Source organism: Perissodus microlepis, chromosome 7 (genome assembly GCF_051167445.1).
Source record: "Perissodus microlepis isolate ML-2025 ecotype Zambia chromosome 7, ASM5116744v1, whole genome shotgun sequence".
Classification (NCBI taxonomy): Eukaryota; Metazoa; Chordata; class Actinopteri; order Cichliformes; family Cichlidae; genus Perissodus; species Perissodus microlepis.
The window spans coordinates 15,364,481-15,465,864 of NC_140467.1; the positions used below are offsets into that span (position 1 = coordinate 15,364,481).

The 101,384-nt window shown below is 42.5% G+C and overlaps 3 protein-coding genes across 6 annotated transcripts; 1 reads left to right on the forward strand and 2 right to left on the reverse strand.

The window, feature by feature from the left end:
- Positions 1-646: 646 nt before the first annotated feature.
- Positions 647-97,834, forward strand: reln (reelin). 4 transcript variants are annotated; one of them, XM_084933758.1, is made up of 65 exons: positions 647-1,211; positions 23,601-23,708; positions 41,817-41,955; positions 53,335-53,405; positions 60,324-60,356; positions 60,465-60,543; positions 60,655-60,751; positions 61,998-62,049; positions 63,150-63,258; positions 63,718-63,958; positions 64,180-64,325; positions 65,928-66,079; positions 66,407-66,522; positions 66,901-67,109; positions 67,421-67,549; positions 67,650-67,759; positions 68,345-68,411; positions 68,638-68,871; positions 69,839-70,000; positions 71,120-71,356; positions 71,621-71,813; positions 72,579-72,691; positions 74,387-74,524; positions 74,652-74,838; positions 75,836-76,041; positions 76,146-76,317; positions 76,579-76,785; positions 76,975-77,210; positions 77,376-77,533; positions 77,640-77,847; positions 78,062-78,138; positions 78,570-78,728; positions 78,839-79,033; positions 79,916-80,189; positions 80,280-80,420; positions 80,526-80,703; positions 80,820-80,904; positions 80,997-81,179; positions 81,327-81,495; positions 81,632-81,737; positions 81,843-82,069; positions 82,208-82,431; positions 82,747-82,891; positions 83,195-83,453; positions 83,629-83,878; positions 83,967-84,135; positions 84,638-84,778; positions 84,961-85,138; positions 86,336-86,529; positions 86,634-86,884; positions 86,972-87,126; positions 87,225-87,439; positions 87,586-87,763; positions 87,868-88,043; positions 88,127-88,233; positions 88,327-88,569; positions 88,664-88,839; positions 88,929-89,002; positions 89,840-90,001; positions 90,090-90,247; positions 90,398-90,617; positions 90,786-90,983; positions 91,457-91,555; positions 94,608-94,613; positions 96,374-97,834. In XM_084933758.1, the coding sequence occupies exons 1-65, from the start codon at positions 959-961 to the stop codon at positions 96,468-96,470; spliced, it is 10,431 nt and encodes a 3,476-aa protein (XP_084789884.1). In that variant the 5' UTR covers positions 647-958; the 3' UTR covers positions 96,471-97,834. The 4 variants fall into 4 exon arrangements, with proteins under 4 accessions (XP_084789884.1, XP_084789882.1, XP_084789883.1 ...); XM_084933756.1 differs by having other exon boundaries at positions 90,398-90,623; positions 94,487-94,613; positions 96,374-96,461; XM_084933757.1 differs by having other exon boundaries at positions 94,487-94,613; positions 96,374-96,461.
- Positions 97,835-98,225: 391 nt separating this feature from the next.
- bncr (bouncer) lies at positions 98,226-98,946 on the reverse strand. Its single transcript, XM_084933761.1, has one exon. It carries the CDS (start codon positions 98,942-98,944, stop codon positions 98,558-98,560), a length of 387 nt encoding a protein of 128 aa, XP_084789887.1. The 5' UTR covers positions 98,945-98,946; the 3' UTR covers positions 98,226-98,557.
- A 1,239-nt stretch (positions 98,947-100,185) lies between these two features.
- Positions 100,186-101,126, reverse strand: LOC146382826 (protein Bouncer-like). Its single transcript, XM_084933763.1, has 2 exons — positions 101,024-101,126; positions 100,186-100,906 (listed from the first exon to the last, which is right to left on the reverse strand). The coding sequence occupies exons 1-2, from the start codon at positions 101,044-101,046 to the stop codon at positions 100,450-100,452; spliced, it is 480 nt and encodes a 159-aa protein (XP_084789889.1). The 5' UTR covers positions 101,047-101,126; the 3' UTR covers positions 100,186-100,449.
- Positions 101,127-101,384: the final 258 nt, after the last annotated feature.

Consider the following 101,384-nt stretch of genomic DNA (forward strand, 5'->3'; position numbering starts at 1 on the left):
GAAAAGGAGATTCTCATGGAAAACCCATGAAAAAAAAAGCGACAGAGGAGAAGAAGAAAAACAAATGCTGAGCACTTCTAAAGATGAGAGAAGAGACGGAGAGGTAGAGGTTTGAAAGAAGAAGGAGAGGGAGATCGAGGGGCAAAGTGGGAGAACAGCAGAAAGAGAGAAAGGGAAGGAGAGGGAGGTGAAGAGAGCTTAATAGGGAGGGAGAAAGGAGGTGTGATAGTGGGTGGGAGAGGAGGAGACAGTCTGGTGGATGGGCAAAAAGACAAAGGAAGAGAAGAGTGAAAGGGATCTGTCAGAGGGCTGCTTAGGGATGAAGAAACTAACAGATGCATAGAGATAAGGCCGCCAAGGTCTCCAGAGAGGGATACAAGAGTGCAATATGGAGTAACAGAATGGTTTAGTGAGAGGTAAAGAGGAGGAGATAAGAGAGGGGGAGAACGAGATTAAGGAAAAATTCAGAGTGATAGACTGGCGGAGAAGAGGGAGGAGAGAAGAGCTGGATGAGAGAGAGGAGGGAGGCCGTCTTGTAGAGCGCATACAGCACGCGTGGAGCTGGTGTTGGAGCGAACGAGAGACAGAGAGAGGAAGGGAGGGAGGGTGGGAGGAGAGAGGGAAACAGAGGGAGGGGGTGAGGTATTTAAACGCCGGAGCAGGACAGCACAGGCGAAGCTCTGAACTCCCCGAGAGTGGAGGTAGGACAGGGAGAGGAAAAAGAAGAGCAGTTTTCCTGACGACCAAGCCCACACACTCAGACACAGAAATACTGCACATACAAGCACACACAAGACGTGCACACTCTCACCCACACACTTTTGGACTTTCGACTCATCTCTGGACTCCAAACCTGTCCTCTGGAGCTCTACCCGCGCCTCCCTTGCTCCCAGCCATCACTCTCCTTACCACTTCACCCACCTTCACTCCCTCAACCCCTCGCGTGGTGTGAGGGCAGATGGCCATGGCGCGGGCCTCTCTTGGGGGTGCTTTAGGCTGTGCCCTGCTTGCCCTCGTCCTGGGGAGCAGCAACATGGATTTCGGGGCTCCCCCTGCGAGCTTCTACCCCCGTTTCAACCCCTTCTTCTTCCTGTGCACCCACCACGGTGAGCTGGAGGGAGCCGGGATAGCAGAAGGTGGGGGAGAGGTGCTTCTCACCCTCCAAATTACAGGCAACCCCACCACCTACACCCCTGGACAGGAGTATCAAGGTGAGCACACCCCCTAAGGTGTCCACTTTTTTAAAAAATTCTGCATGGAAAAGACAATGGGATGTGTTTGTTTCAGCAATGTTGATGTCAGTAAGGAATCAGTAAAATAGAAATGCTTTGAATTGATAAAATTGTGTATTTTTAAAAAAAATCTCTTTTTGATGATTCATTTCTAAAAAAATGCAATATGCATAATATGCACTTTGCATTAAGACATACAACCAACTTATCGAACAAGAATTATGCACACTGCGGGTGCAGTTAATTCCTTTTCGTGCAGGTGTTTCGTGCGGCTGTTGCGTGTGCACATGGAAGTTAACAGGTTCTGTGAGGTGGCTGTTGTTGGAAACCAGCATTTATGTAACTGTAATAAATAGTGATGCTGAGTGGGACTCCTCTGATCCCGATGCTCCATGTGTAGGTGGCTTCTCCACAGGACTAACGGCGAGATCCCTCCAACTGAATGAGAGTGAGAGAGAGTGTGAAGGCTGCGAGTGCGAATGGACAAAACGGAGCACCACAGAAAGAGATGCTCTGACTGATAGGGAGAAAAGATTAGGAAATCAGTGAATCGTGCTTCGACTGGAAGAGGAGACAGATACTTGTGTCCCCTTTCCCACACTGTTGTGCCGGCACCTGGTCCTGGAAAGCAGATCCCCTCTGACCTCCCCAAACTCTGCTCGTTCGCTCTCGCCTTACTTAACACTGGGGACGGTGACCCTAACAGGCCACCACAGACCAACTAAGGTTACATTCCCACGCAGCTATCATCTTAACAGAGAATTGATGTATGCACATTTTAATGTGTCCACCATATACGGTTTCCTAAATATACATGCATTGCGTGCACCTTGCTGATGTATTTGATTTCATTTAATACATTATTGTTGACGACGGAATCCAGTTATCTTAACTCTCAATTCAGAGTTTGTGTAACTGTATGAAGAAAGGAAAAAAAGGGCAGGAAAACAGATCAGGAAAGGATGAAGCAGTATTATTCTATGTCGGAAAAATAACAGCCCGGATCAGCCCTTCAGTCAAGCACCTTTAACTGGGGCCGGGCTTGTAGGGAGAGTGGGTGGGGAGAGATTTGAATAACTAGCTGGTGGATGGGAGGGAAAGCGCGCACAGAGAGGTTTAGATAATTAGCATTAGAAATGTGGTGGACTGGGAGGAGGGAGGGATTTAAATAGGGCCAAGGCTGGGATCGGATGGAGTAGGGGGAGATTTAAATGACGATGAGAGGATTGAGCCGATAAGATACCAGCAGCAGGGCTTGCACAGAAAACTGACAGGGTTCCAAGCTGCTCACTCCCCCCCCCCGCACATGACAGCAGGTCATTGTTACATTTCCAGGGTTTTGACTGAGTTTGCTTGGGGATGGAAGGGAAAAATGGCAAGCGAGCAAGTGAAATGCTGCTGGCTGTGTGCATAGTTGTGCAATCGTGAGCAATCCCAGTCTCGTCTCTTTTCCACCTCTCTCATCTTTTCAAACCTTGATGGTTACAGCCAGCCTTGCATGTTCTTACCACAGCCATTGCCAGGCTCATCGTGGTAGGAATTGAGTGGATTTTGAGGGGCTACACATACACAGCAGTGAGACTGAGGACGGGCATCTATCTGCATGCCCTGCTAAATGTGGAGTGATAGAAAAAGACAAAAAATTACATCCTCTCGTTATATGATAGAGCAGGCAAAGTGTTTTCTGGGAATAAGCTTGTGTATTTAAGTGGTTTCTATTTTTCCCCTGTTTTTCTGTACCTTTTGAACCTTAGTTTTGGATTAGATTTTGGTTTAATCTTCTAAAGCAATGTGTGATATAACTATTGAAAGAAATGGGGGTGGAAAGTATTCGAGGTTCTGGCTGTATGCTTGTTGAAGAAGCTGTAGAAAAGAAAACTGAAGAAAGACCGTGAAGGAGAAGAGGTAGAGGTTAGTGGATGGAGGTAAAGTTACAGAAAAGGAAAGAGATAGATGATCTTTTATAAAAGAGACAGGAGGTGAGTGTCTCAGAAATCTAACTCAGCGTTTGGCGCAGAGCAAGAGGAAGATTCAGTGTGGCCGCACAGTAATTGAGTTTCCAACCTGACCTCACTGCCTCTTGCTTCTCTGTTGCTTTTGAGTGATAAGACCATGTGTGGGCAGTGTACTTTTGAATGTGTAGACAAGATTACGGTGTTAAGCTATCAGAATGAAATGACCAAGAGAGGCTGAGAAATGTTTGAGAGGGTGGGTGTACTGGCGGGGTCATTGTGGACAAAACAGAAATACAGCACTGTGGGGACTTTCTGAACTGCTTGGAAACAAAAGGGGAGAAATGAAAAGGTTTGTTGAGATTTGTTTGCTCACATTCAGACTCTAGGGTCGCTTCTTATTTCAGACAAATGGAAACCAAGTGTGCACATACTGCCTACGTAGAGCCTTATCTTTTAATAAAGAGACAGAAGCAAAAAAGAAAAAAAAGTGAGGTCACACTGGGATTTAAGGCTGTCCTCTAAATAACCAAATGACCCTTTTGAACTACTTTTGATACACTCGGGAAGCAGCTCTCTTTATTTCAATGATGTTAAAACATTTTTTTCATTTGCCGCCTGGCCTCTTTTAACACTGCTCTGGGAGTCAGCGACGGACTCCATACAGCAACCACATGTTTATAAGAAGCAACATCAGAATACAAAACCCAGAGCACGGTTTCTAAACACAGTTAATCAGAGAAAGCTGTTTTGCATTTCTGTCATTTCTCGTCACCCTGCTGTGGAAATCTTGCGTGTTCGTCTTCACAGATGAACAATAACATTAAGAAAACACGGTGACACAGCAGAGAGAAGAAAAGGAACAGGCAGATTTGATCTAAACAGAGCATTCGATTTAAATCCGGAGCTGAAGGGACATCATTTCACCGGATCGTGGACAGAAGGGCTGTGTGGTGTCCTCTGAAAGTCAGCAGAGAACAGCCAGACAAATGGAGGTATATAGGTAGAAATGGGGCCAGTGAGATTGATTGGGGTCTTTTTCATGTCAAGGTGTTTGCACCAATTTGTTTGTGTTAATGGCCGTACACTCATGAAAAAACCCCCACAGTCATGTTTATCGTACCACGACTTTTCGTATGGACATCTGCGTTTTGTTTGTGCCACTTGAAAGTGTGAGTGAGTTGTCTAGAGCGTGCTTTTATATGCACAGTTCTTGATGTCATTGTGAAGCACTGAGCCACTCACGCAACCATGCAGGTTCCAAACAGCCCATACAATGGTCTTTTTCAGTGTCGCTCAGGAGGAGGAAGGGGCAAAACAAGACGGCTGCTTAGAGAAGGAGTTGTCAGTAGATGCTGAAACAGCCTTTCCTAATCTGTCTATGGTTTAGTCCGCAGACCTTTTCCATGTGCAAATGATTGAAAAAGCCAGAGAAACAATCAACATTTCAAGGAGATTTGGACGTTGCCACTGAATGACATTCTTAGTGGGAGTTTGGCGATAAATTCATCCTCACAAAATGCCATCAGCTCATGCCACGATAACCTATGAGATTTGGCTTAGTGAATTGCTCTGTCCGCTCTCCTGTCAGCCGCCAGAAACAGCTCATTGTGCCTCGCAAAGTGAAAGAGGCCATTATCTATCTGCAAAGTTGATTACTCGTCATGGTTGGGGGAGTTTTTCTGCAAGTGTGCTGTTGACTGATGTCTGTAGAACAACATGTTGAATTGAAGGTCACAGGAACAAGGCCCCAGAAGGGTTGTAGAAAAGCAAATATTATCTTGCCTACATCACATTATGCTAGTAAACCCCCAGAAAGATGTCTTGCAAACATAGGGCCCATCTTTAGACTATCCAAACAGGCACGCGCCGGCTTCAGATTGAATGCCCAAATGACATCAATCTGCTGTGACTATGGCAGCCGTTTGGATGTCATCAGCACCTTCTGCAGTACTTAACCTCTGAGGACTGTTAAGTGTCTGCTTTCTGACCTCTGACCACTTCTTGTCAGTGCTGCATTGTTTAGAGTTCTGTTCCTGAGAAGATTAGATTAGAACTTTTTTTCTGTCCACCTTACATTTCTGTTCCCCTTACATGTAATATTTTGTATTTATCGCTTCACAAGACTAAGAAAACTTGAAGTAACCTTGGTCAGCAAACCATTTAAAGACTGTCCTAGATTTTATGCAGTTTTGGGAACAGCGAAAACGTGAGCAAGACTGGGGAAAGAAGTGAGGGGTGAGGGGCTAATGGTTTAATAGGGCTCTCTTGTGAGCAAAAAGCAACATGCGGACAGCACAAGCACTTTCAAGTGGTCCAAACCCGTGCATTCATTAGCTTCCCGGCCCTTCAGCCTCTCTGCCTCCTGCTGCTGTGTTTGAATAGGTCACTTCAGTGGGTAGAAAGAAGTGTGTCAAGTGTATTACTGTTTGTATGGGCTTTTTTGGGTGTGTTTGGGTGTTCTGTCTTTGTGGACACTGAATGATGAACCATTTAAAAACCATTGTGCTTTCTGAGTTATGCCAGTTTCCTTTATATCAAGGAGCAGATGGGCGAGAAATGAGAATGGATATTCATTGGGAATCTTCCCTTTGTCACACATGCACGCCTGGCTGTGTGCACAGCACTCAGCTCTTGGTGGGTGATCCATCATGACATAGAGACAGGTCAGATGTTCCGCTGGCTAAACACAAATGTCCTGATCAGCGGGCTATTACAATTCTCTGTGGCGGTGTTACAAAATGACATCGCAACATAAGTTAGTATTTTCCTGCTGTCATGTGCTAAATTGCTATGCCAATATATTTCCTTATTAATGTTCTTAAGCTATTATAACATACTGTACAAACCCATGACATTGCAGAAATAATAATAAACTTGCAGCGACAAACGCACTTCTCTGTTGCCGCCTTTGTTTTCTTTTTTCTCATAAAGAGTCAATGAAAGGCTGCAGCAGAGAAATTCAAGCCGTGATAGTTGAGATGGCGCAGATGCCACCTATAAGCTACATTTCTGGAAAATTGATTTACTGCATCAGAGCACAGAAAATCTCCTTAAATAGCAGTTACATTGTTAGCCGTTGCCTGGCTGGTGCCAGAATGATGCCAGCGTGGTGCCAGGTGTGGTAGAAAAACTAAAATTGAAGGCAGTGAGTGGATCCCTGCCAGGCAGAGGTGCGCGCCTGTGCCAGTCTTATCTGGCCAAGCGGCACAGAGCTGCTACATCTTTTATTTTCAATTTCCTCAACGGATTCATTTTCCAGCCAAAACAAGAAAGCTCTTAACAAGCACATGTGAGTTGTGTTTTTATTAACTTTCACGAGTGGGCAGATGAGTGGCTGTAAGGATTTTACAGGATGCTAGAGTGCATGTTTGTCTGTTGGGAGGCAGAGGGGGGGCTGATTTGGAGTGTCTGTATGTTGATAATACGAGATGTGATGTGCAGAAACTAGACTCCCGTTGTCCTAACATGTCCTCAAATAGTGCATTTCCCATGTGTCTGTTTCTGAAGTGTGTGGGTTTCTGTTTTAGAAAGCACAAATACCAGCATGTTCCACTCCTGGCACACATTTTGCAGCCAACGTAAACCACATCAATTATAGTGACATTATGAGCTTTTCCACCTTTGATGCACTTTAGCAGCATTCTTGGTGGTGACTTTCTCAGGATTTAACAGTAAACAAAGCTAATGGAAGCCACAGTGTGGGAAGACAATGGCTGTACTTTGTGAACACGATTGCTATTTGCTTAAAAACGCATTCAGGTATGTCTAATTTGTCATCATTCTTAATGTAACAATTAGGACAAAGGAAAAGAAAAAAGTACAAAAGACATGTTGCAGCAGAGCAGCTTCATTTTTAAAACTGCATAAAATAGCATCCCTCTTTCTCTATTTGCACCGAGTTACAAAAAGTTCATTTATCCATTTTACTTGTAAACTTGATTTCTTATGTTTGCTTTGACACAAAACCTGTCGCTTCAGCTCACAATTCTCTGCATGTGTTTGCTCTGATTTCATCTGGAAGTTTTTGGTGTCTTATGTGTTTAAGTCATTGTTGATTCTTTTAAAATGCTGGCATACTAGTTCTTTTCGGATATGCTGTCTTCTTTATTTTTCCTAGTTCATGTGGAGTGGAAAAGTTTGTGCACTGAGTAACCAAATTTAGTTCCATAGATCTGTTTAGCAAGAGGGTTTGTGGGTTCTGACAGCACAGAGGAAGAATCAAACATGTTCAATGTTTGATTCTTAAGCAGTAAATAAAGAGCAAAATGTCTTCCAAGCATCCAAGCCACCCAAACTAGCATGCTAGACCTACATCTAGGATTTAAAGCGGATGCTCCAGCACCTTCAGTTGATAAACCTGTAGGTCTGATAGGCTGGTTACTGTCAAATTAGGGTTTTTTTTTATGTCTTGGAGATATTTACTCAGTAATAAGACAAGAGTGACATCCCACAGCGTCCTAACAACTTCAATGCATCCTTTCTTTCATCTCATCCCTGTGTTCATGGTGCAGATGTGAGGAAAGTTAGATACTTAAGAAACTAGCTAGCTCCACAGAAGAGGAACAAGCATAAATGGAGTACAGCTTTTTTTCTTTTTCTTCTTTTTATTAAATGTCATGTAATTTTCGAGCAGTTCAAAATATCACCAAACACACAAACTTTCTGGGCAACGTTTTTGCCAGCTAAATCAGCAGCTGTTGTACTTTCCGGGGAGATGAAAATGTGACAGTGTCAGAAATGGAGAAAGATGTAAGACAGGACTGGAGAGATGGGAGAGAGCTTGCTTTCAGAAGTAACTGCTCAACACGTGAAATTTGATAAAGAGGAAATGTGAAGCTTCTATTTAATGTCCTCATTCATTTTCGAGGTTTTAAGTCGGATATTGGATGTGTACAGCACACGTTACTGAAGTTGTGTTCTTCCATTTTGTGAAACATCACAAACTGAAGTATAATAATTTTGTGTTATTCAAAGAAAATACCAGGCAGTTTATTGCAGGATATTCAGGTTAGTTTGCAACAGTGTTTCAGGTTTACTGTGATTCAGTATGGTTACATCAAAGGTAGCAATTATTATTATATATAATATTTAATGGGATGATGTTTATTAGTTTCACTCACCTAATTTTACCTTTTATACTAACATTATACGGTCAAGGGTTTGGAAATCAGCCGTAGAGCTCACAAAACGTCTCTCGCTGAATTCAGTTGGAGCCTTTAATCCACAAACAAACAGTGAATATTATAGTAGCAGGTCAGCTGATCACAGTCTGTGCACAAAGAGAAATCTACAGTAACTCACAATGCAAAATTTTATGTGACTTATTTTTAAGTTCCCTGCACTGCTACACCCAATCTGGGGGTTCTCCGATATACCAAATCCCACTTTACCCCCTGTCTACACCCATTTTGGGTATAAGTCCCATTTTGGAAACCATGCTCAAGGAATGGAAAACTACCTTTGCAGAAACACAGAACTTTGGACAAAAAGTAAAGGAAAGAAATCTGGTAACATGTGGAGGGAACGTCAAAGTCTGCCGAATTCATAAAAACTCTGAAGTGCACTGGGGATTTTTGAATATAAATTTAAATCATTCAAGTGAGAGACTTGGGTTTTTGTTTTTTTTGTTTTTTGCAGAAAGGGTTTCCAGCATACCCCTGCTGAGGAGAAAATTAAAGTCTTTTATTTCCATCAAGCACCTATTGTATACCGTGGAGAAAACAAAAAATGGAGAAAACTTTCAGCGCAACTGTTTCAGCTGAACGTCAACCAGTCAAACTGATTGATTGACTGAAATTCCGTTTTGCCTTTAGTGGCATTGGTATTGGATGACAAAACATTTTACCCTCATTGCGTGTTTTATTTCTATTTATTCTCATTTAACTTCTTGCACAACTTCTTTGTGCAGAATGTTTTTTATTCACAGGTGTTGTTCATTTTTTAACACAAATGCCATTTGCTTTCACATGTTGTCGTCACATGCAATTATCTCGTGTTTTAGAAGTGAAGTTCAATTGCGTAAATACTTCCTGGGGCAGCTGCATGTATCAGTTTCTATGATAAAGTATAATGAGAAACAGAGCGTCAACTCAAATAGCCAAAATACTCGAAACCCTGAGGGAGGGAGCGTATCAACCGCATTGTATTTACTGCTCAAGTTGTTTTAATAGAAAACACGAGTGACACACCCTTCTGCAGTCTATGCAAATTATTTGTATTATTTTATAATTGCACACTCCAGTTTTCCCTTTTCCTCTGCCTCTTTGATGTTCACTTTCAACTAACATGTGGTTGTAAATATATTTACAAAGTTATTTCCTTCTCAAGTCTCAGATAACAGGGCTACACGTGACATTAAGAGTTCTCTGTGTCTATTCAAACTCCCCCTTACCACTTTGCCTCACAACAGTGTTGGTGATTCTCATCAAGGGGTACAAAGTGGCTCAAAACTGGATGAGAAAAGTGATGAATCCTTCTGTTGTTCTCTTGGGATCCTTTACCAACTGCTGTCAGTTTTGCCAATGGCCTCTTCCTTTAAGAGAAAGGAGGCTGCTGATGGAGCACTGTGCACCTCCGCCTCTTTCTTCTACTTCTCTTTTTGCTCTAGACCCTCCTCCTGGCAGCTTCATTGAGAAAACTGTAATCCCTGCTTGGGGGGCAGTGTGTCGTCTGTGCTGATAGCATTCAGAGGGACTTGTAGCGCTCCAATGGGCCCACTACAGAGGAGGCGGCTTGGTGCAACTGGCTGGGTGCTGGGCACACGCCGTGTGGCACAGGCGGATTAGTCCCAGCCCTGGCCCCTTCCCCCCCACCCATTCAGCATCAGCCTCCTTCAAACGACTATCCCACTCTGCCCAGAAAAACACAGCAGGCTGGCAGAAACAGATTACAGATCGGCACATCGAAAAGCACATATTCTTTCCTTGAAAATGCTTCCCATTTCCCCGCAGTTCCCAAATATGCAACCTCAAACCTCCAGCCTCCATTACGCCATGTGTGAGTTCTGACTCAGGAAAATTGAAACTTCCTCAGAGGTTTTTCCTGTGGACCCCAACAACAAACATCTATCTTGCTTTTGGTGGTTCATCAGCTACATTTCTGAAATCCAAGCTTACTTTTAGTCATTACTTACTCAAGAAGTCTTAAGAAAATAAAGTCTTTAAAATCAGTCCAAGTAGATAAGAAGCCTGTAAAACATGGAATATCAATGAGCCAGTGACATATTTTTTTCAAAAGATAAAAGAAGGTCTCTTTTTGCCAAGGAATACCCAGTTGAGCTGTGTCTTACACCCCTGTGGATCAGGTGTTTGATTGTATCTTGCCTGTCAGGGAGAACCGGGAACTGAAATCAAGAATGATAGAGGTCTAGACTAAAGATTAAGTGAGACCTCACCTTCCAGACTTGCTGCACTCGAGGGAGACTGACAATATCCAATAAAAAGACACAGTTTCTCTCACCCTTGTATTTTTCATTTAAAAAAAAAAATAAAGTGAAAGTGTGAACTCGCGGTAAACACAACTTTAGCATTCCCGAAGCCACAGCTCCTTCTCGAGATTACATTTATTTTTTTACCTCGTATGTGTTCACTCAGTGAAATAATCATAATAGGTTTAACTTGAATAACGTGTTGGAATAAATCCCAGGGAAATACTTCTTTTCCTGACTCTCATTCAGTGGATCATAGCTAGCCGGGGGTGATTTGGAGCCACAGGGAAAGAAGACATGACTCTGAAATGTGGCATAGTGTTTTTTATTTGGAGGGCCCAAAAATCAGACCAGCAGATCTCAGTGTCAGTCCACATGAGCTGGTAGTTCAGGTAATACTTTTGTATGCAAAATTCATGTAGAGCATTTTATCTAAGCTGTTTTAAGCTGCTTGAACTTGCTGTGTATCTGCAAGCCACTTTGCAGCCCACTCCTTGCAGAGCTCCTTCCTTCATGCTGTATCTGACTTAAAAAGTGTCATTTTAATCATTCATTAGTGTTTATTAGTCCATGATCCTGTGTTCTGTTCTCGGTGTCTCTACTGCTCTCCAGCTTTCCCTGTGGAAGGGCAGGGAGGTCCAGAAACAGAGCCATACTGTCACTTTTAAATTACTGCAGACTGAAATATTAGACTTGCTTTCATAACACCGTATTTAACTGAAATACTTTTGGTTGCAAACACACCAGATACCTATTGCACCAGCTTAGCACATTCCACTTTGTCTGAACATAGACATTGCGGTGCGTTTGTCAGTGACTCAACACATTAGCTTATTTGCACATCACTGTCACATGCAGAGCGATAGTAATTGAGTGATCCCTGTTATCAAGTGAAAGCAGAGGTCTGAGGTGGAAGTTAAGACAGAAAAGAGGTGGGGATGAGAAAGGGGAGATGGTGAGAGTATGAAAGCATTAATTTTCAGCAATAAGTGCATTCTTAGCAAGCTGTGCTGGTGTGATTAAGACTGGATGTCACAGGAAGCACTCCCCATTGATCCGCTGCCAGTAGAGACCATCTAGTCTTTCATTATGGCAACCAGCTTGTTAATTAGAAATCAATCATCCCCTCTGCTCTATGCAAGCCCCTTCCCCACCAGCGTGCCACTCTCCTTCCACCAAGCATTCATACCCAAAAGCTACAGAGGCGTGTCAGACTTTGACTGATGTCAGTACTTTTTCACTTAGCTGGCCATAATTTGTAACTTTCACGCCAAGAAAGAGCAGGGAGCTGAGAGCAAAATAGCGTGGCACTTCCTTTCCAGCTGCCAGGAAGTCTTTGAGTTCTTGAAAGACTTTGACAATTGGAATTCATATTCGCCAGATGAATAACAGCTAACATGTTGTCTTTTGGCTGTGTGCACTTGTATATTTTCAGGAAGAGACCTGTAGGTTCAGAGGACACTTTTTGATGACTGTTAAAGTCATTATAAATCTGATGAACTGTTTTAACTGTTTTGATCCATAAAAAAAATCATGGATAAGTCGACGTGTTGACAAAGCATATGGTTATGTAATGTACTGCTGTTCTGAATAAAAGAAGCATATTCTACAAAATAACTCACAGTTAAAAAATAAACACGATCTCCCAAGTATATACATAGAACAAGTGTTATTAATAGAGGAAAATGTTGTGTAAGCAGAAAGGCGTAGGAAAAGTGGGTGTGGTAAAGACGCTAAGATGTAGTGGCAGAGCGGGGATGAAAAGTGAACCTCTGTGAAATGACAGTTCCATTATTCATATTAGCGCTATTAAATCTGTGATAGTAGGAATATGGTCGGGACTGCTGTTAGCCGAGAATACACTAAGCATGTGTGTGAGTTACTCCTGTGTGCACATATCGGAGCACATATGTATACATACTGTTTTTGTGCTCCTGTGTGCACATACATCCAGTAGCAGTACAGTAGTAGTAGTAGCAGAACAGCTGGTTTTTCAGAAAGCCATGTCCAGATGTTCCTGGGCAGTAGGCATTAAAAACTAGGTTAGTGTATTACAGGCACAGGTGGGAAAAAAAAGAGCCATTGTAGACGAATTCTGTGCATCAGATTAAAAACATAAAAATACATAATCTTTTATCCTGGCCTTGGTTAATAAAATATCCCATTGTTACTTTCCATCACTCTGTGTCAAGAGCTTTCCCTAGAAGACATAACTGTATTGTGTAAAAACTCTGAGTTTTAAAAGCCATGAATTTTGCATGGACAGAGAGCTGACCTGCTTTTTGGAAGTCATAACAGCTGAAGTTCAACATGAAGTGGGCGCATTGTGGTTTTTTCTGTTGATGAGGCTCAAACTGTTCAAAAGTCCACGTTCATGGCCTGATTAAAAACTGCAGTTTGATGTGTCAGCCCATGAGGATGGCTAAGACGAGGGCAGGTGCACCTGGTGTTACTTATTCTCTTTCATCTCATAAGCCTTAGTGAGTCTGGAATATGTAATGTTGGAAATATGAGGATGTAAATTCAGGGAAAGACTAAACAGCAGGATTTTATTTAAAAAGATTATATATATATTTTTTCACAAACAATATGAAAATATTCACTTTTTAGGCTATTTCATCTCAGTTGGAAATAATTCAATATAAGCAATGTGATTTCATTTTAATAAAACATGACGGCTCCAAGACACTGGCGTTTATAAGGTTTTGTCTATTTGTCTCCTTGAAAGTGAAGTGAAGTCTGTGTTGTGTGTCTCCAACAGCACACTATCTCTCAAATAAAACTTTTCACTACCTGACTCTTTGCGTACATCCCAAAAGGTTGATTCTGTTCATCTGGATGTAGCATTTTCAGTGGAAGAATACTTCTTCAGTCTCAGCCGACTACAGGTTTCAACAACCTTAATAAACAGTACATTTGTACAATGACTGAAACCAGCCCACTGAAGGAACAATGGGCTGTGAGGTCAGTTCCTTGATCATTAATATGCAAATTCTCATGACCATTGATCAACAACCACTGATCAAAGACCACTGATCAATGGCCATGAGTACCATTCACAGAGAGTTGGGGAATGGCTGCAATCACAGCATTGTAAGATAGTGAAAGATGTTCCCATTAGGCCCCCTCCTCAATTCAGAGATGGTCTTTCCCTTTTCACGTTCCTTGACTCCTCGCTCAAACCAGCGTTCCTCCCTGTCCAGGATGTGCACATCCTCATCATTGAAAGAGTGTCCACTGGCCTGTAGGTGTAAATAGACTGCAGAGTCCTGGCCTGACGAGGTGGCTCTTCTGTGTTGTGCCATCCGCTTTGCCAGAGGTTGTTTGGTTTCCCCGATGTATAAATCAGACCCGATCCTTGGGGTGGACCAATTTTTGGCGCAACGTGTTTTGGGGTTTAGAAGCCACATAGACTCTGTGTTTAGAAAAAATGTGTCTCAACTGTTCCAATAGTCCTGACACATACATTGTTTATAGCGCTATCTGTACTGAACCCAGGAAATTATAAAAGGCGTGTATTTTTTTTCTTTCTCTTCATTTGTAATTGATTCCACTTAATGATGAAGATTGAGATACTGATTTCCAAATCTACCATCTTCACACCAAAGAGTGCAAAACACACATACATTACAAATTCTGTTGTCTTACTTTGGATTTACCGCCTTGTCACTTATATTGATGCATTGATGCAAGACAGAAGTGTTTTGGATATGCAGGCCTGTAGGAAATTTTAGAGCCTTTGAAATGCTTTAACTTTCATTTGATGTGAGGTTTGGTGTTTGGTGTTTGAACCATTGGTTGGTTGATTGACTGGACAGAGTACAAAGTTTGTGCTTCATAATTTTTACTTTTTTTTCTGGCATGTCAAAAAAAGTTGTAGTTTGGTAGGCCAAACTAAACAGATAAATGTTTCAGTCATTAGTTTTAGTCTCTGTCATTTTAAATGCCCATCTAAATCCCTGCTCTACGTTGGGCTAAAGCCTCAAGGCCCTGCTTTGACAGATGCCTTCCTGGCACAGATGACTCAGTTGTGAAACAGTTTAGTTTACACTCCTTGTGGGAGATAAACCAGTTGTGGAAATATGATACACAACTTTTAAACAAAGCAACCTGGTGTCCCTGACTGGGACATCAAAACTGTCATTGACGTTATGCCTAACAGTTTACAGCTTGGCCCTCATTGTCTCCTTCCTTTTTTCGTATAGGGTAGCTCCCAGTGGAGCAGGTGAGATGGAAAGGGAGTTATGCAACAGTGCTGTGCATGTCCAGTGTCTGGATTTGGTCTGTGTTTTTGTCTGTGGTTACTATTTGTTTGTATGGTGCCATGAAAGCAGATTACCATACGATCAGGTGTCTTTTTGATGAGTTTAGAGTCAAGTTTGTATTATATTACAGTACAGATTTGTCAGTGTGTGTTGTGTGTCTCAGCAATATGCAAGAAGTTGTGGTTTGGGTTTTACCCAACTTTTCAGGCTAACTCAGCTTTTAACGTTTTCCTGCATTCCTTGGATTTTCTCTCTGGAAGGCATATGCAGTCGCAGCTTCCCTCTGTAACATTTTACCAACATTAATGTGATTATATTTTGTCAGTTTCATGATTAGCATTTTGATCACCTTGGCTTTTCATGTCACGTTTGCATGTTCAGGATGGCTTTGACAAGTGACGGAAGACGCTTTGCTTGTCAGGCCTGGATAGCTGAAGCTTTTTTCTCTGTCTACAGAACACATGGTGTTGATCATAAGGACAGCTCACTCTCCAGTCCTGGCAGCCACCACGCGACAGAGGGAAAGAATCATGGTGTTCTTGAACCCAATTACAATATAACCCTTTATAGCAACCACCAATTATGCATCTGATGCTGAACAACATTCCCTTCATGGCGAATGTTTTGGATTTTGTTTTAGCAGTTATATTTATATAACACTTGCCTGCTGCTTTAGGTTACAGTTATATTAGGCTATTTCTTGCATTTTTCCCCTTGTACATACAATCACTTTCTTATCTCATGCTTCTCATATGAAAATTTCTTAACAAGATGAAGACCAGGTAACAGAAGTGCAGCCTATCAAAACCAATTTAGAGTCTCAAAGCAGAGCTGGGTAATGATACGGGATCTACGTGCAGTTTGAGGCCTCTGTACAATGAAATAATGAATAATGTTAAAAGCTCAGAGAGATGATGTGCTATCAAAGCTAATCTCAGGTAAAGAGAATAGCCTTTGAGTTGTCTAAGCTATGAAGTCTCTTCTGTCATGACTTATTTTGCCTCGCTGATTGGTGGACATGCCTTCCCACTGGGGTTGTGTATTCCTTCTAAGTCCAGTGTAAGCATTTTAGCACCACGAATAAAAAGGACATAAAACACTTGCAGATGGTGGAAGTGGTACTTAACAAAGGAAAAGCCCCTAAAGTAGAAACATAAATATTACAATGTGAAAACCTTTGATTATTGTAAAATAATTTACCGAGGATCCTTTTTGTGGATCCCGTACACACCTGCTCATGTTTTCACAGTGAACATTGTATGCATTGTATGAGAGCTGCACAATGAAGTGTGATTGTGAGGCAGATTATGTGTGAGGAACAGGATGCTTGTGACAGAACTGCCTCTTCGCTCCTGTTTTTTCTCCACGGCTGTTGCAGGGGTGAAGCCAAGTTAGGCAGGCAGTAAAGGCTTCAGCTCCCCTCTTTGGTAAACAGAGTAGAACCTCAATAGAAGAAACTGGATCGAGAACAGAAATTGGCTATTATCTCTGGCAGTGATCATGAAAGGACACGTATCCTGCTCCCAAGAGGAAAAACTGCTTTCTCTGAGCCTTTTTGCAGAAAAGGTTATACATGTTGTAGTTAAGCAGACCTGTAGAAGCTCCGTGGCTGATAGGTCGTCTGTGATCTAGTGTTTCACAGCAGCAGATGGCGGTGCCAGCAGGCCAGGATGGTGCCAGAAGGTTACGCAATGGAATGATGCCTCTAAAACCTGACTCGAACGCCACATGACACATATATGTGCAGAAACACACTTCCCACACAATCTTCTGAAGCTGTAAGGAGAGACTTAGACTTGGGCAATTCAGATGGCCACGAACACGCTGTCCGTTTAAAGCTCCAATCTTTGCTTTCTTCATTGTCATTGGTAACAGCAACCTATCCTTCATGGTGTCACGGTCAGGTGACTGACAGTTTGAACCATTTCAGGAAGCTCAGAGTGAAGTGGCACCCCGACACTGGCATGGCCATGGAAACAGATGGAACTATAGCTTCCCTGTGATCTGGCCTCCATTTCCTGGTCCTCTCTGGGGCACGTGTGTCTGCCAGTGGGATATGGGTCAGATGGTCGGCTATCTTTATCCAGATCGTTGCCAGGAAAACCTCCATCCATTTGGAAACAAAAAGGGCATCCTCCTGGGATGGAGGGAATTTCATTGATAATATATTCTCTTGCACTGTCTGTGCTCTGATGTCTTGCTAAAATGACTTTTTCAGACTCTTGCTTCTTTAAGCTGTACTTTCAGCCCCTGGCATAAAAGGGAGCAGCTGTATCAGATTTTGTCAGAACCTCCTTCTAAAGTCATTTCTTTCCATTTTAGGTATTTTCAATAGGTTTATTTGAGACTTGTGCAAGTGAAGTGAAATTGGGTGAGGCTAAAGACTGGTGGGTGTGTCTGTACACAAAGAGCAGAAAGGAGCTGTTCAGGCCATGCCAACCACACAGCCACTTCAATGCAAACACACTCGTCCGTGATGTAAGTCAGGTCTTCTTTGAGACCTCCAGGACTTCCTGTCCAGCTCTAGTTTAATCCCTTCCCATGCTTTTTTTTTCTTTATTTCTAAGAATGAGCTCATGCCACATGTTGCCAAGTACAGTACCGATTATGCTTTGCTGCACCATAAGGAGACATTACCATGGCTTTTAAAATGCCACTGGGTGCTATTTTTCTGGACCCTGTTGTAATTGCTGACCCAGCATACAGTGATCCATTCACATTAGTTTGGAATTTCCAACATGAGCATTTGGTTTGTATTTGACAGCTTAATACACCCATTTTTTTTCTCAAGGAATTGGCCAAACCTTCTATCATTCATGGCTCCACTCTCACTGTTTGTACTATATATAGGAAAAAAAACAGGTTCTTTGTCTAGCACCGTTACAGTCATGTCTAAAGGCAATAGCACACCTCTGGGACTAGTGTAAAACCATACTGTAGTATCTTGTAAAATTTAAATACCTATTCACTGTCTTCTTCAGTGCCTTGTTGTTCCCACGTTGAGAATGCTTTTATAGGATTCAGGAGAGCGTAATGCACTCAGGCGATATGATAATGCAGCCCTGTTGTTCTTGGTTAGCAGCTGGCTACAAGAACTCATCGAGAATCCTAGCTGAAAAATTAATCATACAAATTCAAACCAAGATTTGCTCAGACAGAACAAGTAGTGTAGTGTTTAGCACATGCATACATTTAAATGAAAAGTAGGCTTTTCTTTTATTTACTCGCAGTTTTTCGTGAACATATTTTTGCAGAGTAGACTGTCACAGAAGATTAGTTTAACATTACCAGTTAGTCATCACTTTGTGTTTTCTGTGTGTGTGTGTGTGTGTGTGTGTGCCTACTTGATCTCTGAGAGACTTGTCAGCAAAGGATGTGTATTTTGTTGCGTTGTGTGGTGCTCTGATACTTCGTGCCCTAACATTACTCCTGGTGGATCCCAAGAAGTGAAGAAAGCCCAGGGCCCATCAATAGTTGAGCGGTAGCACGGTTGTGTGTGTCTATAATGAGGCATACCACATCGCACCATCAATATTACATACTGGCTTAGGGCCAAGAGATGTGCTCTGTGGTGTGTTCCAGTATAAAATATGAGCATCTGTATGTGGGTATGAGTGCTATGCATACAGTGTAATGAGGATTTTGCAAGATCTAAGTCAAGAGCACTTGCAGGCATGACACTTGGACCTAGCGTGTGCCTCTTGAAATTTGAAACATGAAGGTTCACCAACGTATGCAGGCCTTGTTAATGTTTAGTAGCTCATTTGTCTGTAGAAACCTTGAACAACTCCCTTCTTCTTCCTTCCTAAACACAACAAGAATCACATAACCAAAATTTAATTAAGAACAGAAGCACTAAAAAACAAGTAGCGGCCGGCCCACATGCTGTAAAATACCAACTTGTTGTAAAGCATTAAATTGCAAAGGTTTAGCGAAAGAAAACATTAAGGCAGGGTTTTCCTGTATCCTGCACGGTGATTGAGCGCGGACATGCACACAGCAGAAACTGCTCAGACACATGCTAAAGCATGCTAAAGATCTACTGACTTATCCCCAATTACTAAGCTAGCAGTCAAAATTGATACAGCAAATACAGAGTTAACACACACGTATTGTTCTTTTTTTTAAGTGTGCACTTGACATGTAAACCAAAGATTAGTCCTTACTACAGGAAAAAGCCTAAAGTTCAATCTAGAAGTTTGCATGAACAGCACTAGCCTGACACTCGGTTTGTTCATATGTGAAGAAACAATGCACATGGAAAAATACATGCCCCAAAACGCAGAACCTGCCTACGTGTTGAATGAGACTGTTGGTATTAATTTCACCTCTTTTGCCCGCCTCATGGCTCCTCATCCCCCTCGGCCAAGTGAACATTGCTCAGAAATGAAGTATGGACAAGAATGTTAAGGCTACCATCAAAGGCCTCCCTTTAGATCTGTGTGCGTGTCTGTGTGTGTGCTCGTGAGTGAAGCAGCCCCACAGGTGATTGGATCTGATCTGATCTCATCTGATTGGCTCATCTGTCTGATGCATTCCACAGGCGAGTGAGAGAAGGTTGTTAGAGGCCTTTCTAAATAATTTAGATCCTGGATTTGTATTGATCAGGTAGTGCTGCTCTCCACGGGCCACTCCAGTACCCCTTCTCTCTCCATCCCTCTTCACCCCTGTTCTTGTTTTTCCTCCTCTCCACTCTTTCTCCCCCACCCCATGTTCTACATCAAACAGAGGTACACTGCTGCGAGGGAGCAGAAAATGCATGAGAAAGGAGTTGATGGGGAAAGTGCAGGGAAGAGGATTTTTCTTTTACAGCGATTCCTCAATGGGAGTGAAGCTGTAGGAAAGGTGTAAAGCGCGGCTAAAGAGAGAAACGGCACAATGAAGGCAGGGGGGAAAAAAGTCTTTTGTTTGCTGTATTTGTGCAGCACATGTAAAGTTGTCTGTGGAGAGTAATGGAGTGTGCGTAACCTTGGTGATGCAGGTCAATGGAAGTGCAGAAATGAGCGTTTTGTGCGTACTGAGCCTGGTCCAACTTAGTCCATTAAACTCAGTCATTACTCCATTAAATACTGCTTCATGCCATGGCCTTGGATCAATACTGCATAATGTAAAGACTGATAACATGTCTTAACCACACAGTGGAACGGATTTGTTGAATGGGTAATGTATTCGTGGAGGGATAGAAAAATAGCACAAATGAGGAGGACATTTATGCATAGTATGAACATGATACCTGCTTTTTTCTTTCTTTCTTTTTTTAATAAGAAAGACCTTTTCTTTGCATTCTGCAGATAGGGATGTGTTAGAGGTGCACTGAGCAACATGGAGCGAATATGATAATGCTTCTGTTGCCAAGCAAAATATGTATCTTTCTCAAAATACAGCTTCGCGTACACGCTGTACATGCTGATAGAATTTGGCAGTGCTCAGAGCAGACAAGCAAAAGGAAATTACTTGTTGCTCACAGAGTGTTATTAGAGCCAGCTATTTTTTTTTTCTTTTTGTGGACAACCAAGCATTTCTAATATTAAATTTAAAAAAGCAATCGTCTATATTTTAAGTGTAAGGCTTTTTATATTGACCAGGAGGGACTGCAGACAGCTCTCCCTTTTGACTGGTTAATATTTGCGACCATGATAACATTTATTTCTGACATATAAAACAAACACACCAATATCTACACATACACAATCACACAGATATGTGGTCAAGAAAAATAAACAAAATGTCAATGCCATGAAAAACCACTCAGTCATCAAGTGTGAAATGGAAATAAAGCGTAACTGGTGTTTTTATATCTTGTTTACACTTTGCTGTAGAAGTTTGCAAAGTGGAGTGGATGACAGGGACTATAAAAAATTACTCTTCCATAAACAATTAATAATATGAACTGCTATGTAGGAAGTGTCAATAACGCAATCATTTTAAGCGCGTTCTCATCCCAGGGCATCCCAGTCTTTCCATCAGATGCGGCTGGGGTTGCAGAGCTGTGCAGTCCGATGGCTTCAGCGGACGCTGAGACGTAATTTTCCTTCTTTATAGAGCGATAAAATCCTCATTCGGAGGTTGGCGAATTGGCAGTGAATTAAATCACTGGAGACGGTGGTTTGTGTCTGGTTTGTGAGCTGTGTGTTTTGCACTTTGTTTTTTCCTCCACTCTCTAATTAGTTTTTTTTTCAGTCTCTCGCTCTTTTTTTTTTTTTTTTAACTTTTGCTTTTACTCTCTGATTAGGTTTAGACAGCAAAAAGTATTTGGTTATGTTTAGGCACCAAGAGTTAGATAACAAGAACAACAAACCTTTTATTAAGTCCCAAATTACAAAACCATAGAGAAACAAACAGAAGTCCAAAAGTAATAATTGGGGCTGGGGAAAACAGAGAGAGCCTCCTGGAAAATATGTTACTTCAAAAAGGGACAAAAGGTAAGACACAACTGTGTATATACATGGAGGACTGAGACAGGTGGAGAGCGAGACACAGCTGAAAACAAATTGGGGGGGGGGGGGGAGACAGGAAGTGGAACTAACACAGGACATGAAGGATAACTAACCGTCAAAGTAAAACAGGAAGTAATCCAGAGGCAAGATGCTACACACAGAGATAAGACTGACACTCGATATTAATAATAGCGAGAGAAACAGACAGTAACAGAAAGATGAGACAGAAGGAACAGAGAAAGAAAAGCTGAGGCGACTAAAATAACTACAATGAATAAAAAACAGAACATGAACCAAAACACGCTGTCTACAGTAACAAGAACAAAGACTCACTGTATGCTGGAATAATAAAGAAATCAAAACAGGAAACAAAAACTCAAGTTAACAATAATTAAAAACCTCAAGCACTAGAAAAACAAACTAAATTTAAAAAAGTGTAAAGCAACTCAAAAAGTAGACCAGGGGGACCATGACAAAATACTTAGTTACCTGCATGGTTTGCTTTAAAATAGGCCTTTCATAACATTAACCCTTTCAACCCAAATTAGGCTCACTCAGTACATTTAAATTGTGACAAGTTGAGAAACAGCGTGTCACAGAACTGGAACTAAAAGCCTATCTGTGAGGAGATGCCAGCAGCTGGAAAAAAAGTGGAAGTCCTTGAAATGAGATTTAGATCCTGTTACTCGAGTGGCTGTTTCTCAAAGAAATCATCAGAGCAACATTAAAAAGTATAAAACCGACTGTTTTATACTGTAATGGAGAAGAGAGAAGTTGTATGTACAGTGTGTATACTATTAGTAAACACAGTATATACTCCTTGTGGAGCGCTGGATCCCTGTGCAAAAGTTACGACAGAAAAACAAAGGAGGAAACGTCCGGATACAGTAAGGAGTGTTGTGGGATGAATTATTGAGGCTTTGATATGGAGCAGAGAAAGGGAGGGAAGAGATGGACTGAACTCTGCTCCTAAGACAGGGTGTAACACGTCCAACATACACAGACATGCGGCGAACACACACATTCAGAGACACACGCACAAGCGTCTTGTGCGAGGACATGTTAATGGAGTCGCCCAGTCAGACAGCCAGGCAGGCAGACGGGGCCACACAGGAGTCTGCTCTGCCCAGAATTCCACAGTGTAACGCACCAAACCCAGAAGAATGAACGCCCTGAGACCCAACTGACATGTTGCTATTCTTACTAAAACACAGTCTCGCTGTGGGTGTCGCCTCATTTTCCCATTCAGTTTTCCTCCATAAGCAGGGGGATTCCAGGGTCAGGAAACAACAATGCCTTCATCTTTCTCAGCCGCAAAGGATTTTATTCCCCGATGTGCAAAACGGTTTTGTTTTCTGTTTTTTTGGTGGGGTGTGTGTGTTCCTCCTTTGAGCCACGGGCTGTTCCTCGTACTCTGCTCTGTCTGGCTGGAAACAGTCCAGTGACTGAGCCCTCTTCCTCCAGTGATGCAGCTGACTCTGTGGTCCCATCACTCAGGGCCCTTGTTTACCGGGTTGATCAATAGTTAACGTGCTGCGGGATACACTGAGCTGTAGATGTGTTCAGCTGGATAACACACTCCCGGGAGTTTTCTGATCTGTGGCTGTTTGTGGTGGGCTGGGAAGAATAAAGGCTTAGCAAAGCTATCAGGGTTACAGCCAATTAGCTCATCAGTCTGTTCTAATATGGTTGTCAATACGACAGGCTTTGATTAAAGCGCTGTGATTTGTTGAGGATGAGGTAGATTACATTCTGCCACCATTTTTCTCTGTAAAAGGTGATGTGGGGATATTCTGCTGTTTTCTGGTTCAGCAACCTTTAAAGTAACCTTTAAAGTAACTCATACACTTGCACATGTTTTAATAATGCTTCTACTTCTGTCTGAATATATTTATATGTGTGCAAGTGACCTTCTAGATTTTGCTTTAACACCTCCATGCACTCTCCTCTCCTCCTGCAGGGTGTTTGGTCTTGTTGGCATCCCATTTAACGGCCAGTTTACCTTTCCATGTGCTAACACCTGATGTGATTAGCAGCAGGACGTTAGTGAGCTGCTCTACATACTTCCAAACGTCCTGTCCACACACGTACATCACGCCTGCTAATTATCTGCTTAGCCTGCAAATGAAGCGTAAATGCAACTTAGTAATTGCGATCTCTGACACCTAATTGGCGTTCACAGTTCATCTTCCTGTATTCATTTGAGGTGTTAATACAGGGGTGGTGAAACAAATAACAGCTGGATGCATTATATTTAAAATGTTTCTGTTTTTCTCTCTCTTCAGTAACCATCTCCACCAGTGTATCCTTCGATGGTCTCCTGGTGACTGGCCTCTACACCTCAACACCAGTCCAGTCGGCTCCCATTCCTGCTCCAGCTGCTTTTGGCTTTGGTGAGTCTTGCTTCTTTTGCCAATACAAGCTGCTTTTTTTTATTATGCTTTTTAGTACTAGCAAACCCTCAGATACCCCGAGAAGTGTCTGCTGGGACCACGGAGTATTACGATCCAGCTCAGTGATCCACATCCGTTCCCAGACTCAGCATAAGACCATTTCCCTTCTCCGGTTATGACAGGTCGTGATGGATGAGGAGTCAGGATGATGTGATCAAGGGTTCGGTCAGATGGGTTTTCATTGATGTTTGAGAGAACAAAAAAAACTGAATATAAGATAGATATGAAGAGCAAAGCAGAAAATGTAGAGCTTTCTAAAAGATTAAACTTAAAATAACAAGTGATCACCAGGCCAGCTTGCCAAATGTTGGAGTAAAGGCCCAGTGGACGGGCTGATTTACAATTTTTTTTATCCAGAGATGCAAATATAGCAACAGTTTAGGTGGTAGATGTTGCTATTAAACTGGATGAAGTTTGCAAACAACTTATCTTATTCTTTGTCTGCCTTTCCTTTGCATTGTCTGCATGCTCTGCTTTAATGATACAAATTGAATCTCTCTTTATTCTTAAAAGATTAAAGCTAAACTTATAAGTCTTTACACTTTTGACAACTGTAATCGAATTACACTGTAAGCATGCAACTGAAATGCATTAAGTGCAACTCTTTTTTGGACACACAACCAAGATTTGTAGACTCAGATGAAGTATTTGCGGATGGAGCCCTTGTGTGCACGGATGGGGGCTCTTTTGGTGCAGTGGAACAGCTATAAAGAACTCCTTAGAGAACAGGGCTAGTGGCCCAGAACTGCTGCGCAGTGGGCTCCCTTATCCTGACTAACTCCACTGTTCTTCAGACTTTGACTTCACTCTGGCCAGGGCAGTTCTTCACTCTTGGCAGCTCTGTTACTGGGGAGGCATCCAAGCACGGATTGCGTCACCTTAGCTTCACTCTAATTACTTGAAAAGTTTTAAGGATACGCCTACCCTGATAGGCAGCAGCTTGTGGAACGGTGACTTTCTGTAAGATGTGTGTTTAAGTAAGTCTGCAAAGTCTTCCGTTACAGCATGTGTAATCTGTCTGGGTTTCGCAGTGCCAGTTAGACATTTGGTCCTCAGCTGAAGAGCTTTCTGCACTTTGTCTCTCTGCTCTAATTCTCCAGCCACCCCTCCCACTGTGGGATTCAGGACTCCATGGAGCAGCAGGCACATGCAAAAGCAGTCTTGTCATAGAGGAGATTCTGAATGACGATTTAATAGATTTATAGTTTTATTTTCCCTTCGATTAATTTTTCTGTGCATTTTTGAGGTACACTGGGATTTTTTTTTATGATCGAGTGATAGAAACTCAGCTAGTTTTCAGAACATGGTGGTCCACTTAGTTGTTGAAGGCTGCTCAGCATTGGAAGGGCTGAAGACATTCTCCTAGAGAGAACGTCCTTTATTAATAAGCTCATGGAAACTTGGTGACTTAACAGAGAGTCAGCGTTTTTCCAAAATGCTTTGAAGATAATGCAGTGGAACAATAATACAGTGTGATGCCTCTTCATGTCCAGTGTTGTGACAAATATAAATGTGCCTTTGAGCGCAAGAGGGTCACGCAACTCCACGAGGGAGTTTTATGAACATGGTGTTTATGAGCAGGATAAGGTGGGGCTCTAATCCCTCTGAATGAGGCCACGTGGGGGACACGGTTACACAATGGACTGCAACATGCGTATGCACACGTTCAATAGAAATACCACCAACTTTCACTCAAGAGCACACACACAGTCCAACTGTTCAACTGAAGTGAAGTGTTGGCTGGCTGGGGGGAACATGTGGTTGGCAGATGTATCAGTCCAGCAACTAGCATGAACTATAGCACAGGGAGAATGAAACCACTGTAGCGAGAAGATCGCTAATAAATCACCGAAAGACTGAAACGGCAGCTTAAGATGAAGCGTGAGAGAAGATTTCTTTTGTTTTTGGCTGTGTTTGTGTTGTTGGAGGTGAAGAGCAAAACAAAGAGATCCTAAGAGAGAGACAAAGAAGGAATCAGTGGTTTTAAAAAAGACGTAAAGTGGAATAAATAGACAAAGTCAGGGAGCTGTGGACACAGAGGTTAGTGTTTTTACTCGCTGCGTTGGGATGTCCAGTGGTTGGTGTGGTCAAAGCTGTGGTAGCAAGCAGACACGATGACTGCCCAATAGCCTCTAAAGAGAGAAATCCCCTCAATCTTCTGTGTCATCCTTTGTTGCTTTTTACACGTCATAAAAACAGTGTGGATGTGAGCATGACGGAATTGCATGCTTCATCAATTCTCTTTGTGTGTGTTTATCACTCCTTTTTCTTTTTGTTGATCTGTTACAATTATAACTTTAAGAAACAAACACCATAACATAAAGACAGCAGTGATTTTTTCATTATTTTGTCTTCCACTCCACTTGAATTGCAGTGCTCTTTGAACTACGTTTGTAGCACGTATGTTTTAGTTTGAGGGTTTTCACTGCAGCGTCGCCCACTGTTTGTCAAATTACTGTAACCGATGTGTGGTGAAGCAGTCGGCAGGGCAGTTTAAGGTAGTCTAAGGAATGCCATGTTTTCGGCTGCTGCGCTGAGTTGTGGTTCAAGTTGCTCAAGGCTGGTTCCTCCACTCCCTAAAGGCAAGCGACCTTCTACTTGCTGCTGGCAGGCTAACCACAGACCTTTACGATGCTGTAACTGTTCTGCTGTGGCAAGTGCAGAATCAGATGAACTGGAGCTAAAAACAATGTTGTGCTTTGGGAGCCATGCCTGCTAAATACAGGGAGAACGCGGGAGTGCAAATTGATTGTGGTTTTCGTAAATGTAGCGATCACAGGCCAGCAAAACTAGTCTGGGTGCATTTATTTCAAGGTGCCAGAGCTGAGAGGAAAGACTTGACATTTCATTTTGGGATTCAACTACTTACAACTCACAGTTAATGGATGAGGTATGACGTGCAGCTTCATTTGAGTCTACTTTGTAGTCGATTTTGACAACCCAAGTACTCATTAGAGACTTTTTGAAACACTTTAGAGTGAAACATGGAGACTTTATATGCATGTTTGAATGTAACGTGGTCAAAACGGATGTCTGTACACACTGCCAGAAATGCAACATGAGTCTGGACTCAGCAGCCGAAGAATTCCAACTCCTCAGTGTTTTTCCTTTCTTTGACATTTATTCCATTAAGACGTCTTTCTTTCCAATCCGCCCTCTTGGCGTTCTGAAGCTTTCAGCTTGGCAACCAGAAAGATTAAACGATGAAACCAATAACATAAGTATATTGTCATAATTTTGATTTTTGTTTCATGTATCATAAAATCCGCTTGCTGTTACATGTCACATAGCAGTAATGAGGTGATATATTAAAACCCATAGGCCAGAGCCTGGATGGAAAGTAATGTCACATGTGGTCGGATTTGTATTCCCTGATAGTAAAATGTTTCCCATCACATCATTATCCATTCAAACACAAAGACAGACAGAGCAAGTATTCATTCTAAATGTGTCCAGATAACTTATAATCACAATGATGAACAGGCACTTGAAGGAAAAGGAGAGCTTTGAAAATTTAGAGCAAAACGCCAATATTGGACTGAGAAAGTGTATGAGATTGAGGAATGAGTGTGAGAGTGGAAAAATGTGTACATACCTCCTTTTTTCTTATTTCTTTTTTCATATTTCACACACTTTTATGTTTCCGATCATCACACAAAACTAACATTGGACAAAGATAAATAGAACGTGCACAGTTATGTTTTTTACAGTAAAAATGCTATCCAAAGCTCTCTGGCCCTGTGTGGAAAAAATTACTGTCTTTTCTTGCTAAATCATGAATTAACTGTGATTAACCACTTTTTTTGGAAAGCTCAACTCAATTTCTAAAGCCACACTCAGGCGTGTTTAATGTCTGACAAAACAAAGAAGGCTAAAAGATCTCGGAAAGCAGTCCTTCATGTTGCAATCTAAAGAAACTCAAGAAGAGATTTGATAGTTTCACTGATGTCTATCAGTCTGGAAAGGGCTACAAGGCTATTTTTGAGGTTTTGGGAATCATGGTGAGTCATTATTCACTAATGGAGAAAAACAGTTTTCAACTGGAGTGGCCGGCCTCCCAAAATTAGTCCAGGAGTGCATGAGCAAGTCATCCAGGACGGCTACATCTAAACACAACATCTAAAGAACTGCAGGCCTCACTTGCCTCAGTTATGGTCAGTGTTCATCATTCACTCGAGAGACTGGGCAAAAATAACTTCCACAGGAGAGTTACAAGCAATAAAACCACTGTTTACCAAAAAAACACAGGCTCGTCTCACAAACAACATGATCCCGAAAACTTTTGGAAAATTATTCTGTAAACTGACAAGACAAAAAAATTAACTTCTTGAAAGGTTTGAGTCCCTCCACATCTGCCATGAAACTAACACATAAAAAGAACATGAGCCGCAGTCCAACATGGTGGTGGTAGTGTGATTGTCTGGGGCTACTTTGCTGCTTCAAGACCTGGATGACTTCATTTAAAACATGATTTCCGCCCTATACCAAAAAACCAGAAAGGAGAATGTCCATCTATTAGTTCATGCTCACTTTATGTGGCAGGACAGTGAGCCAGACCACACCAGCAAGTTCAACTGTGAATGAATCAAAATATATAATGGATGTTTTGGAGTGACATAGTCACAGTTCAACTTAAAATCTGATTAAACAGGCTGTTTATGCTCGAAAACCAACCAATGTGGCTGAATTAAAACAATTCTCCACAAAAGAGTGGGCCAAAATTCCTCCACAGTGATGTGAAAGACTCACAGACAGTAATTACAAACACTCGATTGCAGTTCTCCTGGTGTCACAACCAGTTATTAGTTTTATGGGGCAATTACTTTTTCACATAGGGACAGGTAGGTCTGGATAGCTGTTCAACATTTAAAACATGCATTTAGAATTTACCTTGGCTGTCTTTATTTAATATATAAAAGACACAAACACACGTGTGCGCACACACACACTTTCTTCTTTACACACAGACACACAGACATATATATATATATATATATAGAAGAGAAGGAGGATGACAGGATGTGATGATGGCATTTCATCACTCCCCCTGATGGAGGGCCTGATTGGTGTTGCCTTGCCAGCGCTGAGCTGCTGAGAAACTGGTCATTGATGGATGGCTCGTTTGCAGGGTGATGTTTATTTTGCTGTTAATTTGCATATTTGTATGTATTTGCGGAGTGGTTGTCTTCCGCTAGCAAGGCTCAGTCCCCATCTCAATATGATGGATCTGGCCGTCTGACAAAATGGACAGCTTAGTGACAGGGACATCCAGCCGACACTCTCTTGCCATGACGGATGGGCTCATGCTAACACACAACCCAACTGATGAAATCCTGCTGCACCTTGACCTGTGTAGGAGGGGTTGCCAGAAAAGGTCTTCCGCCAAAATAATAATCAGGTCTCGCAAACATTTAACTCTGAAATTAATTCCAGGGCACCTGGTACTCTGTTACACCTTTGTAATATTTTTTTTTAATTTGACACTCAGTTTTGAGGTATTCCTCAAACTGTTGCCTTGGTAGTAAATTTCATGCAAACAATTTAACAACTAAACATTTTTTTAATTTATTTATTTTGCTATAAATTATGCTGGGTTCTTAGTGAGTTAATATATGTATAATATCCGAATAGGCTTTAGCATTCATTCATCTTTGTCATTTAACAGTAAAATGATAAATGACAAAGATGCAGTTTGCAGTTTATTCTCATAGCGGTATATCAGACAATAACAGATGAATTCTTAAGTTGTAGATTTCATGCCCAACAGCACTTTATGTTATATTGGAGGATTCTGATAGTCATACACTACAAAGATGCACTGATGTCTAGTTTTTATGGCAGTCAGAAATCAGATAATTTAAAAGCGCAACTGGGGCATGAAAATGACAAATAGTATACAGTGGAATATACTAACCTCAACTATCTGAGCCCTCATACTAAATAATATGCCATTAGTTCCTGTGTTCATTTTCCAACTTGGGAAGCATGAAGCTCTCACAAACTTGCACTCTGCTGGGAAATATTGCCATTCAGCTGCTGCGACCACAGAGTAAGAAAAAAGGAAAGAAATGCCACAACTTCCAAAAACTCGTCAGTGCTACTGAAATCAAATTGTGGCATCTGACTGTGGTGCCATGCAGGCTAATTACTTTATATAAGGCTGCTACTGACCCATAGTATATAATCTTGTTTGCAAAATGACCCATGCATTAGCAGGTTAGCAGAACTTGTTCTGAAATAGAAAAAATATTACAATTTTCTTCCTTTTTAATATACATAATTATGCATTCAAATCCAGATATCCACACATTCATCCATCTCGGGGCTGAAGGTCAGCTGTCAGCCCCCTCTTGCCACTAAACCAGATTGAATGTCAGCCAGAATGTCAGACTATGAGAGATGGCAGCTCATCATGTCAGTATTTATGGAGACACACTCGCAGGTGTGCTTCCTGCTGTACAAAGCCTTGTTTGGGAACCTCTGTGTTTTCTCAAACAGTACCAACAGTCCCACGAGAGCACAAGTGTTCTTTCGCAAACCCACCCCTCCCGAGCAGGGCGCAGACTGTGAAGGAGATGCTATGTATGGAAAGATGAGGATAAAGAGGAATGATATAGAGAAAGGGTGGTGCAGGGAGCAGAGAAGGGGTGAGAGAAGGGGCTCCCAAGGGGAGAGAAGCTGTCAGTCCCTAGGAGACATCAAACACACTGCAGCCCTGTGATCAGCGTGCTCTCTGGCTCTCTGCTGACAGCTCCCTGACTGTGCCGCTTAGACTCCTTCATGCGCTCATAAATACACACATACACACACGTATATACACTCGTTTGCTCCCATAAGAGCTCTCACACTCACCGACTTATCCATTCATACCCCAAACACATTCAAATTCTATTGACATACGCACACTCACGCTGATTCTCATACATAGGATACACATCTGTGACACTTTTGCTCTGATATCCATCCTCACAATAACCTTGAACACCAAAGTTTGACTATCACATCTCTGTCAAGGACACGTTACAGTCCCAAACTGTTGCTACTGAACTATGGGCCAAACAGAGACAAGGAGGTGCTGGCAGCAGTGATGATGTTAATAATGATGATGATGACTTATCTAAGCCATTACTCCTTCTCTGCTCAGGGCTGGGACACCAAAGGCATATCCCTCCTGATGATGAATTCATTAGTGCAGAAGATGAAATGAGTTGTCAGGAGGCGGGTTATGTATGGTAGGTTATTTGTGTTCTCTGCAGCAGCGTGTCAGATCACACTTAAGATCAACTGGGTCGGCTTGTTGTAAATCTCCCTGTTTTGCTGGCGCTGGACTTCCCCAACCTTCTCGCCCAGGCTGTCCCTTTCTTTTATTAACACATATTCCCCCCACTAATATGCAATGCCTGGAGGCTGCTGACAGGTGGCTAAACATTTGTGTACTCCCAGAATCCAGTGGAGTGCTTGGGTAATTATGCACCAGAAGTCAGAAGTAACTTCTCTCCATGTGGAAAGCATCCTTAGAGGCCAAAGCAAGCCCGCCTTTAAAGAATTCAAACAGAATACACGATTCATTACTAATTCATGTTGGACCTAAAGCAGTGGCCACAGCTGTTTGGCCATACATCCCAACAGCCTCTCAGGTGTGATGGTGCAGCAGACCTGTAGGAGCACTACTGCTGGTGCTGCTGGGAATTTACTGGTTCACTGAATGTACACTAACTCTATTGAAGGAAAAAAACAGTGCTTTTTTTGAACTCCCATGGCTTTCCCAGGTGTGCTTACATTTGTGTAGTGTTCAGTATGTGTGCCTGTGTGCATCTATTTGTGCCCTAATGTGTGTGTGTGTGTGTGTGTGTGTATGCATTCATATTTTCATCATGTGAGAACTTTTTTTCTTTTCTTTGCTGTATGGTAAATCCGGGCTGACTAAGAGAGCAGGAATGAGGAAGAGCAGGAGCTGGACTCTGTGTGATAGATAGAGATTTCAAAGTGGTGTGCGAGCTGTTGGGCAGTTTTATTTTATTATTATTATCTTTTTTTGTTATTATTCTGCAGGAGAGAGCAGCAGGCGTAGGCTGTTTCTCCCATGTGTGGTCTCTCTTGAGCAGAGGAATGTTATTTTCTGCCATGCAGAGAGGGTGGTAACATGCCAGAGCGAATGAGAGAGAAATAAAGATAGAATAAAGACAGAGACAGCTTTGACTGCTCCGATTGACACATTTCTGTCAACGGCAGAAGGTTTGCGTCATTTTAAGTTAGAGGCAAGCTGACTTTGAAATTTATCTTGCTTAAATTCTATGCCACCACTAGCACCTTGCAAGTGTGTGGGTATTGGTGTGCAAAGTGAAAGGAAGTGATTTTACAAAGCCTTCCCCACAAAGTGCATGCCATCCAAGCTGCACTCTTAGGTCTATTCATTTTTAAAGTTCCCTTGAGTATTAGAAACAGTGGAAGTGCTCAATCTGACTCTGTGAGCTGAGGACACTTAGTGTGGTTTTTCTTTTTTTCTGCTGTAGGGCCCTACCTGGGTTTGGCCCTCTACCCTCTAAAAGCCTTAGAGACAGAACAGGGATGCTCTATTGCATGGCCACTTTTTCCCCTTTTACATTATATACAAGTTATCTGTGAGGAACTCACCCAGATCCACTCTGACCCATATTTTGGCTGTGAAAATAGTTACTGACCTTCTCTTTGTTTCGCCCTCCTTACGAGAGCCAGTCTGTTGCTGTGATTAGTTCACTGCCTCCCAGCACTTCTCTGTCAGACCAGGCTCATCTCCAGCCTCCTCCATAAACACATTTAGCTACACACAACACACTCGACATACACATGCATACAAAGGCAGCACAGGCACCACGCTACGTTTTCCAAAGGCTTTCCGTCGGCTCCTCACCTGTCGCCCCAGGTCTCTATCTCTCTCGTGTGTGTCAGGGCAGGGCCTGCGAGACCACGGCCTCACCAGTTTGTTTATTTGCTGCACTGACGGGTGGAGACCGGGGACGTGGGTGCAAGAAATTAGCACAAGTCAAATCAGATTAATTAATCCCCAACTCAAACTATTAGCCGAGGAGTCGTGTTGAATTAAAAATCAAATTAGCCCTAGCGCCTGCCGGTAAAGCTGTGGTGTGTGCCTGCCAAGCTACAATGACACACACCCACAGAAGGCAGCTGCTCATAGGCTTTGCTGATGGATGGATGTATGGATGGAGAGTTGGAAGAAGAAAATGGTGCTCAAAGACTACAGGGCTGGGGGAAGGGGTGTTTAGTGACTTTGCCACCCAATGTGGTAAGCCTCTCCTGGGGCACGAAGCTGGCTGTCCTCCACTGGTTGCTGCTTCACAGGCCCCACAACACCAGCACTCAGCCTTTCAGTTGCTGATTTAGGGCTTGAAGCACCACTTCACCTTCATAGTTTACATAACACACATATCTTGAGCCTGGGACTGAACCCATTTTAGGAAGTTTGACTCTATTAAAAACATAAAGGAAAGCTTTTATTATCATAGTTTTGGCTGTCCTTCCTATCAATATTTATTACCTTGTGTTTACTGAAATAAAGCTTCATCACTACAAATAAGCCCAACGTAATAACAAACACAAACGGTTAGTCAAACATGAAAGAAAATAAATCCATGTAAAATGGCGTTTCACCTCCAGAACTCGGACCTACAGCACTTCTAGCAGATATGTGGTTTTTATGTGTAATTACAGGTTTTTATGAAGATCTAATTCACTTCTTTAATGTCTAAATATACGACTAAAAAAAAGTAAGAGAGCACTTGAAAATGTTTCACTTTTTTTATGTGCTTTTGAATCTCAGCCTGAAACGGCTGATGATCTTGGTTTTGGGTAAAGTTTGGCTCATACACTTTTTTCTGATCCAATATGATGTAGCTCATATTTCACATTTTAGTCTGTGCTTCCTCCAAAGCAAAACTATGTGACATCTCTGCTCAAAATTCGAACAACCACCCAGAATGGACATATCGCATTGAAGTAGTGCTGGAGAAGTGGACCAAAATATTTTTATCAAAATATTGATAACATTCTGGATCCAACAGATACTGTATTCAGCAGTGTAGATGAATATACTCTTATACAGGCATTTGATGTATGATCTGTGCGGGTCTGTGAATATGGCTTTTTAGGCTTTTGTAAAGTAGTCTAAGTCTCATCTATCATACAAGGTGCGGCTCCAAAACACACAACACTTGTTTGATTCAGAACAACATTCATTTCAATTATGGGACATTAGTTCTGGAGGGTCTATTATGCTCCACTGGTGTTCCTGTACTCCATTTATCATTTATGCTTGCATGGCTTGTAGCTCTTGATCACAGCAAGGAAGCCAGGAGCGCACAAGTAACGAATTAGATGTTTATTTTCTTCTTACTTTAACTTTTCAGTTACCAGTTTTGACACAAGGAGCATATGTAGAGCATCTCACAGAAGCAATTGAGTATTTGTGTTAAATAATGTAAACACATGAGCGTATGCTTTTCTGCAAAATACTCTCTCTCTTTGTCAGCTGGGTGGAGCCATACTGGCAGCTCCTACAACAAGCCATAGATTTGTGTTTTTGTGGGTGGGTGCAGCTATGCCATCAGGAGTTTATGGATGATGGATGCTGTGAGATACAATGGAAGTCTAAATGAAAGCGAAACTGCTCTATGAGCGCATGCACACGGGCAAAGATTTTTCTACTGTGCGGATATGGAAACATTAATGTAAACACATGCACAATAAGCCTGTCTTTGCACTTCATCACCAGCACACATTTGCTGCCTAACAGACCCCACAGGTGTTCTTTAATACCAGTTAAAGTCTTTCATTGATGTGGCAAGCCTCTTTCCCTCACATTTTCCCACAGAGTTTCTTACTCTCTTTCCCCCTGGCCGCTGGCATCTTTCACCACCCATATTAACACACAGCTTCCTCCTGGCAACGCTGTGCCGGACCCCCGCCACCACCTCAAAGTTGCCAACCTGTCTCCATGGTAGCATGATTGGCAAAGGCAAAGATGGATGCCATTTTCGGCCAATGGCAGAGCAGAGTGGGTTGTCATGTACCACGAGACCCTGCAGTGGTCCGACTGACCAGCTGAGGATGGCACTGTGGAAGAAGGGGTGAATGCACCACATCAGACACACAGAAAAAAACACACATCCCATGGGATCATTCAGCAGCACAAAGCGTATGGGGTCCCCACTCAGGCTGTCACTACTGTTGTGATGTATCATTTATGTGGCCATTGTGTGGCCTTCTCTTGAAACGTGTTGACAGAGGCATTATATTCCAGCTTTTGACAGATTCCCATACATTCACAGGCTTTTAATAACACATGTTAATGCTCCAATAATTTTGTGACAGGTTAGAATTACCGCATGAAATATGAACCTTTAATTGGCTTTCTCGCCAAGTTATTTGGCGTGCTGTGCATTAGCTTTTTAAGTCTGAGCCAGTGGTAAAAAGATGGTTGCAAGGCTATTATCTGTCTGAGAGTGAGGATACGCAAGGTGATAAACATTCATCTCTGCTTTTTATGTGAAACTGACTTTTCTCTGTTAAATTAAGTGCTTAGCGACAAATATAAGATCCCTAGACAAATAATGGAATAACCTAATCTCTTTACAGCACATTACACTGCCTTTTAGGGTTTTAATGCTTTAAGCAAACTGCTGTGCATACACATGCATTTTAATTGTACTTGTTTCTTGTTAGTTCAAGCGTACAGAGCCGCATGCATGTCTGTGGTTCTGAATGCACAGTGCGCGCGCTGTAGCGCTTTAAGCAAGCCAGACAAGTTTACAGCATTTACTGTTGATGGCAGGGAAGCAGCTTAAACACGTTGTTCAAGTGCCTTTGTGTCAATCATAGCAGGAAAAGCATGTTTAACTGCCTTGAACTGATCTTAAAAAGCACTTAGTTGGACACCATTAGACATCTGCTAGGCAGCAAATGGCTACTGACCAGATGTCAAATGGTGCGTATGGATTTTGGTAAATGTGCATTTCAGTTTGAATGGTGCCTTTTGAATCCTCAAAACTCTGCCACGTAGCCTAACTACCATCTCTAATGCCAGTTCGACCGGCTCCTGCTGGTCCTACAGTGTTAACTTGCTGCCAGGCTGAGCCACCGATTGCCCATCTGCTCCATCGGGGAGAATTCTCACTCCATCTATTTGACTTGTTTCGAGCTTGGCTGTGGAAAGCTCATTAGCTTTGCAAAGTGAGAAATAGAGAGATTTTTAAATAGGACATACACAGATGTGAACTGAAGTGTTTACATATTAAAAAAATTAGAATGGAAAAATGTGGGGAAGTCTTTGTTAGCGGAGACATGGACAGACAGAACATGAATAAATAAGAGGCGGTCAGCTTCCCACTTCTTTTTTTCTTTTTTATGGATGGCTTTAAAAATTCACTACAATTACCAGCAGAGATGGATGTCGGAGTGACATTCCAACAACCAACATGTGACCCCTAAAATCCAGACACACCCATTTCCTGTGTTTTTGTGTGTGCGATTGAGTTCGTGTGTGGGCACGCTCGAGAGCGCATGTATAAGCAACTGCGTGCCCGTGTGCATGTGTGTGTGGGTTCATATTTATGAAACAAGGTTTGGCCCGTCATACCGTGGGAGTTAGCAGGTCATCTTCCCTTGCCATTAATCACTTCCGACAGCTCTTAAGTATCCAATCTACATGTGAAAGAACTGCATGTGTTTGAACGTGTGAACGCGCATGTATTTGCATGTGCGTATTTGACTGACAATGTGTGGATGGAGTATTCCTTCAAGATCCTCCTGAGGCTGCTTATTGAATTAGAGATGGACTCTGCTGATGCTAACGCGCAGCATTAATGCATCACTGGTGGCATTTGTAATGCACTTATAAATTTACAGCTCATTAGGCGAGTTCTGCATGTAGCTGATGGCGTGATAATAGCACCCAGTGCGAATAATAAAATATCACAGTTAATGAAGCATAAAATGATTTCTACTAAAAAGTAGTAGTTCTGAATCTTTTTTTTAAAGAATGCTTAGAATGCTCAACCAAAATCTTTTCTCGCAATCACAAAGTAAAAGATGCTTTTTAATTAACACTGCATCAAGGGTTTATCACGTGGATTTCAGGGGAATCATCAGCGATAAAGGAGGTGTTTTTCTACCAGGTTTGGTATTTGCCAGCTGCTAATTTAACAAAGAACTCAGAGGTCAGCTGAGTTAAGAGTAATTTAAGGTCACAGGAGGGCCTTTTTCTTTCATATATTTTCATTTCACAGGTACGAAAGAGGCCGTCGTGCTGTTTTTCTGCTTCTTCCCTGGACCGAATCGTGAATGTCAGAGCTTCTATTATTTTTTCCTGTCCAGGTTCACTAAAGCTTGTTGCTTTACTGGAACATTTGAGATTTTCACATCGAATAATAGTGATTTTTCTCTCCCTCTCCACACCCAGACATGAAAGGAATAAGAGATCGTTATTTGCATTTTTATGCCTGAGTGTATTTTTCAAGTGGGAATAGAAATTCTGTGAGCGGTGTCAAGTCCCAGTGCTGCTGTGTCCTGGAGTGCATCAGACTGCCTTTTCATCTTCACCATAGCCTAAGTGCTCTGCTTTTCTTTAGCCGTACCTTTAGCTCTTCGAGAGCAATCGCTCTATTTCAGACTTAATTTCTTCTATTTTTTTGTCATTCTCTCATTAAGTTATGCCTTTTTTTTAAAGCATTGAAATCTGTGTGTGTTTTCTTTCATTACTTCAGAGTTGCAGTGCAAGAGTTTGTGAAGTGTAAGTTTCTAAACACACCTCTGTGGTGAGTGGCAAGTGCATATAATTTTTCCTTTAGTGAAAATGGTGGCTAGTTTTGTCTTTTCATCTCCCGCTGATTTCTCTGCTGTTCAGTCCCATCACCACACTGCTCTTTTTTTTTGTCTTTGTGGCCATCTACTAGTTTCTATTAGCTAAAGAGCTAGACTTGTGTTGCACATCGGCAAGGAATTCTCAAATTATGGGTCAACAGTCATAATCAAAGCTTTTTTTTTCTTAATCTGCAGCAAAATTGAACAATTAGAGCGAAACCTGTTGCCTTGGCTGCCTTTGGCTATGCTGGTAAATATGTGGCACATATCAGCAGTGAAACTGGTCTGGATTTGTGTTAAAAAGACAGAACGATGTATAGGTATGTTAAAGAGGGATAAGGGCTGCACAGGAACAATTTCATCTCCTCTGTATATCAGCAGTAAAGGTTTAATAGTGTGTTTATTTCCTTGTGTGCATGATTGTGTTAGTATGTGCTCAGAAGTAAATTGTGGCCATTACGCAGAGAAATTGTTGGTGATTTCAAAATAATAGCATTACGAGGTGATTAAATCGCATTCTGTTATTGCATACCAGCACCTCCTTAGCATGGTTAAAGGCTGCGCTGCTGAACACCTCATAAATCTGACACATTAGGACCACACAGCACGTGCACTTGCACGTAACAGCACAATATGTTTTCACGTGAAAGCGCGGTAAATGATGTTGCTTTGACAGCTGTTCAGTTTGAAGTTGAAAAGTATGATGTTACTGTGCTTGTTTGGGTGGGGGGGAATCTTAGGATGTCCCATTTGGGTGCAGAAATCAATGCCTGGTCCTTGGCGTAGAAACAAGTGGTTGTTTTTCCTGAGCTTTTTAACCGACAGCAATGATAAGTAGATTTGTTTGTACCACGGTGCGCACATACACATCAGTATAAATTTTATGCAGTGATACAACTGAAGCTCTGCACAAATACACACACACACACACACACACACACATAGCTGGCCTCATCAAACAGAAACGTTTATGGTGCTGTCAACATTGTGTATATTTATGGATGCAATCTGTGAGGTCAGATTTATTACTGTCAGAAATGGGTGGAATTATTTCTTTTCAAATAATGAATTTTCAACCACACACACATACGTACACAATTTTTACTTATTGATTTGCACATTGATTCTGGGGATATTAAAGCTTCTCAGTTATTAATCATTGCTGATTATACTTTCAGTGAAGTGAGTTATAATTGCAGGAGATTGTGTTTTGCAGGTTATACATAGAGGCGAGCCACCAAAGCACTGCCGCTTAGAGCACATCTTTGTAAACAGATGGGAGAGTACGTACATTTTTAAACTGGCTGAATGTGTGTGGCCTCAGTGCTAGAGTGACAGTGACTGTCTGGGGAACGCATTTATGTGTTTGTGAATTGCAGCACAGTTTGGGCACCTCTTAGATGACACTACAAAGTCAGGTACAGTAGATAATTAAACTGTTCCGAATGTGCATACGATGATTGATGAGTCTGGTGGTGTCCTGCCCTTGCCCTTTGTGATATAAAGCAAAGATTGTGCGACACTATGTCATTTCATCGGTGCAATCATAGCTGGACACAGACGCTCATTAATAAGAGCACTGTCACAGATTGTCAGCTCACAGGGAAAGAGGAAAGAAGATGGTTGAGAACAAAAATGATAAGGGAAAGAAGTACAGAAAAGAGAACTGGTGGATGATTGTGGTTTAAAAACAACACGAAAACAGCATGAGACTTAAAAAGTGGAGGAGTAAATGAAAGCAAGTAGAAATAAGTCAGCGGTTTATTTGCAGTTCAAATATGTGGACCAAAAACAATACCAGGAAAGTTTAAAAAAGAAAGATAAATGGTGGATGAAGACTAGATGTACACAAAGTGCTGGTAAGGGTTGTCAATCAGAGGTCTGTGCTATGAAGAAGAATTTGGGTTGATCTAGGTAACTTCAGGGTTAACGTTGGATTTTTTTGTACTAAAAAAGGGAGTTCTACGGTGGCCCTGATAGGCCAAACGGACTGCAACTTAAGAAAACACCAGCAATGAGAAAAATGCTGCAAAAGCACAGGAAAAGAACGGAAATAGGAAAAATGAAAACAAATAGGAAAAAACACAAGGGAAGTGTTTCTGGGGAGACAATAACCCGATGGAACAGTTGCAGGAACCCAAAACATGGTAGGCGTGTTTTATCATGACTCATATAATACTTATGACGCATTTTTAGGCTAATAGTTAGGCTAACACACTTACCTCTCACAAAACCAATAGATCCTCCACTTCTTTCAAGTGTCTCCCAGCGCAATTCTTAGCATATTTTGGTTCCTGCAATTGGTCCGCCAGGTTATTGTCTCCCCAGAAACACTTCCCTTGTGTTTTTTCCTATTTCTGTTTTGTTTTTTCCATTTTCCATTGTGTTTTGTGTGCTTGTGCTGCGTTTTTCCTTTTGCTGGTGTTTTCTTAAGTTGCAGTCCATTTGGCCTCTCAGGGCCACCGTAGAGTTTACTTCCTAATAGCGTGTATCACCATGGTAACTGCTCCAGATCAGTTTAGGATCAGCAGGAATTAAATCATCACCTGAATTAATTCATTCCCTGTTGTTGCCAAACAATTCTAGTATTGTGATCATAAAACAAGAAACCTATTTGTACTTGTTGACCTCATGTGATATTTACACATAGACTAAGCCTGTTTGAATGTTTGAATTCTGGTGAACATCACCGAGGTTGAAGCTGAAAGAATTAAAACTGAATCTCTCTTTTAAACATTAATTCCACTCTTTAGTCTTTGAAGACCTACTGGGACCACTGATGAAGCTTTTTCTGAACTGAGTGGTTTCTATTTGCAGGCCTGCCCATAGAACAAAATAACTGGGTGTGCCAAAAGTTAGTGAGGAGGTGATCTCTACCTATGCAGCTACCCTTGGAAAAACCTCTTTATTGATATTTATATACTGAGGTCATTAAAGGTAGAGGGGAGGTTGTCACATGTTATCTTTATGGGTGAAAGAGTTAATAAAATACTTGATTATAATCCATCAGATTCTTCCATTATTTAATGATAGAGTTATGGTATTGAAAAGATGATTTACTTCATTAATAAAGTAAATCTTTTTCAGTCGTACTGACCAAAGTGCCTAAGTTCATACAAAGTTCATACACTGCTTTTAAAATGACCCCTTTCATATAAATGTGATAGTGTGAAGGAACCCTGGGTTCACTTAGCGAGGTGATAACCAGCTTTGTGTGGCCGCTGAAGGGTATTTTGAACTTATTTTGTAGTACAGGGCCCTAGAAAAGAGGGAAAAGGAACAAAGGAACAAACAATAAACCTTTAAATTGCCAATGCTGAAATGCATAAAGGCAAAGACAGGAGAACATAGAAAGCACAGAAAAAAACTGAAGCATAAAAGAGCACAAGGTTTTTTCCACCACTGATAGTCTCTTATATTACACGGTTGCTTGTGGCTCTGTCTTCAGTGTTTGTGCTATAAGAATTTATTAAGACTCTCTCTTGCACTCTTTGAGTGTGCTTTCTGTGCAAATATTAATGCAGCATTTGGATTTTATAGCAGTGCTTTGTGCAAGACAAAACAGAAAAGTCAGTGTCCTTCGTTATTGTGATTTTATTTTTATCTATTTTTATTTCATTTCATTACAATATAAAAGCAGCCTGGACGGACTTGCTTCTTAAAACCTTGGTTCATCACAGCGACATTGTTAACATTGTTTTTATATTGTAGTAAAAGTAACTGTGAGTGTGCAGTAATGCATCTGAGCGTGGATTAACTGAGGATTAGCTGACGAGCGTTAGCTACCAAAAAGCATTGTAATGCAGAAGGCCATGAATTAAATGTAATCCTGGACACCACATCTGTTCTCTTGTAATCTTTTGTCTTTGAGTAAGGCTGCTCGACAGATTAGCTAATGGATGCAATGTAAATTTTGTCAACATAAAAGCAGACATGACATTTATGGCTTTGCAAGTTCCTTTTTCTGTTTTCGTGAGTGGATAAGCTAAGTTTTAGTACAGCGGGAAAAACAAATGGAAACCAGCTGGTACCTATAAAACAGGAAATAATTCAACCATAGAAAACTGCAGCAATTTTTGCAGCCTTTAAATTGCAAGCTGAAAGGAAACAATTTTTTAAAAAAAAACATCAGATGAACCTTCACTGCTAGTCCTCGTGTCTCCTCATGTGTCTTGCTTGTCTTCTGTGCCGCAGGTGTGATGCCAGATCGTCAGTTTGGTGGAACCCAGTTTGTCTGCAGTGTGGTGGCTTCCCACGTCAGCCACCAACCCTCTACGAGCTTCAGCTTTGTCTGGATCGCCCCACCACCTGGGACTGGCTGTGTCAATTTCCTGTAAGTCATATGTATTGAGACAGAAAATGGCAGGTGATGTGATCTTTTGTTGTTGTATCCAACCATGCTTGTGTTGAATTTTTGAATTTATATTTTATAAAAACTCACACGTTTGCATGCATTTTCTTTAAGCGCAATAGAGTTTAAATACCAAAGATGTTCTGAGAAAACAAACATGCATGGATTACTGCACAAGGTTAGGCTTCCTCTACTATTAGAGGAAAGTAATTAATATCGAGCACCACTGTTTCACCAAGGAAAGTTGCACTTGGCTGGGTTTTATGTGTTGATGAGATGTTAAAGTGGGATTTGGTTAGTGAGAATGGTGCCTCTGTGTATCTAAAGTAAAGTTAAAGTGTATAAAAGTCAGGAAAATGACCATAGAGCTTCTTTGATCCATGACTTCAGTTAACACTTTCCTGATAAGTTTATGATCTCCAAGTATTGAATACAGTTTTTCGTTTCTTTTGTAAATCACGGTCTCTATCGCAGAAGAGAAGATCATCACGTCTTATTTTAAAATACCAAACTTCAGATTCCTCTGTCGATTAAAGCATTAGCAGAGATAATGTGTACAGAGGTACAGTAAGAATAATAATACTCGTGTGAGCTGTTTGAGTAGCGTGCACCGTTTCTTTACTCGTGTGCATGTAGATAATATTTTGGCACTATATTGACTTTATATATGTATCTAACCCAAATATAAGCTATAACTATCTGTTAGTGTTGTGTTGCCCCACATTGACCCAGAAAGCTCGGGAGAGGTTTATCAGATGACATCATGGGTGTTGCTCTCTCTGAACCACAGAAAGGATGTTAAAAGGCCATCCTGTCAGAGAAAGCCTGCACGGTGACTGGAAAGAGGTTAAACTGGGGACATAGTATGTGTTTATATCCTAATTGCCTTGCTCAACGTGACCTGTGCATTGGCAGGTGCGATGTGTGCCTTGCTGAGAATTCACGGAAATACCTATGTCCTCTAATTCAGTGTGACCATTTCTCATCGGAAAACGTTCGACTGGCTCATCAGATCCACCCATCCCGGGAGGATGGGTGTGTTGCAGATAGTGAAGATACGCAAACATATCCTAAGATTTTTTGCCCCCCAAAAAATAACATGATGTTCCTCTTCTATGATTTTACATAAGGGCATATTATTTATTAGAAGCTTTATTGAGATTTATAACCCATTGCAGCAAATCTGGAGCATTACACAGCAGCTCAGGGCCACTGGATTGGTGATGTTGTAAATAGTACTCAGTCTGTTTCCCTGGACACTGCAGGTTGTTTGATTGGTGTAGGTGGAAAGAGCTCTAGCCAAATATGTTTGAGAACAGCCTTGAATTTTCCTTTTTCTATTTTTCTTTCCGCCTCTAACTGTCTTGTCTTACCTTTGAGCATTTTCCTCAACTCTCTGCCTTCAAAAGTACAACAAACTTTCTTTCCCTCCTGTTCTCTTGGCTTGGTGATTTACAGCTTCTTGCAGATAGTCAGTCAAAATGCAATTAGCAGCTGTTGCTGGAGAAGTGTAGAGGAAAAGAGAGGAGTCCTGTAAATCCAAAGTCACCACAGCACCACGTTAGAAAAATCTTTGAGAAATTGACCCACAAATTTTTACATTGCATATAATTTTTATTAGGGTAAATGCAAATGTTTGTGTAGGTTCTCAGTCATCCAGGTCATGGTATTCTGACGAGCTTGGAAAGTAAACAACAGGACTTCTTTAAGGTTCTTGAAGACGTTTCACTTCTCATCTCAATGATTATATTTACACGAAGTAGAGTTCAGTGCTTTTTCTTTTCTTTAACAAAATGAAAGAAAAGGAAAACTCATTATCGTTCTATGATTTTTAATTCATAGATAGTCTGCAGTTTGACTTGGCTAATGCCTGATATTTTGCTTTTTTATTACCAGTCATCCACTTTTAAACCGTTTTATTTCAGGGGGATTACAAAATTCCCATCAATGTTTCATGAAAAACACAACTAAATTAAACAGTTTGGCTGTACTCACAAAAAATCCCTCAATGAATTCCTGGAGGGACGCTGTCGTCTATCAGACGGAGACTTTTGTGGACGGACTTACATAAAAAGATTCAGCTGGGGAATTTGCTAAAGTGGAGCAGCCATTTAGACAATATCCACTGAGCCAAACAGATTTACTGGCTTTTTTTGTCTGCCAACAAACACATTTACTGTTGAGTGTGTGTTGGCTTACAAGGACCGTGTTTTTCAGTATATTTGTGTGTGTGTCCATGCGTGTGCTGTGTGTTTGCATTTGAGTGTAAACCACTGAGCAGCAGTGTGCCAGTGCGGATGACAGTGGGGTTGGCAGGGGGCCATGATTGTATGACAATAAGGGCCCCTGCGGCTGACCTTATCAAAGTCAGCCAGTCACACTCCAGCTGGCTTTAGACTGTTCCTCACATACAGACATTTAGACAAACACTCTTACCGCACCCCTGTTCCAGTTCGCAGCTCCCATCTCCATCTCGAGCAGTATATCCTCGTCTCCAGAGCTGCCTTCTCTGGTTTCATTCAAGGAATTTAAGATTCAAGGCCTTTCTGGCAAAGGCCAGGGACACTTTTGGTGCTATAATTGATCAAAAAATTGTCACCTTAATGGTCCATTCCCTGTGAAACTCTCATCTGTCATATAAAATTGCAATAAAAACCTCTCTAGACACTAAAAATCTCAAATCCATCTTCTTTACAAGTCAAATTCCAGTAGTCCCATAGGTCCATAAAACTGTAAATAGCCAATATGAATCCGTAATCTTTTCTGTGGTGTAACATCAGCAGCTCTGCAAACAGTCTATACCATATCAGAGATGAACATGACAGTCGTGACATAGCAGATTGGTTTTTGACTCAGCATTTTGAAGCCACAACATTAGCATTTTGGTAGCTGTCATGTTTTATTTGTATGATATTTCTTTGAAAGACCCATTCCCTTCATACAGTAGCTATTGAGTTAGTTATATTTTTAAAGATAAAGATAACCTTTATTAGTCCCACGAATGGGAAATTTGTTGGGTTAAGGCTGCCGACTTTTGCCAGCGCCAGTTGCCAGTTAGTGCTGTTTAGTTGGGCTGCATGTGAGTCTGTGGGGATTAGCTGGTTTTTGAAGCCAGCATCAGGTGGCCTTTTGGACAAAGGGCAGTTCTGGTACTTTAGAACTGGCTTCTTTTTTCAGTCCTGGTGGTTCAGTACAGTATTGTAGCCTCGTCACTGACCAGCAGATGCTCTGTTTTCAAGTCTGAGTATGCACTTTATACCACTTTATTAGAATTAGGCACTCTGCAAATACCAGGTTGGAGCCAGTTTTGGCTTCAGATTGCCTCATTTCTCAATTCGGGTCATAGATTTAACAAGGTACTCTAAACATTCCTCAGAGATTTTGGTCCATATTGACATGATAGCGTCACACAGTTGGTGCAGATTTGTCTGCTGCACATCCAAGATGTGAATCTCCCCCTTCCATCATATCCCATAGTTGCTCTACTGGATTAAACTGGTAACAGTGGAGGCCATTTGAGTACAGTGAACTCATGATTTGAGTTTTGTGACATGATGGGTTATCCTGCTGAAAGAGCACACTTTGGTCATAAGAGAATTGGCATGTTCAGCAACAATAGTGATGTATGCTCTTGCGTTTAAGTGATGCTTAGTTCGTAGGAAGGGGCCCCAAGTGTGCCAAGAAAATATTCCACCCTTGCACCAGCCTCACCAGCCAGAACTGTTGATACCAGGCAGGATGGCTCCATTCATTCATGTGGTTTACATCATATTCTGACCCTACAGTACAAATCATGACTCCTCGGTCCAGGCAACATTTCTCCAATTTTTCATTGGCCAATTTTAGAGAGCCTGTGTGAACTGTATGCTGAGTTTCCTGTTTGTACGTGACAGGACTGTCACCTGCTGCAGTGGGTGAAGAGATGCTTTTCTGCATACCTTGGTTGTAACGAGTGGTAACTGGAGTTATTGATGCCTACTAGCTCGAAACAGTCTGGCCATTATCCTCTGACCTTACTCATCGGCAAGGCTTTTTCACCCAGAGTGCTGCCCCTTTTTCAAACCATGCTATGGAAACCTTAGAGATGTGTGGGAAAATCCAAGTTGATCAGCCCTTTTTAAACAACCCACACCAACACCAACCGCATTCAAAGTCACCTTAGTCCTAGTATTAGTCCTAATAAGCAGTTATAACAGTTGTACCTAATGAAATGGCTGGTAAATGTACTTAGTGCTGTCAATGTAATCTCGTTAAAATGACGTTGAACTCGCTGTTTTAAATGTAATTTCTTTTTTTAAAGTAATTTAAGTATTTTTCTTGAAAGAACTGACCCTTTTTGAAGTATTGGAATTTAGTTAGAAGTTATTTGTCTTTGTATCATGTGTCACATTTCACTGACTCAAACACAAATTAACAAACACCGTTTGTTAATTCAGGTAAGATCTTACAGATCAGAATTTAAATATAAAAGAAATAACTGTTTTTTTCTAGATTGTACAAAATGTAAATAATGAAGCCTCCTGCCCTTGCCCATGGCAGTACTTCCTTGATTGATACAAGGGCTATTTTCCACGAGTGTTGTCCATGAGTGTTTAAATTAAAGGCAAAGACGCGACATGTCCTTCAGAGAACTGGAGCTGGTCCACCGGGTGCATTAATATGGGCTCTGTGAGCAGTTTTATGGGCTATATTGTGGGAGTGTTCCTGGTAACTGATCTCTAGCAGGAGTGATAGAGTGCAATGACGTGGGCATCCAGAAGAACTCATTTTCTGGGTGGCTGTAAATTCCCACCTAAAAAGAAGGAGAGGCCTTGGTGTAGAAGAGGAGAGGAGATGAAAGGAAGAAGCAGAGGTGGAGGGGAGAACACAAACTCGCATACAGACAGTCCAAAAGTGCTTGTACCCTTACACCTCGCTGAACAACGCTACTTTGTCAAGCAAATTTGCATGCCTTTGTTTTGCCGCTGGAGCAGAATTTTCAATTTCGATGAACAGACAGAAGTGATGACACAGAAATGGATTGGATTTCCAGCAGTCTGTTGTCTTCAGTTAGTGTCGTAGGTGTCTTCGGTTTACATTCGGTCATTCAGCCTATTTAAATGGAAATGTATATGTAGATCATTATATGCAATGTTCTGAATATATACAAGAGAAAAGGTTGTCTGAGGAGAAACGGAATATGTCAAGGTATGAAAAAAGAACAGCCGAATATTCCTATGATTATTAATATTGCTGTTATTTAGTGTAATTGCTATGGGCTATGGGATTGCTTTGGAGCAGGACACAGTGAAAACTAAAGCTTGCTGAACTTTCTTAAGCAAAACATACAGTCAGGTCAGGGAGCTCTATCCAAGCTAGAAGCCATCAAAAATAATTCATTAATATATGGAAGTGAACACTGGGTCGAAATGCAACTCTTACTGTTATGCTGAAAGTCGGGATTAAACTTTTTTATACACGTGCACTCCAACTCACAATTCAACAACTGCACAAAACAGTCGTGGCCCACTTTTGTTCTTCTTGCAGACATGAGAGTCCACACCGTTGTATAATGTACTAATTACTTTGCTGTACTAAGAGAGGTGAGAATGGTTAATAGCTTCTTCTGGCAAAAGCAAAGATGCACTGGTGTGTTGCTTTCATTCTTTTGCTCTGTTTTGCTTCACTTATAGCCTCGAGGCAATCAGTGTGAGTGTTTGTGTGTGTTCGTGTGTCCGTGAGTGTTAAAAATCTGTTCCAACAGATAGCTTCAGAGAAACATATTTAACAAAAAGCTTAGCACCGTGTGTAACTTTTGATGTTATAGATTGCACATGTGGATATGTATGCACGCTCATGTGTGTTTGTATGTGTCGTATGCATGTATATATGTGCGTGTGTCTGTGTGTGTGTGTGCACGGGCATGTTGCAGTCCTTTGCACCGTGGCCCTGTGGGAGTCAGACAGCTGCTGGGATGAAGATTGCTTTAATTACTGCATGCGAGCCCCCTTTTCCAAAGTGTTCCCCTGAGGAAACGGATGTCTGCAGATCTAATGGCACACTCTCTCTCATGGCATACTGTTGTGTTTTATATGCACGCACGTGTGTGTATATATAGATCTGCGTTTGTATGCAAACACAGATTTTAGTCTTATCTACATCTCTGCTACCTGTTGTTTCTTTTGTGGACTGGAGACGGACTGAAATCATTGTTAGGGGCAATGTGAAAGGTATAATTAAAAAAAACCAAAGTGAAGCAGAGAGAGAGCTCATACTCTCTCTTGTCTTGTTAGCTGTGATTGAAGAGGAATGGTTTCTGTGCTGTAATTATGCCGGGTGTTGTGGTGTTGTTGGTACTGCCATCTGCTCAAAGTAAGCAGGTCTGTGAGAACATAGAGTTTGTGAAATATATAGTGCACTATTGTGTAGACTGTACAGTCTGCTGCTGCATGGGAAGAGCATTATTTGGGTGCTTTTGCAGCATTTGCTTAGCTCTTAGGGCGCTCCATGTGAAATAATAAGAATGGTTGTATTGTTGCAGTGAGCTACTGCTTTTAGGCACTCTAAAAAATGTTTTAACATCCAGAAATATTTAAGTTAGAGTTTTTATTTCACCTTATAATAATTTGTCTGTGTCTTAAGCATCTAGCAGAGTAATATTGACAGACAGAATGATAGACAGCTAATCGGAGGTCAAGGGTCAAAGGACTGACAGGTGATCTATCTCAGCCAGCTTCTAATTTCTCCGGGTATTCGTCAGCTCCATTGATTTGTTGTTATTCAAGTCAATCTTTGAGTCTGTTTTAACATATAATCAGTAGTTAATGAGCTCTCCTCGTCATTAAAGCTCCACATTGGCCTGTAGCCTGTGGCAGATTAACTGTAGACACTTGGCCGAGGAACATGAGGGATCGATTCAGGCCAGGTAATCTCATTTTGGCAATGTAGATACAGATATATGGGGGAGAAATGTGAACGATGACAGAGGACATAAATCCGACCCTTTTTTTTCCTCCCGCCAGAACCGACTAGAGCTGCAAATCTGACACAGTCCGTCCATATAATTCCAATTTTCATATATCACAAATTCCCATATAAGACAGCAACTCTTATATCTAACATATTCATGTTCTTAACCTTTCTTAAACTTTTCAAATATCACAGTTTCTCAAATTTAACGGTAAATCTTGGACATTTTCTGGACAACCCAAGCTCCTGTTGCTGTTGACCGCAGACGTGTTTCCATTATTGATATTGTCTTATTTCCCCAGGGATGGCCCATGACCCCTGTAATTATGTACATACCCCTGTGTACACAGAGGCACACATCCACACACATGTGTATGCATCAGTGCTCTGATCAATACTGCCACATATTGTCCACAACACATAAGTGCTGTACTGTCATCGCACGGTCTTATTATCAAGAGAGCGGGCGCTGTCCTACCTGCTGGGATGTTGACCACCTTAACAGTTCCAGGTGAAATAGAGCATGAAGACTGAAAAAAGGCAAGCACTTGATTTTAAATGCAGCGTAATGAACCAGGGAGAGCCGGGCTGCCCCAAATGTATTTCGTGTCAAATTATTCATTCGCATTCTGCACTGCCCGTTCTGTGAATGCGCACGAGATATAACAGACACAGTCGGTCAGGAATTCATCTCCCTCGTTGTTGACGCTGGGTAAATACAGCTCATTCTTCCCCGTCTCCTCCTTTTGTCCTGAAGAAAAGGGGACATTTTACTGCTGCTTTTTCTCAAGTTTAGAAGAAGTCATTTTTTTAGCAGCACATGCCTTTATCTGCACTTAAAAATCTGCAGTTTTTACAAGCTGATTTTTTTTTTCCTTGCCTTCCTCGCATATTTACTCCTAAACACTGTGGTTTTCCTAATCTCCCTAATTATTACTCGCTAACAGTAGTCAAGGTCAATTGCTCTTCTCCTCAAGCTGTATGCCGAGCAATAACCGCTCTTCTTCTGGCTGTATTCTGAGCCATAACTCTCAATGACCCTGTGCTAACAAGCAGGTAATTTGCCAAACAACTCCCAAATCCCTCTTCTGTGGAGCTTCATTAAATTTGCATGTTCTCCAAAAGCCTTTTTCAATTAATTAATTTAGGGGCAGTCAGAGGCATAGGGAGTAATGTGATTCCACAAAGCCAACTGCACCTTCACAGTAACGAATCAAGACTACATGTTATTTTTTATCAGAGCTCCTGATTGCCAAATGTTCTGGAAGACACCAGAATGTGGATTTTGCCCGTCTCATTACTTCTTTATCTTTTTCTATTGTCCCTGATTGCGGTGTCATAACCACAGCTGGTCCTCAACATGGAAGATAAATCAACCAATTAGCGTGTATTATTTTAAGGGCTAGGTCCAAATGCACCAAATCAGTGCTAGCGACTAGAACTCTACCCCACTGAAAGTCCTCGTATTAATCATGATTACCAACAGGAATAGTGAGCCGGGAGAGAAAATGAGCTTTTAATTGGGATTTGAGGAAGAGAGGATGAGAGTGTTGACTAAAGTCGTATCTTGTAGCTATATTTAATATGTATATGGGTTCGTGTTCTTGGGTAAATCGGCTGCATTCGCACTGCGTTCATATAAATATATGTGTATGCGTGCATGTGAGAGTGGTTTAGTAGAGAGCTGTCAAGTTGGCTCCTGGGGGATACTTATGGCCGACAGCAACATGCAATCTAACATGGAAGACATGCTTGGTAATTACCCACTCCGAGCCCTTTTGGGAGCTTCTTGAGTGACAGGCTGTCCATCTGCGTACATGTTAAAACTCGTATATGGCTTCAATTGTGTGTGCCCGTTCCCGCCTTTACTCCAATGCTTCGCTATTTGACAGCAGATTGTGGACTTTGAAAGACAAGGCCATCTAACCCCCCCTCTCCTGTCTCAGTTTCCTCGAACCTTATAACCCAACCCCCTCCCCTTCCCCGTCCATTTTTCCATCTTTCTTTCTCTCTTAGATCCCAGCTTTTTCTTCATCTTCCTCAATCCCCTCCTCTCTTTCCCGTCTCAGATTTTCTCCTTCAGACTAATGAGAAGAGTGAGGATGACACTTATTCTCAGAAGATGAATGATCCCTCGGTTGAATCAGAGAAGGGAAGAGAGTGGAAAAAAAACACCAACACATTAAGGCCCTTAATTGCCCCACCCACCCCACCCCTCAAAGAAAGTCAAATTAATATTTAGATGTGCAGTAATTGTTTTGCATGTATCGGTACTGTTCGCTGCCTGCGTGTGTGTGTGGCTACCAGAGTGGAGACGGTAATGAGAGACACACCGAGGAACCACTGGAGTGTGACGGCAGGACAGAGACGGCGTCGTGCTGTGCTGATCACACACTTGTCGGCTCAGACTAAATGCCCTCTCCTGGCTGCTGCTTTAATGACATACATCTTATTAAGTCACACCAACCTCTCACATACTTTTTAAAGGAAATATCTCTCATTTCTATTGAAAATCTGCCACATTAATTGTTTTATTTTTTGTTTTGTGTTTTTTGGAGACTAAGAAAGCATTTTTGATTTTATATTACGTTACCCCCGCCCTCCACACACACACATCCTCTGGCACCTAACAGAATCTGTTTAGTGTACTTGAGCAGAGAGTGTGTTTAGTAAATATTTAAGGGCCTTGTTCCTACATCCCCACCCGCTGTTCGTTACGCGCCATCTTTTATTCATAAATACCAGCCTCAAATTAGTTTTCACCGAATTCTGAAATATGACTGTAATTAAGTGTGTTTTCTCCCCACTCTGCGCAAGCACAAGAGGTCTTTATTAATTAATAAGGGGGTCTATTCATTATTCATGAGCTGAGACAAACGCGTAAATGCCTCGGCACCCATAAAAGGCAAGTTTGGTGAGGTGAGAGACAAAATCCACGTTGGACTGTAGGGAAGGAAAGAGGAGTGATGAATAAGGAGAAGGAAGCGAGTCTGTGAACCTCACGGGTGACTCAGGCAAGCACCATATTGTCTACACCCTCCTCTCCTCCTATACAGTATGTTGACTGGGTGTGGCGCAGCATACAAAAACTGCTGTAGTGCACTGTAACATCTGTACTGTACGTTGCACACACAGTGTGAAGGAGGACGCTTACAAGTATCCCTTCAAGAGACTCGATCGGTGTATGCGGGTGGTGTACATAGTTGTGTTTGAGTGTGTGGGAGGTCGCTCAAGTTTACAAGCCACATATGATGTTAATAATTAATGCCGAAGGCTGATTAGGGCACTTTTGAAAGTTTATCTGTGCACCCAGTGAGGCAACTTTTCTCCTCTCCTTGATGGACAAGCAGTAACAGCACGAGCAGACTCACATTAGAGCTGCGATATTTCTCCCTTTTTATGTTTTCGACCTCAGTCACACCGCAGTTGTTTTTCATCCGTATATTATGTGGGGAAAATGTAGGTTATATTGTAGAAGTGGGGAGTTACGGCTTTTACTGGCCATCTAAAAGTGTAGTGTTGTTGTGCAGAAGTTTCCTAACTGGACTGAGCTTCAAAGGGCTCTAAAACTTATATATTTTCCCCACAACTCATTTCAAGGTCTCTCTGAAAATTGCAGCTTTTTTTCAGACCCAGTGATCTTTGCGCCTCATTCTCCCTCCTGATTTATGAGCTTGTATTTTTTTCACGTTTTATTATATCTGTCTTCTCCTAAGCTTTTAAATAAACAACATACCAAACGTTTTTCTTTTACTGTTTTTACTACGATTAGTACTACTACAGCAGCAGTAGTGGTATTTTTTTCGTGGTTATTATTTTTTGAATGAACAAGGTTTCTGTACAGCTTGTTCGACGTGCTCGCAGTGTCATTCTGCTGTCACAGATTACAGTGGATCTCATTCTACAGGACAGTAGAGCATGTCTCAGTATCTGTGTAAAATATCTCAGTGCACTCTGAACAATTTCACCCTCTTAGGTTTTTAAAGATTCTCCATTTTCATATGAATAAGGCATTTTATGGCCACCTGAAGGAAATTCATATTCCATTCTCTATGAATGACACGCTGCATACAGCTAGATTTACACGGACATGCAAGGAATGCAGTGTGTCAGTGCGAGGAATGATGATATTGGATATTGTATAACCCATGCTCTATTTTTACTGTAATGGTACTGTTTGGTACTGTTTGTCTTTTTGCTCAGCAATGCCTTTTCACTTGTTTATCATTTCTGTCAATATCAATATATAAATGCATCTATCTGACTTCTTTACCTTCAAAATCACACCAAAATGAATATTGAATTGAATATTAGAGGAAATAAGTAAACTTTTCATCTTTTTTTGTTTTATTTTTAAATAATGATTTTCTCTCCTTCTCTGTTTCTCCCGTCTTTCCTTTTGCTTTTTCTCAGCGCCACGGCAACATATCGAGGACAGATCCTTTTCAAAGACACGCTGGCCCAGCAGCTTTGTGAGCAAGGAGGTGAGTATTGGGGATGTTGCATGCATACCTCTCTTTGCAAACACATGCATAATGAATGCGTGGGCTCTTACAGATATATTTTCTATATGTTACATGTGCACCAACTTATATGCATAATGCTCCTCTGTCTCACTTCCTACTACTGTCTGTCAAATTGTATGCATATATTATCAAAATATGGCAAAGCAGTTGATGCGCTGCTTCTTCATGACTGTGCCATTGCAGCACTTCCTGGCTTTCTTTCTGCCTAATGATGCAGCCAGAGTCAGAGATATTCGGGTGTCCTATGTTGCCAGCTTAATTTCAGCTTATGCTAAACTCAGTAACCCCCCCCCCCACCCCCACCTCCCTCTCTCTCTCTCTCTCTCTCTATGCCGGAGATTTATGCTTTATGGCCAACACATCTTACATCCACTTTCTGTGACAGCCTTAAGTAGCTATTGACAGACAGTGCAGTCCCACTCTGCACGCTGAGTGTGTATAATTGCTTGTTTACAGGAAAGAAGCCTCCCTCCTCCTCACTCAAGAACTCCTCCTTTTGGATCAAAATTGGACTTTAATGCTGAAAGTAGAGACGTACAGTAACTGCAGTCGAGGGTGTTTTTGCTAACTGTTTCGGAGTAAGAATTTGAGCTGCATGCTGAATACTTACAGGAGAACTTGGTCTTTATTAGATTAAAAGTAATCGTTGTACTTGGTCTCCGAGGGCTCTTTATTACAAGTGCACATCCCAGTAGGGATGCAGCACATGCCAAGCAGAGAGTGTTCAAATTCATGCCTTCGTGCCACTTGGAAGAGATGAGGCACAGAGCCCAGTCAGCCCAGTCAGGCCTGGAAGAGCGACAGAGAGAAAGAGCGACAAGGCTCCTCTCCTTTGTCTCCTTGCCCGAGAGCTCATCCTTTCACTCCCAGTGACACACTGCCCCAGTCTTTTCCCTGTGCACATGAAATATCTACAGCCAACAACAGTCATTTACTTGTTTAGTGCCAAGGCCCCGCGGTATCACACTAACACACAGCTACTCACAGCAGACAAGCTGAAAAGCAGAGATTTAGACGTTACAAGGCCTTGGAGGACACAAGCTGTAAATGGAAATGGACAGAAAAACCAGCAGTCAGGTAACGGACTAAATGCAATCTTCAGGGAACGTGTACAGGTACGACAGGGAGAGAGGGAACCGAGATCGGATAGAGGATGGCGAAAGCGATGAGAGGTACAGGGGAGAGGTAGTCGAGGAATTGTAGGGCTATAAATTGAAGGTGTAGCTAAGACGTTTGGTGAAGGAAGATAAAAGGACAAAGATGTTGGAGATGACGAGACGGTGTTGATGAAAAGCTTGAAGGTCATATATTCCAGATTTAAGTGTTGGGCAGAGAAGGAGAGGTAATTAAATGCCATCACCAAAAATAAAGAGTAGATTTGAATGGTTGTCCGACCTTGTTGCAGGCTAATTGACAGCTAATGGGGCATCACTCATTGTGATGCTGCACTAATCCCGAAAATCTGAATTATAAATGAGAAATGAATCTGGCACGGACAACAAAAGTCAAAAGGAGACAAGGAGAGAAATGAGGGAATAAGTGAGCTTCTGATTATTTTCTTTACATGAAATGATTGAAGCTGATTTTATACAGCTATAAATGCAGAAATATAAACTGCATTTTTGTAGTGATTAGTGATTTTCTCTCAAAGTGCTTTTACACCCACATAAACACATTCATCATTTTTTATTTTTTGTCCATACGGCTCGCTCCATTACACATACACTCAAACACCGGTGTCATTTTGGTGTTCAGTGTCTTGCCCAAGGACATTTTCTGAGCCGCGGGACACTTCCTGAGCCACAACCACCGCCGCTTTCGTCTCCGTTGGGTTGTCCTAACGCCGACGAGCATCATTTTTCTCTTCACCACTGACCTAACTCACAGCCAGTCAGATTGTGTTCCCCTTTACAGACCAAAACCTGCCACTTCAAAAGAGCTGTGTACCTTTAAACACACACACACACACCTGCAAGGTTCAGACATTAAAATGAAACTTGAGAACTACTTTGACCTCACATAAACCGTGTGGTTATAGAACCAACGCTGTTTAACGTACAAAGTATTATCATGCCAAAACCAAGTCAAAAAAACGCTGCGGAGACTTGGACATAAATCGTGGTTACTGTCTCATTTTCCCCAACAAAATCCGAGTTACCAGCAGGTAAGACAACCGTCTCTAGATTTTTCCTTTCTGCCAGACCCAGAGGTTATTTTTCTGTTTTCAGTGGCAAAGAAAATGCAGGGGTGTGTGTGCGTTTGTGAGCTCCGAGCAAAGTTATTTCAAATCTCCACATTAGCATTCAAAGTGAAATAAAAGATATGGGGCCAGCTCAAGCCACTTTAGAAGTTCATATGCTTAAGACTCCAGCTTTTAAGAGCTGAAGAAATGAAAGCTATCTAAAACAGGGTTATGATCCACGGAGGAGGGGGAGGGAAGTTGAAAAAGAGAACGTAAGGATAGACGGAGCGAAGAGGAGGGCAGGCAATCAGAGCCGATCAGCTGGGGCGAAGACTTTAAGAACAAATGGACAGATTAGCTAAAGAGCTAGAAAAGAAGGTCAGAGTTTGAATTAGATGGCCAACACAGATAATTCAAATAAATTCTAATGTAAATATACGATTTAAGGATAAAGAACGGAGACGGGCGATATAAGCCTTAAACCCGAGGTGGAACGCCTGATATGCAACACTTTGCTTCTCAGTAACAGAAAGCCCCCCAAAATAGCCTGCTAAGACATAAGCAAGGACTGGATTTGTGTGGGGGTGTGTGTATTTGTGTACATGTGTGTAAAATAATCTGTCTAGCAGAGTTGGGGGATGCCTGGTCCCCGACACACTGCTCCCCCCTGTGCTTACAGCTCCTTTCTGCTGTGCCAGCACACTTCTCTACCCCATCCCTTCAATCTGCCTCCAATTCATTCCTCTAACATCCCTTCCAGTTTGCTTTGATCTACACCCCATTACTTTACCCCAACAACCTGCACAGGGGGGGGGAAAATCCCCATATTTTGTTTTTATATGTGGATTCTAAAGTCGAGACGTAATGGGAGTCTGACAAATTCTGCTGCAACCAAATGAAATGCTCAGCACGGCGGAGTAGTTTGTGACACCAATCAGCACAGGCTCTTAGAGATGCTTTAAAGAATGATGTGGCAAAATTCAAATTACTCCTACAGCTTCAAATAACTGAAAGTATAAGAACAGATTGGGGGGGAGGCATCTAATGAGTGACCATAGAAAGACTTATTAGCGGCCAAGGTGGGGGATGAAGAAAGGTAGGGGAGGGCTACGAAAGGGTGCTCTCTGCTAAAGGGTGGAGTCATTGAGGGTGTTGAATAGCGCTGTAGGCCGTCCATTAGTTCTATCACCTGACAGCAGGGCCAGCAGTCCCTGCTTTCTGCACAGCATCCCCAAGTCGTCTCATTTCCAGCAAGAGAATAAATCAGATCTTTATGGGCCTGGCCAAGTGCACTGCACCCCAGATGGATTATTAAAGGGACATATAACTCAAAGAGGCCACTGCTCCCTAAGGGGTGCCTGATCACAACGCAACAGGGAAGGGACGGGTGGCCTAGCCTCTCCCACCTCCTCGCCACCCACCCAGTCTGCCAGCCAGCCTGCTTTCCCTGGCTGAGTGCCATCTTGCTTGCCATTCCATATTGCTCAGTGGCACAAAAAAATGTGAGACCTTGGTTGTTGGTTTGTCTCCCTCGCTTGGCCTGCTGACTCCCTCCTGTAGCCATGTTTTCCCATATTTTCTGCTCTTATCTGCTCTTCTGAATTAAAAAAAAAAAAAAAAAAATTTTCCAATTTTTGTTGTGTAGTTTTTGCTGGAATTAGTTTCATTGCTAAACATTACCAACTGAGGGGGGATAACATGTTAAAGAATAATGCTTCTAACACACTGACAGGAACAAGAAGACAAATAAGCCTCTCTTGTTTTATGATTTTATTCCATTTTGGTGAAGAAGCATGTGTAGCAAAGAAAAACAAAGATAACGTGGGCACCGAGGTGTGAGTCTTACTTCTTTGGTGGTTCAGACCGTAGACCTGTGATTATTGTAATAACTCGAATTAGAGTTCACTCGGCCGCCCTGTTTTTGCTGAATGGACTGGAGTGGCTGCTATCTAACCTTGGAGAAGCGCCTCTTTTTAGTCACCGCAGATCAAAAACAACAGCTTCCTGCAACCTGGTGCGTTAGTAATTGCAACCACCGGTTAGACAAGAGGGACAGGACTTCAAATGCACTTCGCGTCATCAAGGATGTGAGTCAGACGAAAGGGGAAAAAGCGCAAATAAGATGAGAACAAGGGAGTTTGGAAGAGTGGATGCAGTTTACAGGGTGGGGAGAAAGAGGAGCAAGAGGAGATTAGAGCTGGAAGGCGAGGAGACGGAGGGGGAGAAGATTTAACGTGACTTGTGCCCCGCAATCTTTGTGCCAAGATGTCTGAGTCTGCCAAAGCTTATGCTCATTTAGTCCCCCATTGTAGCACCCCAACCCTGCTCATCAGCACCCATGTGCTTTGAGCACTGGTGCATTTTACTGAAATGGCACTCTTATTTGTTTCTTCTGTTTATTTGTGTGCACAAGTGTACATGTGTATTACAGAGAATATCAGACAGGGTTGGGTCAGCTGTGGAAGGCAAAGTCATCTGTGTGTGTGTGTGTGTCTCTGCATGCTTGTGTGTTTAAGCCCTGGCCAGGGAGATACAGGCATTAGCAGAGATGAGCTGCTAATAGAGGAGGCAGTAATTGAAGTCTTTAAGAAAGTGAGAGGGGATTAATCCAAGTGAAATGAGCACCACTGTCTGCTCTCGATGCGCAAAGGGTTAGGCAGGGAGAGACAGGACGGGTGCGGATGGAGGGGGGTGAGAAGGAAAGAGAGATTGTGATAGAAGAGAAGTGAGAGAGACAGCAGGAGAGTGTGATGAAGCAGGGAGAAAGAAAACTGTAAATGAGGCCTTTTTGGAAGCTTCAAGGGATTATCCACCCAAAAAAAAATCTTCTGGGCCTTTCTCCAGCCAAATGGCCTCACTAGATAGACTGGAGGAGATTTAGAAGGGTTTGTTTAAGCACGCAAGAGAGGAGAAGACTATACAGAGCAGAATTATCCACAAACCAAGCGTTTGTGACTGTATGCCTTTTTGAGAGGATGGATTACGAGGAAATGAGTTTAAGTACGTGCTCTTTTCAGGTTGAATACGTAAGATCAGCACATGGCCGTGTAAACTGAGCACACAATCGTATGGATCATTTTTATTAGAGGTTAATAGGAATGTAAAGTAGATACAAGAAGCATGAAAGAGTCACACATGCTTGAACTGATGGCTTCTCTAAACATGTTCTGCATCAGCAGACACCGGAGGATTAGAAAAGAACAAAATAAGATGGAGAAAGGGGGGAAACACAACCCTTTGATCTGCTTTTAATGGGCTGCATCACTAAGCTGGAGCTCTGGCCTTAGCTAAGCATCAGGGGCCACTAGAGCAGCAGCAGTGGTCACAGTCACTGAACCAGCTAGCTCTGTCACACAGGCCACTTAAACTTCTACAGTCAGCATCAAACTTTGCCACCACTGTATGAATAGCAAATCCACTTCTAAAAGCCCGGCATTTGGATCCAGTGGCGAGAAATGAGGGCAGCTAAAGAAAGTGAAAGCTGAGCTTAAAGTAAAGACGTTTCCAGAGCCATTACAATTGTAAGAACACTTTTTTGTATAATCCCTCATCTCTCGATTCAGGTTCCGTTGTTTATAAGGGGCTTTTAGGTGGGCTTTCTCGAATGCTTGAAAGAGAGTCTTAAGTAACTCAAAGTTAAACTTTGGAACAAATCCACGCTGTGCTGTCTTAGACCACCTTATCAGGTGGGCAGGCTCATCCTGGATGAGAATACAGCTGGTTATGTTTCATCAGTCAGGAGTAAGGTTGTCTTAAAACCCCCCACCATCCCAGAGCAGAGTAAAATAGTGCAGCGGAATTGGTGAGATCAAAGCCTATTTGCAATTTAAAATTAGAAATGAATCTCTCTAAGTTGCATGATAGCTTTGATCAACTTTGGAGATTTCCTTAACCTGATAAAATAAAGGTGTGCAAACTATATTCTAATTTATTATTGCAGTTTGCACCAGTATCCTTTTTAATGCAGGTCTGAGTTTATGCACAACTTTATTTGTCACTTCTTTCCTGTTTTTTATTAAAGCATGAGCACCAGTTAGTGAAACAAAGCTTCCATTAAGCTAATCTGTCAAACCTTTCCTCAGTTTGATTTCTAAAGTTTTAAATCTCACTGTGTGTCTACGTATTTTGCCTCCCATCTGTTTCAGCACAAAGGTCACACCAAGGCTTTGCGACTATTTTTTTAAGACCCATAGTTGATTCATTAAATCCTAACAGTCATGACTTCCCTCCATTCACCTCCCGCCTCTTCTCAGAGCTGCGTATATACCCCAGGAGAGATTGATGGTTGAGTGTTGAGTCTAGGCAGCGGCCACAGATTACAGCACACAGGGCGCCTCTGGGGAGGAAGGCGGTTAATTGCCATTGAACCATTAATCATAACAGCCCAGCCTTTCATTACTGAAAGGAATTAACATCAGTAGGCAAGAGACTGCAGCCATGGCTGACCAGGACACAGCGAAAGTTTGTTTCACTCAGAGATGATCGCTCAAGATTGGTCCATTTTCCTAGCTTCTTCTGACAAATACACACGTGTGGTCTGCGTGTTTAGTTTTGTCCATGATAAAAACTCATTAATGCACCCTTCTTTAGCTCTTCATGATCAGTAAGCTTCTGCTAGATCCAGATGCAACATGATAACAGACATGCAGGTATAGCTTAGCAACACTCACTCTGTTCTTCTCTGTCTGTTTCAGCTCCAACCGAGTCCCCACTGAGACCGAGTCTTGGTCAGTCTGCATTCCACTTCTTGCTATTGTTTTTTTTTAAATAAAATTGATAATGAAAAGTATCGTACAGACGGTGTCTAACAGTGAGCATGTGCTTCATGTGTGTAGTGGAGCTTCATGGAAAACATGCTGTGCTGCGTGACGACTTTGACTCCAACCTACAAGGAGAGCTAGACCCCAGCATCTGGTAGGTTAAAAGGTTATGACTCCTCTTGTAATGTTGGGGTGCAGTCACTGTCACTACTTCTGCACTGCAGTTTGTCTAACAGCTCGGCTTCTCTTCTCTTCTCTCCTCTAGGTCTGAGTGTAGCAACTGTGAGGTTGGAGAGCAATGTGGCGTACTGATGCATGGCAGAGCGGTCACTTTCTGCGAGCCCTTCGGAGAGCGCGAGCTGGTAACTGCCATGTTTGACCACACTGCAGCCGCTGTACATTTTACGGCCAATTGATCACACATCCAAAGCAACCACACAGTCGCCACAACTACACTGACAGTAAATTACACCATGCTTGCTCTAACCACACTTGAGTCTCATGTTTAAATTTGTATATTCCATGAACACTGTGCACACACTGCTAACGTAGGAGATGCTTGATTGCGGTGAAGGAAGGGAAATTTACCTGACCTGGTTTTTCTCTATGGGACTTAATTTCTGTGGGGATTAATTCAGGAGTAAGCAAGTACCAGATTTTGCAGTTTGTTTAACGTGTAAGTAAGAGCAACAGCATTTGTTAACATTTGTTAAGCATATGTTAACTGATGGTTAGATGAAATCAATTCAAATATGTTTTCTCAGTTTTTACCTCAGACAAAAACAACTAAAAGTGAACACTTCCAAATAAAACAGCCTCGTACATGCCTCTTGAAGCATCCTTAAGATGTGCAGGAACAGAAGTACAAAGTAGTTTTGGTGTATTTCATGATTTCTTTGTTCAAATTTAATTTTTGATGTCAACACGCCACAAACACCCTCTTTAAATCCCTTTCAAATGCTGCTTACTACGACTGCTTGCTTCTAGTTATCTACCAGCAACCTGTTCAGGATGCTGAAGCACCTGTTTGGCATTTATCCTTTTGCTAAAACTTCTCTTGCAAACTGCAGCACAGCAACTGTTATACTCTGAACACACTATTGTACAGCAGAAAACAGCAGATGCGTTGGGACACAACAATCATTTCCATGCTCTCTTCCTATCTTCATAAACTCGATTTCAGACTGTTTATTCAGTTGTAGGAGATTAGAGCCAGGCTTCAGCATAGAAGTATTTAGTGGCTCGTGATGCTATTTACTTCTCTGATAAGCATTTGCTTTGTTTGTCACTCTTCCAAATGTTTGATGCCGCTGCCTGGCAGCTCTTCTGTCAAGCGCAACAAGCGTGTGCAACCAGAAACACAGAAACATTTACACACAGTGACAAATAAAACAACATCAATAATGGCAGCATACATTCATGCACACTCAAACAGACATTTAAAAGATAGACAAAGTGGTTTAAGGTCTCAAATGACACCAGCGTGATTACTCTTAAACTGCTAATCCAGCACAAAAGATTAAAGAATTCTATAATATATTTACAAAGCCTAACTTAATGTAACTATTTATCCGCAATATCCTAAATTGCCTTGTGTATCCTCCCCAGACTACTGCACCTCTGAACACCAGCACTGCCTCAGTCCTGCAGTTTGCCCAGGGTGAGTATTAAATCTCCACATTGTAGACAATAACTACATTCAGACAGCTTATGTGTGGGATATTTATTTTAACCTTGGTAGCCCTGTGTTAACCAGTCAGTGCAAGGATCCCAATGGCATCCTCAGGAAACAAGCATCTTTTCCACTGTTAGATGTCAGGAAGCCAGCCTGTACAAACTGTATTCGACCCCCTCCCCTCTCCCCCGTCACAATAATGAATGATTTACAATATTCTGGAAAGACACCCAGAAGGCCATGGCAGAGTTTTTAGAGGTGCTGTATTTTTCATGTCCATTACATGCATCCGCCAGTTCTCATGGGAACGTGACTAGGAGGAAATAAGAGTACATAATGTAGAGCATTCTGTCTGGCTGCACTCTTGCTTGAAGGTCCTCAGTATGAATTTGTGTTGCGTATTGAACAGTTCAGTAGAGCAGTACTATGAAGTGGCAGCGGGTTAATGCATGGCTGTATTCAGCGGGGATGTAACAGCACGGCGCAACATTTTGGAGGCATGGACAATACACACCGTCGGTAAAGTGGGAGGAGGGGGAGAGGAGAGGAAAGGTAGGGATGCTGTGGGGGTTACCTGTCTCCCTCCATTAGTAGCCTTTGACCCTCCCTAATCCCGCAGCACCCACACGACACCATATTTTAAAGCGGTCCAATCCCTCTCTGACTCTGCAAATAGAAATGCGCAGCAATAATGACACACACATACACGCGCACACACACACACAGATGAACAGTTTCTGGCTGGAGTTAGTACTGTCGTCATTCTGTGACTTCTCCAGTCATTTCTGCCCAGCCCCGTCATTCAGCTTCCTGATGTCACTGAGTCCTGTTAAGCTGCTGATCAGTTAGTTCCACCATGACATCATTTAGACATTATTTTCCATTAATGGAGGCGATGTGGGAGCAATCACTGGAAAGACAGCCATTGCGTATTGTGCAGCCTCACATGCAAAAGCTCATTTGCTGGCTGGAAACAGCTCAGCTGATGAAAAATAATAGCTAAACGGCACATTTTGGAGCTTCACCCTCGACACGAGTGTTAACGATCATATACGTGTGTCCTCTGCTGATGTTTTGTTCCTCAGGCTCAGGCTCCTGCCGCTTCAGTTACTCAGACCCCAGCATCACTGTGTCGTACAGCCTCAGTGGCAACACCAACACCTCAGATGACTGGATCACACTGGAGAAGATCAGGTATTTTTCCTCCTTTTCTTCCTTGTTCCTCATCCCATCCCACAGTCCTTCCATCTGTTACAAACACCCGCCCTCTTTTTTTTTTCCCTTGTTCACACCTCCCCCTCTTAATTTGTCATCCCTCTCCTGTTTGCCTCGATGATCCACCTGTTTTTTAATCCCTCTCTCTCCCCGCCTCTCTCTGTTTTGTCAGCTTTCAAACATAAGCATAATGTAATAATAGACTTCTTAATACAATATTTAGCAGCACTAAGTGGATGTTTTGCTTTCGCGTAAACACTTCAACTCATTCTGAAAGCTGCTTTTTAAAGCTGCTGTGTCTCTCCTTATTTGGTTATTTCAGCTACGTTGAAGTGATTGATGATTGTTATTTACTGTGTAAATATTGAACATCATTTCAAAACCACGACTTCCACATTTAGAAAGTCACTTGTTTTTCTATATTTTATTTTCCTCCAGAGCTCCTACCAACAGCAGCACCATCATCCACCTGCTTCCACTTCCACACTCCGCCAGAGCCAATGGAGTTCGTCTCCGCTGGTCTCAGGAGGCCCCCCAAGGCCCTGAAGGCTATGAGTCCTGCTGGGGGATGGACAATGTGCTTCTGGTCAACGCCGCCCACAGGACCCCCCTGATGGAGGAAAACTTGGATCCTCCAGACACCGCCAACTGGCTCTTCTTCCCTGGAGCTACTGTCAAGGTACACCAGTCAATCAATGCATACTCAAGGATTTTGTTTCCCAGTCATTTGCTTAGAAATGTGGTCAAATGCTCAGATAGATTGAGATTATATAAGATTATCTTAGATATATTAAGCAAGAAACTACAACAACTCCAGTATGAAAGCAATAAATAAATGTAATCATGTGGTTGTATAAGCGGCACAGCGTCCTATTTCTCATCTGTATTCTTATTGTCCAGCATGCCTGTCAGTCAGAAGGCAATGCCATGTATTTCCATGGTGGTGAGGAAACTGGACACAGCTTTGCCACCACCAGGGACATTGATCTGCACCGTGAGGAGGGACGGAGCTACTGGGAGGAAGACTTTGAGAGCCCACCGTTAAAGTAAGTCAAAGTAGCGAGTCATTTGATTTACACCTACCTTAACAAGGAGTTTGATCCACTCCAATAAAGCTGAAACAGTAAACTGAACTTGGCTTCCAGACCAGACTGTTCTGTGTCATTAAAGGATTAAAAATGTCCATTCCCTCTTTACTGAGTTATTTGATTTATATTTATCTTAATTTGGCATCTTTTTTTCTCCTGTTGTTTCTTTCAAAGGTAGAGAAACAAAGTGCTTTACATACAGCAACACAATCAAGGAAATGTCAAGTCAAGATGAATGAAGAATTAAAGATTTTTAAAAGCTTTTTTAAAAGATACTGAGAGAAACTTTACTGACAGGGAGTTTCATCCACCGCAATAAAGCTGAAGCAGTAAACTGAACTTGGCTTCGAGACCAGAGTCTTCTCTGTCATTAAAGGATTAAACTACAACAGAGCCAAACCACGAAGGGCTGAAAGAGAGTCAACAGAATCATAAACGGCTATCTTATGCACGATGTGATTGGATCAGAGGGACGGGATATTACCAGATAGATATTACTGTGTCTATGTATACACATAAATGCATTGACACCTGTCACTTGTCATATGTCAAGCGATTAAACATGCAGTGTGTCGCACAAGATCAAGTCAAGCATGGGGGCCGACACAGGTGAACGCCGTGCCTCTGACTGCTACAGAGATGGCAGTCCATCTGTTCAGAGTAACACACACACACACGCCGGACAGCAGAGAGCACTGTCTGAAGCGCTGCAAGAGGAAGAGAGATGAAAGGAGAGAGATGATAGATGGCGTTACTGCCAGGGAGTGATTAACAAGCTCCATGCACCGTGTCTGTCAGCATGTTTTTCCATTAATGAGAAGGACCGCAAACAGGAGTTTGCTTCTACAACCGCCCCGCACCTTCACGCCTCCTTCCAGCATGCCAACATGCTGCACTGCATGCTAGCTCTCACCCATCAGGCGTCAGGCACTGAAACATGTGTGAAGTAGGCAGGGAGATTTTTTTCTTTATTCATTTTATTTTTTTACGTTGAAGGTACACTCCGCTCTGCCAAGTGTCATCTAACTTAACACTGGCAGTGACAAAGACACAGAAAGTAGGGAGTGACAGAGGGAAAGGCAAGGGGAGAGGAGATAGAAGCCGGCTTCTGTCAGAACTAATGAGAGTCCTCTCTCTACTGTGCAGAAATATGTTTGTGCATGCATGTGTCAGTGCGTCCTGCATGCCTCTACCAAGTGGCTTAAGCCATATTTCTGACACCGTGTGTTTGTTTAGCAGTTGTAACTCTTTCCTGATTTCAGTAAAACTCCAGAGGGAGATGCAGGACTTTTTAAAATTATTCACAAATTTTAGTCACTGCTTATTTTTCCTTAATAACTCCACTGCATAATGGTTAACACAGTTCAAGACGGGGAGGAGACACAAATCCCCGCGAGTCAGCAGAGGGTTGTGTCAGGAGGGGCATCCAGTGCCAAATCAAACATGCAGGTCCATCTAAGCCCTTTGTGAGAAATAGAGCTGCCTTTTTGATGTAAACCTTTTGTGTTTAGATCAGTCTTTTTCTCACAAACCCTTCACTCCTTGTTATTTTTCACTCAGCTGGGACATAGAGGGCGCCGTCTATGGGACCCAGTGTGGAGAGATTGAGTCGGGCTCAGCGCTAGTGTTTGACAGAGAGGGCCGGAGGCGAGTGTGCACCCCCTACCTCGACACCACGTCTTACGGAAACCTCCGCTTCTACTTTACCATGGGTATGGAAATCCTCCATCTGTATACTCTCTGTCTAGCTGTAAGTAAAACTGAGTCAGTTTTTATTTATGTAGCACCTTTCAAGATAAATACCGCAAAGTGCTTCACAAGAAGAACATCAAAACAGAAGCTTAAGCATCAAAACAAAAGTTACCCAGAAGCAAGTTTAAAAAGAGGAGTTTGTAGCTGCTTTTTATAAGAGATCACAGAGTCCACAGAACTCAGGCTCAGAGGAAGAGAGCTCCAGAGTCTGTAGTTGCAGTTAATAAACCACGGTGTGCAAGTGTTTTGGCATGTCTATAAGCATAATAGGGCATGTTTGTGTGTAGGTGGTGTGGACTGTGAGCCGGGAGAATCCCATGAACACGATGTGATTCTGTTTGGACGGTCTGAAGGAAGGAGGGAGCATGTGGTGCTCGACACCCTGCCGTACTCTTCCTACAGGGTGAGATACACCAAAAACTGGGCATGCATAAACTTTGTTAGCCTGAAGCGCTATGTCCGAGTGAATAGCATTAGATTAACAGCTGTGAGGCATTTTGATAACCGATTATCACTTTTAAAGTAAATATGTTGTTTACTTGTTTCAGCTTCACATCTACAGGATTTGCTGCCTGCGAGTCATACCAAACTGCTTGACCAAAACAAGCGGTTTGATCATTAGAAGTGGCCTTTTGTGACTTTTTTTAGACCAAGCAGTTAATCGACTGACTAAATAATTAGCAGATGAATCAAACGTAGAAAAAGTCACAGTCACTGCCCTAATTTGAGCCTCCCCTGTGCTCTGCTCTCTTCACTGTATCCGCTATCTTTCTTCTCGCAGACTCCTGCAGTGGTATCTGTGGCCTTGCCGACTGAGCTGCAAACACCAGTCACCCAGTTCTGCTTGGAGCAGCGGTCACATGGCGGTGCCAACCGTCACGTGTGGGCCGTGGACTTCATGCAGCTGCTCCCCGTGCTGCCTGGCACCCACACACATGTTGCTCAGTTCTCCATCAACCTGGGCTGTGGCTCCTACCAGCCTGCCAACAGGTGTGACTCATTGTAAACTAGGCCAGGCGTATTGTGAATGTGAACATCTCCATTATTTTCAGTCAAATACATGAAATTTTGCAGCAACAAAGGAGTCTCACACATGCCAGGTCACTCAGTTATTTTCATGATGCATACATAAAACTAAAAGTTCTGTTTATTTAAATCAAACTGCAGCCCTGAGATGTATTTAAATGTGGAGTGAGGGATGGTGGAGTTAACACCGCTCACACTTACTTAGTTTTTACCTAATTTAAGTTAAGAGAAGCAATTTAGGTCACTAAGATGTCCTCTGATCCTTTTTATTTTAGTGTCAGTCTGGAATTTTCCACCAACCACGGTCGTTCCTGGTCTCTGCTCCATACTGAGTGTCTGCCAGAGCTCTGTGCAGGACCCCATCTACCTCACAGCACCATATACTCCTCCGACAACTACAGCGGGTATAAATCAGTGTGCATATCTCCATGTGTGCATCCTTGGGTGGGGGTGGAGGGGGTTTCTCCTGTATTTCTTTCATCTTACTATTGTTTGTCTGCACAGGTGGACAAGAATCTCTATTCCTCTGCCCAATGCCGCCCTGACAGAGACAACCCGGTTTCGCTGGAAGCAGTCTGGCTCGGGAGTCGGCAACATGTGGGCTATAGACAATGGTATGAGCTGCACATAAAGGCCAGATTTTTCTTATCACATGTTCCTTTGAAGTATATACAGATTGTGCGTATGTGCCAATAGGGCATAATGGAAATATTAATTATGCAAATAATGTAACTCAACAATAAGCAATATAAATCAACATAATCAGAGCTGCTGTGCAAACTGTGCTGATATATGAAGTGCTGATGAAAATTACTCAGGATACCCTGCAATATATTTGGTGTCTGCACAAGTGTCATGAATAACCTTTATTTTAATTGTCCTTGTTCAGATGCGATATATCTTAGTGACCACACATTTGTGGTTTATGCTAACACCATTATACATGATGTGATTAGAGTATCTATTAATTTAGTATAGCAGATATTTATATATTTAATCGAATACACACATAAAAAGTTTACTCAAACTGCTACTGCAAACAAGTCCCATTACTTGGCAGCCACCTTGATTACGCCTCTGGGAAGTTACTTGGCTCTTTGGGGGACAGGGGGAGGACAACATGTCATCTGTAGCTTTACAGATGGATTTCCATCTGAGATTCTTTGACAATTAATTCCAATTAATTTGTTTCTCTTCAGTGTATTTCGGTCCAGCTTGCCTTCGTTTTTGCTCTGGAAGAGGACATTGTTCCCGCACCGGCTGCAAGTAAGAATCCACTTTTTATTAAACCAAATAAATCCAGAACGAGCCTGCTCATCCACATAATGCCTTACAGCACCAATAACCATTCAAAATTAATCAGATCGTACATGTTATGTTTATGACTTATTAACGAATTTTCATTATTTCTGTCTTTTGTTCTCATTGTTATCGTTCACTCTTTTTTAAATATCTTGTGTATCGTCTCCTGTCTTTTTCTTTCTTTTCCCAGATGTGATCCGGGTTTCAGCGGTCCAGCTTGTGAGCTTGCTTCCCAGACTTTTCCAGCTTTCCTTTCTGAGGGTTTCTCCAGCCCACGCCTCTCCTCCTACCATACCTTCTCCTCACTTCGTGGGGCTGAGGTCAGCTTTGGCTGCGGTGTGCTTGCCAGCGGAAAGGCTCTGGTTTTCAACAGGGACAGCAGGAGACACTTGGTCACGGCTCCACTAGACAGTTCCCAAGCCAGGTAATTGTAGTACTTATATACAGCAGAGCAGAATGGAAATGTACTGCATATAGAAACATGAGCAGAGAAATCAGGGAGCACAAGTTTTGCCAGTACTTTGTCTTCTTCGGCTTGTCTTCAGCAGGTGTCTGTACCTGTGATTGATACTGCAAATGTTCCAGGCAGCCATCTATTCTCCCTCCTCCTCTGCCCACCCCTCATTCCCTCATACTCTGTATTCCTGCGCTCCGAGATGGATTGTGATCATGGGGAGGACTGCAGATGAGAGTGGAGATGAAAATATGAGAGAGAATGATAGAGAGCGAACGATGGATTTAGATATGGCATCTGTGTTAGATTGATTATGCCTGTTGCGGCTCTGAGTGTGCCACCTGATGGCCATATTTAATGCCAGTTTCCTGGCTGATTGAGTGAACAGCTGCCTGGAAGAGGAAACTGCACTGCTAATGAAAGCACAGCTCAAACAGCAACAGAGAGCGGGGGGATGACTGGTAGCTCAAGACAGATGATGGAAATTATAATAAATTTTACATTAGTATAGATGAGGATATGTCTGCCAAAACACAAATAAACATAAGATGACAGAAACTCGCTCTGTATTGGGACTATTTACAGTTTACATGAATACATGGGTATAAACTGTGACTCTCATTCACACTCTTGCTGAGTGGTTTTTTTTACCTGTCTCATTAAGTTTTCTCTTCATTCATTTAATCATCCCATCCATCATCCACCTCGCTCCCACCTCCTCACTCTACGAGTGTCTATTTATCTGCCTTTTTAACCAACTCTCTCTGCTCTTTGAACACACTCTTTGTGACCTAGGTTTTCTTTTTCTCTAATTTTTCAGTGTGCCCTCTTCTCTCTTTCTGTCATTTCCTTTTTGTGCACTTGTTCTGTGCCGTTCACCGTGCTCCTTAACCAGTTGACCCTACTTGTTCTCGCTCTCATCTTTGATTCCCTGCAGGTATCTGCAGTTCACTCTTCGGCTGGGCAGTCGGAGCATCCTGAGCTCATGTCCTGCTCCAGACCAGCCAGGGGAGGGCGTCCTGCTGCATTACTCCTCAGACAACGGCATCACCTGGACCTTGCTGCAGCACTATGCATATCAGGGCTTCCATGAGCCAAGGTACTTCCTATATTTTCTCATGAGTGTGTGTCTGTTTGTGCGAATGGTTGTAAACCAATAGAGTTTCAGTGACTCCATTAACACACACGTATATGCTGTCAATTTTGTGCTGGAGGTATTTGCTGCTGGGACTCATTGAGACAGTTAGTGGCATCTTTGTGTGTAATGAAGAGTGGACAGAGTGGGCTGGGTTTCAGCTGTGTTCAGCTTATGTCACACAGCTCTTCATCTCCACTAGAGAGGTCAACAGAGGACAGTGATTCAGCAACTACGTAATGGCAGATATAAGTACTGTAACAGCATACTTCAATCAGGGATAACATTATATGTTCGATTACAGATGCTTGATTGGATTTAGATCTCGGGGATTTGAAGGCCAAGTCAACACCTCAAAGTCATTGTTGTGCTCTTCAAACCAAACCAAACAAACTGATGCTTCTAACACATGCAATTTGAGGACAAAACGTTCACTTGCTCCCTAATATATCCCACCCACTAACATGTGCCATGATGACAAGATAATCAGTGTTTTTCACTTCACCTGTGAGTGGTCATAATGTTATGCCTGATCGGTGTACATGCTTGCATAAGATATCATGATATACTAATGATTGTTGAGAAAGAAAAAATAGCAGCAGCATAACATCTGTATTTATAAATCCAGGTTAGAAATAGAAATCCTGCCCATGCATTTTGTCCAAATGTACAAACAGCAGATGTGATTGTGTGGGCTCAAAATCCAAGTCAGACCTGAGTCATGGTTCAGTCAGCCTGTATGATTAATATCAGCTGAGCAGCTTAGCTTTATGGACACTATATCCAAATATGTATCACTTAAACTTGCTCGTTTGTGCCTACGTACTGTTTATGTGAACTAACATCAGCAATGTTCAGTTTAGGGTTTTTTTTCTTGCTAAAGCATGAACACGTACAGAAGTGTGAACATGACAAACAGTAATATATTATTCAATTCCGTGACAGTAGTTATTAATTATCCTTCAGATCATTAATTCTAAACCATGCCTGAGTTTTTCTTTCTGCTATCTCAGCTTTTAACAAGTTATAGGTAGTTGCGTTGCAAACACGCACATCTATTAACCGTTTCCCTTCCTTCATCAGGATTGTGTCTGTCGAACTCCCATCCGGCGCTCGCAAATTCGGCGTGCAGTTCCGCTGGTGGCAGCCGTACCACTCGGGCCGTGGCCACGACGTGTGGGCCCTGGATGAAATCAGCATGACTTCTGTGCTGTTCAACACCATAAGTCTTGACTTCAGCAACGTGCTGGATGTCACCCAGAGTCTTGGTTTCTATCTCGGCCATGTCCAGCCGTACTGTCAGCATGACTGGACCCTCAGGTGCATAATGCTCTTTTGCATTAATACATTAGTCTTTGCTTGGTATTTGAAGAGATTAATTTCCACTCGGTTCAAACATGACTGAATACCTTAATTACGCTTCACAATGGGCATTTATAACTCTGGTGGTATAAAAATGATTTACTCTTTAAATTTTGTCAGGATTCTCTTTATTTCTACAAACAGTATTATACCATTAGAGCATATATACGGTTTGTATAAGGTTTGAAAACTCTTATTTCTTTTCTCCATGTCATACTCTAGTTTCTCTGGTGAGCCCAGTCCTGGCTCCAGTATCCGCTATGTGGAAACTCAATCAATGCAGATCGGAGCCTCCTACAGTCTCCAGTTTTCACTGGTCATGGGGTGTGGCCGCGAGCCCTCCCCTCACATTGACACTCAAGTACGACTGGAGTTCTCCACCAATCATGGTCTCACCTGGCACCTGGTGAAAGAGGTAAGGAGACTGAAGCACAGTCACCATTATTTCCCCATGTATTAACAGTGGCTTTTGCTATCACAGGCCGGTTCACATGCAGTATCTGTTTGTGACTAAAACTTGAGATAGTCATCCCAGAGAAAGACACGGAAGCATCATTTATTCATGATCATGAATATTGATTTACTCATTACAGTCCTGGTAATAATATGTAAATAATGTCTTTAAATGTGGTACTTTGTCTCAGATGAGAAATTATCACAATTACTTTTAATCATCCCACTATCAGCAAATACACAGCAATACTTGAATCAGCAAGCAGATTATCTTCCCATGATTCAACAAAGATTTTCAGTGATCATAACTGGCTCATAAATATTCATAAAGCACCAAAGTATCTGCCAAGACTTTTATTGCTTTTGGAATTGAATAGAGCATAATGAGCCCTCTATCAGTGAATTTTCTCTAATTCTCCCATGTGCATGAAAATGCAGTCGTTTGGCAAGTGCACAATGTAACTCAGTGAATGTCCTGTACAGTTAATCCTTTGCTTGTGTTCAAGGTCAGAGATACTCTAATCCTCCATTAGCCTTTTATATTTATATATTGTGTGAATGATGAAGCTTTGGGCTGTATCTGCAGCTGTTTTTGAAGAATTTTACTACGAAGCGCAGTCCGCAATGGAAAAAATTCCTTCTCAGTAATTGCTGTTAGTCAGTGCTCCCCCCGTCGGCTGTATGAGTAAAAATGTGTAGTAAGAAGCTGCTCATTTCTTTTGCACAGGCCTGTCTACCTGGCATGCCAAGCTGCTCTGAGTTTACAGCTCCCAGTGTCTACCACCCATCAGAGTTCAAAGACTGGAGACGCATAACCCTTTCTCTGCCTCAGAAGACATGGTAAGGATCACATGTAGAGACATAGAAGAACATTTTTACAAATTGCCCTTTGGGAAAAAAATTCTCTGATGTTAATTTCATGCTTTCTTTGCATTTCATAAGCATGCTGTGCCATGAATGCAGTCAGAACCATAACATACAGCAGAAAATCAGAATACTGGAAAGCGCCCATACTTATTACCCTTAATGCTTTTCCATGTAGACATGGACATGCATCTGCAGCTGTGCAGCTTTGCACGTCTATAATGTTGTATAAAGACAGAAAAAGAAAGCAACACATGAGGATTTGTTAAAACCCTTGTATAGCAATTAATACGACAATTCATTTTACAGCATTGCAAACAGAACACTTCTTCACGCCCTCAACATTAACACAAATGTGTTTTCTCAATTGTTTGTTGTAGCCACCAAAAATTGGCTTATGAGTCATTTTTATCTGGAATGCAGTCAACAAGAAAACAAAAGTTAGCATGGCTGTCCTTCTCCAGCTTAATTGCAGAGCTGTGCAGACATGAAGCGATTCTACAGGCGTGATCAAGCTCTTTGTGTTTACTAATTATAGTGATGTAGCCGAAGCCTCAAAAGCTTGTGTTGTCAAGAGGGGTGTGCACTTAAATACAGCCAGTTCCTAGCAGATAATTTTACCTGACGTGAGGTGGACAGTGTTGGCACACTTTTTCAGTCTGGTTCACTACTTTTTGTCTGGTAAAAAATGAAATCATCCCAAACAAGTTATCTAATGATATGGGGGAGTTCTCTGTCATTTGCTTCACACCGTACAGTACCAGTGTTAACTCTATAAACTGGTGTTGTCTGACTAGTGTAATATGTACTATACAAAGACTGCAATTTCATTGCATTAGGCTTCGAAGACATATTTGATAAAGGACCGCTCGGTTTAATATGAATTCAAGCAAGTCCCATAGTGAATCAGTCACCCAGTGCCGAATAAGAGAAATAAATATATTGTTAAAGCCTTAGCTCACACATATATCAGCTCAAGTAATCACGTAAACCTTCCACACCGAGCACTGTGACCTCCACCTCCATTTCATTCTGCTTCTCAGCTCCTAAATAAAGGTGGTCTAATCTCCTGCAGGGTGTGATGACAGGTCAAAGGGTCATGGCAGTAAATGATAATAAAACAGTCGAGGTCAGGTCAGAAAGATCATGAGGTGGTCTCAGTTGATTTGGGTCACTAACACATCAGACGAAGGAACCGCTCTGCTATATAATCCCCAATATAACTGCCTATCTGCGCTAGCTTCTGCTACCACTCATCATTTCTGTACATACAGCATATAGTAAACTACCACCGAAACATTTGCCAACACACCGCACACATCCACAATTTATCTTCCACATGGAGAACGTGTAATGTTATTGCCCTCTCTGTGACATTACTGCAGAACACACACATAGACACATACACTGGAATGTGCACATTTAAGTTAATCTTGACCTTGCAAAATACATTAAATCTACAGTTGTCTGCGCCAAGAAGCAAACTGTGATCGATACGCTTTTTCAGACCATTTTATGCATTTTTTTTTAACAATCAGTGACCTTTCTAATCATTTTGCTCGATCAGCCAGGTGCACAAATACCATATTGACATTTACATGCATTATCTTTGGTATAAACAGTATAAACATTTTACAGCTATGAAACATTCAGGATGCTTTCTGTGTTCAGGTCCAGTGCAACACGGTTCCGCTGGATCCAGAGCTACTACGGAGAGCAGGATGAGTGGGCCCTGGATGACATCTACATTGGCCAGCAGTGTCCTAACATGTGTCATGGGCATGGCTGGTGTGACCATGGCCATTGCAGGTCAGACGTGCAATAAACTGACTACATTTTTCATACCTCTCAGTAGCACCATTCCACTGGTGTTTTGTTAAAATCTGTATTAAAGTTCGAATGAATAAAAACGTTCAAGCACTCACTTCTCTTACAGGTGTGATGATGGATTCTCTGGAACAGACTGCCAGCCCTCCTCCCCACTCTCCTCTAGCGTACTTTCTGACTTTGAGTCCCAGGATGCACTGCTCGCCACATGGCAAGAGGTGATAGGTGGAGAGGTGGTTACGCCTGACATGGGCTGTGGTGTGGTTTCTTCTGGATCATCCTTGTACTTCAGCAAGGTAGAAATACATTAAATTAACTTCTTCTGGTTTTTGCTCAGTTTACTTTTGGGGTAAAATTAAAGTAAAATGAAAACATTTGTAGTAGAACAAACATTGTAAAAAAAACCCTTCCTAACACTGCAAGAATGTAGCATTTAATTTCTTCATTTTCAGCGCTCATTAGAAAGAAATCTGAGACACATTCTGTTACTGTCTTGTGTATTTAATCTAGATCTAAATCTAGATCCAGATTAAAAGTGTAGTTAATTTGTTTTTATTAAAATAATCACTTCAGAGATATGTGTAAAACTTGGCATACGCTATCCATTTCCTGATTACTTTCTAGTGTTTGCTGCCAAAAATTGCTACCCTTTGAACTCTGATTACCTCTGCTCTGCTCAAAAATATTTTTTTATTTAATTATTCAATAGCTCTGAGAAGTATTGCACATGCTTTTGATTTGATTGGACAGAGGAGATTCACAATTTTCAGGCAGCTGCACATCGCTTGTTTCACATATTGCGGCAGCCAAAAATTAGTGTCCACAGCTGCTTTAGCAAACAACTTCTCCTCATTCCAAGTTTGCTTACGAAGAAAATGGCAACAGATTTCCCATCTTCAACATATAATTATATATTGATTACTGGATCACAACTGGCTCCAGATACCATGTGTGGGATATATCTGATCCATCCATTCGTTTTCTTAACCACTTTTCCCGTTCAGGGCAGGAGGCGTGGCCTATCTCAGCTGTCATGGAAAGGCAGGGGTACACCTTGAGCAGGTTGCCAGTCTTTTGAAGAGCTAAAACAGAGAGACACACACTCACTTTCACACTAAGAGCCAATTTAAAGTAATCAGTTCACTTAATAAGCATGTGTCTGGACTGTGGGAGCAAGCTGGAGTACCCAGGAGTACCCACCCTTGTTTTAAAATTATGTCAGATTGTAAAGTGTGTTTCTAGCTGATCTTCCCACACTTAATATGTATTAATTTATTTGTATGTTCCTCTCAGGCTGGGCTTAGGCAGCTTGTGAGCTGGGACCTGGACACTGAATGGGCAGAGTTTGTCCAGTTCTACCTGCGGGTGGGTGGAGACTGGGCGGAGTGTAACCAGGCAGACAGCAGAGAGGAAGGAGTTCTCCTGCAGTACAGCAATGATGGAGGCATCAGCTGGGGCCTCATTGCTGAGATGTACTTTACTGACTTCACCAAGCCTCGGTGAGAAACCTGCAGAGGAAGAAAGGAGGACAGAGCTCATGAAGTGTTTGTTGGATGTCTTATAAGAAAAGAAACATGTGTAACCTGTCTCCCCTCTTTTGCAGCTTTGTGCATTACGAGCTTCCCTTGACCTCTAAAACCCCCTCCACAAGGTTTCGTTGGTGGCAGCCTCTTCACTCGGGGGAAGGCTATGACCAGTGGGCAATCGATGATGTCATAATTTTGTCAGAGAGGGAGAAACACATCATCCCTATGGCTAATCCCACTCTGCCGCAGGTCAGGAATCATCTTAAGGAGTTATTCTAGTAACTTGTAATTTGTGCTGTGAACTTGTATAGCAGCTATGGCTTATTCTTAATATGGGAATTTTATTTGGTGTACTAGAACATGTCAGCCATGCTGACATAGAACAGTTATAAACTCTTAAAAATCTAAATAAAAAAGACTTCCATTTATCTTTTTATAAATCCTTTTTCCTTCAAAAAAAAATATTAGCACAAAACAGAAAAATAACTCTGGTATCTTCTGTTTCTGAAGAACTTCTACGAGAAACCAGCATTCGACTACCCCCTGAACCAGATGAGTGTCTGGCTGATGCTAGGTAATGAAGGCATGGAGAGAGAAAACAACAACAGCTTCTGTGCCCCAACTCCCTCTGCTATGGTGTTCGGGCGCTCTGATGGGGACAGGGTGGCTGTCACCAGGGACCTGGCTCTGCGCCCTGGCTACACCCTCCAGTTTAAAGTAGGTGGAAACTACAGAAATTAAAAATGTAAAAGTTGGATGACATTAAGAAAGACATTTCAGGACACAGTGGTGGGTTGCAAAGCGGCTTGTAGCAAAGTACCCACTGCAGGAATGTTAAACCAACTTAAAGCAAATGTGAGATTTCCTAAGATGTGCAATTTTTCCCCTCTACTCCATCCATGCCAGCTGAACATCGGCTGTGAATCAGAGTTCAGTGCTTCTGCACCAGTGCTGCTGCAGTATTCCCATGATGCTGGTCGCACCTGGGCCCTGGTGAGAGAGGGCTGTTACCCAGGCACCCCGGGGGCTGGGGTATGTGAGGGCAGCGGTCGTGAGCTGAGAGAACCAGCTGTCTACAACACTGGAGATTATGAACAGTGGACCAGGGTCACTGTGGTTATACCACGTAATGTTGCAGCCAGGTAACTATGGTAACAGGCATGTAATTTGAGATGCAAAGCTGTACTACTGGGTTTTTTTTTTTCTTGGGGGGGGGGGGGGATTTGTTTTAACATAATTTTAGACTGAAAATATTTGAGAATATTGAAAACTCCAATTAAAATGGCTTCACCTGCCTAATTTTCTAGTAAAACGAGGTTCCGGTGGTTCCAGGAGAGTAGTGTGTACAGAGATGCTCCACCCTTTGCTCTGGATGGGGTCTACATCTCTGAGCCCTGTCCAAACCACTGTGGAGGACATGGTGATTGCATCTCTGGAGTCTGCTTCTGTGATATGGGATACACAGGTAAGGTAGAATTATAGAAAGGAAATTAAAAGAAAGGAAAGACAAAGAAATTTCGGGGCTTTTTTTTTTTTTTATTTAAACTTTACTGTCTTCATATTCTTCACAGTGGAGCAGGATAGTTGTGTCCCGTCTGTGGCCAGTCCCACAGAGCTCACTGAGGGCTTTGAGGGGAAACTGAGCCCACTTTGGCAGAGTCTCAGCGGGGGACACATCGGAGGAGGCTGTGGCATCATTGGTGAGGGCAAGGCCCTTTACTTTAACAGTCCTGGGAGGAGAGAAGCACGTACAGTTCCTCTAGACACCACCAACACACGGTGAGAGGAAAACTACAAATCAATTTAACCCTTTATCACCCAAGAATCAAACAGGCTGCCTGGACTAATTTTCTAATTTTAGCTGTAAAATTACAAAATAATTCTCATCTTTCAGGACCGATGGTTGGAAAAAGAAGGGGCTAAACACTCAAGACAGTTTAATGTGTAAAAATGTTGGAATATGAAATTCACTTTTCTTAATCTTTGCATACAGGTTGGTTCAATTCTACATCCGAATTGGCAGCAAGAGTTTAGGACCCACTTGCACCAGGCCTCGCTCCCGCAATGAAGGTAATTTTCAATCCACAGAAGCCATATGTCAGTGCTTCATGTGTTGTGTTGAGGCCCTCTGCTGGATCCACATGGCTTGTCCTTAACAGTGCAGTCTGTAGAGAGAGCAACTCCACATCTGCTCTGATCACTTTACCACCGGCCTGTCTCCATCTGTTCCTTCTTGCTCAGTCTTTGATCAGCCTTCTGATCCAACCAGAGCTGTGCAGCTACAGATCTGATCTGTGCTATCTGTTCTGTCCATCAGCCAGCACACTGTGCATTTTTAGCCTGCAGCATTGCCAAAGGTTCAGTTTCTGTTCATTTCTGCTGTGTCAGATCCAACACTGCCAGCCTCTTAAACAGTTTGTCTGTTATCCTCAGGGCTGCCATTACATTATTTTGTGTTTCATTCATTTAAAAGGATCCATTCACTTTCTTGTGTGCTTTAGGTGTCATTGTCCAGTTTTCCACCAACAATGGCGTCCAGTGGCAGTTCCTGAGGGAACTGGATTTTAGTTCCTTCTTGGAGCCCCAGGTAGTGACCATTGAGCTGCCACCTCCAGCAAAGACCTCCTATACAGTGTTCCGGTGGTGGCAACCACAGCAAGGTTAGTGTGCTGACTCAGGAAAACACAGCACAAAACTGCCATATTATTAGAGAAGAAATTTGATTGGTTGATTTCTTTTTCATTTTCATCTTTTGTCCCCTTTGGTGTAGGGAAACACTCTGCCCAGTGGGCTCTGGATGATGTTCTGATTGGTATGAACGACAGCTCTAGGACAGGTTTTCACGACAAGTTCGACGGCACGACCCCTCTGAGGCACAACTGGTACCGCATTCAGGGTGGGGAGGTGACCGTGGACTGTTTGTCTTTGGACACGGCTCTTACCTTCAACTCTGAGGCCATTGACAGTGAGTCACTCAATCGTAGTGCCAGTCCTAAGCACATACACACATTTAGTTGGAGAAACACTCTTATGATTGCAGAGTTGTTGTTTTAATTGTAAGACTGTGTAAGAAACTGTATGCATGTTAAAAGGAGACTTAAGCAGCTGCTACACCAACTTTGTCAAGAGCTCCCTGAGTAAAACGCTACAAACGCTTTGAAGCTGCTGTGTTTGTAGTGTGAATATTTCGAAGTGCGTGAATGCAAAGCAAAAGAGCTGCACTACTCAGTTGCACAAGAAGAAATGGAAAGACGTTGAAATATTAAACAACTGGAACGCATATAGTACACATTGTGATTATGATTAAGCTCATCCAATATAACGTGGACTTACTGAACATTCCTACTCACAAGTGCCTCAAACAAGCCACACAAGTAGCAGTGCAGGGACATCACAGCATATTTTATACACAACAGACTGAAATTGAATCACCCATTTACTGTGGCGCCATGGGTCCTGCATTATTAATGACAGCAAACCTGATTGAACATCCTGCCTATTATTTATGCTTGCACCATGCTGTGAGCGGATTTACACGTAGCGGATTTACAAATAGTACATTACAACTGGGCCATTCATTACACGGCCACAGCAAAAGCAATTTGGCAACGCATCTACAAACATAAAGCTCCCGTGCGCCTGTGCGAACACATGAAACACTGATTGTCAAGCTCTTTTCTCAAAACATGGCCACATTTCAACATCTACCTATTGGAATTTTTACATAAGTAATCTTTATACAATATGATAACCAAATATAATTAACATTTTGACATTTACAGACACTGAAAAAAATTAGTATAAGGAACTGGATACATGTAACGTTGTTCTTATACTATGCTTACAGAGAAACCCAGATATGCAGAAAGCTGGGACTTTGAGGTCACAGGCTCTTCATTCCTGCAGTTTGAGCTGAGCATGGGCTGCAGTAAGTCCACCTCCTTTTCCCACGGTGTGCGACTGGAGTACTCCACAGACTGTGGTCGCCACTGGTCTCTCATCACACCAGAGTGTGTGCCCCCAGCCATCGGCTGTGCTGGATATACTCAGAGTTCCATCTATACATCAACGCAGTACAAACACTGGAGGAGGATCACCGTCTACCTGCCTAGTGCAGCTAAGTATGTGTTTTTATGTTCTAAAACACAGTAGAGAGAATTGCTGTATTTTTCTTAAGCTACTCTTCTGAGCTACAAACTCTTGGATCTCAGTTCCCCTAGAACTCGCTTCCGCTGGATTCAGACCCATTTTACCCCCGGAGCAGAAGGATGGGCTCTAGATAATGTGCTACTTGCTCCTGGCTGCCCCTGGATGTGCTCTGGACATGGTCTTTGTGACAATGGGCACTGTGTGTATGTAAAAGCTTGCTTTTCTACACAGTTCATTCATTTAAAGTCGCTCTTTTTACATAGATGTAAATCCTTCTTAACTTTCTGTTTTCTCCTGTGCTCACACAGGTGTGACAAGGGTTATGGAGGGGCGCACTGTGTGCCTTTGGCCCCACTGCCATCTGTGCTAAGAGAGGACTTTAATGAGAACTTGCAACAGGAAACCTGGCCTGAAGTTTATGGAGCCGAGAGGGGAACTCTGAGCGGAGAGCCTCTTAAGTCTGGCACTGCTCTTATTTTCAAAGGGGTAGGCATCCTAAACACCATGCAGAGAAGAGCCAGCTGAATCAAACAGATACAGCTTGAACTCTTCAGATCACTGACATTTCCGAACTGACCAACAACAAACTTGCTTGTTTGCAGGATGGTCTGCGAATGATTGTGTCCCGGGATCTTGACTGTACGAGTACGCTCTATATCCAGTTTTCCTTCAAATTCATCACTAAAGGTACTGCAAAACTCACTTTTATAGCTACATTTTTGTAAACAACAAATTAAAGTCATATGAGTATAACAGTACATCCTTTTGGGTCTCTCTAGGTGTGCCAGAGCGCTCACACTCAGTGCTGCTGCAGTACTCTGTGAATGGAGGAATCAGCTGGCTGCTTTTAGATGAGTTTTACTTCCCAGCTTCAACTGACACTCTCTTCCTTCACCTGCCACTGCCAGCCAGCGCTCAGACCAACGCCACTCGGTTCAGACTCTGGCAACCCTACAACAGCGGTGAGTATGAAACCACCACTTTCATGCTTAGATGTCGCTCATCCATATTCACTTTTATTACAACTATTGTTCTCACATTTGCTTTCCCACTTGGAAAGTCAAATGTCCAGATTGAGTGTTTAATCTCCACAATATTATCCCCTTTAGGCAAGAAGGAGGAGGTGTGGGTGATAGATGATCTCATCATTGATGGCAGCTCGTTGCACAACCCCCCAGTGGTGATAGACAGTTTTGAGGAAGGCCCCAATGAGTCCAACTGGCTGTTCTCTCCAGGGGGAAACACTGGTCTCTACTGCCCCTACCAGAAGACTGGCCTGTAAGAACTTGTTGACAGTGACACTGTCATTCGTGACTGTGTTTGGGTTTTTGCTTCATCTGTGCTTTCATTGATGATGAAACATGCAAAATATAATTTTACCCTTAAATGAACTTTGTGTGTGTGATTGATGCAGGGAGGAGGACGAGTCAGCTATGGTGTTTGTCTCCAGTGAGCTTGGAGAGCACTCTATTACCACCAGAGATATTGATGTAAATGAGAACACCATCATCCAGTTTGAGGTACACTGACTTCTTGATCAAAGCAACGGTCGTAAATCTTACAGTAAAAACAAATAAATCCTGGCTTGTCATCTTCACTCATGTTGTTTGTATGTGTCTCTCCAGATTAATGTGGGCTGCACAGCTGAAAGCTCCTCTGCTTACCCCGTGCGTCTTGAGTTCTCACGGGACTTTGGTGCCACGTGGCACCTCTTGGTTCCACTGTGTGCAGGCGGACCACAACCGTCCTCGCTTTGCTCCACAGAGCTTCACCCTGCCAGTATCTATTTCCCTGGCACTACTCAGGGCTGGAGAAGGGAGGTAATTCAGTTTGGCAAACTCCGCCTCTGTGGGTAAGGACTATAACGGTTTAAATACATTACAATTTGACTATACGTATACTGTTCCTTAATGAGTTTCTTGCAGTATGCAGTCTGTTTATGTCTGTCTCTCTGCCTCATTAATCCTTAGTTTTCTTTTTTATTTCATAGGTCAGTGAGGTTCCGCTGGTATCAAGGTTTCTTCTCAACTGGTTCTTCTCCTCCAACATGGGCCCTAGACAACATCTACATTGGCCCACAGTGTCAGGACATGTGTAATGGTCATGGAGCCTGTGTGGGTGGTAGTCACTGTGTATGTGACCCTGGCTACTCTGGACCTGACTGCTCTGTGCCTGACACCCCCAATCCTGACTTCCTTAAAGAGGACTTTGAAGGTACAACAACATATAGAAGCATATTAAATCTTACATTTAAATTTAGATTCTAATTATGGATCCAAGTCATCAGAAGTTTATACTTTTATGGCTGCTTGAAATCACCTTCTGTCTCCATGTGAAATAGCATGTGAGCATTTTTGGGGTTATTTCACTCACTGTAGTGAAAATTAGTTAATTCCAGAACATTTTAAAGCATTATTTTTCCACTTTTTTACTCTTGTTATGTTAATTATGTTTCATGCATTCATGTTGTTTGCAAAAAAGTTTTGTATGTTTGTAAATTCTACACACTTTCCACTTCCTCTTTTGTAGGGGGAGCCGCTGAGCACTTCAGACTCCTGAGCGGTGGAAAACCATCCAGGAAGTGTGGCATCATGTCAAGTGGGAACCACCTGTTCTTCAGTGAGGATGGCCTACGCATGTTGGTCACCAATGACATGGACCTGTCAAATGCCAGGTATACCTACATCTGGACCAAAGAATGAATGCAATAAACATTTATGTTTTTTTTCCCAAATAACTGATCTAAGCCATTTTTTGATGAGTGGGTGATTAATTTTTCTAAGGACTTACATGATGAACTGGGACTGTTGTGGAGGGCCCCACCAACAGGCTGAACTCAGTTTTTCTCATTATTAATTTTATGTCCTTATAAGGTTATTGGTGCAGCCCTCCACAACAGTCCCAGTTCAATGAATCACCCTTCCCTGCATTCTTTGAATCTAGCTGATTCCCATACGTTGATTGTTGGGCTCTTCAGGTTTGTTCAGTTCTTCCTACGCCTCGGTTGTGGTAAAGCACCACCGGACCCCCGTTCTCAGCCGGTCCTGCTGCAGTTCTCTGTGGATGGAGGTCTGACCTGGGGACTCCTGCAGGAATTCCTCTTCAGCAACAGCAGCAATCAGGCTCGTCTGGTTGCCCTGGAGATCCCACTGCGTGCCCGCACCACATCCACTCGCCTCCGGTGGTGGCAACCTTCTGAAAATGGACACTTTTACAGCCCGTGGGTCATTGATCAGGTACATTGATAATCATCCAAACAGCCATTCATCAAGTGTTTCAATCATTTATAATTAAATACTGGTTTGAAAAAAGATTATTATCTATCTAAACTGTCTTAAACCTTTTAATTTACTTTTTATTCCTTCCTTGTTTGCATTGACCATGCAAACATTTGCTTTTTTTAATCCATAGGTGGTGGTAGGTGGCAGTGCCAGTGGCTGGGGACCACTAGAAGATGATTTCTCCTCAATCGATGGACGTTCATGGCTCCTCCACCCAGGAGGGACCCGAATGCCTGTTTGTGGCTCAGACGGACCCGCTTTTGCTTTTATTGAGAAGTCCAACACACGCTATGCCGTCACCACTGACATCAGTCTGGGTCAAGATGCATTTATCCAGTTTGACTTTTCTGCCTCCTGCTCAGTCACAAACTCCTGCTACTGTAAGTACTATTAATAAAGCCATTATTGGTACAGTATTTAAAAAAAATAAGTGGAGTAAAGAAATTAACCTCTTTGGTTTCTCTGCAGCTGTAGAGTTAGAATATTCCCTGGATCTGGGTTTGACCTGGCAGCCTGTGGTCAGAGACTGCCTGCCCACAAGCCCCGACTGCTCTTCGTACACTCTGCAGCGACTTCTGGTTTCTGATATCTATAACAAGTGGGGTCGTGTCACCCTGCCTATCCCGTCATATGCCAGGTCAGCGCAGGCCGGTTCTTTTATTCAGAAACAGGAACAAATGTATCATCATAAATCTACAACATTCTCTTGTGTTTGAGGGGGAAAAGAAGTGGCTGTACTGTAACAGTTACAGTACGATCTAATTCAGATGAGTCGCATTTGAAATAACAGGTGAAAAAGATAGTTCCAGTTTAGCATTTATATGTGCCAACTCATCACTCCCAACAGGCATAATATGCAGAGTAATTGGGGTTTGATAATCAAACATCGCCTCCATGAGTGGATGCAGTTAAAGCAGCAGGGAACAATGGAGCAGCAGCACTGACATGACAGAAGGAGAGAAGAGAAAATGTGCAGGTTAAATAGACTGCCAAATTAGGAAGTTGTTTTTGGTATATTACAGTACAGGACAGTGAGATGCATTACAGTATGCGTTTGGTATACCCTGAGTTGTCTGCTTGAACTAGCTTTTATTCTGTTTTAAATTATGTGTCTCTCCAACTTTAATTTATGTTGTTAGGTCTCCAGCCACAAGGTTCCGATGGTACCAGCAGGCTCCCTTTGACAAGCAGCAGACCTGGGCTCTGGACAACCTCTACATCGGAGATGGCTGCCCAGATATGTGCTCTGGACATGGGCGCTGCCAACAAAGCTCCTGCGTGTAAGTGCCAGCAGCAGAAGGTGTTCTGTCTAAAAGCAGAATTGGTATATAGAATAATATTTGGGCTGCTTTTATTTACTCATAATTGTATAGAAGGTGTTTTTGTTGCGATGTTTAACTCATCGAGTTCACTATACTTTGAAGGCTAGCTTGTATTAGTATCTGCTGATCTGTGTCTGCAGATGTGACCCAGAGTGGGGTGGAGAATACTGCGATGAGCCCGTGGTCCCTCTGCCCTCCCAGCTGAAGGACAGCTTCAGTCGAGCTCCCTCGCTCAGTCACTGGCACGTACTCACTGGTGGGAAACTCAGCACTGTGTGTGGAGCTGTGGCTTCTGGAGCTGCTCTGCACTTCAGTGGGGTAAGTCTACAAAGCACCTTTGTTGTTCGAGTCTCCGTTTTCCTCATTTTATGATATAAAAACCATTACACAGTATGACCTGACGCAAGCAAGGAATGTCTGTAACCCTTAGCTGTAAATCATCACCTGCAATAGCTTCTTTTTTTCTTTTTTCTTTTTTTACCTGATGACAAATTTTAAGTGGCTCCACAGGTGTTGTGGGTTCACACACATTCACCAAACAAGTGAAGGCTTCAAATCCAGGAGGAGATACAGATCCTTTGGGGATTGTGTTAGGAAACATATAATATGCAGAGCTACCCACTGTGGTGACCCCTCATGAATAAGTGAGCTGAAAGCAGCTATACTACAGGGTGCAATGCACACAGGGGTGAACACAAGTAAATGTTCTCATTTGTGCAGACTGAAATTGTTAATCTTAGACAGACATGTCTCTTTCTGCACATTTTCTCTGTTTTGGTAATTCTCTGATTGTCTTTTTCTCCACTGGGTCGTATTTTCATCTGAACTTTATCTGAACAGATTTTAAAGGTTAAGAAAAACAGTGCACAGAGGTGGCAAAAAAAATCCAACAAAGCATCAAAAACAAAGGAGAAACAGGGAACCATCAGAATAAAAAGAAGGGATAATACAGGGACTGCAGGAGGAGATGAGATGACAACTGACAGAGACCGAAGAAGACAAATAGACTAAATTGATACAGGTTGAGAAGGGTAAGAAAGGACTGGTGGACAGAATCAGACACAAACAATGGAAAAAGGAAGAATTAGACACACAGTGGAGTAAAATAAAAATCTAAAACATGACAAAGATTGTGGCAGACTTTGCAGATGCAGTGCAGCAAACAGATGATTGAAAAACAAACCACAAAGTAACTATCTGTCAGCCTTTATGAGCAGCTGAAGTTTTCCCTAGACATTTAGAGCAGTCTTGTAAGTGAATATTTATTGGAAGGCTGATGTTAATCTGGGAGGAACACGGCCAGAGAAAAATCATGGGAACAGCTGTTTACATCTAACATTAGGATTTATGATCGTTATTTACACCTCGTCATACTGCTTTTGTTATGTTCTGTAATTAAACAACAGATCGTGATTGATTGCATGCTGATTTTCGGATATTTATTTAAAAACGTCGTCCGTTTAGAAACATGATTCCAAATATCCAAATGGCTCAAATTTCTTTATGTGTGCACAGAGCTGCAGCCGTCAGCTGGTAACAGTGGACCTGAACCTGACCAACGCCGAGTTCATCCAGTTCTATTTCATGTACGGCTGCATGGTCCCGCCGAGTAACCGCAACCAGGGCGTCCTGTTGGAGTACAGTTTGAATGGTGGCATCAACTGGCATCTGCTGACAGAAATCTTTTATGATCTGTACACCAAACCTGGGTATGTGTTGTTTTTTGGGTTTTTTTTACCTGCCCCCCATGGACATACCTGCTTGCACACAGCTGGAGAGAACCGTGAATGTCTTTATCTTATCATCTGTTCAGGTTTGTGAATGTGCTGCTGCCCCCTGCTGCCCGTCAGGAAGGAGTACGTGTGCGCTGGTGGCAGCCTCAGCATGACGGAGCAGACCACAGCGATTGGGCTCTAGATAACGTGCTCATCGCTGGCTCTGACCCTCGGGCACAGATCTCTGATACATTTGGAGGGGTGGCCTTGCCTAACCATGAGAGGGCTCCTGCTGATGGGACTTTAGGAAGGATAGGTCAGCTGAGCGAGCAGGAAGAAACGCCAATAGGTATTGTTCAATCAATCGCTGCGTTTTTAATTTTTTTCTTCTCAGAAGCAACTTATGTTTTCTTCTCTTAACGTTCTTTGTTTTCAGTGAGCGATCACTGGTTGTTCTCAGAGGACTGCTCGGTGCAGCGCTTCTGTGGCTCTCCTGACGGGGTCATGGTGTGCGGAAATGCCGACGGTAGAGAGGTGTATGCTGTCACTCATGATATTGTTCCAGATAAGGGCTGGGTAATGCAGTTCAAGGTAACCACTGATTCTAAAGTAACCTGTCAAAACATTTATTTGTTTTTTGCTCTACACCTTTTGAATCACTGTTTGTTAATGTCTGTGTTTTCATTCAGATCGCTGTTGGCTGCAGTTTGCCAGAGCGTCACGCAGATCGGCAAGTTCACATTCAGTATTCAGTAGACTTTGGAGTGACCTGGAAGTACCTGGTCCCTCAGTGCCTGCCTGCTGACCCCCGCTGTGGTGGTCAGGTCTCCCAGCCGTCAGTCTTCTTCCCCACTAATGGCTGGAAGAGGGTAGTCTATCCTCTGCCTGAAAGTCTGGCTGACACGTAAGTCATTTCACGTCAACAATGCCACCGGAGCTGCTTCATGTTTAACTGCAGCACCATCACATACAGTTATGAATAAGTTACATTACTGTTGCTGAAAATTGTATGCATGTTACTCAACGAGTCTATCTTGTCTTTTTCTTAAGTGCGGTGCGGTTCCGCTTTTACCAGCAGCACTCAGACATTCAGTGGGGTGTGGAGAACTTTTACATCGGGCCAGCGTGTGACGGTCACTGCGGGGGGCACGGAGACTGTCTGGATCAGCGCTGTCTCTGTGATCCAGGATTCACTGGACCAAACTGCTACGCTAGCACTGCTCTTAAGGTAGCTTTGATACATATGTTTTTCCTCCTGGGAAACACAGGCTAGAAAAAAAGAAGCAGGTCGTGATTTAAATACACGTGCATTTGTGTGTGTTTACCCTGTAGGCTACTCTAAAGGAGCGTTTTGACTGGGAAGGGGCAACAGGTCCTCAGTGGCAGGTTCTGGAGGGTGGTAAGCCCTGTACGGACTGTGGTGTGTTGGTAGAGGGGACAGCCCTGTATTTCGGTGGGGCTGATGCCAGACAGGCTGTCACTGTTGATCTGGATCTACGGGGAGCCAAGTCAGTATTTAACTTCTTTCAATGACAGCTTTAAGTTACAAGAAGAGCAGTTTTATTTTTAAATCCGTGTTTATTTTTTGCAGGTTTGTGGAATACTGGGCGAGGATTGGAAGTGAAGATAACATGACCATGTGCCACCGTCCAACTTGTCGTAAAGAGGGAGTGCTGCTGGATTACTCTACTGATGGAGGTGGAGTCACTGTGTGTTTTTTCCTTTTTTTTGTTCCTCTTTTATCTGTTTTTGGTCTTTAAATGTCTCATTCTGCCTTTAATTCTTCTTCAGGTGTGTCCTGGACGCTGCTGCATGAGATGGACTATCTGAAGTATGTGTCGGTGAGAAGAGACTACATTGTGCTGCCCGAAGGAGCCCTAACCAATGCTACTCGCCTGCGCTGGTGGCAGCCTTTTACCATTTCCTCTGGCCTCGCCACCCCGAGCCTGGAAAGAGCTCAGTGGGCCATAGACAACATATTAGTGGGAGGGTCGGACATCAACCCATCCACCCTACTTGACACGTTTGATGACGGTGAGTTTGTATGATTTTACGCGATTAGGTGCTAATATGGCATGACCAATGAGTAAATTTGATGGAAATCACCTGTTTATTTGCCCTTCGCTAGAGGGTGTTTCCCACGAGGAAAGCTGGAGCTTTTACCCTAATGCCGTTCGTACGGCAGGCTTCTGTGGAAATCCCTCTTTTCACCTGTACTGGCCCAACAAGAACCAAGATAAGACACACAACATCCTGGCCACTCGAGAGCTCATTGTGCAGCCTGGATATATCTTACAGTTCAAGGTACAGAACTGAAAGAATACTGTAATGTCGGTCTTTTATCTTACGTCTTTTAAGTCTTAGTTGGTGTCTTATACCTCTTGCTGTTGTAGATTGTTGTTGGTTGTGAGGCAGACACCTGTGAAGACCATCATTCTGTCCTGCTGCAGTACAGGAAGGATGCAAGGTAAGAATATCACAGCCTGATGCTAGTAATTAAATGTGTCCCATTTCCTGGTAGCTCTGGTATCTAGTAGGGTTGGGACTCCGCAGACACCCCACCATACAATATTAACATAATACTTCACTCACAATACAATTTTATTCTGATTTCTATCATTTTGCTATCTGCCGAGTTAGCAAAATGATAGGGTTGCTTCTTTTTTTCCCTTTCCCTTTGCTGCTTGTTTTGATATGATCAGACAGAAATTGGATGAGTTCAGTCCCCATCGAGTTGTGCTCATTGACAAAAACTCATTCAAACTGACGTCAACATGTCTGCATTCATAAATTAGACACCAATTATTTGTAGACCTTGGACCATCTCTCTGAGAGTGACTGCAGTCAGTCCAAGTCAAACTGTGACTGTCTGCAGAAAGGTTGCCTCCTTTCAGGCAACTTCTAACTTCTGCAATCAAAAGTGGGAAATGTGCAGCACCCTCAAGCTCTGTGCCATCATTTAGTCACCAATAAAATTGCAATCAGTTGCAGGATGTCAAAAAATTCAATACAATCCCCAGACAGCAACAATTCTGTCCTATTTTTACTTGCACGACTGAGCTGTTTAGCATGCTTTTACATCAGGGGACACCTTTGTGTAGCTAAATGTATCTAGTGTTGGATGTTTTTTTCGGTAGACTTGATTCAATGTAAGTTTGCTCTGCTAACATTATCTCAGTATTTGTTGTATTTGGGGCCCTGTATTAATCCAATATTGCCACACAAAATATTGCAACACCATGCTGTATGAATTTATTCCCCTCACTCCTATTATCTACTGTATATCGACTGTTTCCCTTCTTAGGTCTGACTCATGGCAGCTGGTGCAGTCAGAGTGCCTCCCTTCATCAGTTAACAACGTGGGCTGTTCCCCTTTCCAATTCCACGAATCCACAATCTATAGTCCAGTCAACAGCTCAACGTGGACCAGGGTCACTGTCCAGCTACCAGATCATGTCTCCTCAGGGTACACACTCTTTTTTAAAGTGATACATATCAACAGCTCTTTACGTTGCAGTAGTAAGAGGCTTTTGTGATTTATCATATATTTCCAGGGCTACCCAGTTCCGCTGGATTCAAAAGGATGGAACAGGAGAGCGGCAGAGCTGGGCAGTGGACCATGTTTACATCGGCGAGGCCTGCCCGGGGCTCTGCAGTGGCCACGGCTACTGTACTAGTGGAGTAGTCTGCATTTGTGATGAGGGGCACCATGGTATGTTCAGTATATTAGAGACACACAGCTTTTTTTTGTAATCAGTTGAATTGTTAAGCAGAAAAAGGCTCCGTGTGTAATATGATGTAGAAAAAGGTCAAAATGACTAAATATTTGCCTCTTCCCCTCTGCTTCTGCTCACTCCAACAGGTGACGATTGCTCCCTCTCCAGCAGTGACCTGCCCAGCTCCATCAAGGACAACTTTGAATCAGGCAGCGTGTCTCAGGAGAGCTGGCAGCTGATCCAGGGTGGTGGAGTGGGCAGTGGATGTGGGCAGCTGTCACCGCACGCCCACGGAGACTCACTCTACTTTAATGGCTGTAAGATGAGGCAGGCAGTTACTAAACCGCTGGACCTCACTAGAGCTAGGTACAGGTACTACCAAAACATAAATAAACTCACTACATACAGATACAGGCCAATTTGCTTCAGTCAGAAGCACAAAAAATTGTTTTTCCACAGAATACTCTGTTCTGTCAATCTTGGAAATGTCTTTTTTCTAATCTTTTTTTATTCCTTTCTTCTCTTCCTTTACAGTAAGATCATGTTTGTGCTGCAGATCGGCAGCGTGGCACAGACAGAAAGCTGTAACATAGCTTTAGATCAAGCTGACACAGTTGACCGGGCCGTGCTGCTACAATACAGCATCAATAATGGAGTCAGCTGGCATGTAATCGCCCAGCACCAGCCCAAAGACTTCATAAAGGCTCAGAGAGTTTCCTACAACATTCCTCTGTAAGTGATGCACACAAATCCAGAAACACATTGTTATATACTCAGTTTAAATGGAGCTATCCTTCATTAATGCCTGATTTTTATAGGATTCTTTGTATTTGGCCTTTTAAATGTTTAACGAATACCGTGTGCTTTTTATTTCATCATTAATAAAGTGTAATGATTTTCTTAGTTTTAATAACCCTCCGCAGCAGCTAGTAAGTCATACAACATTCATGTTGAGTAATTTTTAATAACTACTATGCTCTAAAAAGTAAACGTTTCTGAGAAGTGGCTTTTAAATCATCTGGAATTTTTAACTCTATTTATAACAAATGAATAGTTGAAAAAACTCTGTAAGGTAGTAAGTACAGTGTGTTTGATAAACAGTTACCTGCGTGATAAATGCCATTAGGCTGGTGTAACACTGATATAAACCCTGACAAACGTGTTGCACCTCACTGACACTTCAATCATTTCCATGATCTCTCCAGTGAGGCGAGGGTTAAAGGGGTGATGCTGCGATGGTGGCAGCCAAGACACGATGGTGCAGGACACGACCAGTGGGCGTTGGACCATGTGGAAGTAGTTCTGTGAGTACCCAATTCCCAGCTGGCATCTGGCTCTTTCCTACCCCCACCCAAACTGGCCCCCCCACAGAGCCCTGATCTGCCCCCGACGCTACCTTTGACTCAGACTCAACTGTACAAATGGTTCCCTCTGCACTCCACCCTCGCACAGTGATCGAGTTAGCACACAGCTGTGCACTGATTGCCACCCACAACTAAACTCATGAGAAATCACTTTCTTTTATATGCTAATCGCAGCTTCTGGTGTCAGGCAATCAGGGCACAAAACTTACTGCAGCATGCTTTGCGGTGATGGGTAATGTCTGTGGCTGTTCTGTGTTCAGCAGATCAACGCCTGCTGTTAAGTCATCATATTTTCAGTGTTTTGTAGAATCCATGCATCTTCCACTCAAACAGGTTATCAATAATTTTTTTTCCACTGAGTTGTCAAGAAGCAGTTACAACACATACACCGTGTGTCATTTATTTTTTCACTAAATCTCTTATTAAATGGAAATCACATGTTTACATATCCACCCTTGATTTACCGTTACTATCGTCCTTTTGCAGTTAAGTTATCTGTCCCTTGTTGCATCACTGTTGAGATGCTCTGTGAGGTCCTAAACACAGACTGTATATAAATGATGGATGTAGCCTACTGATCTGAGCCTACTGATCATTTTTTTTGTAATTCCTATCAGGAATTACTCTTTGTAATGGGTTTGTGGTCATACATGTACATATATGTGTGTGTATCTGGGTTTCCAAGATGCATCCATGCTGTCACCATTTTTCTCCATGGGATTTTTCTCTCACCAAAATTGGACAGTGGAAGATGATTTTTTGCAGGAACATAGGAGAGGTAGGATAGAATTTCACTTAGACAACACGAATGTATGGATACATCCTGCCTTATATGATGGCGGTGCCGTCATGGTGTGGGAGATATTTTCTTGGCATTTTGTGCCTCCTGGTATCAATTAAGCATTATTTAAATTCCACAGCCTACCTGAGTATTTGGCTGATCACGACCATCCCTTTATGACCAGAGTGGACCAATCTTCTATTCGCTGCTTCCACCAGTATAACATGCTATGTCACAGAGCTCACATCATCTCAAACTGGTTTCCAGAACTCTACAATGAGTTCACTGTACTTACATGGCCTCCACAGTCACCACATGGAATGGAAGATTTGCATCATGGATATGCAGCTGGTGAATGTGCAGCAACTGTGTGATGTTGTCATGTCAGTATAGACCCATTGTTAAATCTATGCTATGTAGAATTAAGGCAGTTCTGAAGTCCAAAGGGGATCCAACCCAGTACTAGCTAGGTGGCCAGTGAGTTCACCAGTACAGCTGCTCTCTGTGTTTGTGCTTTTATCACTAGTCTTCTTTAATATATGATGCTTGTTTGTAAATTATGGTCTGACCTAAGGGACACTAGAAAATACGATGGGGTTTGCATCATTGCATGGCTAGCTTGAAGTTGGCAAGCCGCTACCTTGTGGGCTAGGAACACAATGCTCAGCTCAAGGCTTTAAAATGAGCAGGACTCTGCAAACTACTTTCAGTGCAACTACATCCGTCTTTAACACGGTCTGTGGTTCTCAGATGATTCTTGTTGTGAATGGCACTCTATAAAAAAATGCAACTGAAATGATTCACATGTGGTACAGATGGAGAACAGGATCATTCTTGTCTTCCATGTAAAACAAAGGAAAGTGTGATGGCCACTTCACATCTATTAAAAAGTGTCTTTTTGTTCCGCTGTGAACTCACAGTCTGACCAGTCTTCTTTGTTTTTAGGTGTCACATCCATTTCATCTAAAAACGACATTACTGTATTTCTTTCTTTTAGGTAATGCGCTGTTCTTAAATTTGATTTCACTGAACTTGTGGATACTGAACCTTTTCACTGATTGTTTTTCTCTGTCTTTCATTCCCATTTTCTACATGTGTGTTACATTGTAGCTCATAACCTGGATGAGTCTGTTTTATCAAAGTGGAAGTCGATTCCAGCGTTTAAATCTAATGACAGGCTTTTTTTTTTTTTTGTGGAGAAGTGGAGATTCTGCAGGGCACTGAAGATATCATGAACATGGTCTATAGCACATTGTTAAGCATGTTCAATACATTCTCTGCATGTTGTTCTGGGAAATTTCTTAAATTCCCTCACATGCAGGTGCTGATTGGTCATTCAGATGTGTAACCACAGCATTTCAGATGGTACATACAACAGCCATGTGGTTTCCAGATTATGCAAAGTTGCACACAAACGCAAATAATGACTCATACAGACACACACATTTATGCCTAACCTGAGCTGTCCCTGGTCTACATGGCCGCGACCTGTCCCACTACCTCCTTTGCACTCGCTTGGTTTCAACAGTGTCTGCTGAAAGGAGTGACCACGATCCTCACATTTTGCTCTGTTGTTTATTTCTCTCTGTTCACCACTCCTTCGCACATTCTCCTCTCAATCCTCCTGCTCAATCTTTTTCTTTTGCTTCACACGCTTTTCCTCCCTGCCTCCTTGCTCCCCTCACCTCACCGATGCCTTCGATCATGCGGTCATGCTCGCTCCTTTTGCTTGTGCCACATTTATATTCCTACCGTACTTCCGCATCTTCCTCCTCCTCTTTTCCTTTCTTCCCGTATTTCCCCTTTCTTTCCCTGTTTGTCTTACAATTTTGGCATACAATGGATGGATTACTGCTGTGTATCTTGCTCTCTTTCTTTACCTCTGCCTTTGGTTATATCTCCATCTTTCTACTGTTTCCTCGCTTGTTCTGCCTACTCTTTTGTTCTCCATTTTCTTTCATGTTTTTTGTTTCCTTCCTCACTCTCTCTGTCTTTCCCACGCTTTCTTGTTTCTTCCTTGAACCTCTGACTATCTTTCTGCCTTCCTCTCTTCCTCCCTTCTCCCCACTTTGGGCCCCTCGCCTCCCCAGGCTGGGGCTCATACCCTCCCAGACCTTTCTACGAGACAGCAGTCCCTTCCTACTGCCTCTCCCCTCTCGCGCTCTAACCTCTGCTCTCTTCTGTATTCTGCTCCCTCTGGCATGGCTGTAGTGTCAGGTAAGTTCTCCGCCTCTTCCTGAATGCAGCCCCCTCCCTCATCCTCCTCCCAGCTCCTTTTGTTCTCCCTATTACACCGCAGACACCCTTGATTTCACATACACACCGCAGCCCTTGCCATCACCACCATGGTCATCTCCATGCCTTCTCCAACACGTAAGCCCCCACAGGCAGGTCAAAGGGCAGGTCAGCTGCTCACAGTGTTCAGCTGGAGGCTCACTGATAAAATGATCCAACACACAGTTTTTAAAAGACAGCTCTTAGCACAGGAAGTACAACAATATCCATGAAAATTCAGTGGATGGAGGGATAAACAAATCCTGAACAGTGCTGGTAAATTTTCTGCTGACATGCATTTTTTTTTTTTTTTTTATAAATGGTTTGACACAAGGTCACAAAGGTTCCAAATAAAGCGGCTATGATTTGAATATGCAATCACTGCGGCATTTAAATGTAACAATTTACATGCACAGATGTCAATGGTAGTGTGTTTGTGTGTATATGTGTGATGTAATCCATCACTATACTTGTATCTGTCTGTTTTGTTCTTGCTGCCACCTCAACTACAGGCTGCTGTAGTGTTTTTTGACACAGCTGCTGATTCACAAGCAGACCTGAAAAAGATTACTGTTTGCTGTAGTTTATTTATTATCACACAAGCCTCAGCAGTGAATGACGATGTATCTTTTCTTCCATTCATACATCAGCATCAGTCACAGTGCAGGGCATCTCACATCCTTATCCTCAAATGAACTCACAGTTGACCAGAGTTTCATTAGACTCCTCCGTCCTTGCATGGCTTTAACGGATCGACTGTCGCGATAGCCCTCCATCCTTTTTTTTTTCACTCATGGCTTTCTGTCCGTCTGTCCGAGGACGACGACATCTAACTCTGAGCCAGGAGCTTCCTCCTCACTTCTTTCTGGTTTCTGACCACAAGTCAGAAACACACCAGCATGCACACGTGCTCTCAAACACACACATCGCTACCATTCGCCTGTACAGCATCAACCATCACACCCACTGGCACCATCTACCTACCTCGCCCTATCCTTCCTGCCCCCCTCCCTTCCCCCCTGCTTCGCAGAGGCCCCCCCTGCCTGCCCTGGCTGCACTCCTGGCTCACTGGCACCGCCCTGCTGGATGGAAGAGGCAATGAACAGGCTAAGCAAGAATGATCTACTGCAGCTTTTCTCTGTTACTTAGATTTAAAACCACCCGTTCCCGCTCACCACCCTGCATTTTATGGCTTTTTTTTTAAATTATTTTTTAAAATTCTTATTATTTTGTTTCCTCTGACCTCAAACACTCAGTGTCAGAGTTTCTCCCTAGTATGTTTTAGTGTGTCTGTAGACTCCTGTGTCTTCTGTCTTGTCGTGTTACATTTGGTCTAGTCGATGGATACATGTAGCTAATTGTAGTGCCATATTCACCATCTAGCTGCCTCTCATTTGTGCAGAGTGTAATGAAATCGAGTAGTGCCACCCATTCTCTGAGCTGTGGGATCCATGCAACCGTTGAGTGTTTGAGGTTGTGGTTGAAACGTGACTTTAAAAAAAAAATAGCCAGCATGACTGTGAGAGAGTGCGGAAGCTGCATTCGGCCATTTGTGCGTGTGAGTGCATGGTTTCAAGTGCGTGCATGGGAATGTGTGATTTTTGCAGCAGCTCTTTACTCTGTCGCTAACGTTCACACCCCCTTCTCTTTCCCTCCCTCTGTTTTTTTTTTTTTTTTTTTTTACTGTCTTTGTATCCCTGCAGCACACGTAAACAGAACTACATGATGAACTTTGCCAGACAGACCGGCATGCGTCACTACTACAGCCGCAAGAGGCGGGCACTGCAGCGCCGTGCTTGAACCCAGCGAGTAGGGATTTCATCCTCTGACGTGCCAACCACACATCGACCTGCCACACACCATCCTTATTCTCATCCTGTTGAGACCCATCCAGTGGATTCCAGTCAGCCTTAGAGTTCCCTCGCCCATCTTTACCGACCCCTCTGCCACAAACACGGAACATCCAATCAGTTTACGCTCCAGCCAATCAAGGCCTTCCCAAACCCATGGGTCGGCGGGATTGAAACTCAGAAGGAAGGAGTGAAGAGGCTGTTTTGTTTACTTGTTCCCATGGGATGGTCGGGATTTCTAGTTGTTTTGTAATTGTTGCTGTGGTTCCTCCGATTCCCATTCCCACCTGCTCTACCCTTCCCTCTGGGTCCCAGCCCCCTCCCTCTACCCCTTCTTCACCTTCTCCCTTCTTTTCCTGCCGCACTGTGAAATTGAGAGATAATATATCACTGCTGAACTGACCAGCCGATTGGAGAGCAGCCTCCCAGTTCCACTGAGCCAACGGGTGGGAGGACCGCTCCACCGCTGCCAACAAGTACACCCGGAAAGAACGACTGCAATGATGATGCTGACCATTAGGAGGAGTGATGGTGATCAAGCCCTAAGAAGAAAAGAAAAAAAAGAAAAAAAGAAAAGAAAAAGAAAAAAAAAAAGTACTGTGTTCTTGCTGTTCTGTGTGTCTGTGGGTTCTTTTTTGTGATGAGTTGACTGTGGTGTTCTGTTCATTTGTTCGTTCGTTTTATACTAATTCATATGCTTTTAAGGGGGCAGGGTGGGGAGGGTCGGTTTGTGCTGGGTTCTGTTTCCTTTTCCTCGTTTATCCACATCAGGGCGGGGCGAGAAAAGCCCCGGCTCCACACGAAGAAGAAGCAAAAGAACGATTTGCAGACGACGGAAAGGAGAAAATATGGAGAGAAAAAAAAAGAAAAATAAAGACTGAACAGCAATTGTTTTTTTGTTTTTTTATCATTTTTTTTATATATGTTGGTTCCCGAAAAATACAGATATTTATGGTAAATGGTTCTTCACGTGACCTATTTAAGATGCACTGTGCGTGAAATCTGTATGTTTTTTCTAGTGTTAAGTTATTAGGCAGTCGAGTCAGGCTCTCAGACTGCATCATCTCCCCTCTCCCTTCACTTCCCTCTTCTCTTGTGCTGTTTCCCCCCCACCCCATCCTCTCTCTGCTGATTTCTGATACCTGGAGGTGAGGCTCTATTAGTGTTGTTTTTTGAAGTCTGTGTAATATGGACCCTCTGCCCTCAGTGTAACTTCAGTATAGCAATCTCCTGTATATATATGTATATCCACTATGGGGAGACCCAGCAGCCTTATAAAAGGGAAATAAAGAACTGTCCAAACCTCATACTGTACACATTGCTTCAGCTGCTCTCTTTCATTCCTGCAAAATAAGCCTGGACTTTGTTTGCTTTAGACTTTCTCTCCTTTGCCCATTTGTAGCTCTCACTCTCAGATCCCAACAAAGATTTAAAGCCATGTATGGCTGAATCTAAATTATCTATTGTGTATATATCAGTAGTAAAGAAAGATGCAAGCCAGTGAGTGGCTCCTAAATTTTTACTTAATTCAGTGATCGAACTCAATGGGATAAAGAAATCTCTGGAAACTGACACGTGAGAGTAGGAATCAGTTAATCGCTTTGATTTTCTGTAAAATTATGACAATAAGAAAAACACAGAACATAACCATCCTTGCCCCATATCTGTGTGACTTTGTATGTGACAAGAGTGTGGGAAAACATTCAAAAGGCATCAAATTTGATAATTTATTCAACTATTTATTTATTCAGAGAACTATAAAAACAAAGCACCTGTTTAAAGAAAATAAGCCATTGATCCAACCAGGGTTGTAGTGGGCTGGAACCTGGCTGATGACGATGGGCAAGAGGTGGTGTACATCTTGGATATGTAGCCAAATTTAATAAGACATTTATGATAAAATTCTCTCTTTCACCGGAGTGCACACCTCAGTGTCTTCAGACTGGGTGTTCACCACATATCACTGCAGACCTTCAGCCTTACTCCAGGCTCAGGCTGCAGCAAGTCCTCTGAGCATGTTCATCAAAATGTCTGTATTCACAAACCATCACCGACCATCACCCACACTGTTAGAAGCGCTAAAGTGAGACAGAGGGGTTCCAGTGCGATGTTCAGGCATGAGTTACAGTACGGCTGATCACAGCAGCTGTAGCTCACGTTGTAGGTTGTCCCCTTGAAGTGGACTCTTTGCTTCTGGCTGCAGTCTTTTTTTGCCATGCAACCCCTGGCTGACAGGACGCTGTGGTTGCCGTAGCGGCCATCTGCCTTAAAGCACACCTTACTGGGAGGGCACTCTGTCACGACAAACTCGGGTGTCTTGTCTTTCTCCAGCATGGGGCTGTAGAAGCAAAGCAAGTTGTCACAGAGCACAGAGGGAAGGAGGATGTGAAGCCACAAACCAGTGATATGCAGGAGCTTCAACATGCTCAGGCTGCAAAGAAAAGAGAAGCATCTGTTAAACTTTGGGTAAAACACATACTTAGTGCTACAGTGGTTTAGTTTTTGCAATCTACACCGAAAGGCCACTGGTAAAAAGAGATTTTAAGTAGTTATTTCACTAAATCAATAAATCAACTGCATTTTTCTGTCTGGGTTGCAAAGCCATTTAAAAATTAGATTTATTTTATGCAAACCGACCAGTTAGTGGAAGTCTCTCAGCTGCAGAAATGTCTCCTTCTCCTAAATATAACTGGACTAAACGACACTTGTCTCCAGAGTGACTCTGGTCAGCACAGTGAACTTTCTCCAGGCACTCTAGCTTCCTCACACAGCTCAAGGACAAGCTCATTAGGTTAACAGGTGACTGCAAATTGGCTGCAGGTGTGTGAATGTGAGAATGTGTGGTTATCCGTCTCTCTTTGTTAACCCTGCAACAGACTGGTGGCCTGTTCAGGGTGTACGCCCCCCGCCTGGGATGAGCTCCAGCACCACCTGCAGTAAATAAGTGGACTGATGAAAAACTGATACTCAAAGTGCTAAAAAAAACAAATTGAAAACCTCAGTACCAAGATCTTTCCACAGTTTCATAGAAGCCATTTTTCCCCCAACACCTCCAAACTGTAATGCTGTGCAGAGTGAAGCACCCCGTAAGAGGATTCATAAGTCACTGGCCCCTTAGCCGAACTTACATGTTAGTTAGCTGCAAGTTTCTATTGTTTGGTAAAGGCTGAATTTAGATACTATATTTACCACGTTAAATAGCTCACAGATAAAATGTCATAATGGGTCATAATTACTGGAAAGAAACGTTGCTGCTGAATTTTTCTGTGATATTATTTTCATTCATGAAACAAAGTGAGTGCCATTTAAATCCATTATATTAAACAGATGGACAACATCTTCACAGCTATCATCTTTAAAACCGGTCAACTTGTACAGCTGTGCAGTAAGTATGAAATTTCACCATTTCTTGTATTGGTGTGAAGGATTTCCTCTGATAATCACATTCAGACTACTTCCAGCATTGACGATAAAATGCAGGAACAATTTTAGTGTGAAGCTTCGCACAGTCTCGCCTTGTCATTTAAGAGATTTTAAGTCCAGCCAAAACATTTCAGAGCTTCTCCTGCTGAACTCCAATCTCATCACTAACTCCAGCTGTACAGGCCACACCTTTGATTATACCTGCTTGTTAAATTCACACAGAGCAGCTACACCAATAGAAGCTTGATCATGCCAGTGCTTTTATTTTTTAAACACATGTATATGGAAATAGGCATTACAGAAAGATGGTTGACAAGTTCATCTCTCTGGCGCATAAATACAAGTCACACAATACATCATACATTTATTTTTTTTTTTAAATTATACAAACTTTTTTTTAAAGTAATGACTGAGATTTAGACATTTGACTGAATGCCTTTCATGTTCTGAAGATTTAAGTACCAGTGGCTAACAGGACTCTCCCCAGTCTTCAACAATACAGGTACCTATGCATCAGTGACAGGTATTGTTGTTCTTGTGTTATTTGGACATGAATCCAAAGGCTCTTCCTTAAGACCATCTGTGTTCCCAACATGATCAACCTTTAATGCAATCAAATCCAGTAGCTTCTTCAGATTGCTGTCAGATTTGGGCGGGATGTTACACTGATTTTTACAGCAGCATGTGTAGCTGACATTGTATTTGACTCCCTGGTAAGAGATGACTTTATGGGAGCCACAGAGTTTACTGTCCACACAGCCCTGAGAAGACAAGATGTGGAAGAAGCCATAGTTGCCTCTGGAGATGGCGCAGCGCTGGTCGGGCATACACTGGCTGGTGGTTTGGGGGCAGGGCTTGCTTTTCTGCTGCAGAGGACAGTAGTAGCACAGCAGGCTATCTAGAGCCAGTGCTGGGAGGATCGCAGCTGAGACCAGCAGGATGGAGATCAAGAAGCAGCATGGACTAAACAGATGGATGCCCAGACTAATGTGAATTCACACCAAAACAATACATACTGAAATAATATTTAAATTAAAGGCATTTATGGATCTTAGTTATTTGCATGCATGTGCTGTTCACCTGGTCTTTCTTTGCGATCCCATCTTTTTCTGTAAAATCCCACCAAACGTGAGAACGTGTCCACTCAAGCAACCTTAAAACTCCAGCTTCTGATTGCTAATCAGAAACAGGTGTGTCTTTAATGTCATTGCGCACTCACGTGAAGGAAGAAACACACGAATTCACACAAACACCTTTCAAACTTTAAACTTCCAGTTTATTGCACAGGAATAATATTTGCTTTGTCCTTTAAAATAAAACTCTATGCAGCCTATTAAAAAAATAATTTCAGCTGAGGTAAAAAAAAAAAGAAAAGGCAGTGTTACATTGCCATCTGGTGTTTGCTTTAAGTCACGTTTCAACCACAACCTCTATATACACT

What these genes read in the sequence shown, in the direction of transcription:
- bncr (XM_084933761.1), bottom strand. Translation starts at nt 98,944, where the DNA reads ATGTTGAAGCTCCTGCATATCACTGGTTTGTGGCTTCACATCCTCCTT.
- LOC146382826 (XM_084933763.1), bottom strand. Translation starts at nt 101,046, where the DNA reads ATGGGATCGCAAAGAAAGACCAG. An exon ending in GGATCGCAAAGAAAGACCAG is followed by an intron (nt 100,907 to 101,023) that starts GTGAACAGCACA and finishes CCATCTGTTTAG; the next exon opens with TCCATGCTGCTTCTTGATCT.
- reln (XM_084933756.1), top strand. Translation starts at nt 959, where the DNA reads ATGGCCATGGCGCGGGCCTCTCTTGGGGGTGCTTTAGGCTGTGCCCTG. An exon ending in CCTTCGGAGAGCGCGAGCTG is followed by an intron (nt 60,752 to 61,997) that starts GTAACTGCCATG and finishes TATCCTCCCCAG; the next exon opens with ACTACTGCACCTCTGAACAC. An exon ending in TGCCGTACTCTTCCTACAGG is followed by an intron (nt 66,523 to 66,900) that starts GTGAGATACACC and finishes TTCTTCTCGCAG; the next exon opens with ACTCCTGCAGTGGTATCTGT.